Source organism: Neofelis nebulosa, chromosome 4, assembly GCF_028018385.1.
Source record: "Neofelis nebulosa isolate mNeoNeb1 chromosome 4, mNeoNeb1.pri, whole genome shotgun sequence".
Lineage (NCBI taxonomy): Eukaryota > Metazoa > Chordata > Mammalia > Carnivora > Felidae > Neofelis > Neofelis nebulosa.
Window position 1 is genome coordinate 19,226,617 of NC_080785.1, and position 144,179 is coordinate 19,370,795.

General features: G+C 42.3%; 1 protein-coding gene and 1 long non-coding RNA gene across 8 annotated transcripts; one reads left to right on the forward strand and one right to left on the reverse strand.

Annotated features, from left to right (window-relative positions):
• Positions 1–3,347: 3,347 nt before the first annotated feature.
• BPGM (bisphosphoglycerate mutase) lies at positions 3,348–35,004 on the reverse strand. Of its 4 annotated transcripts, none has more exons than XM_058724235.1 (3): positions 34,666–35,004; positions 17,614–18,269; positions 3,348–5,419 (listed from the first exon to the last, which is right to left on the reverse strand). In XM_058724235.1, exons 2-3 carry the CDS (start codon positions 18,212–18,214, stop codon positions 5,238–5,240), a joined length of 783 nt encoding a protein of 260 aa, XP_058580218.1. In that variant the 5' UTR covers positions 18,215–18,269; positions 34,666–35,004; the 3' UTR covers positions 3,348–5,237. The 4 variants fall into 4 exon arrangements, with proteins under 4 accessions (XP_058580218.1, XP_058580217.1, XP_058580220.1 ...); XM_058724234.1 differs by lacking the exon at positions 34,666–35,004 and adding an exon at positions 31,918–32,120; XM_058724237.1 differs by lacking the exon at positions 34,666–35,004 and adding an exon at positions 22,293–22,412.
• LOC131508964 (uncharacterized) lies at positions 32,252–107,855 on the forward strand. 4 transcript variants are annotated; one of them, XR_009260234.1, is made up of 6 exons: positions 32,252–32,409; positions 54,604–54,682; positions 82,164–82,281; positions 90,428–90,521; positions 94,971–95,062; positions 101,677–102,555. It is a non-coding gene; the product is annotated as an uncharacterized LOC131508964 (long non-coding RNA). The 4 variants fall into 4 exon arrangements; XR_009260235.1 differs by lacking the exons at positions 82,164–82,281; positions 101,677–102,555 and adding an exon at positions 107,748–107,855; XR_009260236.1 differs by lacking the exon at positions 82,164–82,281 and having other exon boundaries at positions 54,604–54,688.
• The last annotated feature ends 36,324 nt before the right edge of the window (positions 107,856–144,179 follow it).

Here is a 144,179-nt window from a genome sequence, read left to right on the forward strand (position 1 = left end):
TACATAACAGTGGTCATAAGCTAATGAGGTGGCAGTTGAGTGGCAGATGGGCATGAGTGTTCTTGGTACTATTTATTTTTTTTCTTCTTTTCAACGTTTTTATTTATTTTTGGGACAGAGAGAGACAGAGCATGAACGGGGGAGGGGCAGAGAGAGAGGGAGACACAGAATCGGAAACAGGCTCCAGGCTTCGAGCCATCAGCCCAGAGCCCGACGCGGGGCTCGAACTCACGGACCGCGAGATCGTGACCTGGCTGAAGTCGGACGCTTAACCGACTGCGCCACCCAGGCGCCCCACTATTTATTTTTCTAAACAATTTTTTTTGATGTTTATTTATTTTTGAGAGAGACAGACAGAGTGCAAGCGGGGAGGGACAGAGAGAGAAGGAGACACAATCTGCGGGAGGCTCCGGGCTCTGAGCTGTCAGCACAGAGCCCGATGCAGGGCTTGAACCCATGAACCATGAGATCATGACCTGAGCCAAAGTCGGACGCTTAACCGACTGAGCCACCCAGGCGCCCTTCTTTGTACTTTTTATACTCTGCTTTTATACTCTAAAGCATTCTAGAATAAAAATAATTTTTTGTTTTTGTTTTTTGTTTATTTCATTTTAGAGAGAGGGAGAGAGGGTGTGAATGAGGAGAGGAGCAGAGGGAGAGAGAGAGAGAATCTTAAGTAGGCTCTATACTCAGCACAGGGTCCGGTGTGGTCATTCAACCAACTGAGCCACCCAGGCATCCCTACAATAAAAAGATTTTAAAAAACGTATTCCAGGGGCGCCTGGGTGGCGCAGTCGGTTAAGCGTCCGACTTCAGCCAGGTCACGATCTCGCGGTCCGTGAGTTCGAGCCCCGCGTCGGGCTCTGGGCTGATGGCTCGGAGCCTGGAGCCTGTTTCCGATTCTGTGTCTCCCTCTCTCTCTGCCCCTCCCCCGTTCATGCTCTGTCTCTCTCTGTCCCAAAAATAAATAAAAAACGTTGAAAAAAAAAAAACGTATTCCTGTCAAATCAGAGTAAGTGGAAGCTTAAATGGCCAGCCTTTAACTTAAATAAGCCCTTGACTTAAATAAAAAGCAAGTAAGAGATATGTGGCTGTTTTATGTGTAAAGAGGCAGTGATGGGGACACTCTAGCTTATCTCTAGAAAACTGTCAAAGGAACTTACAGTTTTGGGCAACTTAAGGTCCCAATGTCTTAAAGGCTAGGCTACACAGCCAGATTATCCTCCAATAAGTAAAACATTACCAATTGCGGAAAAAGAATGACTTTCATTCTGCTCATCATTCGGCCAAATGACTTTGTCATAAGAGGGAGACTGAATGATTAAAATATTCTTACATTTTGGATGTTTCATATTCCTCTTGGAATCGGTGGCTTAAATTCCCTTCACAGTCCAATGTGAAAACCCTCAGGCCACAGCATAACATGGCATCCACCAAAGCCAGACCTGCTGTGAGGCAAGGCACGATTTAATACAACAAGTGCTGTTATAAAAGTCAGCCAAAAACTTGCAAAATCCAATTATGCAAAACAGAAAAACAGGAAACATAAGGAACTGCAACCTTGAGGCAATTTTGGTATCTTTCTGAGGGAAAAAGAACATATGAAAGGCTTTCCAATTCCATCCACATTGTTGCAAATGGCAAGATTTCATTCTTTTTGATTACTGAGTAATATTCCATTATGTATGGACACACACACACACACACACACACACACACACACACACACACAAACACCCTTTCTTTATCCATTCATCAGTTGATGGAACTAGAGTGTATTATGCTAAGTGAAAGAAGTCAGAACGACAAACGTCGTATGATTTCACTCATATGTAGAATTTGAGACACTCAGCAGATGAACATAGGGGAAGGGAAGGAAAAATAAAATGAAGACAGAGGGAGGCAAACCACAAGAGACTCTTAAATACACAGAACAAACTGAGGGTTGCTGGAGGTGAGGTGGGTAGGGGGATGTGCTAAACAGGTGATGGGCATTAAGGAGGGCACTTTTTGGGTTGAGCCCTGGGTTCTACTCCTGAAATCATTATCACACTGTATGTTAACTAATTAGAATTTAAATAAATACATTAAAAGGAAAAGAAAGGCTTTCCAGGTAATAGGGAAGCTGAACTTTGAAAAGTCACTCTTGCTTATAAAAGAAAATGAATGAAAAATGACACCAGGGATGATGAAACCTCTGTGTAGTAAAAGTGCTTCCCCTAACCGATTTGGTCAAAAGCAGGAAGGGGCTAGGGAAATAAAGAACTACAGTGACATGAGAGAAGGAGCAGGGAATTACCTGAGTCTTCTCTCTTTTCTGCGGGCGGCAACATGACCAGGAGGGTTTCTATATTTGGCCACCAAATCGGCCAAGTGCTGCCCACCCGGGACTGGCTTTAACAGGCTCACACGCTGACCACCCCCCCCCCCAAAAAAAAAAAAAATCCCCTCTAAAAGCTACAGGGCCTGGGGACGCTTCCCAGACTGGAAGACAAAGAACCACCACCCTATTGTGCACATGTGGTAACAGCATTTCCATCAAGGTGATCAAGCTCCAAGATGGGAAATAATCTACAAATCGCAGGCAAAAAAATCTGGATGAGCTTGAGAGATAAACAGGTCTCATTTAGAAATCTTTCCTGCACATCTTATCAAAGAAAAATACATGACGTAATGCATTTTCATCCAAGGACGCTTTGTTGTCAGTGCTCAAATTAGCATTAGAGGATGTGAAAACCTCCGTTTTCTGAAGCAGAACTTGTGCTCTCTTAGAAAAAAAGATTCTCGGTGTACTGGGATACAGCACTTGTGGAAAATTTATAACTTAAAACCTGGGAGAAGCATCCTGCTGTGGCCCTTATCTTACCACACTTGCTGCACCCCGGGGGCAGTCAGTCATTCCAACCTGGGCAGAGGAGACGGGTCTAGCTGGCTTCAGGGCAAGTCCATCCTGGCAGCAGGCCGGGCTGCCCTCTGTAACAGCCACATTTCTAGACAGGCTATCTGCCTTTACTTTCAAAGAAAAAAAATCCCCCTTTGTTTGGTCCCAGCTTCATAGAGAACAGAAAGTTGCCAAGATCAGGATGCAGGTTGGCCTTCAAGATTCCTACATCAAAAATTCTGGATGTGAGTCACGTGAAGAAAACAGCTACATTAGGTGGTCTAAGGACTAAGTGCTGGAATTGTTAAAAATAATTTTACATGTCTTTAAAAAAAATGGGGTGCCCGGCTGGCTCAGTCAGTATGGCATGCGACGCTTGATCTCGGTCGGGATTGTGTTTGAGCGCCACGTTGGGTGTAGAGTTTTAAAAATAGAATCTTTACAAAAAAAATAATTTAACATGAGGTTTTCATAAATGTCTCATTTATTTCAGCCAAGATCTCAAAAACAATACACCAAATTACATCAGAAAGTATCAGCCAGCAAAAATTATCCCTATCTTAGGAGATCTGCCAGATTCCCAAGTGACTGGTTGCGAGTGTCGCTCTGTGTGCAGAACCACATCATTCTGCCCGGGGTGCTCCCTGGAAGTGAACGAGGACAAGCGAAGGACAAGGGAAGAATCCAACTCTAGGATCTTCAGCTGCATTAAGATACGGTCACCACTCGGGTTAGGAAATTCAGAAAATCCAGAGATGAAGCTGTTAATGGTCTGAGGTATAGCCTGGCCATAGGCTTGGAATTCTAGAAAGATCTGATCTCTGAATTCCAAAGAATATTATTTGGTTAAGTAAGTGGACTAAAATGAAGGGCTACAGCAGACACTACTGGTTCGTCAGAAATGTAAAGCATCCACGTGCCATGTCCCGACACATCCCAGATGTGGCCAGCTGGGAGCACACCAGGGTCATCTCTTCTTCCCAGACATCTTTGTTCTAAAAAGTCTCAAAGGAAGGACCAAATGGAGACCAAGCAGTGGCAAGGGTTTTAGAATTAGTTTCTTCCATTGCCATTTACTCTAAAATGGATACAAATAGACTAACGCACAAATGGAAAATCATGAAAAACTGATAAACAGCTACAGATTTTTTTCCATAACTTTGTCACTGAAATATACGTCCCTTGCCTTAAAATAAGGCAAGAGTTTAAAGAAACCGTGACTTATATACCCATGACATCTAAAAATATGATCTGGAAAACAGTATCATTGAGACTGATCAGCAACCATTTCTGTCTGTGGCCCACCCTAGCTGCTGTATGTCACATACTATAATCTTTTGCTCTCTGTTGATGAACAATAAATGTGTATGGCCAGCCCCAATGTACCATATTTTTCCTGCTCATGGGAATAAAATTACATGCATTATATTTTACCTTCCCCCTGACCCTGATGTTCAATTTATAGGGAATTAGGAGTGTCCATGCAATGAAATAGGTGCAACACTTTGAGAGTTACAGAAGATTTGAGCCAAAGACTAGTTCGGAGGCCTTTACCTAATGTTTATCAGTCACATGGAGATGCTTTGAGGAGATTCATTTTAGGTCACAGACCTTTAGTTTTAAGCAATTTTAAGTAACCAATGATTAAAGTTCAACAAAACAAAAGGAGAACATCAACAGCTATGGCTGTCGACACGTTGCTAATCCCAGCAGCCAAAGGGGAATCGTACCAACTGTCAAAGAAAGGATGTCTCTGGTCTAGAGACAAGGCAAAGTGCCTTACTGTTTGTTGTTGGCTTTCTTGAAGGAATCCATCGGTGATTCCTCCCATTAAATGGGCCTCTGGTTTTAACTAGCAAAGCATCCCTTTTCCTAGAGGAGAAGACTAGTAATAAATACTTAAGTAGAGCATATTATCTAATATACCTTACTATCATCCCAGAAAGTCTCAGTAAATATAGAAGTGAACTACCTATTGGAATAAGTAGTGTCTGTCAATAGTGACTCAATAATGATTTATTAAATGGTGAATACCTTAAACTTCACCTCTACTTGTTACTCTCTCATCTTAGACACTCAGGACCTTGATTAAGCCCCACTGGTTACCAATTAGCCCCATGAATGACTAATTCAAACAGGACTAGCAAGAGAGTTCTCATCAGACTTATGACAAAGCACTCAGGCATCCTCAATCTTTTATCTGGGCAATAACATTTACCGAGTTACCTTATAAACTCTATCCCATTGACTAGTTCTGGAAAAATCAGGGGAAAAAAAAGAGAGGGAGATCAGCACCCAAAAAATACTGCATGCCACTTCCTTTGCAGCTATTCCTAGCAAGTAAATGGGAAAGTTTTCATTTTTCAACTCGCTTTTTCACTTTTCCTTGATCCTCTACTTTCTTAATGGCGGCTTGGATAGCCTCTTGGTCGCCCAGGAACTGGTGAGGCCCAACAGCATGCAGGTTCTCATCCAGTTCCAGGAGAATGGGCACTCCAGTGGGAAGAGTAATGTTGATAATGTCTTCGTCGGAGATACCTGTAGATTGGGAGAGGAAGGGACAAAGCATTAAAGACAACACAGGAGGTAGTTCTGTTCGGTTGTTTCACTGCACATTTATTGAGTCCCATATTAGTGGCATGTCTGGAACCACTCCAGATACTGTAAGGCATTCTAGCTATAGTTCCTGGAAGTATAAAAACTTCTCAGAAATTTAAAAAAAAAAAAAAAAAAGCTTAGACAGAGATTCGCATCATATTAAATTTTAGGATAGATACCCTTCAGGGCAACCTGTTGTTCCTTCATGTTTCCTATCTAAATCTTGTACATGAACCATCATAGTAGCATAATAGCCAAAAAGTGGATACATCCTAAATGTCCATTAATTGATGAATGGATAAATTAACTATAGTAATTGCGGTATACCCATACAATGGAACATTATTTAGCAATAAAAAAAGAAATAAGTGCTTAATACATGCTAAACATTGATGACCCTTGAAAACATTATGCTAATGAAAGAAGCCAGACATAAAGGACGGCATGTTGTAGGATTCCATTTATATAGGAAAATCTAGTGTGAGAAAAATAGATTAGTGATTGCCTAGGGCTAGAGAGAATGAGGAAATTGGGAAGTGACAGTTAAGTATAGGGTTACTTTTGGGACTAATGAAAATGTTCCAAAATTGACTGTGGTGATAGATGGGCAATTCTGTACACATACTAAAAGCCACTGAACTGTACATTATGTAAATTATATCTCAAGAAAGCTGTTAAAAAATACTAAACAGATCCAGAGAAGTTAAATTAAATTTCTCAAATCACAAGACTGATAAGGCAATCACATTGCACCTGGTTTTCTTATTCCCAAATCCCAGGATTTCAACTCTGGTCATCTGACTTGTTCACGGCTACTTCCAGCGCAGTATAAGGAGAGAAGAGAATGTTTGCAATCATGTTCTGCCCATTTGAAGGGCTGGGTACTAACTAAACAGTAGCACGTCGTGTTCCTCCGTCTTCAGGGCTGGTAAGGACATGAACAGATTCATCTGATCCCCTTGAAACAGTTAACAAACAGGGATCATGATGCGCCAGGTTTAGGGGTTGTCGTCTGGGAGTTTAGAAATGAGTTCTAGGTCTTTGGCAACGGGCTGGAGAGCACATGGGAATCTCCTGTTTGGCCAAGGTCCCAGATCTAACCAGATCTTGACAGGTCCTCTCTTCAACAGCACCACACTCGAGCTCATGTCTATGGCTCAGATAACATCCCACTTTTGTGTGGGACCAAATCAAAGAGCCAACTAAACAAAGGCCACGAGAACTATCATATTTCACATACAAAGGAAGGAGAGCTCAACAAAAATAGAGACATTTCCAATAAACACCAAGTTGACATTCCACTTTAATGACTACTCAAATCATTCACACAGCAGACTAATTACTTACAAATATTTAAAATGCTTAGACTGGTTAATAATCAGTCAATGAGACTTAACAGACTGAAATTTTAAAATAGCAAATTAGGAAAAACCACAGTGACGCTATTACTCATTACTCGATTTTGGCATAAGCCATTCTTCATCCTGAGAAAGTTAAGCCAGCAGAACTCCTAAGGCTAGAATAATGCATCTGCACTGAATTAAGCCAAGCTGAATCAATACTGTATTATGCAATACTGTATTATAAATTCACTAACTGGAACATCATATGAAAGTTAAAATGAGTGAACAAACAGCACATCCCCTGTCTGATAACTGGCTTAGATTTTTGTTATTGTTTTTTTGGCTCCAAGAACGTTTGAAGGGAAATATCAGAGTTCTCACCCTGCAACTGCCCTTCTCCGTCACCGCTCCCTCCACTGCCACCCCTCCTTCAGCCCCCAACCATTGTCTTTAATTCTTGAATCTTCACGTAGGAGCATCTAGGAGTTAACTGTGGTCAATCCACATGGTTGGGCTATTTCGAGTAAGAAATAATGAAAGTTTATGGTAAGTCAAAGGGGGTAACTCAATGCCAGTATGGGAAGAAATTCAAACAACTTCATTTTCTGCATACAGGAATAGCTCCAGAAAGTCAAATCTGCACCTATGAGCCCTCTCCACCAAGTCATTATAGCAGGAACAGGAGCCACAGCCAGTTATTGAGATCACTGTACATTATTTTATTTATTTTTTAAATGTTTATTTATTTTGGAGAGAGAGACAGAATGGGAGTGGAGGAGGGGTAGAGAGGGAGACACAGAATCAGAAGCAGCCTCCAGGCCCTGAGCTGTCAGCACAGAGCCCGAGGCAGGGCTTGAGCCCACGAACTGTGAGATCATGACCTGAAGCTGAAGTCGGACGCTTAACCTACTGAGCCACCCAGGTGCCCCGAGATCACTGTACATTATTAAGTATATTAATACTTATGTTAATATGTATATACATTAATTAAGTATATTAAGATGCACTTACAGCATTCACACTTGGCCTTCTATTAGAGGTGGCTGTGCAAACGCTCGCTTCGCCAACCAGGATTATAAACGACTTGAGAAGAGGGACCATGTCTCATCCATCCCTGTGTCACACATGCTCTCAGACCAGTGCCTTACCCCCTGCGAGAACTCAGTAATATCTGTTCAACTGTAAAGAACCTTCTGTTATATGCATTGGCTGCCAGGATCCAGAAACTGTTTAGCTGTATGATCCACTTTTACAACTGTATATATTGTATGAATCTACTTCTTATATACAAACACAAGCAATAAGGAACAGAACATTAGCTACAAACTCTAACTTATAAAGTCCATACATGAAAGCACTCTGAAGACTTTTCAAGAGTTCCAGTATCGGCTGAATTTCAGAAAGAGATCAAAATGGGGACACAGCTCCTCAAAAGCCAGGATTTTGCGTGTCCAATTCTAGGAGCTATATCCTGTGCCAAGAACAGCACCTGATTTGACAGGCCCTCAGCACACAGCTGAAATGAATAAACCTGAACTCTCTGGGCTTTCCAATTAAATCTATTCTTTTACTCTTGAAACCTTGATTAAAGACTGTGTTTCCTTTATAACCTTACCAAAGAGAAAGAGAGAGAGAGAGAGAGAGAGAGAGAGAGAAGGCACTTAGGCTTGAATACAAGGTATTTAGTGCTAATAAACAATTCAAATTAAATTTGTCTATATATTTTCTTTGATTTCCTCCAAAGGTTTGCTCATCTCGGGCAACAGGAGAAAAGACGGCCAGGGAGACAGATTTGTCACAGGATGAAAGCAAACCCCAAATCTATAGTGTATACTTTTGGAAACTAGGAAAAGAGGGAAACCACTTCGAGCAATTCGTTTGGCCGTGAGGTGCACCCACGCCCCACTTACCTTTCCCAGTCAAGAAGGTCACAATTCAAACCCCGCTGATGGGCGGTCTGTGGTGAGAGGCCTGTATTCTATTGCAAAAATGAGAGCTGACACAAGATGTTCTCAATTTCATAGATGATCTATCTATCTTTAATTAGAAATCTTTAAAGTTTGGATGCTACTATTTACAACTTATGCTGGGGAGCAAGTGCAAAGGGGTTATTTGAATATTGCAACACGATGATAGGATAACAGCCTCTAATTTGGAATAAGGCAAAGAGAAGAATCCACATTGAATTTTAAAGTTAAGATAGCCTGCAACTTTTAAAAGTAGAAGTTTTCCTACATCAATTAAAACTTTGAATAAGAGAAAGCCTGACCATACCACCAGACAAGCATTTGCTTTACAGGAGAGAGGTCTGAATTTGCAGCTTCTGAAAATATCACTCTAAAATGCCAAAGGTGAAGCACTCGTCAGCCCCGCCGCCACAGCTGGCCCCGGCTGACCTGCCCTCCCCGGCTCTCTAATTTTGCCTCAAAGCTTCCTTGCCTTGCTATGTGTGCAGCTGCACCCAATTCTTCAGGGACCAAGCCTGTCGTTCATGAGTCTCCTGCATGCCACTCTGATTCCAAACTTGAAACTGCCTAGTCCTGTGCTTGAACCCAGACTAAACAATCCACTTCCGCTGGCAAGACGCAGACTACATCCAACGCTTCAGTTCAGTCCCTGGATTTTCCTTCAGTGTGGGCCAGCAGCAAACAAACAGGAAGTGACTATGCCAACCACAGAGAAAGAAACAAACGCCTGTCTGGAGCGCTACAGGACAAGATGCTTTTAGATACTAAGCCTGTGTTAGGAGCTTTCGCGGTGGTGCTCTGTGACAAGTGTGTCTGAACCAGTCAGCGCAGGGCCCTGCTTTTGCCTGGACTTATTAGCACAGCACAGGCAATCCTCTACACTGCTAGAAACAGGTAAAGCAGTTCCTTAGGTAGGAATTTTCTTACTATATAGTATCTCATAGGTCTGTCTGCAGTCCTTCTTCTGAAAGTGTCAAGGACTACTTCCCAGTTAAAAGTAATGCAATCTCCCAATTACCTACAATTTAAAAGCAGAGATGTTAAATAAGTAATCGACACGGTAGAGGCTGTCCTGATCAGGCAAGAAGTGTATCCTAGGCCCTGACATGGGTTCCTGTGTTTGCGATTCTTGTACAAGAGTGCTGCCTAGTTCCGAATCAGTAACACTTGCCTTGCTGTTCTTTTCATGCTCTTGCATTGACCTACTCCTTGCCTAGGTGGTTGTGAGAAGAAAAAAAGGACAGATAGAAGACCCAAGGAAGACTAGAGAATTCAGTGTCAAGTGAGCAGAAATAGTTCTGGGGCAGAAAAACCTTTCCTAGACAAGCTCACAACCTCGAAGGACAAAGCTTCTTGGTCCAACAGCTTCTAGATAACTCACGAAGACCGGCTGTGCCAGCGATTCCCTGTGATGTCCATGGTTTGGGCGCTGCGGAAAGTCAGCACTACTTGGTCCCAGTCTTGAGAGAGCATACCGGGGCCCTCCGGGTTAGTTTTCAAAGGCACAATTAGGCATATGTAGCAACCTTCATTTAATTAATTCTACTAGTTGACAAACTAATCGAGTCTTTATCTTAGGCAACAAAAGCCATGGTCCCCATTAGGGAAATGGTCATTTCACTGGATAAAAGCTAGACTTTTTACACCGAAGTATAATTCACATGCAGTAAAATTTACCGGTTTTAGTGTACAGAATAGCTCTATGAACCCCCCAAAATTTCCTTATACCCCCCTGCATCCTACCTTTTCTTCCACTGATCTGTTTTCTGACCCGATAGTGTTGCCTTTTCCTGACAGGCATATAAATGGGAGTCATGCAGTGCATAGTTTGCTTGTTTTTTGCTACAAAAAACAAAAAACAAAAAAATCCAAAACTCAAACAAACAAAACAAAACTCAAAGTTCTTTTCTCACTGTTCTGGGGATATCAAAGTCTGAGGTCACTTTCCTTGGCTTGTACATGGTTGTCATCTCCCTGTACCTTCACATGGTCTTCTCTCTGTGTGTGTCTGTGTCCTGATCTCTTATGAGGACGCCAATCACGTTGGATTAGGGCCACCCTAATGGCCCAATTTTACTTTAATTACTTCTTTAAAGACTCTCTATCTAAATACGGTCACATTCTGAACTACTGAAGGCTAAGACTTCAACAGGAATCTACAATACTCAGCTTTTTGAGCCCAGGTCTCTCACTTAGCATAATGCCGTTGAGGTTCAGCCACGATGTTGAGGGTATCAGTAGTTTGTTCCTTTTCATTCAAGCAGTTTCTTTAAGCAAAACAGCTGAGTGATCAATGATTGGTCAAATGAAATAAAAAGTATGACCCACATACACTAAACAGCAGTGTAAAACACGGGGCTGAACCTCAGTTTTCCAGTGAGTTCACAGCCTGGCTCTAGTTCCTATATTAAACAGGATATGTATGTAAATGCCTAGAGCTGCACTTAGCATGCGCTCAAAAAAAAAAAAAAAAAAAAAAAAGGTCACCTTGTACATCTGTACTAGGGAACACCATTCACAAACCACAATATTAGGGTAACAGCAATAATAATTTGAGACTCAGTTAGCTGCATCAAATTAACTTTTAATGGTTAACCTGCCAAGGATACTCTTGACTCAGCTTCTTAAAACATAGTATTCCAAACAAAAAATAGATCAAGGGAAGGGCTACTTTTCAGAAAACATTTAAAACAAAAAAGCCCAGGTGGTAATCATGTGTGGAGACTCAGTGAACTGGGTTTGGGTGGAGTTCACGACTCCAACTAATTATCATGATCATGGCTAAGTCATCTGAGGTCTGTCTGGCTTTCATTTTCCCTCAACAGCACCTGTCTTCTTTTTCACAAATGGAAGAAGTGTCAGTCAGGACTGGACTGCCTATAGGATAAAGTCATAGCACCAAATAGTTGACAAACAAAATAACGTCTTAAGAACCAACACTCTCCATTGTTGAGATGTATACAAGGTAGAGTAGATATGTAACACTTGTATCCTTTAAGTAGAGAGATCATAAGGCACTTGGAGATTTCAGGGTAGACTAATATTCTAATTAGTTTTTTTACCGGGTCATCATCCTTCCTACCCCAAAGTTATAGTCTTTAAACAATAAAGTCTTTTTGTGATACGAGAGTATGCTGTCGTTGATTCTATCAGCTACCATACTCCTCCTCAGCAGAAGGTAACAGGCTTTAAGTTTGTCAGGCAGTTTAAGGATAATACAGGGAAAAACTGCCCAGTTCCTTGAAAGATCCTGTTAATAGGAGAGAATTTTATATAAACATATCTAGAAAGCATGACTAGGAATCAGGTGAACCTACAACCACAAACATTTTTACTTTTGTTTAGCAACTTTTGTGTTTACAGGAAATATGGAATCTGGTCACACCTATTTCAGGGATTCATTCTTTTTTTTTTTTTTTTTTTTTTTTTTTTATTTATTTTTGGGACAGAGAGAGACAGAGCATGAACAGGGGAGGTGCAGAGAGAGGGAGACACAGAATCGGAAACAGGCTCCAGGCTCCGAGCCATCAGCCCAGAGCCTGACGCGGGGCTCAAACTCACGGACCGCGAGATCGTGACCTGGCTGAAGTCGGACGCTTAACCGACTGCGCCACCCAGGCGCCCCCAGGGATTCATTCTTAATACTAGTAAAGGCTAACACCTTTATGGTAAGGTGACCACATAATTTATCATTCAAGCAGGGCACTTATGAAAGTGAAAGGAGATGCTATTAATAATTGCACTGGAACAACAGGTATTAACCAGAAAATGGGGGTGATACAGTCATGTAACTTTACAGTAAGAATAAACTGGCAATTAAAATGGTAAATTTTATGATATTTTTTAACACAATGAACATACACACACACACAAATTGGCCAGTGGTCCTTCTTTTTTTTTTTTTTTTAAATTTTTTTTTTCAACATTTTTTTTTTATTTTTGGGACAGAGAGAGACAGAGCATGAACGGGGGAGGGGCAGAGAGAAAGGGAGACACAGAATCGGAAACAGGCTCCAGGCTCCGAGCCATCAGCCCAGAGCCTGACGCGGGGCTCGAACTCACGGACCGCGAGATCGTGACCTGGCTGAAGTCGGACGCTTAACCGACTGCGCCACCCAGGCGCCCCCAGTGGTCCTTCTTATATGATAAATACCTGTATTTCCCCCTAAAGTAAGTTAAGATTCACTTAATTTCTGGAATCTTAAAAAGTTAGCATCCAGGGGCCCCTGGGTGGCTCCGTCGGTTAAGCATCTGACTTTGGCTCAGGTCATGATCTTGCGGTCCATGAGTTCGAGCCCCACATCGGGCTCTGTGCTGACAGCTCAGGGCCTGGAGCATGCTTTGGATTGTGTCTCCCTCTCTCTCTCCCCCTCCTCCACTCACACTCTGTCTCTGTCTCTCAAAAATGAATAAATCTCAAAAAAAAAAAAATTTTTTTTAAGTTAGCATCCAAATTCAAAGGAATATTTTCTTTTAGGCTGAGAATTTATCAAATACCACATAAAGCCCTATAACTTGAGTTCCTGAAAGGCAGATGTGTGAGATAAGACTAATGTTGGTATTCCTATTCTGGTAAACATATACATCCAGAATAAATTTTTAAAAAGCTAAAATCTCATTAACAGAAATTATGTGGAAGAAATAACATACACTGTTTCTTCGGATCTTGGCAAAGTCATTTATGCTTAATTCTTAGAGCTGTGACATCGAATACATGGATCTTATTTTTCAATATATAGTAAGAGAAATCTATTAGTGGAGATTGGTATTTAGGGAACTCCTAAAATAAGACAGGAGAACTAATTTATGGAGTGATTCTAAAATCTAAAATAATTTCTTCCATGTTAAGCGTGGAGGTCATTCTAAAGGGAGGCACAGCGACACCAAAGAGCTCCATGAGTCTTAACAAGGGCACCACCAGGGGGTACCATAGGCCAAAAGGAACCAAGTTGTTCTACCCGGGGTGGGTAAGCCAAGCTTACATACCAGCCTTCTGTCTTCCTATGGACAGATCCCAATCTTCACATCCACTGCTTTTGTTTCCCCACTCTATGGCTTGTGCCTAATGGCATATTCTGGATTTTCTGCCATTTTTTTCCCCCGAATGTCTGCCATCCGCCATGGTCACCAACCCTCCCATTTCCACTTCCTGTCTCCCTCATTGACACCTCCCCTGTCCTCTGCTGCAGACACCAGCCAACTTTATGCCTTTTCTACTTTCTTCTCAATCTCATACCATTTGCCTCTTCCAGCATGAAAACTGCTGTTTTAAATCAATTATCTTCCAAATAACAACATTTTGTATAAGGCCTATAGATAGGGAGAGGGATAGGAATTATAATTTAAGGTTGCTTCAGTTGTGTTAAGCTCTGAAAAGTCATTTAGCACTATACATCCAACTTAAAAAAAAAAAAAAAAAAAAAAAAAAAAAGACCTCCAGAAGAAAGCTTAAATAAAGCCTGAGGACTAATGCCTACTAATTTCTCAGCAACCCCTATAAATCCATTTCTGCTCTAGTGACCAAAGCTGTAGTTTATTTTATTTTTCCTTATTCTTTACTCCACATCCATACATGTCTACTTTGACACTGCTTCCCATATTTGCCCTCCAATATTTTTCTCTAGGCCAATGCCACATCCTTTAATCTTTCAATCCCATTGATTAAACTATTTTTGCAGCTTTAACTTGGTAATTCACATACAATTTATCCATTTATCCCACGGCTTTTAGTATATTCAGACTCGTGCGACCATCATCACAATCAACTTTAGCACGTTTCACCACCCCAACAAGAAACTCTGTACCTAATGGCAGTCGCTGTTCATTCCACACCCCTCCACCTCTACCCCAGGCCCAGGAAACACATAATCTATTTTCTGTCTGTAAAGATGTGGCCATTCTGGACATTTCATTTAAGTAGAATTGCACAATAAATATTCCTTTGTGACTCCCTTCTTTCAGGTAATGATGATTTTAAAGTTCATCCACACTGTAGCACATAAGAGTATTTCATTCTTTTTCATTGCTAAATCATATTATATTGTATGGATACCAAATTTAATGTATCTAGTCACTAGGTGACACGCATTTGGGATGCCTCTCTGTGTTTTGGCTCTTATGAATACTACTACTATGAAGGTTTGTGTACATGTTTTCATTTGGACATAGGTTTTCATCTCTCTTAAGTATTGCTATGAGTTGAACTATTATGCCTCCAAAAAAGATACGTTGAAGTCCTAACCTCAGAATGTGACCTTATTTGGAAACAGGGTCTTTATAGAGGTAATCAAGTTAAAATGATATCTTTCATCCTACTTTAATATTATGTGTATTCTTACGAAAAGGGGAAATTTGGACAAGAAACAGAGACACACAGGGAAAACACCTAGTGAAGACAGGTCTGCACGGATGCACCTACAAACCAGGGAATGCCAAAGATTGCCAACAAGCCCAAGAAGCTAGAAGACGCAAGAAAGGATAGAGAGAATATGACCCCGGCAACACTTTAATTTAGGACTTGCAGCCCCGGGAACTGTGAGGAAAATTAGTATCTGTTGTTTTAAGCCTTGCAGTTATTGGTACTTCGTTACAGTAGCGCTAGCAAATGAATACAGGCAAATACCTAGCAATAGAATTGGTGGGATCGTATGGTAACCGCAGGTCTAATCTATAGAGAAGCTGACGGACTGTTTTCCACAGCAGCTATACCAAATGATTGTTTTTCGGTAAATTATTAATGGTTTCAAAACCTCCCTCAAATACAGAAAGTAAGCTTTCTATGGGTAACCTTGCCGTCCACAGGTAATTCTCCCTCTACTCTGACCAGGGTGACAGTCTTCTTCACCATTGGCTAAACCTTCCTATTCCCTTCAAAAAAGAACAGTAACAAACAGGGAAGTCCTCGATGCACTAATAGAAGGGAGTATCTAGAATGGGCTGTGGCTGGGGATGCAGAATAATCTTAAAGACATCTAAACCTAAAGACAGTTGAAGAATAAATGGTATTAAATAGCAAGAAATCATTTTTAAAGGGAGGGTTTCCTAGTTAAGACAGGGGAGAAAAGAGGTTCCTGAAGCAGATGATGGCATCTTCTTTAGGGAAGGGAGCTTGGCCACAGAGAGATCGAAGTCTCGTCTCTGGAACAAGGGAATTGGAGTGGTGGAACAGAATACACCTTTGGGCAGAAACTTTGAAATTCTGAATTTCAGTTTGTTGTTGTCCTAAGAGAAGGCTCAACTCTTCTTCAAACAATAAAGTACTGTAGTCCAATAATGATGAAGTTATTTATCACTTAATCAAATACCTGACTATTCTGAAAGAAAAAGAATAGAAGCCTTTATGTAGTTGAGTAAATAAGATATATACACAAACAGGGTGAGCGCCATGTCTAGCCAATAACATTTTTAATAGCCAATAAAGTCTGTAGAGTTTAGATCTCTGCACAACTAATGGATGCAAGTATTCGAGTAATGATTTGGCTTTTGGCCATGTTATAAAAATCAGGGGCAAAAGCACATGCTAAAAAGTTTACAATAAAATCTCATAAAGATCACTTTGTTTGGCTACCAATAACCTATTTTCACTTATTTCACATACAGTGTCAACCTCTTCATTTTTCACAGCCTCATGGAGAAAAGTAAAGCAGAATGGGCAAGGAATGTTAGAGAAATGCATTCTAATATCAGGGGCTAACTACTGCTGGTGCTGTCAGGACAAAGGATGAGGGAGCAGATCACTCAAAAAGCACAAATGGGTGGGTGATGGGTATTGAGGAGGGCACCTTTTGGGATGAGCACTGGGTGTTGTATGGAAACCAATTTGACAATAAATTTCATATATTGAAAAAAAAAAAAAAGCACAAATGCCTGGGATTGCTTAGTGAAGGGAGAAAGGGGAAGGAAGAACCCCCTGTAAGTGTCACAGTGCAATCACTGATGCCCCAAAGTGGTGAGCCCGAGTCCTCAGGGGTTCCTAGTTTACATCAGTTAAGAGGAAGATAACAATATTGTACATTTCAGAATATGTTTAGAACACAACATGAAGTAGTTAAAATAAAATTGAGCCGACTGATGATCTCCAACAGGCAATCCTTTTATTTACCTTCCCCCTAACTTTCTCCCAATCAATGAATAGGCCTGGTCTGGAAAGAAAGAGCTGGAACAAAGGAATTGTTCAAGAAACACAGATCTGCAACGCAGGAATAATTGTTTAGAGTTGGAAGAGCATGGGCAAAACTGAAGTCTAGGTAATTTTGTTTATCTGGAACGACTCAAATAAATAAATTGACTTTGCATACCATCTCTATAGAAATTAATTCCCTCCCTAGCCTGCTTTTACCTTGCTACAGCAAAAACCTTATTATCCTTTAGATCAATAGTTCTCAAAGTGGAAAACCGCCAAGCAGCAGTAACCGCATCACCTGAAAACACCTTAGAAGTGCAAATTCTTCAACCATACCCCCAGGCCTACAAATTCAGAAACTTCAAGGATGGGGCCAGCAATCTGGAGTAGACCAAAGTCTCTCTCCAGGGAAATCTGATGCTTGCTAAAGTTTTAGAATCATTGCTTTATATAGTATGAATGTGAAAGGCACAGGGTTTTTGATTTAATAGAACAAAATGATTCTTAAAAGACTGAAATGAGTATGGAAACGAATTTGACAATAAATTTCATATAATTAAAAAAAAAGACTGAAATGACAAAAGGGAATAGGGCAAGAAAGTCCATTATGTAAATTGTGCTCAGAAACCCTGCCCTTTCTAGATTAAGGTCCAAGCATAACATTTAGCAACCTCTAATAAGTAAGTAGCATAAAGAGGGTACCTTCCAGATGTTTCAGGAGAGCCCTACTGCTATTTCCATGAGCAGATATCAGAATGGTTTTGCCACTTAAGACTTCAGGAGCAATCCTTTCATTCCAAAAGGGTAGGAGTCTCTCCAGAACATCCTTTAAGCTTTCAGATCGTGGCAGCTGATCGACAGGTACATCGCACACTTTATACCTCCGGTCACTGTAGATTTCATGGTAGTAAGGGTGAGATTCATCAATGGGTGGTGGGGTCACATTGTAACTTCTCCTCCAGAGCCTCACTTGTTCTTCACCATGATTCAAAGCCATCTGCTCCCTGTTGAGACCGATCAAAGCTCCATAGTGACGTTCGTTTAGACGCCACGAGCTTTCCACAGGAACCCATTCCTGCCCCAGCTCTTCCAGGATCAGCCAGGCTGTGTGGATGGACCGATTAAGGATGGACGTGAATACGAGATCAAACTCAAAGTTTAGTGCTTTGAGTTGCTTCCCACAGTTCCGAGCTTCCTCCATTCCTTCACTGTTAAGTTTCTGATCCACCCAGCTACAAAACCGATTCTCTTTATTCCAAGCGCCCTCTCCATGTCTTAACATAATCAGTTTGTACTTGGACATACTGATGGCTGAGCTCGCCTAGCACTTTCAAATGGGTTCAATGACAGCAAGACATCTAGAAAGAGAAGAAACAAAAAGCATGTTATGGTCTTCATTCAACCGACTACCTGAATGGAAGCACAACTTTACAACATATACACTACGGCACATTCTACAGATAATTAATTACAGGGAGCCTAATCGATTTGAATTTTCTGACAGCTAGACAATATCTTAATTGTATGATGTAAAATGACAGGACATGTCATTCTAATGGCATGCTGCGTTTCCACCAGATAAAAAGGCAGTCTGTGCTTACAGAAGAGAGGATTTACTAGAATGAGTTATAGATGTCTGAAAGTATGACTAGTAGCTGGGAACTCCCAGCTCCTAGCAGCTGACTCCAGGTTGAAGGCATCCTTCTCACTTTGTTTTTCCCCTGGTGGAAAAAGAAATATTTACCAGTGTCACCTTATTATAGAAGTTAAACATGTTAATTCAATGAACCACCGCATCTGCTTGGTATGTAAATCACTAATGGGTGGCAACTCGCTCTTCAATGCCACAGGCGACACTACATATAAGAAAATCTAGGGTCCAACATTCAACAACACCAAAAGTGATTTAAAACAACATTAACACCGAATACGGTACTCACCTAAATAATCTCTCACCTGCCCCCAAACAACGCTCGCTCGGCAGGCATAAATCCTGATGCAAAAAAGCTATCAAATGCAAGCAGCTGTAGAAGAGATGCTGCCTGTAGAAAGAGATTAGCAGGAGCAGGTCTGAAGAAGTGACAGGAAGCACGCTGATAAGGAGGCCCCGCCCCCTCCTGCCCAAATCTTAGGCTGCCCTACACACACCAGCCGCATCTCAGCGGGAGAAGAATCTGGTGAAGTGGGACAGACAACCTTACAGTGTTTCTGAATTCCCTAAGTTAGGCTGCTGGCCCGAAGGTCTGCTGGGCCCACTCCGTCCCCTGGAGAATCTGCTGTTCCGGCTGCATCAGCCTGCCCTCACCCTCCTTGCAGTGGACATATGTATACCGACAAACACTGCCCGCCTTGCATGCCCAGGCTCTCCACTTCCACCCCAGGGTTTTCCACACTGGGGACTAAAAATGATATGAACATCGGGGCCTGGTCTCCTGCCGTTCTTGCAACTTCCATGAAATGGGAGATTTTCTGGCCCACTTGATCCGTGATTCACCCACAGTTACATAACAGTCAGTGACAAAGTTAACTGGAATCTAGGTATCTAGTTTCTTCCTTTCTTTAGTAATTTCCAGAGATTCTGAAGGGGAAAAAAACCCTTTAAAACAAGGCTTCAGGGGCGCCTGGGTGGCTCAGTCGGTTGAGCGCCGACTTCAGCTCAGGTCACGATCTCGCGGTCCGTGAGTTCGAGCCCCGCATCGGGCCCCTGTGCTGACAGCTCGGAGCCCGGAGCCTGTTTCAGATTCTGTGTCTCCCTCTCTGACCCTCCCCCATTCATGCTCTGTCTCTCTCTGTCTCAAAAATGAATAAAAACGTTAAAAAAAATTTTTTTAAAACAAGGCTTCATCTCACTGCAGGAGAAGGTAAACTGATGGGGCCCTGCGGGAAGAAGCAGATTGAGGTAATCTGCAAGTAGCTGAAAGACCAGGGTCGTCAGGTTTATGACATCCCTTTCTGGTCAAGCATCAGGTTTGAAGCTTTAGTGCATGTGAAACAGGAAGCATCTGGAAGAGACTGGGCTCGAGCGAAGGTACATCAGACAGCTGAGCATTTCTGGAGGAAGAGGGATGATTCTACCCTCAGCCCAGAGGGGCATGAGGTTGGCGGAAGAACAGAGAATGGGATGACACACATCTGGGCAGTGTTTTGCTGTGTGTTCACTGGTGCCCAAAAGCAGAATAATCACGAAGCTAATGAGCTCAAATTTCAGGATCCTTCACTGAACAAACCCCGTCTAAGGCACGGGGAGAGACCAAATAATGAATGTGTGGGCGTGTGTGTATGTGTGTGTGTTTAATTTGCAAAAGAAAGACATTTTTATATTGTTTCTTCAAAGAGCCCCAATTCACCAAGTACTAGAAACTTCTGTCAGATCAAAAACTAGACCCACCCTCCTGTAACATTTATTGTTTTGTTTTTTGATGCTGGTAGAGAAGGGAATGGAGAAAAGAGAGGCTATCAAGCGTTCCTCCACCCCAACCCTCACTTTGTCGCGTCAAGCAAGAAACCTCCTTATGCTAATAAAGCTGTTTTCCCTTTAAATGAATAAGGGTATGATGGGGTGCCTGGGAGGCTCAATCAGTTGAGCCTCTGACTCTTGATTTCGGCTCAGGTCATGATCCCAGGGTCACAGGATTGAGCCCTGCATCAAGCCCCACATTGGGCTCTGTGCTGAGTGTGGAGCCTGCTTAAGATTCTCTCTCCTTCCCTCTCTCTCTCTCCCCCTCTGCTCCTCTCCCCTGTTCATGCTCTCTCTCTCTCCCTCTGCCCTTCTCTCCTGCTCATACTCTCTCTCTCTCTCTCTCTCTCCCTCTAAAATATATATTTTAAAAAAGGGTAGGATGGACAAATTCTGTAGGCAAAAGCACTTCTCCACTGCCTTTGATTATGAACTATACCAAGAGAACAAAAAATATATATGGCAATAACATCATGAACATTCAGGCACTTACCACCAAGCTTGCAGTATTTTAATCTGCTATATTTGCTTACTCTGTTTAAGAAATAAAACAATTTCTCTGTTCCCCCTACCCCCTATATATATATATATAGAGAGAGAGAGAGAGAGAGAGATAGAGAGAGCGCGCGCGCGAGAGAGAGAGAGCAGAGAAACAGTACCACAGCCACAAAGACTACACCCCTCCCTCCCTCTGGTGTACAGGGGTGAACATAGGACAAAGTAAAGATTAGTGCATCTATCTTGGGTAAATAAAGTCACTTCCTTCTTTCCTCCTTGCTGCTATCAACTGACTTCCCATTTAATTAACTACTGAATATTTACAGGGGAGCTGCTGAGGTTTAAAGTTTAAGATTTTAATCATCATGGGAGCTGGTATACCAAGTGTTTACCAACAAACACACAAGCACACACACTGAGCCACAGGCATGATGGGAACCATGGAAAACTGTAGACAGCATATGTGCTTTTCTGATGGACGTGGCTCTTGTGCAGATGGACAGAGCTTTTGTATAACTTGGTCTCACTGAATTAAGGGTCCCATTCTTACAACCTTTCTGGAGAATACACAGAAGAAGGGACTCCTCAAAGCAAACACTGGAGAGACTGCGATACTTCGAGTCAGACCACAGAGAACCTAGGGACTCAGTTTTGTCCTTAGGGTAAATAAATGTCTTCTTTAAAAAACATAAAAATGGTCATTTCAGGGGGTGCCCGGGTGGCTCAGTCAGTGAAGTGTCTGACTTCGGCTCAGGTCATGATCTCACGGCTCATGAGTTCAAGCCCCATGTCAGGCTCTGTGCTGACAGCTCGGAGCCTGGAGCCTGTTTCGGATTCTGTGTCTCGCCCCCTCTCTCTCCTCCTCCCCTTATAGCACTCTGTCTGTCTGTCTCTCTCTCAAAAATAAATAAACATTAAAAAAAATTTTTTAAATGGTCATTTCAGCTCCTAAAAGTTCATATAAAAATAAAAGGAGTAGCTACTACTTGGCTGCTCCATGTCTCTGTGGGGTTCCTGAATCTTCAAATTTTCAAAAACACCAGAAGTGCACATTAAAAACAACTGTAGTGAGAAAGGGGGGGGGGGTTGTGAGCAGGGGAGGGACAGAGGGGGAGAGGGGGAGAGGGGGAGAGGGGGAGAGGGAGAGAGAGAGGGGCGGCGGGGGAAGAATCTTAAGCAGGCTCCACACTCAGTGCAGAGCCTGACATGGAGTTCAATCCCACAACCCTGGGATCATGACCTGAGCCAAAATCAAGAGTCGAACACCCAACCAACTGAGCCACCCAGGTGCCCCAGAAATGCACAGTTTTATGTGAAATCTGATATTAATACTGGTGACTAATTTAAATACATTTTAAAAACATGAACTAAACGAAATGTGTCTGGAGGCCAGTTTGAGTCTGCTAACATATGTACCATGACTTACAGGGAAATCTCCAGGCCACAGATGAATGAAGAGGCCACCATACCCCAGGAGAAGGTCAGTCCCCCAGCCTCCAGGCTCCAATCCCAGCTTTCCTCTGCTTTGTCCAACACCCTCTAACCCCCACATGTGCTGGGCTCCTTGTCCCTGACCCTTCTTCACCAAAGCCTGGGCCAGTGCCCTGAAGAGCCTCAGCTCTGTAATCAAACTTCCACTCAACTTTGGACTCTTCCTGGAATGCTTCAGCCAGCTCTGAGCTTTAACCATGCTGAAAGTGAACTGAAAGCAAAACTACCTCTTCCAGGTGTCTGCTTCTCCCTTGACTCGGGGGTGTTTGGGCCTAAAGTCCTGGGGCACGGGTAGGCGACAGGCAGGGTCCTGCTCCCTTTCAATCCAGACCAAATGCCTCCATGCCCACCATCTTTTGGGGAGGGGAGAAGCTTTGACTTCGAGAGTCTTGATATATTCAGATGTAGCTCTCTTGCCTTCATTTATTAACTGCAAACTTCCTGAAAAGTGAGCACCCTATTTAAAATCCTCAATCACTTCCTGTTGGTCTTAGGATAAAGTCCAAAATCCTGAACATGACTTGCAAGGCTTTGGTTTTCTCTTATTTCCTTGAGCATGCCATGTTCTTTCTTGCTTCAGGACCCCTGCACACACTGTACCCTACCCAGAACCCTTGCCCTGTATCCCCTCCCCTGCCACTTTGGTCCCACCCAGCTTGAGGTAACCTCTAGTCACCCTTTAGATCAGCTGTGTCAATCACAATATGCTGCAAGCCACATATATAATTTTAGATTTCTTACAATTCATATTAAAAAGGGAAAAGAAATAAATGTAATTAATTTTAATAATATACCTTATTGAGGGGCACCCGAGTGGCTCAGTCGGTTGAGCGCCCAACTCTTGGTTTTGGCTTAGGTCATGATCTCACAGTTTTGTGGGTTCAAGCCCCTCATCAGGCTCTGTGCTGACAGTGCAGAGCCTGTTTGGGATTCTCTCTCCTCCTCTCTCTCTGCCCCTCCCCGACTCATGCTGTCTCTTCTTCCTTGAAATAAATAAACTCAAAAAAATAATATATTTTATTTAACCGTATAGAATCAAAATACTATTCCAACATACAATCTATATAAAAGTATTAATGGGGTATTTTACATTCTTTTTTTTCATAGTAGGTTTTTGAAACCTGATATGTATTTATACTTACAGCACGTCTCAATTTGGACCAGCCACATTTCAAAGGCTCAAGAGCCACATGTGACCAGTGGCTACCAAACGGATCAGAACAGCTTTGGAGCTTAAAGGTTATTTCCTCTAGGCCAATCATTCTCAAACTTGAATGTACATGAGAATCACCAAGAGAAGTGGTTAAAACAGAGTGCTGGGCCTCACTTCCAAGGCCTGATTGACCACATCTGGGCGGGCCTGAGAATCTGTATTTCTAACAAGTTCCCACATGATGCTGACATCCTGCCAGTTTGAGGACTATGCTTTGAGAACCTCTGCTCTAGGCAGACTTCTCTACCCTTCCCTTTCACCCATTGGGAAATGGACAGTCCTGCTTGGAAAACACTCGTGAAGCACCCTGCTCTACAACACTGCATACAGCTGTGATGGGTCACTTGTGACAGATTACTTGTCCAGCATCTGGGTGCCCTATTAGACTGTGAACTGTATCACGGCAGGTGCTACTTGCCCTATCTCTGGAATCTAGCGTGACGCTTGACATACGACACACACAAGGTACTTAGTAAGGAGCTGTGTTGACTGACTTGAAGTCAGTTTGACAGGGGTGATTACATTGTGCTTAACGAGCCTAAGGCCTGACCGTTTTAGCGGTAACTGCCAAAGTAAAAACCACTCAGTTGGCAGGCCCGAGGGGTTAGGAAGCCTTAATTCAAGAATCACAGTGTATTTAGTGGCAAAGCCAGAGCCGATAACAATCATCCATTACACTTCTGTGTCCTTGACAGTTTAATATATTCATGAATGGTCATAATCTCCAGAAAGAAGAGACTCCAACTGACCATACTATACCATCTGTTAAGTAACTGGAATTCAAATAAAAACTTGAAAAAAAAAAAACAACAACAACAAGCAACCAACCAACAAACAACTAAGTGGCAAACTGGAACGACAATCCACGCCTTCTGCCTCCAATGCCTGTGCTCCTTCTTCTCACCACTAGAGACTTCAGGGTCTGGGTTTTTTGAGTATCTAGGCTCCACTTGGCTTCACTTCACAGGAGCATCTCCAGTCACAACTTGTCCATCCAAACCCAGGCAGTCATTTCATAAAACGCATACAAACGAGGTGAGTATAAAGGAGGGCTCAACTTATGACTGCTCGAGAAAAACCTCAAGGTACAAAGTCAAGTGGGCAATTTAGAGGGGTGCCATACTACGAATATATACTCCCCACTCTCAAATGAAAAATTATTATTTTTTAAATCGAGCTTTGTTTTTTGTGTTGTGTTTGGTAAAGCTAACCACTCTGGAGTTGGTTCTGAAGGTTCCTTATGTATCCCTTGGCAAGGGTTACCAGCACCTGAATTAAGCACCAATTTTAGTCAATGATTTACTTCATTCCAAAAAAGGCCACACAGGTCACTGAATTAGCATATCCCAGGGTTTCTTCCTTTTTATTTTTATTGTTTTTTTTTAAACATTTATTTATTATTGAGAGACAGACAGAGCGTGAGCAGGGGAGGACTAGAGAGAGGGGGAGACACAGAATCTGAAGCAGGCCCCAGGCTCTGACCTCTCAGTACAGAGCCCGATGCGGGGCTCGAACCCACAAACTGCAAGATCATGACCTGAGCCAAAGTCGGTCGCTTAACGAACTGAGCCACCCAGGCGTCCCTCTTCCTTTTTAAAGTATGGTAAAGCTGAAAGAAAAAACTTACTAAACAAATAGATCTTTTATATGCTTCTGTGTCTCCCCTTCTCACCCCTTCCTATTCACTGTTTCCCCGCCTTCTGGCCAGTACTTGTTTAGTTCTCGGACACCTAACCTGTGCCTTGACCACTCGACTGAACTGGTCTCTCAAAAAACTGCTAACTAGTCATTTCTTACTAAGTGAAACCATCTTCTCGCAGGACTCACACCACTTTGGTCCCTCTGAAACTGACTACTTCAATCAAGGGGGTACAATTATTCTAAGATTTCGGGGCTGCATTTCTCTCAGCTCTTCTATTGTTACATCCTTGTCTCGAGTCGCTGTATTTTCCTACCCACCATTAATAGTACCATGATGATGAAGACAGCATGCGGTATCACAGCAGCTAATATTCATAGAGGGCTCACCATGTGACTTGGGACTATTTGAATCCTCAACCACCATTCTATGGAGAAGATTCTAGGACTACTCCCATTTTACAGATGCAGAAACTTAGGAGGAAAGGTCAACTTGCCCAAAGTGACACAGATTTTAAATGGCAGAGCTGGCAATCAGTCTCAGGCAGGCTGGACCCCAACGCCTATCTTTATGCCTAGAACCACTCTGCTACACTGCCACACTGACATCCGAGGCTCTCCTCAGTCCTTGGAAACCTAACTTTTCTCACTACTTTAATCACATTAAAATGGATGACTTACAAATTGACAGCCCCAAATATTCATCAGTCTCCCCAGTCTGGTCAATTAATTCATTCTTTAAACATGTGTTGCAACCACCACCTGAGCATGACATAATGCTAGGACTATGAGGAGTACAGGATCCAACACAGATTATGTCTTCAAGGAACTGATGGGGAAAAAGGATGTGTGTGTGTGTGTATCACTAAGGCAGAAAGTCATCCACACCATGAGAAAGCCATTCATAAGGGAGATAAAAAAAGGAAAGATTATTTCTGAGTAAGGCTCATGGACATGGCACTATTGAACCTGGATTTGGAAAGATGTTCAAGACTCAGACTTATAAAACAAGGAAAAGGAACTCGAGCCTAAGGGAATAATGAGTAGCAGCAAGGGAACGGGTGCATATGGAGAATGGTGAGCCATTCAAACCGGATAGAGTATAGATAGTGTGACCACATTTCCTGCTTTGCCTAGAACAGTCTTGCTTTAGGCCTGTTTCCCCCACGTAATCATTATAGGGCCCCTTTCACACTTGAGTGTCCCATTTGGAAGATTTTATGATCTCTATCCTAAGTATAGAGTCTAACAAGGAAGTAGGAGGAGATTAGCCTAGAAAGATAAGACTGAATAGTGGCCCCAGAAAGGTCTTGTGCAAAGAAGATAGGTTCTTCCATAAGTATTGGGACATCACTAAAATAAGTATGTGTACTTTAGGAGGATCAGGCAGCACTTACAAACACAGAATGAGATGGGAAAAACCACTGATAGGAAAACTTGAGAGGCTTTTGCAATGATTCTGGTAATGTAGATAATGGAGACCTGGACCAGGATAACGGCTGTTGAGATGCGATGAAGGAGATGAACGTGAAAGACAGTACAGCTTAACTGAGGTGTTGGCAACTTTTTTTGTAAAAGGCCAAATAGTAAACATTTTAGGCTCCGTGGGCTATCTGGCTTCTGTTGCAGTTACTCAGCTCTGCCATTGTAGCTGATAGCAGCCATAGACAGTTCATAAATGAATAAATGAAGCTTTATTCCAATAAAATTTTATGTGTGGACACTGAAATTAGAATTTTATATAATTTTCATACATGTGAAATATTGTCATTGTTTGACTTATTTCAACCAGTAAATGAGGTAGAAACTATTCAGAGCTTGTGGGCTGTACAAAAACAGGGAGTAGACCAGAAGGCCTTAGTTTGCCAATCCCTGGCCTAGCTGGATATCATATTCAGATCTACTAACCATATCAGCATTTTGAACCTTTAAGCATCCTGTCATGGGATAATCTCAGAATTATTAAATCACCTGATTTTATTCTTGGCCAGAACTGCAAGTACCTTGAGGAATGAAATCCCATTCATAATTGTTTTTATTCCTCACAGAAGACAATACTGAACTCATTTAAATCAGTCTGAGGAGCTTACTTTTGCTTAATTCACGTAATTCATAATGGGTCCAAGGTAAAGTTAGAGAGAAGACGTATTCATGGTATTAAGCAACTTCAAAAATAGGTCATTTTGACATGCTTTACTTTTCTTAGACTATCGTCTTCATAAATTGCCACAGTGTCTCACACTTCAGGTGAATGTACACTTGCTCAGGAATACAAGCTTAGCAATTGGCCCAGCAGTAAATCGACAGGTGATTCAAAGGAAACACGCTATGCAGGTGACATCTTTTCAAAGACTTTTCACTACGTGTAGGCATAGAAATTCCACCTAAATCGCTTGTAGAGCCAAAAAAATATTCTTTCCATAAATGCCACCATAAAATTGAAGTTATGTTATTTATTTTCAAATGTTTATTTTTTTTTAAGGGAGAAACAGAGAGACAGAGAGACAGAGAGAGGGGGAGACACAGGATCTGAAGCAGACTCCAGGCTCTGAGCTGCCAGCACAGAGCCCGACGCGGGGCTCGAACTCACGGACCGTGAGATCATGACCTGAGCTGAAGTCAGATGCTTAACCGGCTGAGCCCCTATTTATTTATTTTTTTAGAATCGGCATCCTTTCAGCAAGGCAAGCCTGGAGAGAGCAGACAGGTAGAGGACTGGTGCAAACACATGGCCCTGCATTTACTGAGGTTACTACTACAATATTTCCAGGACCTCTAGGTAGTTTCAACAAACGTAGCACAACAATCTTGCTGCTGCCTCCTACTCCTGCCTTTCATTAAAGCATATAATTTCACTCACCTCCCCCGCCAACCCCAATAACTGACGCTCGTTCCGTCTTCCAAACTAATGCTCCTGAGACGTTGCTGCCTCCCTTCCTCAGGTGTTTGAAAAGTAATGATGTCTAATACTCTAGCATAACAACGCATGAATGGGTGGGGAAAATTACAGGCTAAAGACCAGTCTAAAAACTTAGTTTGTTTTCTGCTTCCAAAAGCTGAGGAAGAAATGTGATCAGTGATATCATGCTGAGGTAACATAAAAATAATGGATACAGAAGGGCACCTGGGTGGCTCAGTCAGTTAAGTGTCTGATTTTGGCTCAGGTCATGATCTCACAGTTCGTGAGTTTGAGCCCTGCGCGTAGGGCTCTGTACTGACAGTACGGAGCCTGCTTGGGATTCTCTCCTTTCCTCTCTCTCTACCCCTCCCTGACTCCTTCTCTCTTGCTCTTTCTCTCAAAATAAATAAATAAACTTAAAAAAAAGGGATACAGAGTCAGGGTTGCTTTGATCAAAAGATTACCCTTAATTATTAGCTCTTCAAATGCTACCCTCAACCACTCTGATGTTTTTCCTAGTCCAAAACCTCATTGCACAGCTTTGAACAACTCTTAACCTAACTCTGTAGGAATCTAACTCTACAGAACATAGGCTGGCTGTATTTGAGGACAGAAAAAAAGAGGGTTAGCCACGTTTCTAATAAATTAAGAAGGAACTGTTCTTAAGGGAAATGAAATCCAGAGCTCAGTTCTTGGAGTCTTAACAAAGTGTTCTTTCCCCCAGATCAAGCTCAATATTAAAAGTTCAAACGTGTACCTAAAAGTACCTTGTTTTCCACCATCTATTACTTTCCCTAAAGCTTTACAGTAACTTTTCTATTTGTATTTGTAATCTAAGGGCGCCTCTCTACCAGGAACAAATGCTATCACTTCCAGGTGTTTTGCAGGCATTACGACCCTGTCATTCTCCAGCTTTACAGCTACCAGCAGCCCCCACTGATCACTTGGTACATGCAAAGCAAACCACAGCAAGTAGACCCCTATTCACAGGGAAGACATCTACATCTGTAATGAGATGAGTGTTTGCCTGAGGCACGTTGCTTGTTCTGGCCTGCATGGCATCACTGATGAGCAAAACACCCACTCATGACACCTCCTTCCTAACTTTGGTTACTTATTCCCCCAGGATAGTAGCTTTTGTCAACACAAGCTATTTCCACCAAATCCCAGAAGTCTGAAGTCAAGAAACCTGGACATTAGTCCCAGCTCTGCTACTTACTGATATTGACCAAGTTATTCAAATTTTCTGGACCTCAGGCTCCTTATCCATTAAGATAAGGATAACTGCTGTTCTCAAGGGCTATGAGTGAGACTAAATGAAATTACAGTGAAGCACTCCTGCCGAAGTGAAAAGTATTCTGGGTTGAATGCAGCAGACTTTGACTAACCAAGCCTGGCACAGACCTCAGGCTCCTGAAAGCGATCCTCCTTGCTGAGGTATGCGCAGAAGTAAATGCTGGGAATAAAGTGAAATGAGGGGCACCTGAGTGGTTCAGTCGGTTAAACGCCTGACTTTGGCTCAGGTCACGATCTCGCAGTCTGTGAGTTCGAGCCCCGCTTTGAGCTCTGTGCTGACAGCTCAGAGCCTACAGCCTGCTTCAGATTCTGTGTCTCCTCTCTCTATACTACCCCCCCCCCCCACCTCATGCTCTCTCTCTCTCTCTCTCAAAAAAAATAAACATTAAAAAAATAATAACTTTAAAAAATAATTAAAAATAGTAAAGTGAGGGCGGGGGTAAAGAGAAAAGGTTAAATTAGGTAGTGAAAGGAGAAATACAATCAAATGTTGTGTGTATTGGGGGTGTGGGGAGTTGATGTTAAGATACAGCTCTAGAAACATACAAAATATTAAGCAGTATTCTACAATCCAAATGCCTTGGTCAAGTTTATGTTTTATAAAGTGCATTTTTTTCAGTATTTGTGGCCAAATTTCAGTGCAAGAGTATTACCATTAAGTAATACTTGTAGTCTTATTTTTCCACGTAAACATCCTCTCACAACCAGACTTCATTCCAAGGATGTTCAAGAGACCTGTTGGTTCAAATATTTGTGTATCCTCTGTTCTCTGAGCACCAGGCCCACAGAAATGAAGGCACAGCTGAATTTAGATGTACCAGTCATTACTTGAAATGAAATGTGCCACTTAATTTCAACCAACTGTAGAAGACAAAAGAGGAAGAGAGACTGGAAGATCTGCCCAAACACTAACCGTGGTTACCTCTGAGTGACAGAATAAAGGATGACATTTTCTGCCACATTACGCCCTGTACAATGGTCATTCTGTACACGGACCAAATTTTCTACAATGATCCATTTGGTTTGGTTTAAACGGGGGCACAAAAGAGTAAGTACCACCCTTTGTAGATGGGAACTTTTATTTGCTAACAGATTGGCCCAGAATTTACTGCTATGAAATTTTTTGCTTATGTACTCGTGGTGGAAAATGTCTAATCATCTGTAGTTTAAAACCGGCTTTTAACACAGGCATGGCCCTCAGAAATAATCCACTGCACCATCCGCTTTTTAAAGATGCAAGAAACTAAGTCAGAGGGTTGAAATGATTTGTTTAAGATTACACAAATAGCAACAGCTTCATGACTAAAACCTAGGTGTCCTGACTTCCAGCTCAGAGCTCCTTCCATTACACCATATGTTTGAATTACACTTCTCTAAAGTCCACCAACATGGGGAGTAGGGAGTGTACTTGTGATGAGCACAGGGTGATGTATGGAAGTGTTGAATCACTGCGTTGTACACCTGAAGCTAATATAACACTCTATGTTAACTAACTAGGATTAAAAATAAAAACTTAAAATAAAAGAAAGTCCACCACATTCGAGGGGCATCTGTGGTGTGTCGAGATGGTACAGGAATACAAAGATGGATAAAACCTAGTCCCTGTCCTCAGGGGAGAGAGGTTTAGAACAAAGTACAAACTGACATGTGTTCTGCTCTCATCACTGAAAACTGTAGCAGCTACTGGTGAAAGACGGCATTTGATTCTTTTCTCTAAAAGTCTACATTCGGTCAACATTCTGGTACCACTCACGGGCTGTAAATCCTCCATAATTTGGAAGGGAGGCAGTAGGGGAAGAGGGTTATAATAAGTTAGCAAACAACCAATTATCCTTTAACTTTACTTTTTCAGAGTAACTGTGAACTTTACTTCCATCATGCATTTCTGTTGCCCTTCTCGAGTAATGCAGCCCCCATCCCTTTGGAAGGAGGAGAAATAAACTTACTTTTTTTTTTTTTTTTAATTTATAGTGATTCTAAGAACCTGTGATTTAGCTCGATTTGAGAGCTACATGAAACCATCGCAGATATTCACCTTTCTCCTTCCCTGCCATTCAGTTTTTTTCTCTCTACTTAGACGTTTAAGGCCAGGTCTGCCATCGTCCTAAGTACAGTGGCATGGCTCTGAAAACACCCGAGCTTGCTTCCAGGACCCCTACTAGCGAAGGGGCTCTGCCACACTGTGCCTCAAACGTCCAGGAGCGAGGAGTTCATCACTCCCTCCAATTCCTGTTTATTCTTGCCGTCAAGACACCACTACCAACGCGGAGTCCTCCTTTCAGCTGACAGATCTGACTCCCAGAGGGGCACATTCTGAGAAAGGAACAGCTGAGAGGGACCTTGGGGAGTAAGTGAGGGTGGGAGCTCAAGGGGCGGACGAGCGAGCTCCAGATTCTCTCCAAAGACGGAATCCGGGGAGTAAAGAATTGGCCTTCCTGCGCTCAAATTAAAACACCACATCACTGAAAAACGTTAAGGTTCGCAACAGCAAAATTCGAAAACAAAACCACTCACCTGCAAAGAGGCCACCAGCAGCAGCAGCCACCGCTCCTCAGAACCGCCAAGCAGCCAGCTCCTCCTACAACTCATCACTGCCGCCGGCATCGACGCTCTTTTCTAGCTCTGGAGCCAGAAGGGGCAGGTCCTAGCGCTCTGCCTATTGGAGGGTCGAGCTGTCACTCATTTGAGGCCTCGCCCCACTCCCGGGATCAGGTCCGGGTCTTTTCCGCTTCCCAAAGCCCTGGGGTAGAAGGCGAGGCTTTGATTGGCTCTCTGCGGAGACAGGCATACTCCCAGACCAGTAAAGACCTGACTTCGACGCCGGGGGGCGGGCCTGGGCCTGGGGAAGTAGAAAAAAACAAAGCCGGTAGAGTCGCCGCGGCGATAGAAAACCTTTGGGCTTGGGTACAGTTTAAACCCTTGAGGTGCTGCTGGAAAGCGTTTCGGGTCACAAATGAACTATCTGCCAACGTAGAGAAGTGTCCGCGGAATCCTGGAAGTGATGAGGTGATACCTTCTTTTGCTCATGGGAAATTTTCATCCTGGGGATGAAGGTGGGAGTCCTCGCAGGCGAAAAGCTCCTGCTTTCCTCAGTGGTTGTCACACTTACATCGTGATTAAAGCAAAAGCCTTTAAAGTGCCCGATTTATGAGCAGTAACTCATGCCCCTTTCTCTTAGTACGTTCATAGGGACTCTCTTTGGGCAATTCCCCGACACTATTTTGGTTGGGGAAGAAAAGTGATAAGAGGGATGCATGAAAAAAGCTTCTAGAACAGTTGAAGGAAGGATGGAATGGAAAGAGGAGGAGAATTACAGATTGGGAGGCCACAGTGACTGAACAGGAGAAACCCATGAAAATACCCAAAGCTCGGCACGAGGCCCTGTAAGCATCTGAGTAGCTTTGAACTACCACACAGCTTTGAAGCTTTGGGTGGACGAGAAAGATAAGGAATGATAGGTTTGCCTGACCACCTGGGAAATTGTCCTTCTTGATTTCTAGAAGCTGCCCTACCTGCTGTTTAGTGTCCTCTTTTGGCTTTTTCCTATTTCATCCTCGTGACAAGTTCAGTAGGTTTGTGACCACCAGGCATCAACATAAGCCTAAATTAAACATCATTTTGAAAAGATCATCCTTCCACATTTTAAACTCTGTGACACACTACGTATTGAACTCATTACCACCCAAGTGTTTGTAGTTAGCTCGGCATAGCATTTCCCTGTCTTTGAATGTAACAGTTCCTCCTGGAATCTCAAAGACTAGAGCTTTACTTCTGGGAGAGCACACCTCCAAGGCCTGACGGGTCCCAGCAGGTGATAGGTCCCACCTAGCGATAGTTAGAATTCACTTTGCACGAGATTGACCAGAGACAGGTCAGAGCAACTGGAGGAGGCAGCGTCCGGGAATGCAGCTTCTAAACCCTATACTCGTGCTCACTTGTTTTTCCTCTTCTCCATGCCAGATGGGGGCAAAGTGAGGAAAAAGCTTTTCTACTACAGGGTAGCATCGAAGCTCCCTACTCCGTGCCCCCCATCCCTACTCTGGAGTCTAAAGACGACCATTCACGTGTCAGACTCTTACAGCATTTGACATTTAGGGATCCTCACTTAGGACTTAAGGGCCCCTGCTCATTGGATTTGGTTTCGCTGTTGTGGATACCCATGGAGGGCTAGCTGGGCACCTAGGACATGAACAATCCCAAACCTCACTTGCATTTTAGAATCTCTTTGTACAGGTGAGAAATCGGAACTTTAAAAGGTTTAACGTTCACAATTATTACAGCAGCTGGGGACAGAACCGTGGCAAGGACCCAAGGTTGCCGATTCATAATTCTGAGAAAATGTTTCCTCTTCCGCTGCTTTCCCCAAAAATAAACAATAGGTTTTTTAAATTATTATTTTAATGTTTATTTACTTTTGAGATAAAGAGAGAGACAGAGGCGTGAGTGGGGGAGGGGCAGAGAGAGAGGGACGCACAGAATCTGAAGCAGGTTCCAGGCTCTGAGCTGTCAGCACAGAGTGCAACGTGGGGCTAAAATTCACAGACTGCGAGATCATGACCTGAGCTGAAGTCGGACACTTGACCGACTGAGCCACCCGGGGGCCCCAATAGTTTTTGTTTTTTTTTTTTAATCAAGGTTACTGATGTTAAAATTAACTTCCATTAAGGTCAATCAGGAGAAATTTAATTCTGATACAGGCAAGCAGTTTAGCTATGGAAATAGTGTCACAGTTTTGTTTACTGTGTCACTGCTATGGACTGTGGCAGTGCTATGTGTCACTGTCCATTAGCTATGGAAATAGTGTCACTGCTTTGTTTCCAGCAACTTTGGTGTAGTCCCACTTCCATCCAAACAAATGAAAATGCAGTGAATTGGGGGCTCCTGGGTGGCTCAGTCGGTTGAGCATCCGACTTTGACTCAGGTCATGATCTCAGAGTTCATGGGTTCAAGCCCCGCATCGGGCTCTGTGCTGACAGCTCAGAGGCTGGAGCCTGCTTCAGATTCTGTGTCTCCCCCTCTCTCTGCCCCCTCCCCTACTCGTGCGCATGTGTTCTCCCTCTCTCTCAAAAATAAATAAAACATTTTAAAAAGTTAAAAAAAAAGAAAATGCCGTAAATTATCATAGCCGTGTTGTCTCTTTGTTTTTCTCTCTGTTACGTGTGAATATTGAAAAGTCGATGTTAACACGTGGTACTTTAAGGGTTAGTAGCAGATTGTCTTATTCAGAACCTGAATAAAATACTTTTACGATAGCATACATACCTGGCCAAAAGAATTTCACAGCTGTTTATATAGCCTTTGAGGTAGGGTCGAGCTGGTCCACCAAGCATCAAAACATCATCCATTGACTTAGGCTATTCTGCCTTTTTCTTCCCTGCAGAGCCATTGGCTCCCTCCTCCCCCCGCTTCTCACCAGCAAAGTCCAGAATTAATTGACCCTATATCCAATGTACAGGACTGTCTCCTTGTCTTCACAGTGTCAGGTCACATCCTGATCTGGTTGTTTGCTGCTGGTATCTAGTCTCCCACCACACCCTACCTTCTTCAGAGTCAGATTAAAATCTGTCAGGCACAATCTAGTATAGTCGGGTCAGGTTTGGCTCCCACCATCGCCCTGCGAAGTATAGGACTCCTCTAACTGAAACCAAACGCTGGGAATGCTCTCATGGATCAGGCACGTAGACCCACAGAGAGGACATTAAAGCCATCTGCCCCTTCATTCACAAGTGAAAACGTAGAATCCGCTTCTCGCAGAGTAGTGTGAAAAATAACAGAGGCTGTTTTGAAACAGTTTCACAATCTGTGAAGCACCTTGCATCAGCCATTTTATAGAACTGGGAACTTAGGCATGCTGCTTGACCTCAGCCTGTGTCTTTATCTGTGAAACAGGAATAAAACCTATGTGGCTAATGTGAAAATTCAATGAAAGAACACAGTGTGTACCTGGCACCTGGAAAGCATTCAGTAAGTGGTAGTTATTCTTAACAATTACGCTAATGATAAATGTCAAGTGTTCTAACTACTTAGCAGTACTCGTATTTTAAGAATTTAAGAAAATTTGGGCCTTGTGCCTTCCTTCCCTTTCCTGCTCCCAAGCAGAGACCTGACCTCCTGCAGAGGATATAGGACGGGAGTCTCCCAGTATCTCACGGCCACCCGGAGAAGCGACTGTCAGTAAGTGAATGTGGAGAGGGTGCAGACCCATGGACAAGGCCAGGAGCCCCTGTATTGGGAGGTCTCAACTATGTGAAATTTCCCCATCCTAAGTCTCAACACTGAGCATCTATGGACAGGAAAAGAGCCAGGATGATTTTTTTTTTTTAATTTTCCACTCTCAGTTCTGGGCTGTGTAGGGACACCCAAAACTCAAGGACAAGGGAGGGAGGGGCCTCATCCAAAAAATTTGCCCCATCCAAATTTTTTACCTCTCTATTGAGGAAAAGGGCACATTTCTTTAAAATGCTTATTTTTCGGGGCACCTGGGTGGCTCAGTCAGTTAAGCGTCCGACTTCGGCTGAGGTCATGATCTCGCGGTCCGTGAGTTCGAGCCCCACGTCGGGCTCTGTGCTGACAGCTCAGAGCCTGGAGCCTGTTTCAGATTCTGTGTCTCCCTCTCTCTCTGACCCTCCCCCCACTCATGTTCTGTCTCTGTCCCAAAAATAAACAAACGTTAAAAAAATTTTTAAAAAATGCTTATTTTTCTATGGTGATGAACAAAGTAGTCACAATTTCTGCCCAGTGGAGTTGTTTCCTAAATGCTGTATCATATTTGCATATTGAAACACTATATTGAAAACTATTACATTTATTGTATAAGGTTTAGAAAAGAAAAAAATTAAAATACCTGTCATCTGGGGCGCCTGTCAGTTAAGCATCCGACTTTGGCTCAGGTCATGATCTCACGGTTCATGAGTTTGAGTCCCATGTGGGCTTTGTGTTGACAGCTTAGAGCCTGGAGCCTGTTTCAGATTCTGTGTCTCCCTCTCTTCTCTGCCCCCCACTGCTTGCGCTCCGTCTCCCTCCCTCTCAAAAATAAACATTAAAAAAATTAAAATACCCATAATCCAACCACTCAGAATTTATCATTGGCAATTTTTATTTCCTTCTGGTTTTCCCTATAAATCAATTATTAATAAGAAAAAAACACCCTGGAATCCTTAATGTATATACTATTTTACAGCAACATTTACTTAATTTATTATGAACATCTCCCCGTCATTTAAAATTCTTTTTCAGCACATAATTCTATCATGTGAATGTGCCTTCAAGAATTATGTCTCACAATTCAACCAGTCTGCTACTTCTGGACATTGTGGGTGTTTCAGTGTCTTGAAAAGATTTAAATGGACTGCTTATTTCCCCCAGTGACAGGGTGCTCTGGAAATGTCTGTTGAACCAAAGGGACTGTCTGCTGGTCCCAGTTCTTTTTTGACAGGGCTGGTAAGGTGGCCAAGAATTCTTTTCTCTGTGCCCTGGTATTTCAGGGCTGAGAGAGCAGAAGCCATTTAAGCCGAAAGCTCCCAGAGGGGTTGGCCTTTAACCCCTGCTTGCCTCAGGATTTCCTGAGGAAAAAGGAGTTTAGGTGACAGAAAATTGGGGGAGGGAATGGACAGGGGTCCGTTAATAGAGCCTTACAAAACTCCTGGCATTTGTGTCTCCATTTTATAGATGAGGAAAGTAAGGCTCCGAGAATTTGTCCAAACCTGCGTAGCTAGGGCTTGACTCCTAGGCGTGGTTCTAAAATTTTGACTCTTCCCACCATGCTGTCCACTGCTCCTAAAAGCTGATGGGTGGAACTTCATTTTTTTTTTTCCTGTGAGAAATTTGTTGTCAGTCTTCTAGGATATATATTTATATCTACTCTGTAAAAAACAAAAACAAAAACAAAAAAAACACCACCTCCTGACTTTCCAAGAATTCCTTCTGTCTGTGGGTTTCCCGAGTTGGCTCACTCTTTGCCAAAAGAACATATCTTCAATTTTTGATGAACAATCAGATGATGTAGCTTTTTTCCCCCTGTTGCTTATTTTCTTATAGAAGTGTCCTTACTGTATACATCGGAAGGTCAGAGTCATAAAAGGAAGTTCTTATAAATCCTGCAGCAATTTAACAACATTACACATAGTTCCCTTAGCTTTTGGGATTTATGAAGTATACCTGTGCATATGTGTGTGTGTATATGTATATGTATAATATGAAATGTGACTTAAAATACATATATAAAATATGAAGCATGTATATAGCAATGAGCCTATTTTTCTGGTTTGGCTTATAAATGGTTTCTGAAGGAAATTCTAAAAAAGGTTTTCCAGAATTATTTAGAGCCATGAAGCATTTTGAAATAGGTGTTTAACATCCCAATATGATACTTTGAAGCCAGTAACATGTTATCTGGAGGTGTAGTTTCTAGAATGTGTTGCTAAAGTTTATATGATCTAATCAAAATCAGTTTTAATCAAGGGTACATGTTTTAAAATACCCTTTTTCCATCCTTCCAACACACACACACACACACACACACACACACACACACACTACCAATACCCTAACCCAAGCTACCATCACCTCCTGCCTGAATTTTCTCAGTAGACTCCTAACCAAATTTTCCTGAATCCACTGTTGCTCTCTTTTAGGCAGCCAAGGTGATATTGGTAGAGTATCTTTGGAGTCATATCACAACTAATCTCCCAGCCCCTCTAGCTTCAAACACTGCAATGGTTTTCCCATTATTCCTAATATTGGCCTTCCTTCTTCCTCTCCATAGCCACTAAGACTTTGTGCATGCATTTTCCCTCCCTAGAATGCTGTTTCCTCCCCAGTTAAAGTATAGAACAATATTTCAAATTTTCTAATTCCCAGGCTGAATCTCTAATGCAGGTATATTACTGGGGACTAATAATTATCCAACAGGAAGAAAATATGACTTGGAGGTTCAAAAGAAGTGTAAGAGTGTGGGCTCTGGAAGCAGTCTGCCTGATTCTGTCCTGTGCTAACCATGTGAACTTGGACAACCTGTTTAGCATCCTTGCCTTATTTAAAGGTACCTACCTTATAAAGTTGTATTATTTAAATAAGTTAACATATGGAAGGAGGTCAATAAATTTTAGCTTTAAAAAGTCTCCACGGTAGATTAAGGGCCCAATATTATTTCTTATGTATAGAATAAAATCAACCTTGTTGATATTCTCTTTTCTTCTAGAGAAAAACTGATACAGTAGGCAACTGGGAGGCCCTCTTAGGGCAGGAGAAGGCTGGTCCTAGCAGATAAGGTTTCAGGGGCTGCACTACGTAGGGTAAGACATGTGATTACTTAGTGAAAACAAGTGCCAGGACACAGATGCTAGCGCGTTGAGAAAAAAATGAAGCCTAGGGATTTAAAAAATACAGAGAGGAAAACACTAAAGAAATCTAAAATAGTATTAAAAAATCACAACAGCAAACAAAAGACAATCTATTTACAAATGAAATTATCATACACTTCTAAACCAAGCCTTATTATGTAAAGTATCTTTTCCTTGCATAATAAACATTTTTGAAGCTACCTGAGGTCCCAGAATTTTTTTAACAGAATGTTCTCTGGTGGCTTTCAGGGCTGTCATTTCTGTAGCTCCTTCTAAGTTCTGTTTTGTAAGCTACTTTACTTACATGTCTGTGACTCCAACATGAGTGAGACTAAGCTCTTTATGTTCCCCATTTGAATCTTCACAGAATCTTTACTACATACATGTAGAAGATTGCTTGGTTGGCTTCGTTTATCGTGAGTTTTCAAGTATAGAGTAATGAGAATAAGCAATTTGTTACCAGTCTTGCGACCATCAGCCAGTACCAACAACTGAGCCTTGGTCTTTTTATGCCAGTTGAGTATCCTAGTCTCTGACATTATCTCTCAGGGGGATGTCAGATAAGAGAACTAGGTAGATCACCTGTGTGGTAAGCACAGAATGGAAAAGTTAGGAAAAAAAAAAAAAAAAAAGGTTGCTCTGTAAACTAGGTATGGTGTATAAGGTGAGTAATGGCAAAGGCACCAATGCTGATGATTCTTGACGTGCTGAATGACGTGTTGAAACTCAGATTGTTGTGATCTATGATTACTCCGTGACAGCTGAAGCAGAGAACCTGCAATGCCACATGACCTACATTTCTTCACCTTTGGAACTTTAAGCAAGTATGTAAAGGCCAGGCATCTGTATCTTGCTAACACTTCCCTTGTGTTGAAAAGTATTTTTAAGACCAATAGGGAAAAAAAACCTATGTTCTCAGCTCCAAATCAAATCATATTAGGCAAAATATTAATAACAGACCAACTTTTAACAAAATATTGTGGAAAAAGTTACATTTTTTATCTCCAGAAGAGGGTAAATTCAGCAAATATATATAACTCCTTATATTTTCAGGTATATAATATATAAATATATAATATGTATTCCTCTTTGCTTAAACTCCCATATTTTCTTATGCTTTATGGAGTCTCCACCTTCTCTAACAATGGAGAAGAAAGAAGAACAAAAAAGGAAAAGAAAAAATGAAAAAAAAACAACCCAGTAACATCTTCAGAAACGCATAGGATCTGGTCTCAACCAGCAAATCAAACCCAAAAGTAACCAATCATTCATTGAATGTCTCCTCATGTTTAAGAAATTGTGTTAGGTTTTGAACGAAGTGAGTTAACAGTACATTTAGTGCCTACCTTGAACCGTGCTGGGAGCAAGAGATATAAATATAAGTGAAACATTTCCCTTGTCCCTAAGGAGTGTGGTCTAAAAGGAAAGAGACCAACTCATGAATTGTTCATTACGGCCCAACAAATATAAATGCAAGTGTAATTATTGAGGTGTTTTGATGGAAGTATTAAGTATGTAGGGAGGGGGAAGGCTCCGGGGGTGCAAAGAAGTTGGCAGCTGTCCTGAGTCCCTTGCAGTGTGTAATCGTTCCTCAGCTTTTCTTGTCTTTCACGACCTTGGTATTTTCGAAGAGTACACATTATTTTGTCAGATGTCTCTCAGTTTGAGTTCACCTGATATTTTCTCATGATTAAACTGAGATTATGCACGTTGGGTGAGAATACCACGAAATACCGTGTTCTCCTTCCTGCATCATATCACAGAGTTCATGATACTGATGTGTCTCATCATTGGTGGTATAAACCTTCATCGCTTGGTTAAGGTGGCTTCTGCCAGGTTTTTCCACTTAAAACTACTGAATTCCCCTTTGTGATTAATAAATATCTTGGGGCAGATATTTTGAAATGATGCAAACTTTATTTCTCCACAAACTTGACCCACTAATTTTATCATCTGGTGATGGAGTTTGTTCGCAGCCATTATTATTGTGGTATTTCCTGATAATTTTATATTTTCCTCTTTCCTTTTACATTTATTTATTCAAATTCTACCAAAGGAAAAGCTGCCACATCTCCCCCACTTACTTATTTAATTAATTTTTTAAAAGTTTTTAATGTTTATTTTTGAGAGACAGAGAGAGACAGAGCTTGAGTGGGGGAGAGGCAGACAGAGAGGGAGACATAGTATGTGAAGCAGGCTCCAGGCTCTGAGCTGTCAGCACAGAGCCTGATGCGGGGCTCGAACTCACGAACTGCGAGATCATGACCTGAGCGGAAGTCGGACACTTACCTGACTGAGCCAGCCAGGTGCCCCTAATTAATTATTTTTATCTGTATGGACTCGTGGGTATCTATTATATTTATGGATTAGAATTGAACATTGTGATTATTTATTTTGCTGCTCAAATTTTTCCAGCTTTGGCACTTAAGAGCTAATTCAGGCTGGTCCCTAGTTCTGTTTTGTTTTGGACCGTGTTCTTACTTTCTGGCACTACAACATATCCCAGGTTCATCTTACGTATGATGTGCCCTGGCCCTGGAATCAACTGTTTCCCAAGGAAGAAACAGTTAGTGTAACAGTTGTGTTAGAGGCATGTTTGGAAACCAAGATCTGAGCGAAAGATGGGAAACTGGCTAAAATTTCTGACAATTTCAAGTTGATGCGAATTTGGACTAAATAGAATTCATATGCTTATGAGAATTGGTACCATCAGTGTGGAAAACAATTTAGCATTAGCTAGTAAAGTTGTAGGTAGGTACATTCCAGGCACCAGTAATTCCAGTGGAAAAACTCTTGCCTACGTGCGACAGGAGTTAGCGCAACTTTGTTCAGAAAAGCACAAAACTGAAATGACCCAAATGCCCATCAGTAGGAGAAAAGATGAGTAAAATGTGGTATATTCATAAAATGGAATACTCTAAAGCGGTGGAAATGAGCTACAACTACACACGTCAGCAGGAATAAATCTCAGACACATAATATTGCACAAAAATGAACATGAAGTATGATTCCCTTCACTTGAAGTCCATCAACATGCAAAACAAAACAATGTGTATATTTGTAGGGATGCATAAATGATAAGATGTAAAACTAGAAAGAAAAGGGAATGATAACTACAAAATCCAGGATAGTGGATTACAGGTAGGGGGTGGGATGCAGTAAGCTTAAGAGATAATGGTAGTATATTTCTTAAACAGAAAGCTGGGTAAATGGACTATAGGCAACCGTGTGTGTGTGTGTGTGTGTGTATTGTATAATGTAGTGAGGGGAAGTTGGAGTTAGGGAAAGAAGAAAAAAGAAGAGAGGAAGCAAAGAAGGGATGGAAAGAGACAGGGAAAGATGAAGGAAAGGAAGGAAAAACAAAAAAGCATTCCCGTAATGGTGTCTTAAGATCTAGTTGGTGGTAGTTCAAATTCTGACACCAACTGTCTGTCTGGCTTTGGATGAATCACTACACTTCTCCGAGCCTCAGTTTCCATACCAGTTAAACGGGAAAAATGTACTTTGTCCTGCAAACTTTCCTGTGTTATTGTGAGGATAAAATGAAATATTTGTAACTGTAGAATAGTACTTGGAAAAAGTAATGAAGTGTTCTAAAATATGAAAGAAAAAGAAAATTCATACCTCAAATTATCTTGCTTCCTAATGCCAGAAGTTTAGTATACCTTACGTACAAGTTCATATTCAAGGGCTCTGGGTTTGCATCCTGCGGACTCCTTGCTCAACTAACGTGAGGAGGAAAGCAGATACTGTGCATATGCCTTTCAAGAAGGTTGGTTTGCTCCGCCAAAATTCATAGCAGGGCGGTATAATCTGAGGTCTCAGGCTGCACAACTTACGAGCGGTGGTCCCTGGGGACGGGCAGTGTCAGTGTGCTGCCTGGTGCTCAGAGGAGATCACACGTGTGAAGGGGCTTTTCTGAAAGAACACAATAGTAAGCACTTTCAGGGCAGGGCTCCCGGGCCTCGCCATCTGCCAGGCTCTGGGCTTCGTCCTCTTCATGATCTCCTTTTGTTCTCACGACAGCCCCGTGACACACGTCATATTATCCCCATTTTACAGATGAGAATATAGGGCCCCAGAGAATTGAAGTAAATGACCCCAGGTCACCAAGTGAGTGACAAGAGCAGAGGTCCTCCTCATGGCTGTCTGCAGCCATAGCCCCTACTCTGCATCTACCCCAAATGTCTTTTGACGGACTGAAATCTCCTCACAGGTCTTAATGGCTCACAGGTATCGTCTGTAGGCTGATAGAGCTCCTCGTCACCAGCCAACTTCACACTTAAGTCAAGATATTGGCACACTTAAGTCAAGATATACATTAAATATATATATAAATATATATTTAATATATATATAATATATACTATTATACTATATTATACTATATTTTATATATATATTATATTATATATATAAGTATATATATATATAAATATATACTAAATGGCTTGAATTATTTGTGCCAGAAAGGATCTTCCTACTGTAGTAGAATGGCCCCAAAGGGGAAATAAACAACAGGAGACATCACCAACCATATCTAGTTTAGAGACTCAGCCCCTATGCTTAAATTCTCTCTTTGTCCCTCTTCTTTGCTTAGAATAATCATCTTTGCTGCATTTTGACTGCACTCCAAGTAGGCTGATTTTTCGGCCTCTGCCTTCTGTAGCTACTGGCTCTTGATCTTTTGCTTTTTAAGTCATGTGTTCTATTAATAAAATTCATTAATGGATCACTTTATAGATATTCAAGTATTTAGCTGTCTTTGAATTTCTGAAATAAGACCTATTTTGGCACAGCGCATTTTATAAATATGCCATTAGAATCAATTGTTATATATTTTATTCATTTTTTTTTTTTTTGAGAGACTAGTCTACAGTTTTGAATGATTCTTGGGAAGGATTTTTGTCCTGGGTTATTCTATCCTTATAAGATGAGTTGGGAAAATTCCTTCTTTTCTGATACTTTGGAATAATGTGACTGTCACAGATAATACCTGGACTCTGAATGTTTGGTAGAGTGCTCTCTGTAAATCATCCTAGCTTGGGGACTTTTTAGAGGGTAGACATTTTACCTGCTTTTTACATCTTCAACCCCACCTCCCATCCCTGGTGCTACTTGGGTCTACCTAAGTTTTTCTCTCTCTTCTTTAGTTGCTTGTGGTCATTTGTATTTTCTATATAATCATCTATTGCATCTAGATTTTCCAGTTTGGGGCAAAATTTTATGTAGTGTTCTCTTATACAGTTCAAATATCTTTTTTGACTGTACGAATAATCCTTTTGTTATTCAAGTGGCCATCATTTCTCTCTGACTGCATAACCTACTGACCAGTCTCTCGTATCCACTCTATGTGTATCTACCCCCTATTTTATCATTTCCTGCTCTACCCACCAGTAGGCAAAAAAAGAGCTATCAGATCTTAAACAAGTGACACACACCAGAGAAGTCTATTTAAGCAGTGAAACATGTGTAGTATCTTCCTAGCCAATCTGGTACTAATCCCAGCGTGAGGCAGAGACTTGTGCTATTCTTGGGTGTGCAAGGTTGTCACTGTATGTGACTTCCGTCTCCATCCCTCCTCACCTGTATGTTTACATACACCTGTCCTCCACTGTCCCCTGACCCACCCAGCCTAGCTACATCTATCCTGTACACTCTGCCTCCCCACTCTGCCTCCATAGTCCACCTCTGCTATTGAGGAAGGAAATTTGGACTGGAAATGTTATCCTGGATTCCCAGCATTATGGAAAACAGCCGCAGCACCTGATTACCAAATGGGAGTCTTTAAGTGCTACAAGCCAGGCTCGACCATCTAGTAACCTTCTGTTAAATCACTAAAGAACCTCCAGTCCAGTTCTACTAGGCCTCACCCTGAAGGTAGATAGAAAAGTAGACAAAGTTAATGTGTATTGAGCCTTTACCCCTTTACAACCTACCCCAAAGTCAGCAACAGCTAAGCATATATGTCTCTGGGAATTTCAAATCTCGACCTGCCCCATTTCACATGCACACAAGCTCTACCTTTCCTTAACCTCATCCATCACTCATTTTCTATGTATATCTCTGAGACATCTTGATTCTGATGCACCAATCAGCTTTTTCCTAGTCTTTAACTGGAACTGTGTTTCTTGTTTACTTTTGGGCAGTATCCATCCTTATCTACTGAAGTTAGGAGTTGAACAATTACCAAAGGGGGGAAGAAAAAGAAGGAGGAAAGAAAAGATTTTTGTTCTTATGGTGCAAATTATTTTTTTTTAAAAAATACACAATAGAGGGGGCGCCTGGGTGGCTCAGTCGGTTAAGGGTCCGACTTCAGCTCAGGTCACAATCTCGCGGTCTGTGAGTTCTCATCCCGCGTTGGGCTCTCGGCTGATGGCTCAGAGCCTGGAGCCTGCTTCCGATTCTGTGTCTCCCTCTCTTTCTGCCCCTCCCCCGTTCATGCTCTGTCTCTCTCTGTCTCAAAAATAAATAAAAAAAAAAAAGTTAAAAAAATTTAAAAAGTTAAAAAAAATACACAATAGAGGATTTATACTCATCAAAACTATGTGCTTCTTTCAGTAAACAAGGTTATGAGTGAAGTCATCAGTTCTGTAAAAAGAAAGGGAAGAAAACAACTAGTTCAAAGAGAGCATTTTCCCCCCTTCTTTTTGGTATGCAATGCCACATATTTGAACAATTAGTAGCAAGTCAATTCAATGGTAGAATGTGGTGTAATATATAAGCATGGCTTGGAGTCAGGAGACTTTGACTTTACTCCCACGATTTATTATACTAGTTGTGTGACTTTAGGATAAATTGCTTAAAACTGTAGTCTAAGTTATTTGTCTGTGAATTTAAGATACTATTTAACTATAGAAACTTTAAAGCTTTGGGCTTTCTGCAAAGTGGAGAGCGAAACTCTTCCCTTAACCAAGAGTCTTTGAAGGAGGCTAGAGTGGTCCCAGGTCAATCTCCTCCCTCTCCCCCCAACCCTCACCGATCCATGAAGAAACAAACAGAAATCCCCAGTGAATACTTCTGATTTGTTAAAATTAAATACAATAAAACATAACATAGAAATCAAATATAATAAGATATTGAAATGATCGGATAGAGAGTATAAAATAATTGTGGATCAAATGTTTCCAGAAATTAAAGATGGAATAAAAACTGAAAAAGTGTCAAAATATAAATCTAATGAAAATAACAGGCATGTTTGAAAAAAAAACCACTTAGGACATTTATAAATAAAATATAATTATTATAATTAATGTCTTAGTGGATGAATTACACAGCAGAATATATGCAGCTGAAGAGAGTTAAATCTGAAGGAAATACTCAGACTATAATACATAGAGACAAGGCAGTAAATATGGAAGAGAGATTAAGCTACATGGAGGATATAATGAATATGTATAACACATCTAATTGGAGTTCCAGAAGGAGAAAATAGAGAAGAGGCAATATTTGAAAACATAAAGGCTGATATTCTCCCAAAACTGACAAAAGGACATGAATCCAGAGATAACGGGAAACAAGAGTCCAAAATAGAGAAATAAAAAGAAAGCCACACCCAGATATATGTTAGGAAAACCAGAGAATACCAAAGACAAATAGAAGATCTTAAAAGCAGGCAGAGAAAAAGGTAGATAATTTACAAAGGAGGATAAGTAGATATCAATATCTGAGCAGCAACAATGGAAACCAGAACAGAGTGGAATAATATCTTCAAAGTTCTGAAGAGAAAATAACTGTCAACCTAGATTTGTGGATTTAGCAAAACTATTTTTCTAGGACAAAGGCAATAAAAGACACTTTCAGATAAATAGAGATTGCATTTACAACCAAGAAACCTTCTGTAAAGGAATTTGTAAAGAATGTACTTTATTTATTTATTTTTTTTTTTTTTAATTTTTTTTAACGTTTATTATTTTTGAGACAGAGAGAGACAGCATGAACGGGGGAGGGTCACAGAGAGAGGGAGACACAGAATCCGAAACAGGCTCCAGACTCTGAGCTGTCAGCACAGAGCCCGACGCGGGGCTCGAACCCATGGACCGTGAGATCATGACCTGAGCCGAAGTCGGACGCTCAACAGACTGAGCCACCCAGGCGCCCCTGTAAAGAATGTACTTTAAAAAGAAGAAAGTTGATTCTAAAAACAAGTTCCAGGATACCCACATGCAAAAGAATGAAGTCTACAAAAAATTAGCTCAAGTTGGATCAAAGACCTGAAACTACAATACCCTTGGAAGAAAACATAGGGGTAAATCTCCATTATCTTGGATTTAGCAATGGTTTCTTAGGGCACCAAGAGCACAAGAAACAACAACAACAACAAAAATTGGACTTCAAAATTAAAAATTTTGTGTATCAAAGGACATTATAAAAAATGAGCCTACAGAATGGGAGCTATTTGTAAATCATAAAAATCATGTGTCTAGCATCCAGAAGTTATACAGAACTTGTATAACTTAACAACAAAAAGACAAACAACCCAGTTGAAAAGTGGGGCAAACACTTGAATAGACATTTTTCCAAAGAAGATATACAAATGGCCAACAAACACACAAAAAGATGTCCAACATCATTAGTCATTAGAGAAATTCACATCAAGACTGCAGTGAGATACCCACTTCATGCTCAGTAGAATGGCTATAGTTTTTTAAATGGAAAACAACAAGTGTTGGGGAGGATATGGAGAAATTAGAACCCTTGTACATTGCTTGCGGGAATTTTAGATGGTGCAGCTGCCATGGAAAAAACTTTGATGGTTCCTCAAAAAGTTAAACATAGAATTACCATATGAACTAGCAAACCCACCTCTAGTTATATACCACCCCCCCCCAATTGAAAACAGATACTTGTACACAAATGTTCATAGCAGCACTATTTACAATAACCACATTATGCTGAGTGAAAGAAGCCAGACACAGAAGGTCACATACTGTATGACTCTGTTTGAAATATTCAGGATAGGCAGAACCATAGAGACAGCAGATTACTGGTCGCCAGTGTCTGAGGAGAGGGAGGAATGGGAAGTGACTGCTTAACAGCTGTAGAGTTTTCCTTTTGGGATAATAAAAATGCTCTGGAACCAGATAGAGGTGATGTACTAAATGTACATCTGAATTATACACATTACATTGTTAAAACTGAATTTTATGTGATGTGAATTTTACCACAATAAAGTTGACAGGTGCAAAGAAATTAACAAACATATAGGTAAATTCAGAAATTGCATGATATTATTGATGATGATAATAATGTCTCATTCGTGTGGTTCTAAGAGTGAGAGTTAAAATAGTAGGCAACACAAACAAGTGAGTTGAGAAAGGAGTAATCAAGAGTTATAGCATTAAAGTCCTTAGGAGACCCTCGAACATTGCTTGTGGGAATTTTAAGTTTTGAGAGCCGATAGCTCTCAAGTGCTTTTAATTGTGATCTATAATAATAAATGTTTTATATTGTCACCCAGTGTCCACACATAGGTATATGAAACAAAAATTTTACAAAATAATCCTTGCCCTAAGTATGTATATTGTACACTATTTTCTAATCTAATTAATTTCTTTTTTTAAAAAATGCTAATTGTGTACCATTAAGTTGATCTCATAACTAAGGGACTATAACACACTACTTAAAAAAACTGGTGTAGTGTGTGATATCACCCAAGTAAAAATGTGGACAAGCAAAAAAAAATAAAGAGAGGAAAAGATCTTGAGTGGTTCAATTATCTACTCTAATGCTGGGTCAGCAAGCATATGCAAATGGCAAATTGGTGGTATTTTCCAAGGTCTTTTGAAGGAGTCACCATGTTCCAGTATAGTAATCTCCATGGCTCAAAAGTGTATTTCTACTAATGCACTGGAAACATTTTGAACAATTCTGAATTTGTGTAGTGTTCTGTAAACTGCCAAGATAAAGTTCTCTTGAGTTAGTCAATGTGGATACAGCTAATGGAAAGGATTTCATATTTATGAACATTGCAGAATGATCCATCTCAACTTGAAGAAATAAGATCTGAGTGACGTTCTTACTGTTGTTATCTTGGACAGCGATCTCATTTCTCCTGGTTTCAGTTCCCTCATCTGCAAAATTAAAGGGAGCTTTAAGTTTTTCCTAAAAAGGAAATCTGTAATTCACTCTAACAAGTCTACATAGACCTGTGATTTCTCTCTCTCTCTCTCTCTCTCTCTCTCTCTCTCACACACACACACACACACACACACACTCACACACACACAACTGCATTACATTAAGATGAAGGAATTTTATTTTATTTTTTTTAATTTTTTTTTCAACGTTTTTTATTTATTTTTGGGACAGAGAGAGACAGAGCATGAACGGGGGAGGGGCAGAGAGAGAGGGAGACACAGAATCGGAAACAGGCTCCAGGCTCCGGGCCATCAGCCCAGAGCCTGACGCGGGGCTCGAACTCACGGACCGCGAGATCGTGACCTGGCTGAAGTCGGACGCTTTACCGACTGCGCCACCCAGGCGCCCCTAAGATGAAGGAATTTTAATGTAAACTCGTATGAAACATTCACAGCATTGACATCAATCTGTTTTAAAGCAGGAAGTGATGAGAGGTGATGATTTATTGAGTGTATTTCTTATATATTTTCAGACATGACTTTTGATTTATAAGACATTTATGGCTTTTTAAAAATCAGTTGTTGACTAGGTGTGGTATAGTTTAGTTACTGCAACTTCAGGAGCTCTACCAGGTTAAGAAAGGGGATTATACTGGTCTGAGCCTGTACCAGTAAACATGTCCATATTACATGGTAGCCAAATGGCTCATGTTTAAGTTCTTGTTCCAATTGCTGCAAGGTACCTCAAGGAACAATATTTGGTAAGTTATGTTTATACACGAGATATAAATGTCTGTTTTTGCCACAGTTACTTGTTTATGTTAGCTCGTCATTGTAACCATCCGTGCTGTAAAGTGAGATGTGACTAAGAGATTTGGTATCTTCAGTCCAGCACTGTCTGGTAAGATTCCTACGAGATGAAAGAGTGGAAAAGACACTCTCCACTTCAATCATTCTCAACTATTTTCAGTTCCCTTAAAGCCTTTTGATGATGCTTGTTTATTGTGTGTGTTTTTTTTTTACGTGTGTGTGGAAGATTTCATAGATAAACAGAATAGTATAATGAGCCCCACTTAACTTTAACTGTGAATATTCTACCACTCTTGTTTTATCTATTCCACCCACTCCCCAGCCTGACTATTTAATTATCATTATTTTTAGAGGCTTTAAGGTAAAATTTACATACATTGAAATGCACAGATCTTAATTGAACAATTTTAATAACTAGTTACACTCGTGTACCTACAATCTTACCAGCATTCCATCTTGTGAGAAAGTCCTCTGCCCTTCCCAGCTGATCCCCCAAGTCCCCCAAAAGCCACCACTGCTTCTTTTTTTCACTTTAGATGAGTTTTGCCTGTTCTAGAACTTCATGTAAGTGGAAACATTAATTATATACCCTCTGTGTCTGGCTGCTTTTCTCAGCATCAGGTTTGTGAGATTCAGTCATGGTGTTGCAGGTATCAGAACATTACTAATTCATCCTTTTTATTTCTGAGTGGTAGTAGACCACAGCTTGCTTACTCATTGTCTTGTTGATGGACCTTTGGGTTGTTTTCAGTTCTTGGCTACTGTGAATTAAACTGCTATGAACACTCTTTATACAACTCCTTTTGTGAACATATAGTTTCACTTATCTTGGGCAATGACCTGGATCTACAATTGCTGGATCATAAGGTAAGTATATGTTTAACTTTATAAGAAACTACCACGCCCTTTACCACACTTTTACACTCCCACCAGCAGTATGTGTGAGTTCTAATTGTTTTACATCCCCATCAACACTTGGTATTTGTCAGTCTTAACTTTTAGCCATTCTAGTGGGTATGAAGTAGTACGTCCATTTGGTGTTAATTTACATTTCTCTAATGGCTAGATATTGAACATGTTTTCATGAGTGCACCCTTTGGCTTAATATGTTTTTCACACGTGGTTCCCTTGCCCAGAACATTTGCTACCACGCTTTTCTGATTAACTACTTACTCCTTATCTAGTCCTTACTTTATTGAAAGAAATCCTTCCTCCCATAAAGTTAGGAGATGGGGAAATAAGCCTAAAAGCTACATAAGAACCAGTTTTCTAAACTCAGCACCAACCACTGTCTTTTCAAAGCGCACTGAAAGCTTAGGGCAGGGGAAACTCCCCTTTCCTCAACCCTCTTCCAATTCCCAACTTGGGAAATACCAACAGCCCGTCATAGTTGCTCGTTCAATTTGATGTTAAGAGGTACAAGAAGCTTGTAAGGCTGGGACGTAAGATACCATAAAACCTAAAAGGAAAGTACTATGTGGAAATTTTATTGAAGAACAGTAAGCACCTCAGCTTCAATATTTCCCTTTGAAGAGATAATCCTGTGGCTTTCAAGCCTGTAGAAAAATAGGATGATTACAATTTACAGCATGAGAAATACTATTTCTTTGGAATATGGACTCTAAGTTACCATTGATTAGAAAAGCATGGCATTCTCCTGCTGTGTTCTGTATAGCTTCTTCCCTGACCTGTTCCCAATGTCTTCCAAGAAGATAAGCAAAAAATGTTCTCAGGCCTCCCTTAGTCTGACCTCCAGTGACTGACTGGGGGTTGAGGAGAAGCTTGCAAGGATCCTGTGTGGGAAGAGAGTAGGACTGCTATCAGAAGGATTACAGTCTATGCTTTCCAGATCTTGCCACCCTCGGTTGCTGGCCTTTTGGTTTCCTCCCACTGAGAGAAAGATTTAGTCATGTGTTTATAATTGGTTATGCCTCTGAGTAGGTACTTTTGGCACACCATTTTTATCCCCTTGTAACCCAACATTGCTATACGTGCCGATAAGCTTTCTATTGCCAATACCTGCACCCCTTAGGCTGAGAGCTTTCTTTGACCACAGGAACATTCTGGGTGCCAGGCGGGCAGGAAGTGCCAGCACATTAACATCCATGGGAACAGCCTCAAACTAATGACAGGTGGGGGTTCGGTGGCTAAGTCCTCCACGTTTTTCAGCCCTGGAGTGCAACAATGACCAGGTATGCTCTACACCACCTCCTAGAGGAACACATTTGGAATGAGCCCAAGTTTCCCACAGCTGTAGCATACTCATAGATTCATCTCCTGGCTCACTGCCCCTTCCCCAGCCCAATGTTTCCTGAGATCACCTCCCAGATAAACTTGTAGCCTTGGTCCTAGTCAGGGTCTGTTCTGGAGAAACCCGATCTAGGCTAGCTTTAAATCAAGCAAACGCACTAATAAAATATTAGGATGAAGATATTGGTAGTAAATCTTCTGATGCTTCAGATGGTTCACATCCAGCATTCCTAAGGACCTAGAATTCATTTCCTCTGAGTTTACCTAGCATTATCCCTGAAATATTACTGCTCGAGAATTCTCCTGAGATAAAGATCCAGTTTAAGGAATGATCTCAAAACCATGGAAGTGTGTCTCACATATTTGAGTTCAGATGAATAGTCAGCTAATTGATTTCTCAAAGCAAATTGGTATAATGTGTAATACTGTTTCCCAGCATATTAAGATACTTCTGTGTGTAATAAAAGGTACCCTCAACATATTGATATTTTAGTTTTACTCACTTGAGCATATTTTTGTTTCCAAAAATGGAAAGGAAGTGTAATTTTGCTGAAGAAAGACAGCTGATGCTGGTGTATGTATAGGCATGCGTGTATATGGACCCAGGAGTCCTCAGTATCCCTTGCCCTCCACACCCTCACCTAAAATATTTTGGAAAGTTTGGGTTTATGGATGTGTCATGAGTTAAGTTTGGTAAATATCTCCACATAATATTTTTATAGGTCAAGAATCTGAAGAATATCACAAAATTGAAATAGCATTAGGGTTTCACGGTTCAGATGCTAGAAATCTTCTGGCACCAAGATAGGTTTTGCCTCATTATCCGTTAACATATCTCTTCTTAAATCACAATTCCAAATCCATAAATTCAGGTCTGAGCCTTAGTTTCATTGCCCTCCTCAAAATATTATCTTCCAGATACTTTAGTGTTAATTTCACCGATGCCTTCTAGTGCCACTGGCTTATGTCATGATGCTTTTAGAGAAATTCTTGAAGGCAACATGGGTGCAATGCAAAGCAACCTACTGGTCCAATTACAGGTTATCTAAATCTCCATATTTTTGCTAATCAATTAACAATGAAAGACCATGCACTTTCCCTGATCATAACACCATTTTTGGCCTCCCTTCCTGCCATGTTTTTTTTTTTTTTTTTTTCCTGAGGGAACTGGGTCAAGCGTTAATGAACATCTACAGTCATACTTTGTTTTATTGTGCTTCACAGGTACTGTATTTTTTACAAATTGAAGGTTTGTGGCAACCTTGAGTCAAGCAAGTTTATTGGCACCATTTTCCCCATGTTTGCTCATTTTGGGTCTCTGCCTCACATTTTGATAATTCTTTGCAATATTTTTCAAATGTTTTCATTATTATTATATTTGAATTGCTGCAATCTCATGAGAAAACTTTAGCAGACGAGGAGTTGCTTCTCATGGCTGAGCAAAGGAAATGGTTTCTTGAGATGGAATTTACTCCTGGTGAAGATGCTGCGAAGTTTGTTGAAAGGATTTAGAATATGACATAAACTGAGTTGATAAAGCAGTGGCAGAGTTTCAGAGGATTGACTCCAATTTTGAAAGGTCTACTGTAGGTAAAATGTTATCAAACAGCACCATATGCTACAGAGAAATCATTTGCAAAAAAGGAAATCAATCAATACGGTGTATGTATTGTGTTATTTTAAGAAATTGCCACAGCCACCCCAGTCTCCAGCAACCACCACCCTGATCACTCAGCAGCCATCACCATTGAGGCAAGCCCCTCCACCAGCAAAAAGATGGTGGCAACTCACTTAAAACTCAGATGATGGTTAGCACTTTTTAGCAATAAAGAATTTTTAATTAAGGTATGTACATCGTGCTATTGCACACTTACTAGACTATAGTTTAAACATAACTTTTGTATGTACTAGGAAACCAAAAACTTCATTGGACTCACTTTATTGCAATATTCAGTTTATTGTGGTGGTCTGGAATTGAGTCCGCGATATCTCTGAGGTATCCTGTATTCTGATTATTCTTTGGTTCTCCCCAGATCTGTTCTGTTTTCCTCTTCTGTGTTCTTTGCCCTGGGAAGCTGACCTCTATGGGCTATGTCACCCTCTAGCAAGTAGGAGGCACCAGCAGGAGGTCAGAATGTGGATGGAGAGAGATGCCAGGGCATTTATTCCCTCCCAAACACTCTGCTTCCCTGAGGTCTATGGCCTTATCACCAAACCACAGCTACCATGGGGCAGTCCCTCTCTGACTTTAGCTCTCAACCAGGGTCTTGGTAATAGGGTTGTCTCCCCCTGCTGTTCAGGCTGAGGATTGCAAATGATCTCCGCTGTCCTTAGTCTCTTGTTCCTCCCCCGCGGGTTCTTGTAATCCTACCCGTATCTCTATAAACAGTTCCTTAAATAAAAAGCCTCTACACAACAAAACTGAGTGTGCCCTCTGTTTCTTGTTGAGCCCCTGGCTGATGTAGCCTCCTACCTTCAACTTTTCAGCGGTCCATGACACAGTGACAGATTTAGGGATCACAACCAGATCCCTCTGGGCCTGGAATCAAGTAACCTGTGCACATAGAGACATCACATTTCCCTGTGACTACTTGCAATATTCCGCAGGAAACACGATGTCGGAAATTGAAAAAAAAAAAAAAAATAGAAGCATGTGTCTGAAGCAACTACGCCATTTTATCTAGAAGCCCATAGGAAAATATTATATTTGCATCTTTCAGGGTCACGAATGGCATTTTCTGGGAGCTGAAACAGAACTTTGGAAAATCTGGAAACTTCGGAAACTACCTACCTATGAAGGTAATGGTATGTACATCAGTTAGCTGTTGCCACAAGAACTCTGTGTAACAAACTTTCCCCCAAACTCAGTAGAATAACAGTCATTTAATCTTACATAGCTGCAGGTCACATGGCCAAACCAAAGTAAAGGAGTGGGAGAAGGATGTCCCTTTCATGGAGGGGAAAGGTGTAAACATTTTTGACAGTGACTTATGCAGTGAGTAAGCTACAGAAAGGTCATTCAAGGGCAGCTACAGTTTGTTCAGTTAGAGAGGTGAAAAAAAAATTTCTCTCAGTTTTCCTCTCATTCAGCACAGATGAACTAGTGTGACTTTTTAAAATACCAGGCTAAAATAAAATAAAATAAAATACCAGGCTAAATGTCTCCATGCCCAGAAATGGTTTCTTGATACAAAGATGACATTGCCCTAGAAATGGAGGCATTTTGAGGTTTTAGATGTTAAGCAAATGTTACAGAGATTCCATTATCTGTTTGTGACTAAACTGTGATTGCCAGACTCTGAGACCTGAATCTAGCCCTGTTCATTTATTTTTCCCCGCAAGATTCAGATTCCAAAAGAATTACTCTCATTCTGAATCCTGACTATGGAATATGCCTATTAGTGACTCCACAGTCTGGATATCCAAAATCTGGGATCCAGACCACTTATTCCAAGTGGTACCCCAAACCAGTATTCCTTTATCTGCATAGGGTTTTCTCAACTAGTAACTGATTTGTAGTTTAGCTGAGGTTTATGCAATTTGGAAGGGGTTAAAAGTCAAGATTCCAATAACTTTCACCAGTTTAGTATGAACTGATTCTTTTTTGCCTGACAAGGGGGAGAGATGTTTCCCTTGCATAGGATTAAAAAGGAGCAAGAACCCTTACTTATCTTGGTCATCTTTGGGAAGGAAAGAAGTGTTTACAATGGTGAGCAGCAAAGACAATAGCTAGAAGGTCAACCAGAAATCTCCCTTACGCTCCTAGCAGTGTGTGAATCCAATGAGTGTCCATAAATGATAGACTGATTTCAAAAGAAACATTAGCTTGGGGGGCACCTGGATGGCTCAGTCGGTTAAGCATCCAACTTCGGCGCAGGTCATGATCTCATGGTTTGTGAGTTCAAGCCCCACATTGGGGCTTCACTGTGTGCAGAGCCTGTTTGGGATTCTCTCTCTCTCTCTCTCTCTCTTTCTCTCTCTCTCTCTCTCTCTCTCTCTCTCTCTCTCTCCCTCCCTCCCTCCCTCCCTCCCTCCCTCCCTGACTTGCACTCTCTCTCTCTCTAATAAACAAACAAAAAGAAAGAAACATTAGCTTGTGACTCTAGCTCTCAAGTGTCAGTATGGGAATTAAGAGCAGGGTAATGCAAATATGGTCTGCAGTCATGACAGACCCCACCGATCAGATGGTACTGGGACTGGAATTTAAGAACAAATTGGTTTGAATAGCTGAAGAAGAAGGAACATGAACTGGGGGACAAAGAGTAAGTCAAGTTTTGGCATGAATGAACATGAAAGTGTACCAGGTAGTGAAAAGACCACCTTGACCAAAATGGGGAAGTGGTCACAAATTAGATGAGATAGCAATTATAGTACCAGATTATGGGGGTCTTAATAAGCAAAGGAACTTAAAGGGTATTTGGGGGATGTTAGAAGCTGCCAGAATTTCTTGGCAGAGAGATTACTTAGTACAAACATCTCCAGTTGTCACAACAGGCTGGTTTTCATTGTAACTCTTGGCCCGCTTTTGACTTGGAGATAGTAATGATCATGGTGGTTGAAAGAGGAGATGATTCATGGGTATTTTGACTCCTTTACAAATTTGATTTTAGCCTGAATCATAGAAAGAGTCTGCAGCCTTTTCCCATGGTTTTTGTTGGCAGCAGCTATGTGTTCCCATGAGAACATACATACTTACCTACTCAAACCCTCCTCTTAAATTTATGCTCTGGGCCTCTGTTCACTTGGATGTTTTCATCTTTTCTACAGAACACGTTCACATATAAGCTTAGAGCACAATCCATGTTTCTTCAACAACTGAGGATTCATTTTGAATATTTTCAAATACATAAAACTCCAGGTATAACTCCAAACAAAACATGATAAAAGGAGACATTTGGATAAGCCGTGGTATGATAACATCACACTGAACACCATCTGCTGTGAACACTTCAGCTTTCTGCAGTGACCAGATGAAGGAAATGTGGCTCATTGTGCTTCTTCAGTGGTTAATTCTAGAAAGCTTTTGCTAAACTTTCATCCAAAATAGGAAGAACTTATCTCCCATGTGTTGAAGAATGTTGCCATCCTGGGGTAACATTGCCCTTTTTATCTCCGGGAAAGAAGTTTCCCTCTTGCTAATGGCAAAGCAGTCAACACTTACCTCCAAACTTCTGCACTGAACTCTTTACTCATATAGGACATACTAATTTCTTTTTTTTTCTTTTTTTTTTTTAATGTTTATTTATTTTTGAGACAGAGGCAGAGCATGAACGGGGAAGGGTCAGAGAGAGAGGGAGACACAGAATCTGAACCAGGCTCCAGGCTCTGAGCTGTCAGCACAGAGCCGGACGCGGGGCTCGAACTCACAGACAGTGAGATCATGACCTGAGCCGAAGTCGGACGCTCAACCGACTGAGCCACCCAGGCGCCCCAGGACATACTAATTTCTATGTTGCTTTGTTTCTTTGCCAAGTGCTAATGGCTTGAAATCCAAAATAAATGAAGTTAATTAACAGCAGTTGTATATTTTTGAGAACCTTTGAATTTGGTTATTGTGGACTTTTCTAAGATACTGCTTTCCTTAATTTATACAAAAAGTATTTATTAAGCTAGACCAACTGCTGGTGATTCAGACATGAATAACACTTCCTCTGGAGTGTTTCAGGTAAGATAGATAGGTAAAAAATAGGCTGTAATAAAATTTAATTATGCCCTTTAACAGAGGTGCTCAAGTTCTGTGGGAATGTAGAAGAAAACATAATTGATTCCACGGTTCCAGGGAGACCATCACAGAGCAGAAGGCATTTGGGCAAGTCTTGAAGGAGAGGCAAGAGTTCCCTAAGTGGAGTGTGAGCATTAAAGTAGAGATCAGAATGAAAAAAAAAGCACATCAAAGTGTGGTGCTAGCTGTTACTTCTTTTCACTCCAGATGAGACAGGAATCCAGGGGGAGACAGGTGTCTGGGAGGCTGTTCTCTAACGTACAGACTTCTCAGCTCGGACCTGTTACAAGCAGAAATTTCAGGACTGCAGAATCAGGCTGATGAAGTCATGAGGGTAGGACTTGTTGGGGAGCCAGATACTTGCAAACACCTTCATGGAAATGAAGCGATGGACTCATGGGCATGTTTTCCAGACTGTCAGGAGGCATGATTTCAGGAGGAGAAGCTAGCTAGCTATGTTCTTCTAGAGGGAAACTAAGGGAAACACCCCAAGGTTTTAGGAAACGCAAGTGGTCCCAGCCTCTTTCCCTAGTCCCAAGAACGTTTTATTCAGTACCATTTTCCTGACTATGCACTTTTCACTTTATTAAAATGTGAGTTCATTCCCTGCATCAGTTTTGTACAGCTGCCATAACAAGTCGCCACAAACCTGAACAACAGAAATTTATCCTCTTTCTGTTCAGTAGGGCCAGAAGTCTGAAATCAAGGGGTCAGAAGGGCTGGTTCCTTCGGGAGAAGCGGAGGGTGACTGTTATGTGCCCATCCCATCACTTCCTTGCCTGTCATGGACGCCATGCGTCTCTTTCTCCATCTTCACATTGCCCTTCTTGGCGTCTCTATGTGTCTCATCCCCTCTCTTGTAAGGATGCCAGGCGTTAGATTTGTGGCCCACCCTAAATCCAGGATGATCTCATCCCAAGATCCCTAATTTAATTATGTCTGCAAAGATCCTGTTTTCAAACAAGGTCACAGTCACAGTTTCCAGGAGTTAGGACTTGGGCATATCTTTTGGGGGCACAATATTCAACCACTGTGCCTGCCCTTTCATTGCCTTTATCTGGTGGCTTAATGCTATGGATGTCTTCTGAGCACTCGTAAATGGGCTGTTTGACCTTGTTTAGAAACTAGCTACTGGGACACAAAGACTCAGTATGTTAATTCTCTTTGGCCGGGGGTAAAACGAAAGTCCAAAGTATACAGCTCCCTGTCTCAAGAGTTTTCTTACTGGAATCTTTGACCAGAGGCTCATCAAAGATGTCAGCTCTATCTGCAAAAGTAGTAAGACAATTTTACTAGAGGAAGGTGGGGCAACTTCAAAAACACCTTTCTTGCTTTTTACATTCCCTGTGGTTGTAGTACACTCAGCCTCTTGTAAACTGGAATAAATTATTTAGAACTCTAACAGTTAAATGGCATGTTGGGTTCCAGTTCCTTAATCAGTGGCTATAGAGTTCACCAGAGTCAAGAAACTCAGAGAGGAAATCCAGCTCACTACATTTATCGAAGGTAAAGGGGTTGACCTATTGTTTCCTGCTGAGTCCCAGATCGGTTTTGGCAGAGCAACGCTTTCAAAATGTGTTCAATAAAGCAAGTTCTGCTTTGATCTTCCCACAAATCTCTTTTTTCTTCCTTTGCTTATAAACGTATTCTCTAGAATCTGAGAATTTAGGATGATTTCCCCAAGAAACCTCATTTCTGGAGCGAAAGGAAATGCTGGGCATTGTAAACAAAGCACACCCAACCTTTGGTCAAGTCTCATTTAAAGTGAGAGCAGTCAGCCTGGTTGTCTTACATGGTTGTCTTACATGTCTTACATGGTTGGAGACAGACTCAACCACGCTGACTGCACTCACTTCAAAGTCATGATCACTAAGGCCAGTTGCTTCTTGGCCATCCTTCTCTATTTCTCTCCACTATTCCCAATCCTGAATGACTATTTCATACCTCTTCTCTCTCCCCAACCCTTCAACAATTCCTCCTCCACCCTCAAATGTTAGCTGACTTCCTTGCTTCTATGAAAAATACTGCAATTCAGAAGAGCATTTCCACACACTCCACCACCTCCACAGCAACCCTCTGCCTTCCCTCTGTCACTACTGATACATATCTGTGCTCCTAAGGCAGTTCTGTCTAGCTGTGTACAGACCCCGTTCCCTCTTGTGTACCAAGAATATCACTTCTGTGACTTTTCCTCTCTTTCCTGCATTATCAGTTTTTCCCTTTTGCCTGGATTACTCTTATCAACACACAAACATGCTGCAACACTTCCCATCTTAAACATACATGTGTGTGTGTGTGTGTGCACGCGTGCACACACACACACACACATCTCTTTTGACCCCCACATCTCCTTCCAGCTAGCATACAATTTCTCTACAACAAAACTATTTGAAAAAGTTGTCTCTACAGACTGTCTCTGATTTCTTTTTTCTGTTGAACTCACTCCCTGTCTTGCACCACTGCTCCTTGGATCTTCTCAAGGTCACCAGTGACCTCCAAATTGCTAAATCCAATGGTCAATCATCAATCCTCACCTTACTTGAACCTTCTGCAGCATTTGGTAGCTAATCTCTTCCAACCTTTAGGAGCACTTTCTGAACTTGGCTTCTAGGACTCCATTCTCTCTTTTTCATTGGCCTCTCCTCAGTCTCCTTTGCTGGTTCCTTCTTATTTCCTTGATCTCTAAATGATGGAATGCTTATAGAGCTTTGGTGACCAGACATCTTCTCTCTAACCTCACTCACTCTGGGGATGACACTGGACCATCTCATGACTGGAACCCCCACCTATGTTCTTCAAGACCTGTGCACACAGAGCACTGCTTACTTGGATCCTCACTTCTGATGTTCTATCAAGGGGGCTTTTATTGGCCCAGGCAGTACTGGACTCTCCTATGGAGAAACCTGGAAGTCCTAGAGAGTAAATGTCCCCAAGAGCAAGCCCTCAACCAAAGATGGATGGCAATTTGGTGGGTAATAAACCTAGCTTTCTGATCTCTCAGGATGCCTTTGAGGCCTATTCTATATCTTTCCTAGAATTCCACAATGGGAATAGAGTTAAGTTGCTGAAAGGGATAACTTACTTCATAGTGTACCTTTTACTTCCTTCCTCTTTTGCTTTCACTTCTCTACTGGTAATTCCTGGACCTTCCTCCCAAACAAACTGCTTGCACTCAAATTCTTGTCAGGGTCTGCTTCTAGGGGAACCCAAACTAAGACAAATGCTCCTTCTATGCCAATGACTCCCATATTTATATCTCTCATCTAAACATCCCCCAAATTCCAGAATCATATATCCAATGGCCCTCCCCCACAGCTCTGAATGGATATCTAGTCTCCATCTCAAACTTAACGAGTCCACAAGTGAGCTCCTGATTTTCTCTCCAAACTGCACTTCTCAAGTTGAAGCCATTTTTGACTCTTTCACACTTATGTATCACCCAACCAAATCTGTTGGGTTTACCCTCAACATATATGCAAAAACCTACCTCTTCTCATCTACCCCTTGGGCCTCACTCAAGCTGCCTTCCCTAGATTATTGAGATAATTTCCCAACTGCTCTCTTTCTCTCTCTTCATCTCTTGCTCCATTAAAGTCTATTTTCCTGGGGCACCTGGGTGGCTCAGTCAGTTGAGCATCCGACTTCAACTCCGGTCATGATCTCACACTCATGGGTTTGAGCCCTGCGTTGGGCTTTGTGCTGACAGCTCAGAGCCTGGAGTCTGCTTCGGAATCTGTGTCTCCCTCTCTCTCTGCCCCTCCCCGACTCACGCTCTGTTTCTCTCTCTCTCAAAAAGTAAACATAATAATAAATTTTTTTTTAAAAGTCTATTTTCCTCACAACAGTCACAAGGATCCTTCTAAACCATAATCACGTTATGTTACTCCTCTGCTCAAAACTTGTCAATGACTTCATCTCAGAGCCAGAACCCAAGTCCACAGTGTGGCACATAAAGTCCCATATTGTCTGCTGCCTGTCTTAACCTCTGATCTTACCTCCCACCACTTTCCCACTCATTCTTTCTGTTGTGGGATCATTAGCAATACTTTCCTTTTAATACACTAAGCATGCTACTTCCTAGGACCTTTGCACTTTTCCCTGCAACCCAGAAAATTCTTATTCCAAATATCTACATGGTTTGCCTATTCATTCGTTCAAGTTCTTACTGAAATGTCATCTTACTTAGAAGGGACTTTCGTTGTTAGGTACGAGCCTACATGTTCTCCTATCATTCTCTTGTCCAACCCTTTGTTCCTCCAGCCTAGGAATGCTAGTGGCTTCCAGCCATTGTTGATTTCCAGGTTTCTTTAATGTGAATTATTTGGCCTCCCAGGTATTCCAATACCCATGCCATCAATTCTTCCCAATAAATTCCTCTCTTTTGATTCTCTAGGCCTATTTCTGTTAGAGTCACTGAATCTGACTGACAACTTGTATCAGTTTCAGTCCCAGAAGGAAACGTGTAATTAGAGGAAAGTTTAATAAAAGGAACTGTTTACACAGGTGTTGGTTTGGTTTTGGAGAAATAGCAAGGATGGTATAGTAACTCTGGGCCAGGAGCGGCTTGGAGCCATTACTTACCAACTCCCAGGCCCAAGGGGGCAAGGCAGGGATTCTCAACCTCAGCACTAGCAACATTTGGGGCTAGATAATTTTATGTGGTTGGGGGAGGGCTGTTCTGCACATTTTAAGGATGTATAACAGCGTCCCTGTCTTCTGCCCACTAGATGCCAGTAGCATTCCCCCCATCGGGACAATGAAGATGATCTCCACACATGACTAAATGTCCCCTGGGGGAAAGAAGTGCCCGAGGTTGAAACGTACCAGGCAAGGGCAGCTTACTAGAACCCTAAGAGAGACAGGTGTAGTGAGATGGACATCCCACTCGCAAAAGCTTCAGTAGAAAGATATAGCCAAAACATGGTAATGTGATAGGAAAGGAGCCAGAAGAAGAAATATCCAAAATCAACTCTTTTCTTTTCCTGTAATCCTTTGCCAGCGCTCCAACCAGCAAACCAACCTGGATGCCGAAGTACAAAAGAGTGTATTGTGTAGTCTATACATATCACCCTCTGATGACAGATAATGGAGTGGAGAAAGGTAGGGAACAGATCTAGAGAAGAAGACAGAAGGTGTGTGGTAACACTCCTGTATCCTCGTAAACACCCCCTGCATCCTGCCCTTTGTTGCTTTCCATAACACTTACCACCATTTGACATGCTATATATTTCCTTATTTGTCCACTGCCTTGTGTTCAGTGCCTGGTGCATTGTAGATGTTCAGTAAATGTTTGCCAAATGAATGAATCAATGAATGCATGATGGAATCCAACATGAGAAATTAAGTTCTGGATAGGTTTTACTCTGGAAACAAAGTATAAATCAGAGGGAAAAAGGGAAATATTTAGTTTCAGAATAATACTACATAACAAGTTTATTAGTCACTCTTCCAAAGAAACAGAAGCAACAACATGTATGTGTATAAAGAGAGATTTACTTTGAAGAGTTGGCTCACATGATTGTGGAGGCTTGGCAAATCAAATATCCGATGGAGTAGGCCATCAGGCTGGAGACTCAGGGAAGTGGTACAGTTTGAGTCCTTCTTGCAAGGGGGAGGTCAGTCTTTTCCCAGAAGGCCTTCAACTGATTGGATGAGGCCCACCCACTTTGTGAAGGGTAATATGCTTTACTCAAAGTCCACCAATTTAAATGTTAATCATATCCAAAAAACAGTTTCATAGAAACCTCCAGAATAATGTTTGACCAAATATTTGGGCACTGTGGCCCAGTTGAGTTGATACATAAAATGAACCGTCACAGCAAGATTATAGCGTATTAAATTATATTTGTAGCATATAAATTATATTAAGGATTTATAGTCTGAAGAAAGTAGGCTGGGATCTTCAATCCTAACCTTTTACTTTTTCAAAAGGTAAAAAAAGAATAAAGTGAACTGCTACTGTTAACTTATGTATAATTATGTACTAATTATGAAGACAGGTGTATCTTAACTAATCCTGTTCTACATTTTTATCATTTATTTGATAAAAGTCTTCTAGGCCAAATATATTGAATGATGAAATCGGAGTCCAAAAGCAATTTGTCTAAATGGTATGATAAATACAAGAAAATGAGGTTTAGTAAGGATTCAAATAAGATCCTTAAGGTAGAATATATAGAATTTAACATTGACTATGAAGTGTCATTTAAAGTAGCATATAATCACAAATATATGGAAATTAAACAACACCCTCATAAACAACCAATGGCTCAAATAAGAAATTGCAACAGGGGTGTCTGGGTGGCTCAGTTAAGTGGCCACCTCTTGGTTTCAGCTGAGGTCATGATCTCGTGGTTCGTGAGTTCAAGCCCCATGTCAGGCTCTGCATTGACAGTGTAGAGCCTGCTTGGGGTTCTCTTTCTCCCGCTCTCGCTGCCTCTCTGTCTCTCTGTCTCTCTCCTCTCTCTCAAAATAAACAAACAAACAAACAAACAAACAAACTTAAAAAAAGAAATTGCAATGGAAATTAGTAAATACTTTGAAAGTGAAGACATAACATACAAAAACCCACGGGAGGCGATGACAGCAATGCTCAGAGGGAAGTTTATAGCTGAACACATTAAAAAGGAAGAAAGATCTCAAACCAATGACCCAACTTTATACCTTGGAAAAAGACAAGCAAAGTTAGCCCAAAGCTAGCAAAAGGAAGGGACGAATGAAGATTAGAGCAGAAACAAATGAAATAGATGATATAAAAACAATAAAGAGGACCAATTAAACCACATGTTGTCTCTCTGAAAAGATCAACAAAACTGAAAAACCTTTAGCATATATGGCAAAGAAGAAAAGGAGGAGACACAAATAACTAAAATCAGAAATGAAAGTGGAGACATTACTACTGATTTTACAGAAATAGAAAGGATGATGAGGGACTACTTTAAAACACGTGAGGGTATGCCAGTCAGAGTGGCCAAAATGAACAAATCAGGAGACTATAGATGCTGAAGAGGATGTGGAGAAATGGGAACCCGCTTGCACTGTTGGTGGGAATGCAAACTGGTGCAACTGCTCTGGAAAACAGTGTGGAGGTTCCTCAAAAAATTAAAAATAGATCTACCCTATGACCCAGAAATAGCACTGCTAGGAATTTGCCCAAGGGATACAGGACTACTGATGCATAGGGGCACTTGTACCCCAATGTTTATAGCAGCACTCTCAACAATAGCCAAATTATGGAAAGAGCCTAAATGTCCATCAACTGATGAATGGATAAAGAAATTGTGGTTTATATACACAATGGAGTACTACGTGGCAATGAGAAAGAACAAAATATGGCCCTTTGTAGCAACGTGGATGGAACTGGAGAGTGTTAAGCTAAGTGAAATAAGCCATACAGAGAAAGACAGATACCATATGGTTTTGCTCTTATGTGGATCCTGAGAAACTTAACAGAAAACCATGGGGGAGGGGAAGGAAAAAAAAAAAAGAGGTTAGAGTGGAAGAGAGCCAAAGCATAAGAGACTGTTAAAAACTGAGAACAAACTGAGGGTTGATGGGGGGGGGGGGGTGGGAGGGAGCGGGGGTGGGTGATGGGTATTGAGGAGGGCATTTTTTGGGATGAGCACTGGGTGTTGTATGGAAACCAATTTGACAATAAATTTCATTAAAAAAACAAATTAATTAAAAAAATAAAATAAAACACGTGAGGGTATAGAGACATTGGAACTCCTTACAATACTGGTGGGAATGTAAAATGGTGCAGCCACTATGGAGAACAGTCTGGTGGGTACTCAAAAAATCGAACTTAGAATTACCATATGCACTGGCAATTTCACTTTTAGGTATATGCTGAAGAGAATGGAAAATCAATATTCAAACAAATACATGTGCTGGATGTTTATAGCAGCACTATTCACAGTAGTTAAAAGGTGGACATAATCCAAATATCCATCAGTGGATGAATCGATAAACAAAGGTGGTATACCTATATAATGGAATATTATTCAACCATAAAAAGGAATGGAGTGCTGATATATGCTACAGCATGAATGTACCTCACAAACATTATGTTAAGTGAAAGAAGTCAGACACAAAAGGCTACATACTGAATGATTCCATTTATTTGAAATGTCCAGAATAAGCAGATCGATAGAAACAAGACAGGTTGGTCATTGTCAGGGCAGTGCTGAGAGAGAGGAGAATGGGGAGTTTAATTAGCTATTTAATGGTCACAGAGTTTCTGGGGTAATGAAAATGTGTTGGAACTAGATGGAGGTAGGTGAGGGTTGTATAAAATTGTGAATGTACTAAATGCCACTGAATGGTTCACCTTAAAATGGTGAATTTAATGTTATGTGAATTTCCCCTCAATCTGAAGTAGAGTATAAAATGCACAGGAACTTAAGAGATATCCTGATTTTATACAGACTTTTTTTCTGGTAAAAGTAAAAGTAATAGAAAGTGTTGTGCTATTCAATTATTTAGTACCAATTAGGGTATTTAAAATGATTTGGAAGAGGAAAGCATATGCTCATTAATACAAAATACCCATATGACTACTAGACAGTAATAAGAAATCATAAGTTCTGGAGACGTAATGTAACCCCCCAATAATTTTTTTTGACTCTAAAGTATTGAAGTTAACAGAGACTCTACCTCTGGTCAGTTACAAGGCTTGTGGGTTATTTTTAAGAAAACTATAGTTTATGTTTGCTGTGGTGTGTTTTGTTGCTATTTATACTCGGCCGCTAGAGGGGTGTCCATGATTTGATGTTTTAGGCCTCATTCTGACACCTGTATACCAGCACACTGGGCTTATTATTTTTTTCACTTAGTTATTTAACAAGAATTTTTATATTCCTTACGAATGGGCCAGACATAGTTCTACATGCTTTAAACAAATATTGAGTTATTCAATTCTCCTACCAACCTGATGATGTGGCCTCTATTCTTATCCCCATTTCCCTGAGGCACAGATTGGTGAGACAAATTGCTCAAGTTCACACAGCCAGTTATTGGAGGCGCCAGGATCCAAGCCCAGACTCATGCTCTTCATGATCTTTCTCACAGTGCTGCCTTTGTGAAAAAGGGAGTATGTTTTAGAGACCACTGTTGTGTAGGGAAGAGGGATGGAAGGGCAATGCCCCAGGTCGTGGTAAATGTAGTATTCACAAAGAGGAAGCCACTTCACTTTAGATTCATTTCATTTTTGGTAGAGTTTCTAGACTGGAAGATGGAGTGAATACAGCATAAATTGTCTACGTGGGCAAGGCATTTGGCAAGTCCCCTCATCATTTATTTTAGAAAGGGTGTAATAATGGGAACTGGATTCTAGATCAATTAGGTGAATTCATGTCCAGTTGAATGACCATACCCAAAGAGGGGCACTTACTGAATTTCCTTTCACTCTGTTAAGAGGCCTCTTGTGGCAGGTCCCAGAGCTTTGGGCTGCCTTTTTTTGGGGGCTGCTGCTCCTTTTAAAATTTTTAATAAATTTCAGTAAAGGATATCATTAAAAATCTATTTTAAAGAAGATTGGTATCTGGTTCTTATGGGATGGGGCTGGGACAGGATAGTTAATGTGCTAGAAGCTAGAATGGGGAAAATGAACCTAACAAGATGGAATTTAACAGACATGAGAAGTCCTTTATTCAGATCTATAAAAACAAACAACTGTCCAAGACCTGGGTGGGGTTGAGATGGCTTAATGGCACCACATGGGGAAAAAGAAAAGACTCCAGTTTCTGTTGGCTGGAAGCTAAATATGAGTCAACAGCAAGTTGTTGCTGCTTAACAAAACAAAATAAAATAACCCTAAAGAAATCTTAACCTGGAAAAACAGAATTTTAGTATCTAGGGTGAGGTGCGGGAACCCTTTTGTTTCTCCTTTGCTGGTCAGCCCTTACCTGGAGAACTGAGTGGTCTTCCAGGTATTGTGTCATTGAGGGACAACATCAGTCCATAGAGGTCCAGAAGAAGTGGCTGGGAAGAGGCAACTCTGAAACCATCTCCTATGGAAAATGTCTGCAGAAATGGGGAATATAATTGATGAAGGATGTAATATGTTTTCAGTTACCTGGGTGGGGGGCAGGGGTTCAAGGAGATAAGAGATGACTTACTCTGTGCTGCTCCCTGACATAGAAAAGTGACAGAAAGGGAACTTAATATTGTGTCAACTCTGTGCCAGGAAATGATAACCATTTTACGTGTGTTGTTGCACTACCTCCCCGCACAAACTCTCTGAGATAGCCACTGGTGCATGTCTAGCACCTTAGGAGTGTTCTAATAACTCTCGTCCCTTTGAAGATCCAGCGAGGGGAAAGCATAAGCTTGTTCATATAAATACAGTGCGCTGACACTGGGCTCCAATATTCACCTTGAAGACTAGGCAATCAACTTTAGAGGAAAAAGGTCCTTTGCTCATAGGGTCCAACACAGTGTTCACCACCCACTTCCTGTACTCAGACCAGGACAAGACTGGAGGAGGGCAGTGGAAAGGGGGATTTACTGAAAGCTGTCAAACCTAGAAATGGCACCTGCCTCCTTCCACCTCAGCTACTGCTGGCTGGTAGGCAGGACAAGAACTCTAGAGCTCTGCCTGTTCTCTAGGTCACTGCTATAGAACAGTATGGTATAGCCACCCCCAGTCACTGCTCTGCATCAGCAAGTCCCTGCCCACTGGCTCCTTAGCAGAGCCTTACTCCCACTTACTCTATCTTTGGGTTATTTTTCAAACAACAACTTGAACATACTGTCCAAGAAATTATTTGAAAAATACTAAGGAAAGCATTAGCATTTCAATCAATCACTCCTATTCCTCCCTATGAAATATAAATCCCGCTCCCTGGTACCCAGGACTCTCCAGATACAAATGGAATGTGTTTTTCAATCTTTGTCCTATTACATCTCTACATAGGTTCTCTGTTTCATCTAAATTGAAGTTCTCGTCCCTAGTATCACTCTGCCAGGCCTCTCCCTGCTGTTTCCTGCACTTGGAAGGACTTCTTTCTCTACACCTTTCAAAATCATACTCAGTAGTTCAAATTCCTTTTAAATATCATCTCCTTTTTGACCCTGCAACCACTGACCCATAGATGAAATGTCTCCTTCATTGAGCTCCATAGTACATAACTAAAACTTTTGTATGGCACCTATGTTGCTACTTGCCAGTCTCTGAGACCAGTTTACATATTATGACATGGACAGCTTATTCATTTTGTTCCCTCTGTTTATAAAAATGGAATGTCTAGTGGTTTCACGTTGCATAATAGCTCATTGTAACCCATTTCCTAAATGGGAAAAACAACTCGGAAAACTAAAAGGCAGCAACACCATTTTGTACTTCGACACTTGTGCAACTGGATATTTAAACCATCTATGATTGATAGGGTACAATGAGGAAACAGCTCTATTTTCCTTCTGCCTCTGCCTTGAAATACTCTGCTGGTTCTCCCTTCCCTCTCTCTCCCTTGGTGATATCATGGGCAGAACCAAAGGCTCTCCATTTACTTTCCATTTGCTCTTGAGTACTGAAACAGCTTGGCTTTTCAAGTATTAGAAGGTATTATCCAGTGAAAAACTTCAAACTGTCATCCAGGTCAGAGTGTTTCCCTTCCCTTAGCTCAGAACTGATTTTTGGTTTGAGGACTTACCAGTGGGAAAAAAGATATGTGGCCTATTCTTTTGCTTCCCTTTCTTTTTGCTTTCTCTTCCCCCAGCTTGCCTGGTAAGCATACCTGGAGCCACTCCTAATACACTGCCAGAATGCCTTTTAAATAAGGCTTGGAAAAAATGATAATTATAATAAATGAGGTAGAGATGCTGGAGGTTCCTTGGCTGAGGAAGAGGTGAAAGGCTCAGAAAGGTGGGCATGTTAGAACTGACTTACTGTGCAACACCAGAGAACTATCAGATGCCAGTGGTTCTCAGCAAAACCCAGAGAACACTCTTCACTAAAGTAGAAAGAAATGCTTCAAAAGGGAGACACCAACACCTTGAAAAACTCAGTGTTGTTTGTTTCTGCAGGCCAAAGCTGACAGAAGATCTTCCGGGAAAGTGGTCTCCCTGGATTTAATGGGGATAATAGGATTCTGGAATAGCAGAAGCCAGCTGATAACACAAAAGTGGCAGAGTGAAGGTGGGGTCGGTGGAATTAATTGGCTGTGTTAATTGCCACAATAAGCCAGGTAGATGCAATGATCCCAATGGGAAACAGTGACAACCAAGAGGACTTGACCCTTAGAAATTATGGCAAAGCCAGGTCACCTAGGAGTGAGATATATGGGCAAGCAATGAAGGCATTGCTTGATTTATATATGCAAGAAAACCTCCTCTTGAGTCAGTCGTTACCACAGTGGAAAATCATGGTCTCCTGTCTAGTTTCAAGAGTTTAGGCAGTTTTCAGTCTCAGAATCCATTGATTGAAGGGCCATGCCCCCTTGAGGAAGGACTTTGAAGCACCATAGCAAGTAGTTACAGTGGCTATTAACAATCCTTCCCGAAAGGAGTCTATAGACTTTAACCAGATTCATCATATACAGGGGAAAGTGAATATTCGGGTATTTTGAAGGCCATGGATAGGCTGACATGGACACCAAGGGACCCAAAATAGCATCAAAATCCTTATTAGAGAGGGATGTTTAGAGGCCAGGTAATAGATGTCATCCTAGCCCAAGTCAGAGGGCTGTGGTATTCTTAGCAGCTGGAAGAACTCTCATGTTGGTTCTCTGTGGAGTTAAGTCTTCATTGTAGGAAAGGCTAAGTGGAAATTCCTAAAAATCCTCCCTGATCCCTATCCTTAGGCAAAAATAGTAAGTTGATGCCAACAGAGAATCCTGCAGCAATTGAGGTCACCCTCAGCCACTCAAAGGATATAGGAGTGATGCTCTTCACGGTAACCCATTCAATTCACAGTCTGGTCCTTGCTGAAAGTATATAGATCGTGGATGGATGGACTTTGGTTATCTGGACATTCTGGTCACTGTTCTATTACCCTGATGACACCATGCCGATTGGGCCTGGTATCAGAAAGTGGGCTAGAACTTTGAATGTGTAAGTAAGAGATAATAGGAGATGATTCAAGAAACTGACACATCTGTGGAATTTTTAGAGACACGGTGGTCTAGACCACGCGTTGACAAGCTATGGCCTATGGGCCAGATCTGGTCCACTGCCTATTTTTATATGGCCTGCAAACTGAGAATGGTTTTACATTTTTAAATGGCTGGGGGGAAAAAATCAGAAGGAGAATAGTATTTTGTGACATGTGAAAAATACTTGAAATTAAAGATTAGCGCCTGTGAATGACATTTTACTGCCACACAGCCACACTCATTCATTTATGTGCAGCCACATTCAAGCTTCAACAGTAGAGCTGAAAAGTTGCAACAGAGACTATATGTGGAACTCTATTCACTTCATACTGCTTCTCAGGGGAGCATAACTCACTCAACACAGTATTATGGGTGCTAAGCATATTGTTGTACCATGATATTTTATTTTATTTTATTTCATTTCATTTCATTTCATTTCATTTCATTTCATTTCATTTCATTTCATTTCATTTCATTTCATTTCATTTCATTTCATTTCACCAATGCATATCCTTCATGTCAAAGCAAGAAAAGGGGACTTCAAATGCTGCACTTTTTCATCACTGGAGTGTGATTTCCTTTTTATTAGATTATACTCATTATGTAATGACACTATAATTGTGCTAAAAACAACCTTACCAGATTAAGCGGCCATCACGATATTTCCAACTCACAGGAAAGCGATAGTCAGAAATATTAAGAAACTTAAAATGGAATATCTCAGTATAGCAGAATTTCTTCGCAAAAATTAAACATGTAAATGGGGCCACAGCTAACGTTTTCAAGTAGCTCATTTGGTAGCAAACAAGAAAAGCCATTGACCATTAGTAAGTTCATTAAAACATGTTTGACTGCAGAAGCTGAAAAAAAATGTGTCCAGAGAAAAGAAACTTGTTTAAGGTAACCAGTCGTTTGGTAAGAACAGCTGGTCCAAGTGCTGAAGACATTGGGAATAACATCAACAGTTACTTAAAACAAAGAAACAAACAAAACATAAAAAAACAAGGCTAATGGTTGAGTATCTTTCCTTGTATCTTGATGAGTTGACAGGTGTCCCAGATAATGCTCAGTTATTGCTGTTTACTTGACGTGTCAATGTCAAGTTTGAAATGGCTGAAGAATTGGCTCCTACAAATGGTGTGTAAAGAACAGTGACAAGTTGAGAAGATCTATAATGCAGTACAAACCGAGGCAGAATCTGCTAAACGGTATTACAACTGCTGGTGGTAAAAACTTCTGTGGAACAGAAAAAGGCTTAATTGGACAAATTTACAAAGCTTATAAAACAATAAGATGTTAACGCCTGTGATTATTTACTGTATTATTCATCAGTATATCCTTTGCAGAAAATATTTGAATCTTTGTGTTGTGGAACCAATAGTGTAAAAAATGAACTTTATTCACTCTTATGGACTTAAGCATCTTCAATTCTATGAATTTTTGTCAGAAATAGAAGCAGGGAGTCTGGGTGGCTCAGTCGACTGAGTATCTGACTTCAGCACAGGTCATGATCTTGTGGCTCGTGGCTTGCGGTTTGTGGGTTTGAGCTCCCGTGTTGGGCTCTGCACTGCCAGTGCGGAGCCTGCTTGGGATTCTCTCTCCATCTCTCTCTCTCTCTGCCCCTCCACTTGCACTAGCTTGCTATCTCTCAATAAATAACTAAACTAAAAAAAAAAAAGAAAGAAAAAGAAATAGAAGCAAAATATCCTGACTTGGTGTCTTAGTAGTGGTAAAATTTAATTGTGATTCTTTGTTTTTAGCTCAAGACTGAAATTGAGGTTTTCTTTCTGAACAAGAGCCACCTTCAACCACTATTATTTAATGCTCAATGAACTTCAGAAAGTTTTTGCTAATTTTTAGATGTGATGTGGTATTAAGGATTCTTATCTTTTAGAGATATCTACTGATATATTTATAGATGAGAGGGCATGATGTTGGGATTTGCTTCAAAATAATCAGGGGCAGGAGTGGAAAGCAAGGGGGTACAGATGAAATAATATTGGTCATAAAATGGTGAAGGCTGAGTAAACTGTACATTACAGTCAATATACTATTCTCTCTAATTTTGTATATGTTTGAAATTTTCCATAGTAAGAAGTTACAAAAAAATAATGTCTGTTATCACAACTGACAAGGAAGCTACATGATAGATAAGTTGGCCTATAAAGCTGTCTTAAGAATCAAGAGGTAACCAGGGCTGCCTGGGTGGCTCAGTCGGTTAAGCATCCGACTCTTGATTTCGGCTCAGGTCATGACCTCACGGTTCATGAGTTTGAGCCCCTGGCTCTGCACTGACAGCACAGAGCCTGCTTGGGATTCTCTCTGTGCCCCTCCCCTGTTCTGTCTCTCTCTCTCTCTCTCTCTCTCTCTCTCTCTCTCTCTCTGTCTCTTTCAAAATAAATAAATAAACTTCAAAAAAGAATCACGAGGTAACCAGAGCATTCATCAAAGTGTTCAAAGGACCGGACAGCAGTCGGTCCTTCAGGCCCTGGATGTCTGGGGAACCACTGCCAGCTTCAGCCCTAGAATTAATGGGCCCTGGGGAGAATCCGAAGGTCAGCAAGAATGAGTCAAGCATATGATTTGGTTGAGCTCTCAGTTGGAAGAAATGTAGAATCCACTCGGTAAGGAATGGAAAAAATGTCTAGAAATCGTCTGCCCATTGGGGAGTGGAGAAGGGAAACCCTCTGGCTCAGCCAAAGACTCAGCTGATAGTATGCACTCAGAGGATAGTATGCACAAAAGATAGATAACCCAGTGGGTAGATATGCAGGGTTTCCAGACTTCCTTGGACAAGCATGGAAAAGTTGAGTGAGTTAACTTTGAAAAACTTTTACAAACGCAGAAAGGAGGGAAAAGTGATGGAGTTCAGTGGTTCAGAAACTTGCCTGAGATCAAAGGAAGTCAAACTGCCTGAAGCAAGGGCTGTTCTTTCATGAGCCACACATTCCTTTAAGAATTTAAATTTTTTTAATGAGAGAAACAAGTGTGCACAAAATAAATTTTTGCATTTGATTTCAGGGGCTTCCCCAAAGCCTGGGATCCATGAACCCCAGATTAAGAATCCCTCGATGAGGGGCGCCTGGGTGGCGCAGTCGGTTAAGCGTCCGACTTCAGCCAGGTCACGATCTCGCGGTCCGTGAGTTCGAGCCCCGCGTCAGGCTCTGGGCTGATGGCTCGGAGCCTGGAGCCTGTTTCCGATTCTGTGTCTCCCTCTCTCTCTCTGCCCCTCCCCCGTTCATGCTCTGTCTCTCTCTGTCCCAAAAATAAATTAAAAACGTTGAAAAAAAATTTAAAAAAAAACAAAAAAAAAGAATCCCTCGATGAAAATCTTATAGAAAGTTCACAGTGGAGAGTAAGTGGCAGGGAAGGCAAGAGGGGAATTGCGGAATATGGTGTGTCCACTTCAGGCAAGGAGTAGCAACATCCAGGATGTTTTCCTGCCCTAGGAAGATACACGTGAAGCTGGAAAGTACCAGGTATGTGGACATCATCTGCCTAGTAGAGATGCATAGGGGAAGTCACTGGAAGGTTGGAAATAGCTGCTTGGGGGCGCCTGGGTGGTTCAATCGGTTAAGTGTTTGACTCTTGATCTCCACTAAGGTCACGATCTCACATTTAGTGAGTTTGAGCCCCACGTGGGGCTCTGCACTGACAATGTGGAGCCTGCTTGGAGTTCTGTCTCTCCCTTTCTCTTTGCCTCTCCCCTGCTTTCACTCTCTCTCTCAAAATAAATAAAATAAACTTAAAAAAGAAAGAAAAAGAAAATAGCTGCTTGGCTTGAGAAAACCAAATATTTGAAACTCTGTCATATTTAAAATATAGGCCAACCAGTTCACGGTTGTAATCTCCAGTCCATCCTCTATAATCACCATTAATGATGTGTCAAACTTCAAATCCATTCAAATAACCTTTTATAAACCATGTGTCAGGAAGTGTGGAAGAGGAAAAATATTATTGAAACATGGACTCTAACACAGGAGAACTCATTTCCAAATGGAGAATGTAAATGGCCCTTGAAAAAACCTGGCCCTGGATTCTTTGACCTTCAACTTGAACCTCTCTCTTCAGGACATTTTCAGGTACACAAAACCATAGCCATGCCTTTGGAATCAATCCTCACTTGATATTCCTTCACGGTCAAGATTTCAAACTCTGAAATTCTCTTAGACTACAAGTCCTTATTCTTCTGTCATTATCACACCGATTAATTTTTTCCCCTTTATTCTCAGCGTGAACCCCAGACCCGTTGGATATTCATATCCATATAGTCAGCTCTCTTGGTCTTCACTTGCCTCTTTCCTAGCCTCAATGCCACAGGCATGTAAAGCGACCAAGGACCACTAGGTGGCAGCAGAGTCTTAACTCTCCCCCAGCTTGGGCCCCAAGATAATTGTTATTAATCACTGGAGCCTCAAGTTTGAAGGGGCAAGGAAGGAATGGAATTAAACAAATGGTAGAGAACACAGAGAGATACGTTGGCTGGGGACAAGAAGATCTTGAGCCTCCACATAAACGTAAACCAGAGAAGTGGCTGAACCTAAGCAACGGGGGAGGGGGGTAGCGGGACACTCCCAGGTTCATTGACTGTAACCATTTCGTTCCTATTCATGTGGGCAGTCTCCCTCAGCTTTGAAACACTCACTGCCTAACTTCTCTGAAGCACTTTCTATTTCAGGGTTAGTGACTCAATACCAGTAAGCCTCCTGGAATCTTTTGCTCTTAACTGCCTTGCTGATCCCCACTGCTAAGTAGCCAACTCTCTTGCCTCTCTCCTTCTGGGTAGCCAGGTTCTCCTACAGAAAGTTAAAACGATCTACACATTACTCAACTCTGCATCCATAATTTGTAACCTCAGTGGTGACCTCAAGGCTGTTCACCTTTCTTTTTGTCCTTAGTTAACTCCTTGGGGCATCGCTCATAGACACAATTCTAATCCTGCTCCACTCCCTGAAGTCCCTTTCCACATTTCAGCTCCCCAGTCTCACATCCGCCTTTATCTAAGGACTGGGACCATCCATCCAGTCCTTCCCTGCAACCCCTGTCCACTGCAGACTGAGCACAGGACCTACAGAGTCCTCCGTGGGACCTTCCTAAAATTTGTGGGGGAAGACGTCAGGAATGCCACCCTCTTCAATACAAAGTAATAAAGCAATACCCTGCATCTCATCTCAGAACCAATTTGCTTCTCTGAAAGATACTTTATGCTCTGCATCAGCTCGGGCTGCTATAATAAAACACTGCAGCCTGGGAGGCTTCAACAATTAACATTTATTTCTCACAATTCTGGAGCCTGGGAGGTTCAAGATGGAGGCACCAGCCAATTCGGTTGCTGGTGAGCACCTGCCACCTTCTCATTACATCTTTTCAAGGTCTTTCCTTGGCAGGCATGTATACAGAAAGAGAAAGAGATCTCTCTCTCTTCTTGTTAGGCCCCTTATCCCATCAGGAGGCCCTCACCCTGTCAACTAACCTAAACCCCACCTCCAAATGCCATCATGTTGGGGGTTAGGGTCTCAGCATATGAATTTTGGGGGTGCACAAGTGTTTACTCCAGTCCAGTTACAAATGTTGGTGACTGGAGTGCTTCCTGACTTACAGGAAGAAGCCCTGGGCGGCAGCTTTTATAAACCTCATCTGCAAAGACAGTGATTTCAAACTATTCCCTAAGAAGTAACAAACTTACGTAAAATATATTCTATTCTGGCAGATTGCCACTGAGCTTGTCCTATCCAATGATTTCTGATTCATTTGTTCACTCATTCAGTTAATAAATACTTACTGACTTGAGCCGAGACTCCTAACCACGACATGCTGCCATATACACAAATGTGCTGATGCAGCACTTTTGTGGCAGATAAAGAATATTTTAAAAGAAGAATCATTCATCCAGAATTTGTCAGACTCTCCCTCCAGCACTGTGGAAAGAGAGTCCGCTCTCTGGCCAGCAGGCATATGCCAGTGTGCTCAGCTGTGAGTTCAGACAAAGAGTAAGTGCCTCGGGCTTAACTTTTTTTATTATAATCACTGCTGATATTCAAGTAGTGCTCAAAGGCTTTTTATCTAATGGAAAGATAATGTGTGGCCAGCAGATACACGCATGTTCTAGTCTGCTTGACGGGCACATCTCTGAGAACAGTGATGTAAATGAGAATTCCATCATCTTCATCAGTTTCTTATGAAATAGATTATTATGGATCATCAATCCCCCCCGCCCCCACCGATCACTCCTGAGTGAACAAACAAGAAAGAATTTTGAAATCTACAATGCTGTAGATGTGATCTTGGCCTCAGAATGAGCTCACTAATTTGCGGGCTGGAATCCTCTAAAGTCCAGCCTGATCCTCCTTCTCTTAAAGCTACCACTATCAACCTAAAGGCACGTCCATTTTAATCTGTATTCATTGAATTAATGAATTAGTATATTAATTAATGCCATGAGCTTTAATATTAACAAATTAATTTATTGGATAATAAATTTGTTAACAAATTAAATTATTCAAGATGCACTTAATTCATTTAAACTGTATCAATTGATTGGCGGTATTTACCACAAACAATTGGGTATAACATAGGGATATAACAGCTACATCAAATATTCAGAAGATTTTCGAATAGGGTAAAACCTGTCCTGTGTGGTCAAAGCATGTACAGAATGAAGATCAACAGGTAGAAGATGTGGGAAAGCCCGTTTTAGCTTAGCATCACAAAGACCCCTCTAAACAACAAGATTTCTCTAACTATTCATTGGGAAAAGTGAATTGTTGGTCACCTGAGGGGGTTGGGGATTTGCCAGCCTGTGGTGTTGAAGACCTGGAAGACCTCCAGCGCCTCTAAGATCCCACCAGCTCTGAGAGTCTGTGATCTCCTAAATCAGCCCGGTCATTTCTGCTGCAACCCCGAGTGCGCAACTGTACGGAAACCGAGGCCCCCTTTTGCTGCCAGCTCTCACTCAGCTCCTACAAGGAAGCAGGATGTGGCTCTAGGGACACACACCTGCATCTTTATCCGAGCTTGTAGCGATGAGAGTGCTGCCTCTCATCTCGTAGATTCGTAATGCACGATGTTGCAAGGCTGATCATTATGAGGAAGCAAGTGTTTAAAATCCTGGTCCGGCTTCTTGGCTTCTAGCTTACAGGTGGAGCTGAATTGAGTTACAAGCCATTAGAACACAATTACAGCAGGATTTTCCACTTTAGAATATTACCCGTTTGGCTTAGAAATAAATCAAGCGATGCTGAAAGATAGAAGCTGCAGTCTTAAAGTGCTGGAATCAAAGAAGAAACGAGTAGAGAGATTTATTTTCCCGAAATCATTTTTTCCCCCTTCTGAAAGCCCAGGCAAAAATTAAGGAAATTTATTCAGGAGTTCTAGGGCCTTAGAACTAAATTCATATTGTTGCCAGGAAGTGGAGAGTGTGGGGTCCAGGAAGAGCCTTTTCTGGAGCGACTAATCTGAGGCAGGCAGCAGAGAGGGAACTTCACTTTGGTGGATATGGAGATAATACTTTAGCAAGAGTTGTCGGTTCCAATTCACCACTTTACGAACCTATTTCTATTTCGGGACTTTTAAGAAAATACTTGGTGGGGCACCTGGGTGGCTCAGTCAGTTGAGCGTCCGACTTCGGCTCGGGTCATGATCTCGTGGTCTGTGAGTTCAAGCCCCATGTTGGGCTCTGTGCTGACAGCTCAGAGCCTGGAGCCTGTTTCGAATTCTGTGTCTCCCTCTCTCTCTGACCTTCCCCCATTCATGCTCTGTCTGTCTCTGTCTCAAAATAAATAAACGTTAAAAAAAATTTAAAAAAAAAAAAAGAAAATACTTGGTATTTGATTTATACTGGAGTATGTATGGGTCACGTATATGTTGCTTTATTACAGTAACTAACAGCAGGAAAAGAGGTTGTCACTAGAAAGCATGGGTGTTTTGGATCTTCAGAAGCCTACCCGCTCTGAGACTCCACAGCCCTTGCCTTGGTGGGAGAAAGAGTGACAATCCTAGGGCTTATGCCGACGAAGGCCAAAGCCCTAAATCTAAAGACAGAGTGAGGAAGATGTATATGCAGAGTCATGGTGCTGGGGAAGTCAGCCAACAGCTTAACAAAAGATAAGATTGTATTTGGATACGGGTCGTGCAAAGTGCAGAAACCAACAGAGCTCTAAAAAAAAAAAAAAGCCAGTGTTCTTTTTCTTTTTCTTTCTTCTTTCTTTTTTCTTTCTTTCTTTCTTTCTTTCTTTCTTTCTTTCTTTCTTTCTTTCTTTCTTTCTTCTTTCTTTCTTTCTTTCTTCTTTCTTTCTTTCTTTCTTTCTTTCTTCTTTCTTTCTTTCTTTCTTTCTTTCTTTCTTTCTTTCTTTCTTTCTTTCTTCTTTCTTTCTTCTTTCTTTCTTTCTTTCTTTCTTTCTTTCTTTCTTTCTTTCTTTCTTTCTTTCTTTCTTTCTTCTTTCTTTCTTTTTTTACTGAACCAAAGAGTAGTCCCTATGTATTTATTAAATGCTGAATTCTAGGAGAAATGTGTAAAAATAATCCATCAATATTAATTATTTTAAACATAACTAGCGTAAACCCTGCTTATTGCTTTATAAAGGAAGGCCATTCTTTCTGTAACCACAAGGAGTGGTCTGGGACCCTGACAAAACTCTTGTACTTCTGTATACAGTTGACCCCTAGACAGTTGTGCAGGGGTTAGGGGCATCGACCCCCCACCCTCTGCCCCGAGCAGCTGAAAATCCACATACAGCTTTTGACTTTTCAAAAATTTAACTACTGTTGATGGGAAGCCTTACTGATAACATAATCAGTCAATTAACGCATATTTCACGTTATGTGTATTATATAGCGTATTCTAACAAAGCAAGCCAGAGGAAAGAAAATGTTCTTAGGAAAACCATAAGGAAGAGAAAATACATTTACAAGGCCGTACTGTAAAAAACCCATGTGTAAGTGGACCCACACTGTCCAAACCTGGCTTGGTCAGGAGTCAATTGTATTATAAAAAATGTGAATTACTTTCCCAACACACTGGAGAAACAAATACTCTATTTTTCTGTCCCTCTGAGCTTCAGCTTTTCCATTGTGATACATCATTAGTCTGACAACTACTCAGACCAGTTTTCTAACTCACTCTGATTCAATTCCACTTTCTTCCAGTTAGCAAATTCTCCATTTTTACAAACTGACATCCTAAAGGGAACAGATCCTTTTCTTTGGTTTTCATTTAATTTCTTGTATACTCAAAACAAGGGGCACCTGGGTGGCTCAGTTGGTTGGGCGTCTTGATTTCAGCTCAGGTCTTGATCTCAGACTTTGTGGGTTTGAGCCCCGCATCAGGCTCCGTGCTGATAGCTCAGAGAGCTGCTTTAGATTCTGTGTCTCCCTCTCTCTCTCCGCACCCCCCCACTTGTGCTCTCTCTCTCTCTCTCTTTCTCAAAGATAAGTAAACATTTAAAAAAAATTAAAAAGAAAAAAGAATTTATTTTAAAATCATTTATTTTAAATTCTGTTGGGAATCTAGCCTGTTTTTCTTGTTTTCTTGACTAAGTAATGATTTCCTTTTTTTTTTCTTTTGAAATGATTTAAATAATAACTGCAGAAATAGTAGGAAGAGCTTTTCTTTCTGAGTGATTTGCTGACATGATGCTCCATCATCCTTGAATACTTTAGTGTGCAATTCTTACATACAAGGGCTTCCCGTGTAATTACATTGCAACCCTCAACACGAGAACATTAACTGTAATTCATTGATGGCATTTAATTTTAGATCCCATCCAAGGTATAGCAGTTGTCCCAATAACGTCTTTATAGCAAAAGAATCCAGTTCAGAATCACATATCACATTTGTTTCTTGTGTATTTTTGTGTTTCTTGATCTCAATCAGTTCCCCCAATTTTTTTCTGACTTTCAGGACTTTGACTATTTTGAAGATTACAGACCACTAATTTTGTCAAATGTGTCTTATGATGGGATTGTTTGATGTTTTTCAAGTTTGTATTTAAATTATACTTTGGCAGGAATATCACAGATGTGATGCTTAGTTCTTCTCATTGCATCCTATTGGTATACAATTTCGATTTGTCATATTACTGGTAATATTAAATTGAGCCCTTGATTAAGGTGGGCTAATAGGCAGAAACTTAGGATGGCTCTATGACTTTGGCTGGTGGTGTTACTCTTATGATCATGATATGGCAAAAGGGAGATTATCTAGTGGACACAATCATATCAGTACTTTAAAAGTAGAGTTTTCACTGGCTGTTAACAGAGGCAGAGGTCAGAGAGATTTGAAGTGTCACAGGGATTCAACTCTAGGAAGGTCTACCTCAAGGAGATGAAGAAGACCCAAGGCAAAGACCCAAGATCAGCCTGTAGGTTCAGGGGGCTTTTCCTGGACCCTAGCTGACAGCCAACAAGGAAATAGGGACCTCGGTCTTACAGCTTCCAGAAAGAGAGTCCTGCCCCTCCCCCTGCTCGTGCTCTGTCTGTCTCTCTCTCAAAAATAAGTAAACATTAAAAAATTAACAAAGAAAAAAAGTAAATGGAGTCCTGTCAACCTGAACCAGCTTAGAGGGTAGATTCCTCCCCAGAGGACTCCAGGTAAGAGTCTAGCCTGGCTGACAGCTTGATTTCAATCTTGGTGGACTCAGAGCAGAGAACCCCATTGAAGCCACCCACACTACTGACTTACAGAACTGTGAGATCATAAGTGGGTGTGTTTCGAGCTTTCAAGTATATGTTAATATACTTCTTATGAGGCCCTTCTTATGAGGCCCTATTCATAAAGCTTCTACCTTCATGATTTAATTACCTCCCAAAGGTCCCACCTCCTAATACCATCACATTGGGGGGTTAGAATTTCAACATATGAATTTGGGGAGACACATTCAGTACATAATAGCAATTAATAAGCATTTTGTAAAGAGGTACTTTAAGACTAGACAAATATCTTATCCCTTATCAAATGTTTACCCACTTATTAGTTTAAGTATCAATTGATGTTTCTTGGATGGGTTAATTATTAATATGGTGGCTAAAATCATGGTCCTCTGATTCCATTATTTCTCCTGCATATTAGTTGACAGTATACGGTGAGGGAGAGTCTTCTGTCCTTATTTATTCATTTCAGAGTGGTTCCATGAATTCCTCTTTTATTCAATGGGTCATAATCCATTAGTGTCATTATTAATTTTATGCTCTAATTGAGCTGGTCTCTGTGCCTTTAGGCAGAAGCCCATCATTCACTGAGTACTCCCTCACTTCCCGGTGGAAAAATCTGTTCCCTGATTCAATCCTGGAGTCATCTAGCTTTCCAAGTAACCTAGTTTCTTTTAATGGAGAATAGTACATACATATCTATAGCTATATGGATCTTTACATCTCTACTTCTATGCTACCCCATCCATATAGAAACTCATGAGTTTGCACCAACCCTAATCCAATTCCACAGAGTTTATTCTAGTTTTGTGTCTTTCTGTAGTTGTAACTGCTTAAAACAAGAAATCTGAGTCCATGGCTGACTACACAATTTGCAGAACTAAATGGAGAATGAAAATGCAGAGCCCTTATCCCCTGGGAGGAAAAAAATGCTATTAAAGGTACTAAAATATAAAGCTTTTAATTTTTGCTCATAGTCTCTCTCCACCATAGTGTTTTTTAATTTGCTATTTAATGTCATTTTAAGTAAAGAAAATTTTAAGTTGAAAATTATTAGCATGAATTTTACTATTTATCTTTATATTCTGCAATATAGTTTCAAATGCAAATAGGAGAGCAATTAACTCATATGCAAAATCATCAACGTTACAGCTATATTTTGGAGCTCATACACATGTATATATGTCATTCTTACCACAATAGTAGAAAGATTGCATAAAACTAACTCAATTGTTTTTATTTCATTTCTGGATATGCATGCATTTTCCCACATTTGGTTCTACATTTGGCTTACAGATGATTGAGGATGTACTGAAAAGAAAAGGAACGATGGTTTGCCCTATATTTCCTTTCTTCTCTGTCATTTTCAGTGCAACGGATTGTCTAATAAGCAGAAGTAACACAAGTAAGGATTCACATGATTAGGTCAGGCCCACCCCAGCGATCTCCTTGTCATAAGGTCAGCTGATTTGGGACCTTAGTTACATCTGTAAAATCCCCTTTACCATACAATATCACATCAATGTTTGGGTACTATCTTATCATATGCATAAGCTCCACACTCCAGGGAAGGAGATTATACAAGAGTGAGGGTCATTGAAGGCTGTCTTAATTCTGCCTTCTACATCTACCTTAAGATAGATAATGGCTAGTGACCCCAAGGAAATTGTTAAGTTCATTTGTGATCACGTTAAGTGTGTTATCTTGGCCCCTGCTGGGCCTGGATCTGAAGAGGAAAATACCCGTAGGCCAGGTGGATAAAGATCCGGAAACTTCTTCAGTCATGTCAGGCAATTTGGGCTCTTCTGCAGAGGCAACAGGTGTCTGTTTTCCTAAGGCGCAATTCTCATATCAGACAACAGAGACTGGCAAATGCAAAGGCATGGTGCGAGGGAGGCTGCCAACATTTGCAAACACAGCTGAAAATGCTTCGCCTTGGATAAGGTAATACAGGCAGAAAACGGAGAGAATGGATACGTACAGAAGCAAACAGGCTGTTGGGAAAAAAATGGGCCTAAATATGATTCGGATGACGTTCAGATGCTCTTTTAGCTATTTGGGTAACAAACTAATGCTAAAGGGAAGTCCTGTTCAAGAAAGTCCATAAATACATTCTCACAAGTATTGGGCCTTCAACTATGGTCATGGTAACTGACGCTGAGTTGACAGTGTACTGAGTTGAATAGTGTCCTTCAAAAGTCTGTGTCCACCCAGGGCCTCAGAATGTGGCCTTATCTGACCATGAGGTCTTTGCAGATATAATAAGTTAAGATGAGGTAATACTGGAGTACATTGGGCCATAAATCCAATGACTAGTGTCTTTATAAGAAGGTTATAGAAGCAGAGGCTGACATTGGAATCCTGTCCCCCTTCCAATAAGCAAAGGAGCCTCAAGCATTGCTAGCAACTACCAGAAGCCAGAAAAGGTAGGGAAGGATTCTCCCCTAGAGCTGTCAAAAGGAGTATGGCCTTGATTTTGGACTTACAGGACTGTGAGAGAATAAGTTTATGCTGTTTTAAGGCACCAACTTTGTGGTAATTTGTTACAGCCACCCTGGGAAAATTAGAACAGGCACCAAGGAATAAATCAAAACTGGAAAAATCAGAATATTTCTGTTCATAGGAAGATAGCAAGGGTTATGAATTCCACTTATCGATCAACATGAGACAGCCACTATCTTTCCTTAATTTCCAGGATTCGTCCAAGGTTGAGGCAGTGGAATACAGTTTTTCCAATTATGACAGCTTAAGACCCCTGGAAGGCTGACAAATAGGCTGTGATTGGCCCTGCTGCTTTCCTGAGCTGCTAGCATCACTTGACTCATGGAGAATAGGACCACGGCCATTCTCCTCCACTCACTGCCTCCCTGGCCTGGCCTTCTGAAGGTGTGCCCTGGTAGAAAAGATCCTGGGACTATGGCTTATCACCAAGCCCTGTTCAAATCGCATTTAGGAAGGAATTGCTAATAAAAGGAATTCACTTGTTTCTGGTATGGAATCAAACAAACAGAACAGAAGGAGGAGAATATGAATTGTTTTTCAATGATTATTTTAGCCCTTACAATTATACCCAAGTGAGGACAGGAGTAAAAAATTGATCATGAGTTAACTGACATTCTCCATGTATCACCCCTGACTCCAAAATGGTCAATTCAATTCCAGTTTAAGAATGTCATATAGTCCCTGAAGTTTATAATTAGTTGTAGGGGTGCCTGGGTGGCTCAGTTGGGTGAGCAACCAACTCTTGATCTTGGCTTTGGTCATGATCTTGCGGTCATGGGATAGAGCCGTGTGTCAGGCTCTGCACTAAGCATGGAGCCTGCTTACGATTCTCTCTCTCTCCCTCTGCCCCTGTCCCCCACTTATGCACCTTACTCTCTCTCTCTCTCAAATAAGAAATATATATAATTAGTTGTTGAGTCACTTGTAGAATCATTTCAGATTATGTGGGTAGGTGCCAGGAAGTGTAAGAATGAAGAGGCTTGGTTCCAGTTTTCTCATGTGGAAAATAACAATAAGCACACCTTGCATCCGCCTACCCACCCACCTACCCATCCATTCGTCCATTTATTCAAAATATAGGATTGAGGAACAGAGAATACAGCAACAAACAGAACAGACCAGAAGTCCTGCTCTCATAGAGCTTACATTCTTTTGGGTAGAAACAGAGCAAGCAAGCCAACAAACTATAAATTATATATATATCATATGGTGGAAAAGAAAACAAAGAAAGGAAAGAGATTACCACAGGAGATGGATTAATTTTAAATAGGGCGGTGAAGGAAGTCCTCACTGAGGCCTGAGAAGATGGTTAGTGAGCAAAGACCAGAAGAATATCAGGCAGAGAAACACTCCCATATATGAGGGTGGCACATCCCAGGCAACGAGAATAGCAATGGCAAAGGTCCTGGGGCACAAACACAGTGGTAACCCCAAACTACTTGTCTTCTGTTATATTTTAATGATGGTCAAGTTCTTCTTCTTGGTCCCCACCAATACTCCCCAACTTATCCAAGGGCTGACCTTTTTGAAACAATGAAAGTGGGGGCGCCTGGGTGGCTCAGGTGGTTAAGCGTCCGACTTCAGCTCAGGTCACGATCTCGCGGTCCCTGAGTTCGAGCCCTGCGTCGGGCTCTGGGCTGATGGCTCAGAGCCTGGAGCCTGCTTCCGATTCTGTGTCTCCCTCTCTCTCTTCCCCTCCCCCATTCATGCTCTGTCTCTCTCTGTCTCAAAAATAAATAAACATTAAAAAAAAATTTTTTTTAAAGAAACAATGAAAGTGCCTGTAGGCAGCACTGTCAAGTTGAAGGGTTAAGCCCTTCCCTGAAATTTCTGGGAAAACATTTACCCTACTGACAACAAATGAGGAGCAACAAGCTGGGTAGAATTTAAAAGTAAAATGTAATCAAATTCCACTGTGTAGTACATTCCGAATATTTGTTTTCTAAAGTTGAAAGGCCAATTGAATGAAAATAATTTCAAGTAACAGTGTAGGTGTATGAAATATTTAATTGAGTTGGATCCTTATTTGTTATTTTTTAAAAGGCTTAATACTTCTCTGTAAAAATGAATTTCCCATTGTAAAAAACTTGAAAATTATGTGAAATAACAAGAACAAAATTCGCTTGTGACTGCATAGGAAAAAAAAAACTATTTACATTTCTATCTTTCTAGATAGATTTCCCTTTTATTTTAAACTTTGTTGATTTGATAGTGAAAATAGCTTGTTTTAATTTGCATTTTTGGGTACTAGCGTGAACAACTTTTCACATGGTTTACTGGCCAGGTTTCATGTATCAACTTTGCTTTCTCTTAAATTTTTCTTACCGATCTGAAAAAGCTTTTTAATCATAAGAAAACCATGAATCCATTTCCTGTCACATTCATGGTAAATGGTTTTTCCAAGATTCTTTACTGCCCATTATTTTTGCATAGTTTTTATGTCCAAATTTCGCATTTTTATAGTCATGCATACTCAATATTAAAGCCAAAAAATATTTATTTCCAACAATGGTCGCTAAAAGAGTCTTTTCAAATTTTACTGAAAATTATGGTACTGCTTTTGCTCTATATTGGTACTGCTTTTGCTCTATAATGTACAGTGAAATCCCACAATAATGCAATAGGTAGGGTCCAAAAATTTAATTACATAAAATGCAATTACTGTAGGTTTAATGATTGACTAAAGCAGGCCTGGGCAGTTGGGCATTATGGCATCTGGCTGAGCAATTCCAATCCTTCCAGGTCCCAGCCGTAGTTTGACATCTGCTGGTGGGCATTTGCTAGATCTCACTTACATACTGAGGGGTCAAATCAAGTCCCAAGACTTCTTGGGACCTGCAGGACAGCAGCAGTGACTCCTGGATCTCCAGGTTAGCTAGTACCCTGTTTTCCAGACCAATCCAGGACAATGGGTGGAAGAGACGTACTAGGGACACGAGGGCCCACAACTTTCCATGATAAGCTCCTTTCTTTTCCACATCCTGCCTTGGATCCCTTCCTCCCCAGCTACTCCCCTTCTCTCTCTCCATAAGATAAAGCAAGTTTCCTACACACTCATGGAGTAGAAAGCATTCACTTAACACACCCCTGTAATGTATACCTTAGACTCTCTATGACAGTGGATGCAGATTCAGTTGATGCCTAGAGTGGCTTTATTCCCAGCAATTCAAAAACAGTGAACAAATTTTAGGATGGATTCATTGTATCTGTTAGAACTGTGATATTAGGGACCCCAAGGTTGGCAAAGTTCTCGTTCCTTGAGATGCAAATGTATAAAATAAAATCAGCAATAAATAAGAGGTTGTTTTTTGTAGAATACAGCCTTTCTCTCTATTAGCTTATTTATTTACCTCTGGTTTGTTAAATTTAAGTGAAACAAAAATGTCATGTAATTTATTAATAGAAATATTTTTATATTATAATCTAAGCTTTTTAATCAAGGAAATCATAATCACATGAAGGAAAAAAAAATTATAACATTTTGAAAGCACACACACACACACACAAAACACTCCCATAGATTATTTATGGATGTGTAGATAAATAGTAAAAATATAAAAATATGGATGGGAAGTGTATCAGTCAGGGTCCAGCTGGGAGAACAGAATGCACTCTAAGATTGTTGAACATTGCATATTTAATTCAAAGACTTGGTTACCCAGGTGATGGAAGAGCTGGGATATAAGAAGGGAGAAGAGCCAGTGAGGTGACTCAGGGGTTAACAGCAGCAGGAAAGAACTATGGTCCTAGATGGAGCACCTAGGAGGAAGTGATACTTCTAATCCCAGAAGCCATGTTCCCTGATGAGAGAGAGAAATTCAAGTGGAGGCTGTCTGGCAAGAGCTGGGACCACACAGGAAATGTAACTGCTTTTGGAGATGCCACTCAAGGCTGAGAGAGAGGGAGAAACACCTGGCTTCTCTCTTCCTCCTGCCCTCCGATCGCCTGACTGTACCTCCCATTGACCAAACCCAGCGGAAGTGGCTGGGAATCCTGGGAAATGTAGTCCGTGGACTCCCCTTCTCCCTCCCATTGAGAATAGAGGAGGGTAATGGCTGGGAGCAAGCAGGCAAGTGAGTGGCAGAAAAGGGGGCAGGTGCCCCACCAACCTGTGGATGGGCAAGACCTTCTTCCTGGAAAGGGAGTCCAGAGAATGGGGAGGGGAGGGTACAGAGTGGTCCTCAACTGTATTGGTAACCACTTATTTCATTGATAATTTTTTTTAAAGTTTGAAGCCAATATGGCAAAAAGTCAGCATCTGTTAAATGTATAAAGTAGGTGGCCAGATGCTCATTATATTAGTCTCTTGCATTTCTGCATAATTGGAATACTTCAAAGAAGAAATTATTGTAGAAAAAAAGGAAATGTTCTAGGTTAATGGAATAAGGAACATTCTCCTTGTTTAGACTCACCTCCCTTTCCAACCCCACTCCTGATGATTCGCCATGGCTCTTCTTCAAAGGAGGGTGGCAAGTGGGTGGGTCTTACAGGCTCTGCCAATCACCAGGGTTGACTCTTGGGCATGAGGTCATGTTAAAGGCAGAGTAGGAGGATGAGGAAGGAAAAGAAGAAGGAAAGGCAAAGAGGGAAGGTTCCAGAAGCTTGGGAGGGAGAGGATGACCAATCACGGTGAGCTCTCCCAGTCTTTTTGTCTTTGACACTTGGTTCAGCAACTCACAACATGGATGCCCTTGAGCAAGTCCCTTGGCCTCTCCATCCTTGCATTTGCTTTTCTGTAAAAGTGTGGTGGTTGCAAGATTCAATGAGAACAAATACAAAAAGCACTTTGAGTAGTGCTGGTGCATAGCAATCTCTCCATCCATTTTGGTTATTATTATCATTCTTTATTCTTTTTATCTTTGGATCCTCAGTGTTAACAGAGTTCCCCTGTGATGATCGTCAGATCAAATGAGTGGGGGTAGCAAAAGAGGACACCCTGTAATTTGCTTATCTAATTCAGGTCTCCCTGTGATAATTTGCTCCTGGTTGAGCATACCAATCTCGATACAACACCGCCTAGATCCTGGCCTATGAGGCCAGTGTCCGTATGATTTCAGACAAGTTTGGCAAAAGTCAGACTCTGGCAGAAAGAGTTACACTTCAATAAAATGAAGAGAGAGAACCTGTGGGGTCATATTATCAGGAGATTCAGCTTTCTTATTCTGATTCTGGATTCTGGAAGGGGTAATCCTCCAAATGAGACAACCTGCAGAGAAAACGAGGCCAAAGGAGAGTATGTGAGCATTAACTAGTTGAGAAGGCATTCTCCTGTGGTGTGCCCTATGGTTTTGTGCTCCCTCAGACCCCTCCCCACAAGATGCTGTAAGGACACAAGAAGGGGCTCTGCCTTGACCTTCCATCCAACTGCCCCAAATGGTGTGCTAGGAAGGAGGGCAGGAAGCAGGGATCAGGGCACCAGAGTAAACCCTAATGGGTAGCTAATAATAAGCTTGGTGCCCAGCATGGAGCTGAGTGCCCTCCCAGTATCACCCCCACTTATTCTCACAACCGTGTGAGTAGAGAACAAGAGAACGGTTTGGGGGATGCTGTGAGCATTCGGTGAGTTAATAATACATGCAAAGAGCTTAGGATGCCTACCCCTTTCTGAGCGAACACTCAGTAGATGTTAGCTGCACTTAGTACAATCATCCCAAATTTGTGGATAAAGAAACCAACTTGGGAAGCAGGAAATCTACCCAAGGTGACACGGCTAAGAAATAAATGGTGGAGCTGGGATGTGGACTCTCACTCGTGAGCCCACCCCTCTATTGCCTCCATCGGAAATGGTGCTGGTAGGAGGAGAGGTAGTTTCATCCTGGGGCAGGTCACAGTTGACATTTGACATTCCTTGTCATTCTAAGTAGCTGCTGCTTTGCTGCCCTCTAACAAAAACGAGCAGTTGTAAGATGGGGAAAGGCAGCTCTATGATACCCGGGGTGGGCAGGGTGGATATGGAACATCATGCCATGCAAACTGATGCTTGAGACACTGAAATGCTCTTGAAAAACTGAGTTGTTGTTTTGGCTTTAAAAACCATAGAAGTGGGGCGCCTGGGTGGCGCAGTCGGTTAAGCGTCCGACTTCAGCCAGGTCACGATCTCGCGGTCTGTGAGTTCGAGCCCCGCGTCAGGCTCTGGGCTGATGGCTCGGAGCCTGGAGCCTGTTTCCGATTCTGTGTCTCCCTCTCTCTGCACCTCCCCCGTTCATGCTCTGTCTCTCTCTGTCCCAAAAATAAATAAAAAACGTTGAAAAAAAAACAAAAACCATAGAAGAGATTCAGATTGTCATTAAACTGGGCACCTGGCAATATCAAATGTCACAAGCCATCTTCCCAAGGACAAATATCTTTGATATCTTTAATGGGATCTAATAATCAGAAAGCATTGGTGAAAGATTAATAGATCATTTAGAAGGATCACCTAGCAAGAGTAAAAAATTCATCTTGGATGCTTATAAGAGATTTAAGGTGAAGTTACTCCCACTTCCTTTAATAAGCATTCAATTAAGAATGAAACCTATGGTTGACAAAGTAAATTGGAGGAAGGCATTGTTTAACCTCTCTATTCTATGGAAACTTGCTTTCCAGGAAACTCATTTACCCCAACACATGGCTTCAAATACCACCATGTGACAGTGATGCGCTTGGAGTGACAGTACTGGATCTGTTTCTCCTATACGAGGTAAGGATGACACCCAACCTGCCATTGCTAGGGAAGGTGGCCTGCATTTTGAGCTGCACAGAGGGAGCCCCCCACGTAAAAAAAGACTCCCAAGCAGAGGTCAAACCCTTCCCACTGCTGGACTGCCTAAACCAGACCCTGAGACCTGTCTCGCCCCTCCCCAAAGACTGAGTACACAGCATTGAACTTGCCCCAAATGTTTGAGAAGGAAAAGGGCAGGACTCTTACCCTTCCCTAAACAGTTTACCTGGCCAGTCACTGGTTTATATTTCAGTCCAGGTTTGTTCAAGAGCCTTTGAATCTGGAAGTGGTTGAAGTTGGAAATGCCAATGGCTTTCACCAGCCCCTGGTCCACCAGCTCCTCCATGGCCTATCACAGAAAGGAACACCTTTGGATCAGTCCTAGAGAGACTGCAGGGGCCCTGGCTTGTCTTCGTCTTCTCCGGGGCAGGAGAAGCTGGTAAAGGAGCCATCATGGCAACGTTAGCTGAAGTATGAAAAGGAAATTTCAGTCCAGTTGTCCAGCTCATGTGTGCCATAAAGCTCATTGGTTTCAGCCCTACTGCCCTTTACCAGCCCCAGTGAAACAAGGAGGAAAAGGTAAAGCTTGGATATACTTGCTCCCCTCCTCTTGCCTACATCTGGGTGACACGAGTTGGCCCTGGAAGAGGCTGCAGCATGTGGGGAAGCACCTCTTGTCTGCATCCGGAGTCACCCTCTCCCACGCTGACATCAGTTTGGCTGGCAGTAATATCAGGGCCACTGGAGAGGGTCGTGCAGGTCGTGCCCTGGCAGGGGCACTGGGCCAAGTGATTGAATGGGGCCCCAATCTGGCCACTTACCACTTACCACTTAGCCACTTACCAAGACATGTTCCCAGGTACAGAAACTACATTGAACTTGAGGGAAGGTATCTTCCCATGATTCTTAGCCTGTGAAGGATACTTTTCCGAAATTGCCCAAAGATACCCTATATGTTAACAGCAGTCCAGATTCAACATGTATTTATTATGCATTTATTACGCATCCAGAACCTGTCCAGGAGTTGTTGGGCTATAAAAGTATACCGTGTACCTCTCTCTGCCAAGACTCTCACAGTCCAATTAAAGTGCTAGGGTTCCCCTCTGGGGATCCATCAGTCTGCCAGATGCTGAGGCTGCCTCCAGTCGCTTGACAGCGTAGCACTGGGAATCAGGGAGGTCAGAGAAGGAAGGGCCGTAGAGTCAGGGCGGACTCCGGGTGGAGTTTAAACTGGGACTTGAAAAATGACTTGTAGGAAAGAGAGAAAGAACAAGAGCAGGGGTGGAGGGAAGAAAGCAGGAGCTTTGTGGCAGGGACAAACTTGAGGTGCTCAAGGGACACTTCATGTGGTGGTTCTTACATCTGACAGCCATTTGGAATCCCCTGAGGACTTTACAATATACCCATCTTAGGATCCACTCCCAGAGTTTCTTACCAAATTGATCTGGGATGTAGCCTCAGCACTGGAATTTCTTCAAACTCCCCCAGTGATTTCAAGGTACAGCCAAGGCTGAGGGCCACTAGGGTAGATGATGTAGGTCTTCAAACTGGGCAAAGGAGTTTAGAATTGATGAGATCACAAGGTCCACGACATGCCTGAGTTGAGCAATGAGATACTATAAAAGTTTCTGTGTGTCATAGATCAGGTGTAAGGGGGTATAGGACCCACGTGGACTCCTTTATACTTTTTTCTCCCATGTGGTTCAGGGTGGTCAGTTAGGTTTCTATTGAACTGGTCTTGGATCCACATAAAAATCTATCGCTTACGTGTTCAGTGCTGTTTCATCATGGACCCACCGACTTTGATCATCAAAATCTTTTCATGCCCCCGAATCTTTTAGTTAGTGGTTATTCTGAAATCCATTCCAAGGGCATGGCACTGTGAAACTGGGGTACTTCTTGCAGAGAACAATGACATAATTGCCACATTGAATATCGTCATAAGAACTAGGGCAAAAAGTCTCACAGAACCAACCTTAGAGGTGTGCTGGTCTCCACATTTCACAAAGAATAATTCCTAAGGGTAGAAGACGTCGTATTTTACCTGGGTAATATATATCACAGAGCCCTCTTATCAGATTTAATGCAAAGTCTGAGTCTGCTGAAGTTTTAGGCTTTGTTGTAGGTCTTGCCACGGTTTTCATTCCCGGGAATAAAACATTCATTGAGTTGAGTCCATGCACATAAACCACTATGTTGCTCAATAAATCATCAAACCTGAAACATTTCCCTAATGGAAGGTTGTTTGTGGTAGCAGAAGAAATATGTTGACTTTTTTTTTTTTACAGTTAAGCACCAGAATTTGAGTTTCTTTTTATGTTTTGATGGCTATGATTTTGTCACTAGCAAAGAGAAATTAATATCTCATCTCCAAGATTCAGGCTTAATAAATTTATTTCAGGAAATACATCAAACAAGTATTTAAGACTAGGTAGTTGGATAATGACTTGTGTGGTCATTAAGGCAAATAAGAATATGTAAGTCCGAAAAAAAAAAAACGGCATGTTTCAACTTGTAGTTTGAACCCTCTTTCTAGTATGTGGGCTCGCCCAGCTGATGGCTTGTATAGCAGTGATGTTTTTTCACATTGACTGTGGGTTTGTATTTAATTACATAATCAAAATAGCAGAAGGCATGACAAATTGATGGCTTCATGAGAGTATTTATTTGATTTTACTTCGATGGATAGCGTCTTGCTCGTGAGATATATTTTCAGTAATTTATTATTTAGTATGGTTCTTAATGACATAAATCATTGTTCTTTTACTATTGCGAATTTAGGCTTGTAGCACCTAGCTGCAAATGACATATCCTGTCGAGCAAATTCAGTGGTGATACTGAAGATCTTTATCACAGCTGGTAGATATGCTTTATATACAACCTAGAGAGCTTTCATAACAGTCTCAAAAACCCACCCATAGAAATCCAGACCATTTCCTCCATCCTTTCTATTCCTAGCCAGCAAATTTAATGACTTACTTGCCAAAGATAATTCCCTTCAAATACATTTACAAGATTGCTAACCTTGCCGTTATGAAATGATCACTTTTCTGCTTCATCACGCTTTCCTTATCAAATCAATTTTTCTCTCTAAATGTTCTTACTATTAGCTGCTAAAGTTCAAAGTAGCAAGAAAGCCCGTGCTTCCGGATAAATACTTTTGAACAAACCACCCACAGAAAAGTTACATTTAATTAAATCATGCCAATTCTAAGCTCCTCAGAAAGGTGAGTCCTAATCCGGTTTTAAGCAGTAAAACACAATATAAACTTATAAGGACGTGTGCCCCCACACCACAAGCCGATAAAATGACGCAGTTAACTCTTGGTGGTGTTGTCACCAGTCATTTGCAGTTTGTTCATTCCCTCTGTTCTGTTAGCATTTGAGAAAGAAACAATGTTTTCAGGGGGAAAAAATGCCAGAAAAGGCCTTTCACTCCTTAATTCGATTTTGAATAAGAATTACATGGAACAGATGATTACTTGATCTCAGAAACCAAGCGCTTGTGCCCCCTGATGTGCAAACGTGTGTATTCACTGTGTGCCAAACACCATGTGCAGGGCTTCGAACGGTTGGACTTTGGAGACAGATAGACCTGGGTCTGATTCCAGCTTTGCCACACTTTTGCAACGTTGTCTGAAAAAGTCACCCACCTCTCTAGGTCTCAATTTCCTCTTTTATAAATGGGGATGATAATAGTACCTGCCCCATTAAGTTAGATAATTAAACAAGCTCCGTGATTAAAGTTCCTGGCACTCAACAGATGTTGGTTATCTTAATCTTTAAATTACCAGAGCTTAAAAGATATATTTTTATAAAGTTGTTTTTGTTTTTGTTTTTGTTTTAAGAGGCAGAAACTGAGGCTTAGAGGAATCAGGTAACATAACTCCAGGTTACTCAGCCAAGGCATGCAACCCCAGGGCAAACCCTCTCTTGCAGATCCTTCCCCCTGGTTTCAGAACAGCATGTATATCCTCTATATTGAGGTACATTATATTCCTATCTCCTTTGATGATCCAGTCCTTAGCCTTTGAAAATATACATATTGTCAGATGAACCCAAAAGCCAGAGGTGATCAGGAAGAAGTTGAAAAAGCTAGATTAGAGGATAATGATGATGGAATTAAACAGCATCAAGTACATAGGCTCCTTCACACCAGTGTAGACCCTTGTGGATAGCTACAGGCAAGTTTTCACTCCCAGCACACGTAGAACAAGATGGAGCCTACCTCCCAGGCATCCAAGAATGTTACTTTACTGTTGAGGACTTTGTTTTTACCATCTGTGGGGAGAAGGATCTTCCCAGGCTGTAACTGCAGCACAAAAAGCTTAGTGCAATGCGCACCTGAACACTCAGCTCTGTTAAATGCGGTTCAAGATCCTAACCTGCGTTCAACATCCACATCTGTGTGCCATTTTTTTCCCTCAGAAATGCTCCAGAGTCCAAAAATCAGAACGTGTAGTTTGTACAAACTCTGAACTTTGCGATTTGAAATGAAACCTCTAAACCAGTCTACTGGGGTAAGTAAGTTTTTATATTTTAGAAACTGCTGGATTGATTTAAAATCTGTCATTAATGCATCCCCAAAGCCACCATTATCATCAGGGACATTAACTTCATATAACCAGACCCCATATACACTTGGAGGCAACCTTCAGTTTCAAAATCACCAGACAAGGGTTAACTTCCAAAGGAGTGGCTTCCTGGGGGAAGATATTGGCCAACTTGTATTCTAGCAGCCTCAAGAAGCCAGCCGTTAGGGATGGCACACTGTCATCACCCTAGCTGGACATGAGGTGAGACAGCCAGGAACTCGTGTTCCTCTCACCTCTCCAAAGCAGGCTGGAGGGGAGCCCCAGACAATGCATTCTTCTGTTTCTTCAATGAGGGCTGGCTGTCTTCCAGCACGGCCATGCTTGGGCATTTCTCCAAGATGGCACCCAAAGGTGTGCTTTGATTAGCCAGAGGGTTGAACCCTGCAATTGCAGTATGTAAGAGCTCCCCTGGGAGGGGAACCCTTGGCACAGAAGGAGGACAAAGATGATGTGGCAATTGCTTGCTGGGGCTGCCAGAAATCATGATTCTCTTGTACGTAACTGTAAGAAGACCTAGGCGCTTGGTCATCTCAGCAGCTACACGTGGACTCAGCCTCCTTTCTGGGCCAGTGCCTTTCTGTTTCATTGTCTCCTCCTGAAAACCTGCAGTTCAGGTCATGAAGAGCAAGACCCCATGCTGCAGCCCACCCCAGCCCCCAGCCCTGCAGAGCTGCTGTTTTCTAGTACCCCGCTCTAGTACCCTGCTCGGGAACTGGAGATTGGGACAGAGAGTAGCTTTAACCTGTAATCCTTGTGGCCAGTGAATAAGATAGGTCCTGACAGTCCTGTTTCAGATCCCTAAGGGTATTCTGACGGGCTTCCTTCACTAAGGGTCTCCCAAAGAAGGTGGACCATAGCTGCGAGGAACCAAGAGTTAGACATCAGTACTGGGTAAAGGAAGTGCCGCATCATACTCATTCTTCCTGCTTTTTGACTTACGCCCTTATCTAACAGGGGACAGGCCATTTATAGCAGAGTTGGTTCAGATACATGATCCAGGGATGTAAGATCACCAGGGGGTCAACAAGTCAATGGCCTTTCTTTTTTTTTTTTTAAGTTTTTATTTAAATTCCAGCTAGTTAACATGCAGCGTAATACTAGTTTCGGGTGTACAATATAGTGACCCAACACTTCCATACATCACTCAGTGCTCATCACAAGTGCACTCCTTCATCCCCATTATCAATTACCCATGCCCACACAAAACCCTTCTGACAACCATCAGAAAAATCGTTAGAGAGCACAGGAAAGATTATATAAGAAAATAAAATCCATCCATATTTCCACATTTCGAGATGATTATTATCAACGCTTGAGGGATTATTATTGTCAACGTCTGGGGATACCCAGTTGAGTTGGGAAGTCTCAAAGCAGAGAACTGTGCCCTGTTTCCCAGGGTGAGGTTGGGAAGAAGACACCCGGTCAAGGAAGCTCCCAGGTCCCTAAGCTGTAGAGTCACGGTGATGGCAGGTGTCCATCTGAGTGGGTTCAATGGCAGCCTCGGGGTGTCCAGGAGTCCCAGCTCAGTGCTTGAGAGAACAGACCAGTTTCTTGTGTTCACGTGAGGGCAAAGCTGCCTGGCAGAAAGCTTCTGGAGAGTCTCTAAATGTCCCCGAGCTGGGAGTGTGAAGGTTGTGAAATGTACCTCTTCAACCTGCACATCATATTCAGGGCAGCCCAATCTGGGGAGGTTACAGAGGGGTTGAGCGCCTAGGGATCTGATGGGGATATGGACATCTCGGGTAACTGCAGGGCTGGTCACACCTAAGGACCAGACATATGAGCCACGTCTCAGGGGGAAGCCAACATACAGAGGGCAACCCACACAGGCACCACCCCCCACCTTGACATCTCACATCTCCCCTAAACTCCTAAGCCCAGATGATACCTCCAGACGAAACATCCTAACATAATGGATTTTAATACTGAAATAAATGGAAGTCAAAGTGGAATGAAGGCAAAAGCAAGTGTGAGCTGGGAGAGTAACAGAACATTTTCAGAAGTGGATACCATCCGCCAGGAGCCATTGTTCCCAGCCATTATTTTTCCTTTATAGTACCAAAAATTAACTTTGTTTAAAAAAATTAAGTTCCAGTTCCATGATCAGCTGAGGAATATCTGGCTCAGAATTTACCTCATAGGAAGAATGATCCAGACAAAAATTAACTAACTTAAAACAAACAAAAAAGGCCTTCATTATCAAATGAGGAGAGGGTTGATCCTGAGTCCAGCACATTCTCTTTATGGTTGATTAGTACTATTATTAACAGGCCCTGTGCTACGTACTATTATATAGATTAACACATTTCTTGGGGTGCCTGAGCGGCTCAGTTGGTTAAGTGTCTGACTCTTGATTTTGGCTCAGGTCATGATCTCACGGTTCCTGGGATAGAGCCCTGTGTCGGGCTCTACGCTGACAGTGTGGAGCCTGCTTGGGATTCTCTCTCTCTCTCTCTCTCTCTCTCTCTCTCTCTCTCTCAAAATAAATAAACTTTTAAAAAAAGATTAACACATTTTCTCATTTACTCTTCAAACAACCTCATAAGGTCGGTGCTATTATTATTGCCCCCCCTTCACAAATGAGGAACTGACACATAGAGATGGTAAGCAATTTGTTCAAGGTAAATGGTGGTGCTGAGATTTGATACAGGCTATATCTCTCCAGAGCCATGCACTTGTCTCTTTGTTTATAATTAGACACTGTGCTATATGGCCTATAGGCATTCCCCAATTCAATTGTCACAGTGCTATAAGGCAGATACAATTATTAGTTTCATTTTCAGAGGAGAAAATTGAGAAACAAAGGGGTAAAGGTCAAGTGATCAAAGGTTACAAACAGGTCTTCTAGGGCCCAGCAATTGCACTACTAGGTATTTATACAAAGGATACAAAAGTGTTGATTTAAAGGAGCACATGCACTACAGTGTTTATAGAGCACTGTGAACAATGATGGAAAGCCCGAATGTCCATCGACTGATGACTGGATAAAGAAGATATAATATATATACATATGTATATATGTGTACACACACACACACACACACACACACAATGGACTATTACTTGGTGTTCAAAAAGAGTGAAATCTTGCCATTTGTAACAACATGGATGGAACTAGAGTGTGTTATGCTAAAGCAAAATAAGGCAGAGAAAGACAAATATCATATGATTTCACTCATCTGTGGAATTTAAAAACCAAAACAGATGAACAGAGGGGCAGGGAAAGAAAAATAAGATTAAAAAGAAAGAGGGAGGCAAACCATAAAAGATTCTGAAATCCAGAGAACAAACTGAGGGTTGCTGGAGGGCAGGTGAGTGGGGAGTGGGCTAAATGGGTGATGGGCATTAAGGAGGGCACTTGTTGGGATGAGCACTGGGTATTGTACATAAGTTATGAATCACTGGGTTCTACTCTCGAAACCATTACTACACCATATGTTAACCAACCTGAATTTAAATAAATTTAAAAACAATTTTTTTAAGAAAACTACAGGCCAATATCCCTGATTAATATGGATGCAAAAATTCTCAATAAGACACTAGCAAATTGAATTCAACAGCATATAAAAAGAATTATTCACCATGATCAAGTGGGATTCATTCCTGGGCTGCAGGGCTGGTTCAGCATTCGCAAATCAATCAATGTGATACATCACATTAATAAAAGAAAAGATAAGAACCATATGATCCTGTCAATCGATGCAGAAAAAGCATTTGACAAAATTCAGCATCCTCGCTTAATAAAAACCCTCGAGAAAGTCGGGATAGAAGGAACATACTTAAACATCATAAAAGCCATTTATGAAAAGCCCACAGCTAACATCATCCTCAATGGGGAAAAACTGAGAGCTTTCCCCTGAGATCAGGAACACGACAGGGATGTCCACTCTCACCACTGTTGTTTAACATAGTGTTGGAAGTGCTAGCATCAGCAATCAGACAACAAAAGGAAATCAAAGGCATCAAAATTGGCAAAGATGAAGTCAAGCTTTCACGTTTTGCAGATGACATGATATTATACATGGAAAATCCGATAGACTCCACCAGAAGTCTGCTAGAACTGATACATGAACTTAGCAAATTCGCAGGATACAAAATCAATGTACAGAAATCAGTTGCATTCTTATACACTAATAAGGAAGCAACAGAAAGACAAATAAAGAAACTGATCCCATTCGCAATTGCACCAAGAATCATAAAATACCTAGGAATAAACCTAACCAAAGATGTAAAACATCTGTATGCTGAAAACTATAGAAAGCTTATGAAGGACATTGAAGAAGATATAAAGAAATGGAAAAACATTCCGTGCTCATGGATTGGAAGAATAAATATTGTTAAAATGTCAATACTACCCAAAGCTATCTACACATTCAATGCAATCCCAATCAAAATTGCACCAGCATTCTTCTTGAAGCTAGAAGAAGCCATCCTAAAATGTGTATGGAACCAAAAAAGACCCAGAATAGCCAAAGCAATTTTGAAGAAGAAGACCAAAGCAGGAAGCATCACAATCCCAGACTTTAGCCTCTACTACAAAGCTGTAATCACCAAGACAGCATGGTATTGGCACAAAAACAGACACACAGACCAATGGAATAGAATAGAGACTCCAGAAGTGGACCCACAAACGTATGGCCAACTAATCTTTGACAAAGCAGGAAAGAATATCCAATGGAAAAAAGACAGTCTCTTTAACAAATGGTGCTGGGAGAACTGGACAGCAACATGCAGAAGGATGAAACTAGACCACTTTCTTACATCATTCACAAAAGTAAACTCAAAATGGATAAAGGACCTGAATGTGAGACAGGAAACCATCAAAACCCTAGAGGAGAAAGCAGGAAAAAACCTCTCTGACCTCAGCCGCAGCAATTTCTTACTTGACACATCCCCAAAAGCAATGGGAATTAAAAGCAAAAATGAACTATCGGGACCTCATGAAGATAAAAAGCTTCTGCACTGCAAAGGAAACAATCAACAAAACTAAAAGGCAACCGACGGAATGGGAAAAGATATTTGCAAATGACACATCGGGCAAAGAGCTAGTATCTAAAATCTATAAAGAACTCACCAAACTCCACACCCAAAAACCAAATATCCATGAAGAAATGGGCAGAAAACATGATTAGACACTTCTCTAAAGAAGACATCCAGATGGCCAACAGGCACATGAAAAGATGCTCAATGTCGCTCCTCATCAGGGAAATACAAATCAAAACCACACTCAGGTACCACCTCATGCCAGTCAGAGTGGCTAAAATGAACAAATCAGGAGACTATAGATGCTGGAGAGGATGTGGAGAAATGGGAACCCTCTTGCACTGTTGGTGGGAATGCAAACTGGTGCAGCCACTCTGGAAAACAGTGTGGAGGTTCCTCAAAAAATTAAAAGTAGATCTACCCTATGACCCAGCATTAGCACTGCTAGGAATTTACCCAAGGGATACAGGGGTGCTGATGCCTAGGGGCACTTGTGCCCCAATGTTTATAGCAGCACTTTCAACAGTAGCCAGATTAGAGAGAGAGACTAATTGTCCATCAGCTGATGAATGGATAAAGAAATTGTGGTTTATATACACAACAGAATACTACTTGGCAATGAGAAAGAATGAAATATGGCCCTTTGTAGCAACGTGGCTGGAACTGGAGAGTGTCATGCTAAGTGAAATAAGTCCTACAGAGAAAGACAGATACCACATGTTTTCACTCCTATGTGGATCCTGAGAAACTTAACAGAAGACCATGGGGGAAGGGAAGGAAAAAAAAATTAGAGAGGGAGGGAGCCAAACCATAAGAGACTCTTAAAAACAAACTGAAGGTTGATGGGGGGTGGGAGGGAGGGAAGGGTGGGTGAGGGGTACTGAGGAGGGCACCTTTTGGGATGAGCAGTGGGTGTTGTACGGAAACCAATTTGACAATAAATTTCATATTAAAATTTTTTTTTTTTTTACCATTTTGGTAGGCAAAACCCAGCACTTTATACTTTAAGTTCCTACATATACCAGGATGACTATGAACTCTCTACCCATTAATCCTTTTATCTTCTTGTACCTCAACCACTCTGTTTCAGCGATAGCATTTAGAGTATGCAAAAAGCCCAATCACACTCCCTTAGAATACTTTTAGACATATTCTCTCATGTTCATTCTTGTGGCTACATTTTAACACCATTTTTGTCAAGTTTCAAAAGAATGTACTGAGATTTTAGATGCGACTGTGTTATAATTTTAGTAGATTTGGGGTTTTTAACATCTAGCCTTCCTAACAAGAAACAGAATATGCCTTTTTATTTACTGAAGTATTGTTTTATGTCCTCACATAACAGTTTCCCTCATATAGTTGTGACACAGGGTGTGTTAAGCTTACCACTAGGTACTTGTCATCTTTTGTCACGGTGGTGAAAGAGGATCCTGTCTTGTTCCCGTTTCCAGTGACTATTCCTGGTATATGGACAAGCCTTTCACTCTTGCTTCCATGTTTTATTCCAGTCATTTTATTATAGAGATTTGTTGTTGTTGGGGTTGCTCTTTTGGTAGGAGGATGATGAAGGAACAGCGAGAGAGAGAGAAGACAGAATCTTCGAACTTTTCAACAAAATTCTTTCAACTGTCCTCAACAGTCCTTGGGATCACCCTTGATTTCTTCTTAACATTTGAGCTTATTGTCGAGGAAATACTTCCTACTGTCGCCAAGATGAACATGCCCCACGTGGTTCGGAGAGAGCCCTCGTCGGCCTCTTGTCCAACTGCCAGTCATCCCATCCGTAGCCGGGCATCTTTTTGTGACCATCACCCGTCACCCACTTTTCTCCAAATGAGTTCATTTGAAATGGGTCGTGGAAGCCCACTGGCCACCCTTGCACCCTGTCACAAAGCGGGGCAAGATCTTCTGCAGGTTCCCCACACCAGCTGACATTTCACTACTTGAAGGCAGGTAGCATCACCATCATCAGGAAACTTGGGGGTTGCCTTTTGTAGACATTCTCCCATACACTTCATAAAAACCGTAGCATCGTGCACCCAAGCTCCCAGTAGCAGAGAGGTAGAAACAACTTCAGTGCTCATCAAGGGATGAATGAATAGACAAAAGGTGGTGTATGCGTGCAATGGAATATTATTCAGCCTTGAAAAGGAAGAACATTTTGATGTATGGTACAAGAGACATTGAAAACGTTGTACTAAGTGAAATAAGCCAATCACAAAAGGAAAATTATGTACAGTTCCGTTTGTGTGGAATATCCAGAAGTAAATCCCCAGAGACAGAGCAGGTTAGCAGGGTCTGAGGAAAAGGCAAAATGACGGTTTGGGGACTTCCTGTTGGGGTAGTGAAAGTGTCTGCAACTAGCTGGAGGTGATGGTTGCATAACATGGTGAATGGACCAAATGCCATTAAACTGTATGCTTTAAAATGGTCAAGTCTATGTGAGTTTCATCTCAACGAAAACGTGTTTACTATAGATCGGAGCGATCTCAGTATTAAGCCCAGACATGCTGAGGCAGAACTGTCTAATCTGATTATTCTGCCGATTTCAATGCACCTCGCTCCAGAAGGCATGCATTGATTATTCTATTTTCGCTGAGAAAGTTGTGGATTGATGACTCACAATGGTTTTTGGCCAGCAATCTGAGTCTCCAAACTGATAATATATCAAACTCGTAATTCAGGGAAAGTGAGGCATCTAGAGTGTAAGAGAAAAGAACATTTGGGGGAAAGACAACCAGAACAGGAGAAGGCTTTGAAGCTTCACTTCTGCTGCCCAGAAAACCATGTTCTCATGAGAGAGGGTCCTCAGGAATGAGGTCCCTGAAGTAGAGGGCGAAAGAATATACATCAGATTCCTGAGCTTTTATCTTTGTTTCCTTCAAAAATAGACATTTCTCAGGGTGCTTGGGTGGCTCAGACAGTTGAGCATCCGACTCTTTGATTTTGGCTCAGGTCATGATCTTAGGGTGATGAGATCAAGCCACAAGTCAAATTCTGCACTAAGCTTGGACCCTGCTTGAGATTCTCTCTCTCCCTCTCTCTGCCCCTCTCCTCCCACCCCCGCTTGCATGTGCACACACTCTCTCTCTCTCTAAAAAAAAAAAAAAAAAAGTCTAAATATCAATTTCTATATTTATTCATTCATGTATTTATTTGGGGTCAGGTGCACGAACTGACTCATGGCATATGTCCATTATCACTTCATACGGAGCCCTTTCTCTCTGATGCGTGGATTTATGTATTTATCCTGTATTATCCTTCACTTCTCATGCTCAGACCATCATCCTAACATGTTCAGCGCATTCTTTCATAATGTTGATTGGTGTTAAGCATGCCTGTGTTTTTTTAAATGTTTATTTATTTTTGAGAGTGAGGGAGACAGAGCACAAGCGGGGGAGGGGCAGAGAGCGAGAATCCCAAGCAGCCTCCAGGCCCTGAGCTGTCAGCACAGAGCCTGACGCGGGTCTCGAACTCACAAACTGCAAAAACATGACCTGAGCCGAAGTCGGACGTTCAGCGGACTGAGCCACCCAGGCGCCCCAAATGTGCATGTGTTTTTAACCGACTGAAAGCGTCCTGTTACACACACGAAGCACGTAACTTCTAGCAGCCGTGCTCTACCTGGAGCTCCATGCTGTGCATTCACCACCACATCCTGCTGGCAATCTACGTTTTGATACACATGAAGCCACCCTTTGTTCTCAAGGAGGAAGACAGTCCAAAGAGCAGAGGGTCCCCTGAGGGAGTGTGAGGCACAAGGATCAGTCTGTGAGACAGGGCAGAAGAGGAAACACACTGGGGAAGGAGGGATGAAAAGGGTGACGTCAGGTGTCATGCTAAGTGCTTTCTTGCGATGTACCCATTTTAACATCCAAAGTAACTTTTCTCAGTAGACATCATTAATCTTACATTGGAGATGAGGAAGCTCAGAGGGGTTAGATAAATTGTTCAGGTCAGTCCGGGGCAAAGTGAGGCAGCTGATCACCTCAACGTCCCATAACCAATCAGGGAAAGAGCTGTGATGGAGCAGACTAGGCGTTTTCTAGAGCAGTGGTTCCCAGCCTTAGCTGCACATCAGCATCGCAGGGAAACTGTTGACTGTGTTAGCTGGGGACCTCCTAACCTACCCCCACTCACACTCACACAAGAGATTCAAATTTATTTGGACTGGGCTAGGGTCCAAATGCTGACTTTTTTTTTCTTTTTTAGTCTCAAGCTGATGTTTTGTTAAAGCGTAACATACACCCAGACGAGGGCTCAGAACCCAGGCATAGGTTGATGAATTTCAGGGAGCTCTCCCTCCTAACCACACCTGGAAGGAGAAACCCAACACTCCAGACAGAGGAGCCCCCTCATGCCCCTTCCTGGTCACTCCCCAGACCCTTAAGAAAACTCAGTCTCCTGACTGCTAACACCACCGAGCAGTTGTGCCTGGTTTTGAGCTTTATTTCAAAGTTTTCATGGAACCATACATCGAGCATTCTTTCGTGTCTGGCTCCTTTCGCGGAGGAGTAGTCTTGTAAGGCCCATCCGTGTTCCTGAACGCAGTTGTAGTTTTTTTTGTTTTTTTTTTTTAATTCCTACTGCTGTAGGAATGTATAGCATTCCACTGTATGAAAAGACTATAATATTTTTAGTCAACTATTGATGAGCAAGCCTTAGGGATCTTTCCAGCGTGGGGCTATTATGAAGCAGTGTTCCTTTATACATTCTCCTACGGATTTTTTGGTGAATGTATATTCACATTTCTGGTGGGTATTTACATGGGAGTGGAATTGCGGAGTCCGAGGATAAGACACTGGCCTTGTAAAAAAGCTCCCTGGGGATTCCATAGCTCCAAGGTCGAGAAACTCGTCTCTAGACTAGAGAGTATGTCCTAAGCACCATGTAGATGTTTCTTATAGTACCGTCTACCATAAGCAGACACCCAACCCAGCTCAGATACCTGTTTACAAGGCAGATTTCTGCATCTACTAAACCGGAATTGGTTGGGGATGGGGGGAGTGGTCTTTGGGAGTCTATCCTGTTCACAAACCGCCCCCAAACCCTGCACCGAGGTGATTCTTACGCCGGAGCTGTAGGACTACTGCATTAGGCCATAATGCAAAGAAGTCAATCTACGCGCGATAATATTTCTCAATCCAAGATATTTTGAAACTGATGAAATGCAGACACCAAAGGCAACGATGGGTTTTTGCTTTCAGTGAGGGCTTCTGTGTAAGACGCACTCCTCTCAAGCATTACTAGTTTTGAAAGCTTTGGTACAAGAACGGGGACTGTTTAATTCAAGATTTTTACAAACTCTTAACCTTCCGCGCCCATGTAAATACCCACCAGAAATGTGAACACACATTCACCCAAAGATACCCATGAGGCTGCATATTATTTTTATAAAATGTTGTAACTCAAGAAAACATTCTGTTGTTGGATTGCTTATCACTGGGGCTAAGTCAAGGCCATAGCTTCTTATCAGTAAGGGATAAAGAGCACACACGGGCTTTCTGCCAGGAAAGCCTTTCTGACTGCTTCTTTGTGAGACACAAACACCAGAAGTGACTCCCAGGCCTGTTCAGTCTCTACCCAGCCAGGACGGAGTCTCTCCCTCTGGGGTCCCCACAGCCTGAGAACGAGACTCTTCTCTCTCATGTGGTCCCTGCCTACAAGAACCCAGCCCCCCTGACTAGCTGTTCCCTGTGTCCCTGGTCCCCGATGCCTCTGAGCCCATCTTCTTATTCAAATTAGAAAAGATTCTGGCTACCCCCACCCCCATCCCAGTATAGCTCCTGTCTTGCAGTTTTTAATTTGCTGTTTAATTCTTTTCCAACAGCAGTCTGATTGCCCAGGCTCCATCTGGAACAACTTGCCCGAGTCCTCCTCTCTTCTTAACGTAGCAGCTCTGTATCTACCCTCTAGGTCCTTTCCAACTCAACCCCACCTTGGAGCAAGCCCACACCCAAGTTCACCGGGTGTTAGGTCTCACCCATTCGGAAGGGGCGGCATTTTGACGCTTGAGGCCCTAGCCACTTTTGCCTTCATGAACTCCTTCTTCCATAAACGTTTTTGAAAGTGTAATTTATGACTGCATTGGTATACAGACTGAACTTATCATTGTGTATTCATTAATATGTGCAGGTTTTTCTTCTGAGTTTGAAAGAGATTAAAACACTTCTGTGGCTCTCTGAAAGTTTCACAGGTTGTAGATGCTGTACCCACTGGGCTTCCATGAGTAGATGGGCCCTGCAGGCCCGTTTCCAGATGTGATGATAGCCCCAGTCTTCTCCTATGACTTCTCAGCCTTCTCCTCTTTTATTCATTAATAGGCTTTAATTGTTTGCGTGGTATTAGGTTTACAGAAAATATCGATGCATTATTATTTTTTTTTAATTTTTTAAATGTTTATTCATTTTTTTGAGAAAGAGGGACAGAACGCAAGTGGGGCAGGGGGAGAGAGAGAGAGGGAGACCCAGACTCCAAAGCAGGCTCCAGGCTCTGAGCTGTCAGCACAGAGCCCCATGCGGGGCTGAAACTCGTGAACCATGAGGTCACGACCTGAGCCGAAGTCAGATGCTTAACCAACTGAGCCACCCAGGCGTCCCTGATGCGTTATTATTAACAAAAGGCCATGATTTACATTAGGCTTCCCTCTTTGTGTTGTACATTCTATGGGTTTGGACAAACCCATAATGACGTGTGTCAATCATTAAAATGTCACATGTATTTTCACTGCCCTAAAAGTCCTCTGTGTGCCACGGAGTCATCCCTCCCGCTCCTCCCCACACCCCGGCAACCACTGATCTCCTTATTGTCTCCACAGTTTGCCTTTTCCAGAGCGTCATATGGTAGGAATCATGTAGTATGTCGTCTTTTCAGATTGACTTCTTTCACTTAGTAATTAATATGCATTTAAGTTGCCTCCATGTCTTATCGTGGTTGATTGCCCTTTTCTCCCCTTAACCTGAGTTAAGTTACAGAGCCCTAGGGGCACCTGGGTGGCTCAGTCAGTTAAGTGTCCAGCTCTTGATCTCGGCTCAGGTTGAACTTCATGAGTTCAAGCCCTGCATTGGGCTCCACGCTGATGGCTCAGAGACTGCCTGGGATTCTGTCTGTCCTTCTCTCTGCCCCTCCCCCACTAGTGTGCGTTCCCCCTCTCTCTCTCTAATACATTAATTAATTAATTAACTTTCAAAAAAGTTGCAGAGACCTGGGTTACCTGTATGATAGGAGTAATAAGGAGCTTCTCAGCTATTATTTCTTTAAATTCACTTTCTGCCCCCTTCTCCCTCTCTTCTCCTTCTGGAAACCCAGTTATCCCATCTGTACATTTTACTGGGTCCCTTATATCATGTAAGCTTTCTTCATTCTTTTTTATTCTTTTTCCTCTGTGCTCCTTGACTGGGTTATTTCAAAGTTCCTGTCCTCTGGATAACTTTTTCTGTCTTCCACCTGATCTACCCTGGAGCAGGTGCTCCCTAAGGCATTTTGTATTTCCTTTGCTGAATTCTTCAGTTCCAGAATTTCTGTTCGGTTCTTCTCTTATGATTTATATTTCTTAGTTACATTTCTCTTTTGGTTTGTATTTTTTTTTTTCCTGCTACCACTGCGTTATCTTTCTGTTTTCTTGTAGCTCGTAGGATTTCCTCAAAAGAGCTCATTTTGATCCTTTGTCAGCTAGACCGCAAGATTCCGTGCCTTGGGCTGTTGATGAGAACACGCTGCCTTGATGCTTCCCGCTGCTTACAGTTTTGTGCGGCTGCTTTCGCATTTGAGGCAGCAGGCACCTCCTCAGATCTTTCCCAGTTGCCTCCAGACAGGGTATAGACTGTTCCATCTGGGGTTCTCTCTCTGACTCTGGATGGGTCCCCCTGTTCCACGCCTCTTGCTCCCTCCCGTGGCAGCGCCCTGAGGCTTTTATGTCTTCTCTGGTTCTTACACTCAGCAGCTGGCCACTGGAAACCTCCTTCCTTTTTCAGAAGGTGGTACTATAGCTCAAATTTGTGGTTTTGTCCTTGCCCACGGATCCTGGTCTGTTTCTCTGAAAGCACCCCTTTTACTGGACTCGCCTTGGCCCCCACACTTGGGAGCACACACAGCTGCTGAGTGGGGATGTGTGTGTAGTGCGTGGGGCCTTGGGGGCGACTGGGGCCGAAGGCGTGATCCTCAGGTGAGATTCTCCCAGAAGCTTGCGGGCAGGCTTCCTGCTGGAGTCCTGAGTGCGATCAGCCCTTTGGTATTATCTGCCCCTTCCCCCATCTGCTTCTGTCTAGGCACGGAGGACCCCATCAGGACCCTGGGTGCTACTGGGGAGAAATAGCGGTCTCCAGCACCTTCCTGCACAGCTGGGGCTAGCTCAGCCCCACACCGTGTTGTCTTGGGAAGAGACAGTACTGGCAAAGAGCCTCTTACCCTCTCCACTGCGTATGCTTTTTTTTTCCTTTCTCGCTCCAGTGGCGTGCTGGAATCTTCCCTCGGGAAGGCTGGACTTGTACAAATTCTCTTTTATCCGTGGGTATTTGCCCAAGTCAGCATCCTCCAAGTTTCTCCTTGGCCACGGCCAAGAGAGGTCAGGTTTGCCAGCTCTGATGGCCCGACAGCTAGAGCTGAGGTCTGTCTGCCTGCTCCCAGATGCACAGGTGGGTGAGAGGCCTCTTGGATCCCCTGGCATATAGTGCTGGACCCCACACCCTCCACAGAGGCATTTTTGTGTGTGGATGGATGCCTAATTAGTTGTCACAAAAAAGGAAGGCAAAAGCAGGGATGTTCTATATGGCCGTGATGTTGGCATGAGAATTGTCACCTATGTCCAAGAAAGCGTTCAGTTCTCTGTTTCACCCCTTTATCTGAAACTTTTAATTTGTGACTTTCATTTTATTTTTATCTTTTTTAATGTTTATTTATTTTTGAGGGAGAGAGAGAGAGAGAGAGAGAGCGTGCTAGTGGGGGAGGGGCAGAGAGAGAAGGAGACAGAGGATCCAAAGCGGGTTCTGTGCTGTCAGCAGAGAGCCCGATGTGGGGCTCGAACTCACAAACTGCAAGATCATGACCTGAGCCAAAGTCGAACGCTTAACCAACTGAACCACCCAGGCACCCCTAATGTGTGATGTTTAAATACTTAAAAGAAAAACATAGAAGCATGTTTAGACAGGTGGGAAGAATTTCTTTGTAAACTTTAGAATAAAATTTAGTTGGGAAATATATGAACTTTTCTCGTTTCTGTGACTGGAAATGCTTTTTACAGATCAGCTGGCTGGTTCCCTTTCCATATCCTTTCCATGTGCACTGGATCACATGTCCGTTTCACCCCAAACCCTGAAAGAGCTCCTACCTGGTCCCTGTGCTCTGTGTCCCTCCAGAGCAGTGGTTCTCAGAGGGTGGACCCCCGCCCGGTACCTGATGTCTTAGCCCGGGCCGCCATAACAAAACATCACAGACTGGGTGGCTTCAACAACAGAAATTGTTTCTCCCAGCTGTGGAGGCTGGGAGTCCAAGATCAGGGGTGCCAACACGCCTGGGTTCTGGTAAGGCTCGCTTCCGGGTGTGTAGATACCTGTCTTCTCACTTCGTCCTTACGTGGCAGAGAAAGTGAGAGAGGGCAAGCTCTCTGGTGTCCCTGATGAGGGCACTGATCCTACCCTGAGGACCCCACCCTTAGGACTTCTTCAAAGCCTAATTGCTTCCCAAAGGCCCCATGTCCCACTGCCATCACTCTGGAGGTCGCGGCTTCTACGTATGAATTTGGAAGGGACACAGTTCAGACCATAGCACCCAGGGGCTTGCTAGAGATGCACACTCTGGGGCCCTATCCCAGACCCGCTGATTCAAAAACACTGGACGTGGGGCCCAGCAGTCTGTTTTCACAGCCCCCCCCCCCCGGTGGTTCTGACACACGCCAGAGACCGAGAACCACTGCTACAAACCATTCTCTAAACTGTAGACTTCCCACAATTAAAATGGGGCATGATCCCCCTGCTTCAAAATCCATCAATGAGTTCCCACTGCACTTTACAGCAAAACACAGACTTCAGGATGGAGCCTTCAAGGCCTCTGTTCTCTGTCCCTTCACTGCCTCTCTTGACTTCCTCTTGGGCCCCTCTCCTTTTGCTTATTGTGTGTCAGGCTCGCTTGCTATTTCTCAAAATTCCCGGTTCGTTCCTGCCCCAGGACATTTGCACTTGCGTTTCCCTCCACCTGAAACCCACAATGACTCTCTACCTCACAGTCAGTGTATTTCTCCTATCAGGGTATTATAATCTGAATTAATGTTTGTTTACTTGTGGATTTCCCTCTCTCATCACAAAACGTCAACCCCGTGTGGAAGGAATTTCATTCACCGCCATCACCCCATTGCCTGAGAGAGAACCTGATACATAGGAGGTGTTCAGTCCGCCCTTCATGAATGAATGAGCGAATGAATGAATGAGGCCGGTGAATGTCTTCACAGAAGTAGGCTACGTAACCTGAAATATTACTTTTTTTAGGTAACCAATGGTGATGTCTTGCTGCTGTTTACTTTCTATCTATTATTTGCCATCTTCCTCGGGACCTGGGGGATCTACTTACCCCCTGGAACTTGGTCTCCTGTTTCTTCTTTGTATACAGCTGCCATTACCCAGGGAGGCTGATAGTGGAAAGTTCCCGGAGGAGAAATTTGGGATAAAAGGTGAAGGAGGGAGCATCCAAGCACAAGTCAGGACATCCCATTTGACCACAGTAGTTGGCAAACTTCCCATTCAAATAGGACCATCTGAGAATGTGCCTCAAGCCAAATAGCTACCCAGGCATGCAAAATCTCACTTTCTCGTCAAATAAAAGGCAGGTGAAACGTATCCAGGGATGCTGACTGTGCATGGAATCCCTTTGCTCTTTAAGCCAATATTCATTGAATGGATGGATTGTAGAGCATCCAAGCCGATAGAAAGAGAAACCATCAGGGATAAAGGAAACATTTTCAATCTGGAAAAAGTCAGGGAAGCACGACAACAAGGAAAATAAGGTTTAGATAACAGATATTTGATAAAACATATCTTTATTATAATAGATGTAAATATTTTGAATGTACCTATTAAAAGTCAAAGTAGGGGTGCCTGAGTGGCTCAGTCACTTAAGCATCTGACTTCGGCTCAGGTCATGATCTCATGGTCTGTGAGTTCGAGCCCCACGTCAGGCTCTGTGCTGACAGCTCAGAGCCTGGAGCCTGCTTCGGATTCTGTGTCTCCCTCTCTCTCTGCCCCTCCTTCACTCACGCTCTGTCTCTGTCTCTCTCAAAAATAAATAAACATTAAAAAAAAAAAGGAATCACACTCTTAGATAGTGTATTAAGAGGCTAAAGGAGAGAAGAATATATGGTCCAGTGTCTGGGGGTAGGAGGGCTGGAAAGAGTGGCAGGGCCCCAGGACAGTGTCCCCAGGGTCCTCAGAGGGCACTGCGATATTAAAAAAAATTTTTTTATTAAGTTTATTTATTTTTGAGACAGAGAGAGACAGAGCATGAACGGGGGAGGGTCAGAGAGAGTGGGAGACACAGAATCAGAAGCAGGCTCCAGGCTCTGAGCCATCAGCCCAGAGCCCGACGCGGGGCTCGAACTCACGGACCGCGAGATGGGGGCACTGAGATATTAAATAGGAAGTCAGCAGTCGCCCTCTCGCAGGCTGGCTGCAGGAAGAGTTGGGGGACCGTTCTGGCTTTAGGAGGAACAAGATGACTCCATACCTGGATGCTGGAGGCCCGTGGCTGTTGGTGTATTCCCCCCAAACCCTGCCACCCCAATAGCGTTAACTCCAGAGCTGGGGCAACACGGCCAGAGGTCAGAGGGAGCCTCAGCAGCTATAGCACGATTGCTGGCGAAGGCCAGGCCAGGACAAATGGCAGAGGCAGGGCAACAGGACATCGCTATCGCCTGTGCTCTGACCCCTCGTTGTCAAGGAGTGTCGGTCTCGAAGTCACCTGGCAATAGCAAAATCCGCTGATTGGGGGGGGGGGGGTGTCTCAGAAATGTGGTGCTCCCCAACACTTTTGGTAATGACCAAACATTTTCTTTGCCAAATATCTGTGTTCAATTAAGGAAACTCTCAACTTAAATGAAATAAAGGGGAGCCCTTCGCACCACGGTCCCCCTTTGAAGAGGTCAGCACCCTTGACCCCTTTGCAAATAATTCCCACCCTGTGCGAACCTAGAACTACAGGTGTCTGGGCGTTGGGGCTTTTCCATGACAGTCACTGGCCTCCTTCCTGCGCCCGCCCCCCCCTCCCTCCCTGCCAGCCTTCAGATAATCGAATTTCATTCTAAACTTCTATTCGATCTGATTCTGCTGCTCTGCCTGCAGAAGAAAAGCTGCTTAATCGTAACTGTTGACGATTTTCAAGGCCGCGCGGCAAGCTTGGTGTGCGTCCGCTCCCCCCCCCCCCGCCGCCCTTGCCCTTCAGCCCTCCAGGCTCTCCCTTCCCGTCCTTTTCTGCCCACCTGGTGAAAGAAGGGGTGGCACACAGGTGATGAAGCACAGCTGTGTCTGCTGCTCTCAATTCACTTTCGTCAAAGCCATCAAGCATCCACTAGGTGCCAGCCGCTGTGCCCAGTGCTGGGGTGCAGCCCCCCATCTCCGGGTCGGCATGGTGCCCAGGTTCATGGTGGGGAGGGGCGGGGGGCTCCAAGCTCATCTCCCACCACGGACCGCAGTGCGGCTTTGGCACCTCAAGGGCTGGGGGCCTGTGAGCGGGACACCTGTGGTGACAGGGCAGCATCCTGACGGAGCAGGCTGGCCTTGACGGGACAGGGGACCGAGGGCCCCACCCGAGGGAGACAAGCGGGCTGTTGCGTGCTGAGCAGGACCACATTAAGAGAGAGTAGACTTCCCTGGGGAACAGCAGTCCACAGGAGGGTCACTGTCATTGTCATCCTGAGGCAGGAGGGGCCGGGACCCCAAGGAAATGGTGTCGGGAATTTCCAAGGGCCACCACCACAGGTGTCCTTGCCTCCCAGGACCAAAAAGCGGTCCTGGGATTCACTTTCTTCTCTCTCATAGTTTTGTCCTTGCTCAGGGGACCTGACTCACTTGACATTATCAAGGCTACACTGGAGTCCAATAGTCTGTCAAAGAATGTTCCCTTACTTTCAACATTCTGCTCAAAAACAAGGTATAAAACCTATAAAACCAGATATAAAACACAAACTCCTGATTACGTTTTGAACAACCACCAACCTTCACCTTGGATCACACCAAAAAAACACAGGACATTTAAGAGAAATTCCTTGGGGGGAGAGGGGGTGCCTGGGTGGCTCAGTCGGTTAAGCATCAGACTCTTGATTTCAGCTCTCGCGGTTCGTGGATTTGAGCCCCACTTTGGGCTCCTTGCTGACAGTGCAGAGACTGCTTGGGATTCTCTCTCTCTCTCCCTTTCTCTGCCCCTCCCCTGTGCACTCCCTCGCACGCGCGCTCTCTCTCTCAAAATAAATAAGTAAACTTAAAAAAAAAAAGAAAGAAAGAAATTCTTTTGGTCACTCCATCCATTACGTAACAGTAATCAATCAATAAAATGTCACGAATCAAAGCAGAAGATGCTTGCTGGTGGATTTCATGACAAGCTTATCAGAACAAATGAGTTTTGCCTTCTGTCCCGTGAGAAGAGAAGGAAGATCACTTTATTCTGCAGTAACCCCCCCCCACCCCCCCGCATTGATCTACTACAATTCTAGGCCGGCCCCTTCCCTCCCTTTCCCTGAATGACAGGAACACATACAGGCCGTCTCCTCTGGTCTAGAAACAGGCACTTGGTCAACCCAACTGATAAGCTGGCCCAGACTATCTCCACAAACTTTCCTATTCTAGCTGACCCCAGTCACTCCAGTATGAAGATGCGTGCAGCGATCCTGCTCCATCTGCCAGCTCTCTACCTCGTATCCAAATACATTTCTGGCATTATTGACTCTTTCTTTAAAATGTTTCCTGGGGCGCCTGGGAGGCTAGGTTGGTTTGGCATCCGACTTCAGCTCAGGTCATGATCTCACGGTTTGTGGGTTCAAGCCCTGCGTCGGGCTCTGTGCTGACAGCTCAGAGCCTGGAGCCAGCTTCGGATTCTGTGTCTCCCACTCTCTCTGCCCCTCCCCCGCTTGTGCACACTCTCTCTCTCTCTCTCTCTCAAAAATAAATAAACATGAATAATATAATATAATATAATATAATATAATATAATATAAAATGTTTCCTGTTTCATTCCGTACCTTTTTATTCACAGACTCCACTTTAGTTCAGAACCATAGAGAATCACCATTGCTATGGCCTTTTGCTTCCCTTTGGCCCATTCTTCCTCTTACCCACTGCCATCAGATCATTTGAAAGGAATCCTAAAAGTATGGTCCATGGAAGAGCTGTTATGCGAAAAAGAAAAAAAAAATGGATGCATTCCAAAAAGTTGGAAAGTTCTGGGTTAAACGAATTTAAATAGGTTCTTGTCTGCAGGACTTGTCAGAGCCTTTAAAAACTAAGCATGTGCATTCTGAATCTTGAAGTGGAGGTATCTAAGATTTTTTTCAACAGGGAGCATTATCCTCCTGCTCTTACCCTGCTTTGCCAGTGGATCATCCTCGAGATGAGTGAACTACAGAGCACACTATGGGAAACAATACTAAAGAGGACTTATTTCTATGTTCTAGTAGTCTAGAAGTCTAGAACTATGTTCTAGTAGTCCAGAGGGCTCTTACCACATACTTAGAATCTTGCATTATACGGAAATAGAAAGTATTCTTTGATATTTTATATCAATTTTAAAATGTATACCATATTTTATACCTACAAAAGAATAAACACAATGTACCAATGAGATATACAGAATATTGTAAAGGACGTAGCTGATGAACCAAACTGGGGGGTGGGGGGGCAGGAAGTTTTCTCTATAAAAAGCCAGACTTTATCAAAGGAGCAAATTATTTTTGTGAGAAGCAGGTGAAGAGTTGCTTTATTCTTTGCAGACCATGCAGGCTCTGTTGCTGTAGCATGAAAGCAGCTATAAATAATATGGAAATGGACATAAACACTATGTAACATTTTATTTACAGAACAGGCGGCAGGCAAATTGGGACGGTGGCCTATAGTTGGTCAACCACTGAACTGAGCTCCTACATACACATTTCCTTTTGCATAACATTTGCTTGTGCCAAGGGTTAAGCCTATTTAACATCTGGACTGTTCACACCAATACATAGATAGATAGACAGACAGATAGGTAATAGATAGTTTTGCTTTTTTTTTTTTTTTTTTTTTTTAACCTTTGTCTATTTTTGAAAGAGAGCAAGCGGGGCAAGGCAGAGAGAGGGGGAGACAGAGAATCCCAAGCAGGCTCCACACCGTCAGCACAGAGCCCAACGCGTGGCTCACACTCACGAACTGCAAGATCATGACCTGGGCTGAAATCAGCTGTCAGATGCTTAACCGGCAGAGCCACCTGGGAGCCCCTTGTTTTGCTATTTTGAAAAATGCAGCTGTGAACATTTTTGATAGTTCTTCAAATACGCCTCGGTAAATTTCTTTAGGGCAATGCCTTCAAATGGTTTGCACATATACCTAAAAAGGATTTGGAAAAACTGCGTGCTTCCTCACCTACTTTATGTGGAAATCTCATATTTTTATGAGAAAAAAAAGTGTCTGAAATAGTTGTGAAGAATATAATTCCAGTAGGTTACCAATGTTGACCCTGGAAAATAATGTAACTCCTAAATGTAAGAGTTTCTTTAGCATTTGGAAACTTTACTTCTTGCCTTTTCCCCCTTTACCTTATAATTCCAGATTACCACCCTCATAGGATTTTATCCTCATGTAGTGCCTTTTTATGGTTGAAGGACTGATATTGTTCATTAAAGTATGTTTCTCTGCACCAAAAATATCTACAAATGAACATTTTTAATATGTTTTATTGCCTGTGACCATCAGGTTTTAAGGGTTAGGAAATTTTTCTTCTAAACCAAGTTATCGTTAGAATAAATATTAGTACAAAAATGATTTTTAAAAATATGAATGTAATTTAAAATTTTGAAAAATCATGAAACATTGGTAAAATGTCACTGGAAATGCATCACCAAAGAAGATAAATGGAGGGGCGCCTGGGTGGCTCGGTCGGTTGAACAACCGACTTCCGCTCAAGTCATGATCTCACGGTTCACAAGTTCGAGCCCCGTGTTGAGCTCTGTTCTGACAGCTCAGAACCCGGAGCCTACTTCGGTTTCCGTATCTCCCTCTCTCTCTCTGCCCATCCCCTACTCTCACTCTTTCTCTGTCTCTCAAAAAATAAGAATTAAAAAAAAACTTTAAAAAATTTAAAAAACCTCCAAATCTCCCTGAAAAAAAAAAAGGATAATGCTAAGCTTGACTTAGTTTTATTAAAAAGAAAAAAAAAAGATAAATGGAGATTTAAAAAAAATTTTTTTTAACGTTTATTTAGTTTTGAGACAGAGAGAGACAGAGCATGAACGGGGGAGGGGCAGAGAGAGAGGGAGACACAGAATCTGAAACAGGCTCCAGGCTCTGAGCTGTCAGCACAGGGCCCGACTCGGGGCTTGAACTCAAGAACCGTGAGATCGTGACCTGAGCCGAAGTCGGCCGCTTAACCGACTGAGCCACCCAGGCGCCACAAAACAGCAGTTTATAAATCCATATGTAGATATGTCTGATTTCCATTGGAACCATGTGTAGAGTATTGCTTGCTATAATTTAGGAAGCATAGGTAAAATTAACGTTGATAAAGCTAAGAAAACTTATGACAGATAATACTGATGATGATCGAATTTATTGGGAGGTTGAATTACAGCCCCTTCCGGATGTTATATCTGTGGGAGAGAATTGGCCTGAGGATTTAGATTTACTGAGTGATGGATCGTGCTTCTTAATTACCCAACGGATGCCCGGCGCATAGTGCAGACAGCTACAGATCCAGGAGGCAAAAGATTTGTAAAGTGACTACAAAGATAGGAGATAGTTTGTGGCAGAATTACTGAATGCTTTGGCTATTTGTTTAAACCTAAACCAACCCCTCCCAGGCTATTGAAAATGTTTGGAATCTGTATGTACATTTTGACGTCTATCTAATGAGGTAATGTTAGGAGACAAGTAAAGGCTGTCAAACTAAGAGTGATTGTTTTGTTGTAAAAAAGCCTTTGACCACGGATTGGGGTCTTGGGGGTGGGGGTGGGGGGTGAGGTGGTGGGGATTAGTTGTCAGAGCTAATTCCAGTGGGCCTGGAATTATCGCGAACTGTCCTACTGAAGCAAGAAATGTACGTCCACGATGTTAGGCACGATTTGTCCCTTGTGTTGGTAAGTTCCCAGAAAAGTCTGGTCCTGGGGCTGGTTAAGTAGCAAGGATGTCTACATGACTAGTAGTATAAAAGAGGCCACAGCTTAGACAACTACCCCGGCGTCTCCATAAGGACCTGGGAACCGATTCCCTTAAAGTCTTGCTCTCTCTTCCTTAGAAAGTCCTCATTAGAAACTCAACAGATGAACATAGAGGAAGGGAAGGAAAAGTGAGATGAAAACAGAGAGGGAGGCAAATCAGAAGGGACTCTTAAATACAGAGAACAAACTGAGGATTGATTGGTGGGGGGGTTACATGGGTGACAGGCATGAAGGAGGGCACTTGTTGGGATGAGCATTGGGTGTTATATGTAAGTGATGAGTCACTGGGTTCTACTCCTGAAGCCAAGACTACACTGTACGTTAACTAACTTGAGAAAAAAAAACATTTTAAAATTTGAATAAATAAATAATTTTAATCTAAAAAAAAAAAAAAAGAAGTCGTCATTAGGACCATGGTCATGCATCGCTTTATAACAGGAGGGAAATAGGGGCGCCTGGGTGGCTCAAGTCAGTTAAGCGTCTGACTTCAGCTCAGGTCACGATCTCGAAGTCTGTGAGTTCGAGCCCCACGTTGGACTCTGTGCTGACAGCTCAGAGCCTGGAGCCTGCTTCGGATTCTGTGTCTCCCTCTCTCTCTCTCTCCCCTTCCCCCACTCATGCTCTCTCTGTGTCTCTCAAAACTAAACATTAAAAAAAAAAAAAAAAAACTAAGGAAAAAAAAGGAGGGAAGTTTCCTGTGGGCACAGGACAGCAGAGGACAGGAGGAGGCGAAGCTCGCAGTGAGGTGGGGCTTGTCCATTTTCTCTTGCCTCGTTGCCTCTAAATTTGCAAAGAGATCATCAGCTCAACTTGAAGACAAAGCGTTGGTGATTTCAGGAGGAAGGAGAAGGTATAAAGTACTTTTGAAGAAGGGAGACAGTGAAAGACAGCTGAATTGGCCTCTTGGATTTTTTCCCACATACCAATTCTTTTTCCTCCTCTTTTCTCTCTGGCTACTAGTAACCACGTTGTCTTGGCCTTTTCTTTTAGACCCTTTTTTCCACAACCAGTTGATACTCTGACGATGAACGAGCTGATGAACCTCCTCTCTATTAACTGGGTTATATGCATGAAACTTAGGATGACAGCTGAAGTCGCTCTCCATCATAAGGTGGAAACTGGAAGGATATTGCTTTAACATTTTTTTAATGTTTATTTCTTTTTGAGACAGAGAGAGACAGAGCATAAACGGAGAGGGTCAGAGAGAGAGAGGGAGGCACAGAATCCGAAGCAGGCTCCAGGTTCTGAGCTGTCAGCACGGAGCCCGACTCGGGGCTCGAACTCACGGACCGCTAGATCATGACCTGAGCCGAAGTCGGACACTCAACCGACTGAGCCACCCAGGCGCCCCAGGAAGGATGTTGCTTTTATTATTTACAAGGAGAGGGGCTTCTTCATGATCCCTTCCGGTCTGATCTCCCAGAATAATCTTTAAAGCAAAGTCCTGGGCCTAAAATTCCCAGTTGTGGGTTCCAGGGTTTCTCACAAGCATTGTCCTTAACAAAGGAAGCCTGGAGACAGCCACAGTCACGTTATTACAGGAGGGTTTGCATAAATAATAATCAGTAGAGGGGCACCTGTGTGGGTCAATTGGTTAAGCGCCCAACTTTGGCTCAGGTCATGATCTCACCGTTGGTGAGTTCGAGCCCCACATCGGGCTCGGTGCTGGCAGTGAGGAGCCTGCTTGGGATTCTCGCTCTCTCCTTTCTCTCTGCCCCTGCCCCACTCATGCTTTCTCCATAAACAAACAAACAAGCAAACTTAAGAAAAAGAATTAGTAGAGGCTATCCTGCTTCCCTCTCCCGTCCTTCTGACCAAGAAACTATCTTTGACTTACAGGGCAGGAGGTGGTGAAGCCCTGACCAGTCAGCCACCCTAGACCCAGTGCACAGCCGTGACTTGGGAATTCTGTGCGAGGGGCATGTGCCACGATTTAGGTCCCAACGTCAGCTGTGCCACCATCAATGTGGCCTGTCGCTTACCGTGCTGAGCTATGAAAAAGGCCGCTACAGAGAGGGCTGTTTAGAATAGCCCGGAATGCCTCTTGAGCACACAAAGCTCTGTCTTGTCTCGTATGAAAGCAACTCCAAAGTCACTCTGACACCCTCCGCCTTCCCCCCCTCCCAATACTACAGGACCACGAATGCCCCTACCAGATCTAACACCAAACCTGAAGAGCTAGCTGTGCACTAGGAACCCGTGTTAAAGCTCAGAAAATGTGGATATCTGAGGGTTTGCTACGGCATGAACCTGCAAGGTTGAAGGAACAAATCTAACACCGTTCCTGGACTCCAATGGCCCCGGCAGGCGGTTTCAGGTGTGACAGAAAACTCCGTCCCCCAAGAGCCCACGGGCCTGGGGCAGACTGCGCATGTCAGACTACGACCAGCAGGGGGCAGCACATACCTGGGCACCCGGCTTTCCAGGCGAATCTGTGAAAGAAGCTTTAGCAAGGCTACTTGGGCAGACAGTTGGAGCACAACGTGAAGCTCAAGCCCAGGTCCAGGGCTAGACCAAGGCAAGGCCCAGAAGCCAGAAAGCTCACCGCTTCCTGCTGTGTTCCCCTTTTGCTTCTCAAAGTATGATCGGCGGACTCGCAGCCTCGGCCTGACTGAGGAGTTTTTATCAAGACTGCTGCATTTCAGGCCCCACTGAGTCAGAATCTGCAGCTCCACAATTCTCCCAGGTGATTTGCGTTCACGACCGAAGTTGCAAAAAACACTACTGTAAGCACCCTTTCTCTGCACACGCGTGCCACCCAGAGACCTGGCGCGTTCCCTGTCCCCGGCCTCTCCCTCCACCTCACCTGCACACAGGACAACACCGCAGAAGCGGTTTCCTGCTGTTTTTCAGGCTTAGCCAGAGGAGGGCGGTTCGTGTGGCCCCTCGGCATCCCTGAGATTTCGTCTTCAGGCCGCTCAGGGGCTTCCAAGCCTGTTTCCAACCTTCCAGCTGGATTTGTCTTTGGGTGGCTGCTGGGCCAGGGAGCCCTGAGGCAAGATGCCCCAAAGAGATTCGACACTGAACTGATATCCACAGCCCACTGTCCCGAGCTGGTGTGAAATATAGAAATGTATGCCTTCCAAGTACGAATTTTTTGCTTTACTTGTCAGCATTTGGTAGCTGGCCCTTAGAGATCAGGCTTCTCGCTGGTTGTTCAACACCTCTTCGAGGAAGGACCTCTGTCCAGAAGATTCCTCTTCCTGTCCAGATCCCATGTTCTGACAGGGAGGCTGCTGTTGGCGAGAAAGCAAACACTAAGCAGTTTCTCTTGGGGAGTGAGTGCTCTCTAGGACCTCCTTCCGGGGTTATTTGTCTTTGTGCGGACAAAGGGTTTGAGTAGTGGCCTCGGACTTACTTTGGAGGAAGAAGGCTTTCTCAGGACCCTCAGATAGGTCCTTGGAGGTGGGTGCCTGGCCCCAAGGCCGTGTGAGAGGCCCTTTGGGTAGAAGAGCTGTCATGACAGGAGCTCGTAAGGATGATGTATGAGCGCATGGGGCTGACCTAGAAAACTGCCGGCCTTTCTGGAGGCACCATGGAACTGGAGACGTACCCTGGAAGTGAACAAGGCAGAAGAAATTGACTGTGTGAATCCCCTAATCTTCTTCCTTAAGGAAGTACATACAGGAGAAGGGGAGGGACTGGTCTAGAAGGGGGGGGGCATCCGTGAACTGTGTTATCTAACAGTTTTCTCTTCCCTCCTCCCTCCCTCCCTTTCTTCCCTCCTTCCTTTCTCTTTCTCTCTCTCTCTTTCACTCTCCCTTTTTCTTTCTCTGTGTCCCTGCTCACTCACACCAGGCATGTTCTTATTTCCTCTGCGCTCAGAAGCAAATCGAATATAAACTCGTTATACCCACAGGACCTGCGTCATTGTGTGCCTTTCCCCAATCCCCCCCACCCTATGACTCACCTTAGTGTTTCAGGTGTCCCAAGCCCAAATCCAGTCCCCAGAGGTCCTCGGCTCCTTTCTTCATAATTAAACCCATTGAAAACTTTTTCACAGTGAGCCATAAATGGCTCTTGTATCCAGAGAACTACTCTTGCAGGACATCTGCACTTAAAAGCCTAGATCAGAGCTGACATCGTGTGAGTGAATTGGTAGAGAAGATCTGAGAGGTGGGGGGTTCTGTTGTTGTTTCTAGAGAGAAGGCTCAATCCCAGTGTTGAGCCCATGCGAAGAGGGGGCTAAGTACCTCACTCACCTCATGGGTGTTTGCCTCCTACTATGTCCTCTACTTTTGAATTTTCCCACCTAGAAAGGTGCTGGATGTAGGGTTGGCATTCAACCAATATTTCAATTGAAAGAGAAAAGGAAATGTAGAGTTCCATCACTCTAGAGTTATGGGAAAATATAAACAGGAACTGCCTGATGCCATGGACATTAAATTATTGATAGGACATCAGAGACGGCCAGTTACCTGACACTGGTGTGGATCACCATCAGTGACACAACTGTAGTCACTGGATTTCTTTCTTTTATTTTTTTAAATGTTTATATATTTATTTATTTTGAGAGAGAGAGAGAGAGAGAGCAGGGGAGGGGCAGAAAGAGAGGGAGAGAGAGAATCCCAAGCAGGCTCCACACCCACCATGCAGAGCCCAACACAGGGCTCAGTCTCATGACAGCAAGATCATGACCTGAGCCAACGTCAAGAGTCTGACGCTTGGCTGACTGAGCCACCCAGGAGCCCCTGGTCACTGAATTTCTGAATCTAACAAGCTTTCGTCAATGTGAGCACATTTCTTGTAACCAAATTGAGCTTAATTTCCTAAAGAAGATTAGAGAGAAATTTAGAAAAGCTATTTTTGGCGTTGGTACCATTCAGCCTTGCATTCCATAAAATATGGAAGGTGCCAACACCCATGGAACCAATGACCTTTGTTTCTGTGACTCACGCTTACGACTTGGCATTGTCTTTGAATGGCCCCAAGGTTTGTCAAAGCATACTTTTTACTGGGGATTTAAGTGTTGGCTGGGTGTGAAGAGCCCTGTTGGGAGGGCCATTTACCCACAGCCAGGCACCATGAGAGAGGCTGAGGCTTCTGTTTCTAGAATGCCAGATGCTGAGCAGAACCCTCTAATAGAAACCTCAGGACACCCCTGAAAGTGCAGACTGCCACCTCCCAGGGAAAGATGGACTGGCTTGGCTCAGACTGGCCTAGGGAGACACTGTCCCCAAAAGACTGCTGTGTTCCATTCGCTGGGGATTGTTCGAGATGCAGAATAAAATAAACAGGCCCACACCTGATGTGGGAAGAGGAAATGAAGTCCTCCTTCCTCCCAGCTGCACCTGCATCTCACGGAGCCTGCTCCTCAGGTCAGGCTAGGCCCCACCTGGGAGTATTATCGGAAAACTGACGGATTCACGGAAAAGCAAGAGTCGAGATACCGAAACAATCCCGTGTTTATTGCAGAATAAAGAAGCAGCTCGTTTTCTCTCCCTCAGAAGAGTAAGCAGTCAACGCAGCACATTTCTGTAATTCTAGCATCTATGTTTATTCTTTATTTTTTAATTTTTTTCAAAGTTTATTTTTGAGAGAGAGAGAGAGAGAGCGTGCACAAGTGGAGGAAGGGGCAGAGAGAGAGAGAAACAGAGAATCTGAAGCAGGCTCCAGGCTCTGAGCTGTCAGCACAGAGTCTGGTGCAGGGATCGAACTCATGAACCATGACATCATGACCTGAGCCGAAGTCAGATGCTTAACCGACTGAGCCACCCAGGCATCCCTAGCATCTATAGTTATCATTATATACCCATATATCTTAGACGAACCAAACTAGATAGAGTCTTGGGGTAGAAATCACTCTATTTTATGCTAATACCATGAAAATTGTATTTGTGCAACTAAGCTTAAGGTCTTGGGAATTATTATAGATGTTATTATTTTAGACCGTTAAATATGGGGGTCCTGAGAAAGTGTGATTTCCACATCCGGGGACCCAAGTAAATGCTAGGAGGCCTCAGGAGCCTCTTTGCATGGAGTTATGATCATCCCCTGGACAAACCCATAATAGGAACCAAGTCCCATAACCAAGACCCCTGACTCAAATGTGAAGAATGAAAGACCCCTCCTCATCGCGGGCAGTTGGCGAGATGAGCAGGGAATTTTCCTGAGGTAGAAATGATTTGAAGTGTCAAAGCTTGGGGACACTGACTCGATTATGTATCAGAAGCATGATTAAGTGGAAGGAATATTTCCTGTGGGAGCTCTCAAGTTGTCCTCTACCCTAGACCAACACACTAGCTCCAAGTTTCAGAAGATAAGTGCTCAGGGACACCTGCGTGTCTTGGTGGGTTAAGTGTCTGACTTCAGCTCAGGTCATGACCTTGCCGTTAATAAGTTTGGGCCCCACGTCGAGCTCTGTGCTGATGGCTCAGAGTCTGGAGCCTGCTTCAGATTCTGCGTCTCCCTCTCTGCCCCTCCCCTGCTCGAATTCTGTCTCTCTTTCTCTCAAAAATAAATAAAACATTAAAAAAAAAGAAAGAACATATATTCTGTTGTTGTTGGGTGGAGGGCTCTGTAGATTTCTATTATGTCAAGTGGATTGACTATGTTGTTTAAGTTCTGTATATCCTTACCGATTTCCTGACTATTTGTTCTATCAATTATCAGAAGAGGAGTATTGGAATCTCTTCTTACAGTTGTGGGCTGGTGTGTTTTTCTCTTCAGTTCTAGCAGTTTTTGCTACACATATTTTATTTTACCGATTTTTTAAAGTTTATATATCTATTTTTTGAGAGAAAGAGAGAGCAAGCAAGCGAGTAGGGGAGGGGCAGAGAGAGGGAGACAGAGAATCCCAAGCAGGCTCTGCACTGTCAGCACAGAGCCCAGTGTGGGGCTCAGTCCCATGACCCTGGGATCATGACTTGAGTCAAAATCAAGAGTTGGATGCTTAACCCACTGAGCCACCCAGATGCCCCATGCTTCACATATTTTAAAAGTCAGTTACCAGGTGCACTAATGTTTAAGATTGTTATATCTTCCTGGTGAATTGACCCTTTTACCATTCTGAAATAACCTTTTTTTTTTTATTATTTGAGAGAGAGTGAGAGCGAGAGAGAGAGAGCCCTCGAACAAGAAGGAGAGAGGGGCAGAGGAAGAGAGAGAAACTCTTAAGCAAACGCAGGACTTGATCCCACCACCCTGGGATTATGACCTGAACTGAAATCAAGAGTCGGTGACTCAACTTCTTTATCCATGAAATATTATTCGTTTGAAGGCAAGTTTGTCTGATACTAACATAGTCCTCTAGGGGCATCTAGGTGGCTCAGTGGGTCAAGTGTCAGACTTCAAGTCAGGTCATGATCTCGCCCTTCACAAGTTCGGGCCCCGCGTCGGGCTCTGTGCCGACCGCTCAGAGCCCGGAGCCTGCTTCGGATTCTGTGTCTCCCTCTCTCTCTGCCCCTTCCCTGCTCACGCTCTCGTGCCCCCACTCGAGCTCTGTTTCTCTCTCTCAAAAATAAATAAGCCTTAAAACATTTTTTTTAAACAACATAGTCCTCTAGTTTTTTTTAACATGGAATATAATTCCTATCTTTTTACTCTTCACCTAATTGTTTCCTTATAAATAGCATACAGTAATGTTATGCTTTTTTACCTAATCTGATGATCTTTGCTTTTTAATAGGGGTTAGACTATTATGACCTATTTCCATTTAATGGGATTAAATGGGATTCCAGTTACAATCTGTTATATTGCTATTTATTTTCTATTTGTCTTATCTGTTCTTTGTTCTCTTTTTTTCCTTTTCTGCATTTTTAGATGCACTGTCTTTTGTGAGTTCATTTTATATCTTTTGTGGGATTATTAGCTATAATTCTGTGTTTTGTGTTTAGTGGTAGGTTTAGGATTGAAGGTGTACCATGTGACCCATCAAAGTCTCAATACAAAAGCCTTAATGTTCATTCCGATTTATGAATATTATTTTTATTTTTATTTTTAAATGGTTATTTATTTTTGAGAGAGCGTGAGTGGGGGAGGGGCAGAGAGAGAAGGGGACAGAGCATCCTAACCAGGCTCTGTGCTATCAGCTGTCAGATGCGGGACTTGAACTCAGGAACCACGAGATCACAACCTGAGCCGAAGTAGGGCACTTAACCAACTGAGCCATCCAGGGGCCCCATGAACATTATTTTTAGTTTGACATTATTCTTTGGAGCAATTTATCCAATGTTAAAAGTGAAGCTTTATCCGATGTTTAAACAATGTTAAAAGTTGTATTGAATGTCCCTGTGTATATTGATCGTGGATTTTCAGTGTAAATATTTGAGTTGTTAAAATAACCTGAATTGAACAGACACGGCTGTGCTTTCCTATCACACACTTGTGAGACACTCTGAAGAGTTTGTACCCTTGGCTTTTGATGGATGATTGCACCCGATAATGTCACTTGTCCCTTAACAAAGCCATGAGACCCGGAAGTTAACTTAGTATTTCCTATGACATAAATTCATCTGAAGGCCAAGATAGCTATAAATACGCAGTAACTTCAGTGCTTGAAATTAGATCAGGGAAGGAGGGTGGAGTAAGACAATTTGGTTAATATTTTCTTTGGAGATAAAAACCAGTAAGAGGCTTTTTCATGGTACAGATGTTTCAGGCAATTTGCCTAAAAGACAATAAGATTATTTCAGAGACGTGAGACAGCTTCCCACTACAGTTTTTACCCTTTCCACACCCACCGAACTGGTAGATCATTATAATTATCATTATTAAACTTCTCCGTTTTTAATATAACATCACATTTTTGCTAGTTCGCTTGCTTCAGAAGTTCATACTCCAATTCCTTATTCCAAGAATGGAAGAAGAAAATAATGAAATAAAGCGTTGCCACTTCTGGGCTAAGGGAAGATTTTAAAAAATGTGATAGGTTCAAATTTGGAACCAAACCCACAATGAGGTCTGAATGAGCATTAGGGTTTAAAGAATCCATTGCACAAACACAGAATAGGAAAGACCTAATCCTTGGTGAAACTCATAATAAAAAGAAATAAAGATTTCCTATCAGCAATTCAGCAAGACAGGATGTGAAAAACAGAATGACAAATCAAAAAAAGTTGACAGCCTTCATTGCACTTGGCTCTGGTAAGATTCTTTCCAGAGAAATTCTTTTTCTTTTCTTTTCTTTCTTTCTTTTTTTTAATGTGTATTTATTTTTGAGACAGAGAGAGAGAGACAGAGTGTGAGCAGGGGAGGGGCAGAGAGAGAGAGGGAGACAGAATCTGAAGTGGGCTCCAGGCTCTGAGCTGGCAGCACAGAGCCCAAGGTGGGGCTCAAACCCACGAACCGCAAGATCGTGACCTGAGCCGAAGTCAGACACTTAAACAACTGAGCCACCCAGGCGCCCCCGGAGAAATTCTCTTTTCTTGTTGTGTTGTGCTGAGCCCGTGAAAAACTGAATTGCACTAATGAGAAGATTAGAAATTAGGTCAGACAGAGAATGCACAAAAGAACTAGGGATGATGTACTTGGAAAATATACCAGGCAAGATACGATACTGTCTTCAGAATTTGAAGAACTGATGGAGTGCCTGGGTGGCTGAGTCGATGAAGCGTCAGACTTCAGCTCACGCCCTGAGCTCATGGTTTGTGGGTTCGAGCCCCACGTCAGGCTCTGTGCTGACAGCTCAGAGCCTGGAGCCTGCTTCGGATTCTGTGTCTCCCGCTCTCTCTACCCCTCCCCTGCCCACGCTCTGTCTCTCTCTCTCTCTCTAAAATAAAAAATAAGCATTAAAAATTTTTTTAAATAAATACACTTTAAAAAAATTTTTAAAAATAAAGAATTTGAAGAACTGTCATACAAAACTTTTATGACAGCAAGCACTGAGACCAAAAAGAGAAGAATGGTTCCCGCAGTTCTACAGGGCACAAAATAAAGACATTACGGTAACTGAGATCGTCTGACAGATGGACAAGCTGCCTCCCAAATCCCTGACCCCAACAAGAATGCAATTCCTGTCTCCTGGTTTGGGTGACCCACTATTAGAGATGTTGTAAATGACTTCTCATCGGAGAGCAATCGTAGAAATTGATGGCAGTGATTCTCAAACTTTGGTTTCAGGACCCCTTTACACGCTCAAAAATTATTGAGGACCCCAAAGGGTTTTAGTTTAAAGTGGAGCTGCATTAACCAATATTTACTATGTTAGAAAGGAAAACCAAGACATTTTTCAAATGTTGACGTATTCATTCATTAAAAGATAACCAAAAGATAACCCCACTGCATACAAATAACACATTTTTATGCAAAAATGACTATATTTTCCAAGACAAAAAATGTAGCGGGAAGAGTGGCATTATGTTGCATTTTTACAAAGCCCTTTCACGTGTGGTTTAATGGAGGACGGCTGAATTTGCGGGTCTTCTGCATTCACTCTGTGGCCATATTGCCTCTGGAAACTCCACCCTATGCTTGTGGGAGGACAAGAGTGAAAAAAGAAAATGCTGTCTTAGTATTACTGATGAAAATAGTTTGGGGCCCATGAACCCTCAGGATCGTGCACATGCCACAGTCACACTTCAACTGTGTACAGTCTGATCGTATCAACCCAATTTATGGAACAAACGATACTACACGAAGTAATCCAGGCTCTCCCCTTCGAGTGCAGGACTGAACAGATCCTACTTTGGAGGAAAGCATAGACATTATGAATTCCTCTACATCCAAAAAGATTGCTCCTTTTTTGTTGTTGTTGTTTTCATATCAAGAGGTAACAGAATGTTCAATTAGTAGAAGGTCAACACTCTTCACAGCGTCATATCATTGACTGTTATGAACTTAAATGATTCACCTGCAAAGACGCTATCTTGAAGAAATTTCACAATGGGGTCAGGTCAAGGTTGATATATCTATGAGGAAATTGAAACTTACGGTTGGGGGCGCCTGGGTGGCGCAGTCGGTTAAGCGTCCGACTTCAGCCAGGTCACGATCTCGCGGTCCGTGAGTTCGAGCCCCGCGTCAGGCTCTGGGCTGATGGCTCGGAGCCTGGAGCCTGTTTCCGATTCTGTGTCTCCCTCTCTCTCTGCCCCTCTCCCGCCCGTTCATGCTCTGTCTCTCTCTGTCCCAAAAATAAATAAAAAACATTAAAAAAAAAAAATTAAAAAAAAAAAAAAAAAAAAAAAGAAACTTACGGTTGTCCAAAAAGCAATTCCTTGCTTCAGAAATCTGAACGTGATTTTAATTTACACATAGTTTTCACTGTTTTCTCAGTTCTGCAGAAACTCTGCGATAATTATGCTCAAACATGTTTACAGTTGAAGAGGAAGAAACTCCAACTGGCACTGAATTTTTTAAACTAAATTTAGACTGACATGTTTTCACAGCACTAAAAATCATACGTTAGATCATATTTATGAGAATGCATTTGCTTCTGTGTGTCCAAATTTCTATTTTTATGAATTTGCTAAAACACGTACTTACTCATTATGTGTGAAACCTCAGGCAGATTGAGATCAAAATGTTGGGCTAATTTATAAATAATAGAAGCTTATCACCACTGAAGCTATTAAATCGACCTGTCTAAATATTTTTTGTGTGATATCATATTACAAAAGCCCAATATCTAAACAAAATCATTTTGCTACATTTTCATTCTGCTAAGATATTTAGATTATTCTCAAAACAAGCCAAGCTTATGGCCCAGTCCACAGCTTATTCTTAGTAATTGGATAATAATTACAATACTTGCTTAGTAAAAAATGAAGTTGCCTAATCATTTTCCAAAAAGATCCAACTCCCTAAACTCACTTTTGCTTTTTCTCATTTGTTGCTAACAATTACCTGGTTTGCCAGTTTCTGTGTATCTCTCCTGTTCTTTTTTTTAACCTGGGCATCTGATTTTTTTCCCTACTATCGTGATCTACTTCTTAGGCAAGGCTGTAGTTCAATAATTCAACTCTTTAAAATTTTTTCCACATAGACTTTTCCAGCTCAAACCTTCGTATTTCTACCAATTTAAGAGAAAGACTTCTTTGGAACATCGGGTCCCCCAAATCACACACAGCAACCTGTTGATGAGCCTCTATGGATCTCATCAGTATCTCAGAGGGGAGACAAGGTGAAGTTAGGATATTTATTGAGATTTTGAGTTTGGTCTTTTGAAGGAGGAAGGAGTGATGACTGAAGCTGGATTCAAATTGGGGAAAAATTCTGTCATAACAGAGTAGGTTCAGTGGGTCCAGCAAGGTAAAGATTTTGAAGATAGTGTTCAAAGATTGTTGGGGTATAAACTGTCATTTGCTGCATGCCTGAAATGAGCAATAGAGTTATCTGCAATTTTTATCTTCCTGGGCAAGAATGTCCTTGAGAAGAACGCTCATGAAGAAAGTAAACCCATATTAACATAGACCGTAAGTTGTGTGGTGTGGATGGTTTCAATTCTCACTGTGCTTCTCATTAAAAGAAATCCGAAAGCAACACAATTTTTGTAGAGAAAAGGATGCCTAATATATAAATATTTTAATAAACTATTTATTTTGAACATGTATCATGTATAAATAATGTAAATTATAAAAATAAATATACTTAGAAATATCTGTTGAGTCAAATGCACAAAAACAGTCCAGGTAGGGAGAAGAAGCTGACCAAGTGGCCTGATTCTATCTCCCATGTTCCTCCTTCCTTTCTGAGCTCTAATATTTTATGCCTTTGTCACCACCATCCCAGATCCCTGAGTACAGTTTACAATTCCAACCCAAGTTGGAACAAAAATATCCTTTCTTTTCAATTCCCTGGCATAGCTAAGTTGGGCAAGAATTTTAGAAATTATTGCTAGCTACTAAGAAAACATTGAGAGGAGTGAACAAAGAAATAACCCCAACACTCAAACAAAAGAATGACACCTACAATAACCAATGGTATGTCCACTCACAACAATCAGTGCTGAGTAAACAGAACCGTCCGTTTACTTAGTAAAAATTCCATGGTTGTTTCTTTAAGGCAGCATTGCTGATACTACTTTAATCACTGCTTGACCATGGACACAGTCGGATTTTCTGAGATCATTCCCATAACAACCCACAAGATGAAGTGGCTCCTTTGCTTGGCATTCAAGACCTACGCAGTCTGGATCAGTCTACCTTTCCAGCCACATTCTCTGCCCCTTCTCTTTCCCCAGTGCCTCCCTGACTATCTGCCAAGATACCTGCCATTTTCTGACCCCAGCATCTTTATTCATGCCCAGGTGATTTGCTTCTTGTTGTAACCACTTCTCAGAATGCCCTTCCCAAACGCTCTGCATGATGTTGTCCAATCTCAAGCCCAGATGTAAATAGGACCCCCCTCTGTGAAAACTTTCCCTCCCTCCGGCCTCTGCATTCCTATCACTGCTGCCCCACCATCTGGTGGTTAGCTCTGGATGTCTGCTCTTACTGGGTTGTGAGCTTCTGGAGGCCCTGCTGGCTGGTGCAAGGTGCAACACACACTGATTTGACTTGATGGGGTTTGATTTAACTTTATTTAAGCCACTTTGCACACTACTTTTACTGTACTTTTAACCCCTGTGGTGGTTTCCTTATTGCATTACAGGGTGAGCAGACATAAGAAAAATGGAAGAAAAATAAGAACACTCAAAAAATTTAACCTACTCTCTATCAAAGTTGTTTATCTCTTGCTTCTGGTTTCCAGGGAGGAGACAAATAGAATCTTATTTAAAAACAGATATTCTTCCATTAATAAAAAAATCTCGAAACAAAACACAGATATTTTTAACTACTACTCTTTTTTTCACCTAAAGTATAACGACCTCCCCTCCTTTAGACAATTGATCTTAGATGTTAGGAATTAATTCAAGGAAGGAGCAAAGATTCCGTTTTATGTGGTCTGAGACCCATGAATGGCTCTCTTACCTTTCCTTCCAGATAGCTGACTGGGGCTGGAAGGACATGTCAGGTAAGAAGGAGTCTTCATCGGCTGATCATAGTGCTTCTTATTGTTAAAAAAAAAAAATGTGTTTTTTTCCTCATGTCTTTCATTTCCCCCACCATCTTTGAGGACCCTTGCCTGCCTTCCCGAGCTCTCTTTTTTTTTTTTAATTTTTAAATTTATTTTGAGATAAAGAGAGAGAGAGAGAGCAGGGGAGGGGCAGAGAGAGAATCCCAAGCAGGACTGGTGCTGTTAGCACAGAGCCCAACGCAGGGCTCAAACTCACGAACTGTGAGATCATGACCTAAGAGGAAACCAAGAGTCAAATGCTTAACCGACGGAGTCACCCAGGCTGCTCCCTCTTCCCGAGCTCTTTTCTTTAGTACTTATGACAGCTGTAATTCTCAGGTACTGTGGGGAGTAAGCTTAGGAATTTCCTGAGCTTGCACCAATGGGTTAATAAGGCATAAAGAATTAGAAAGCCATAGGATATACACACCCAAGTTTGGGTAAACAAAATTAGATAAATGAGATTAGGTAAATTGGACAAAGATCCCCAATACAGGTAAAGCGGAGCAAAGGCCCCAGTATAGGACAAAGGTGTAGGAATAGAGAATCTCATGATGAAAACATCCAAGATGAGGTAAACAAGATTAGTGGTCAGGGTGGAAATGCCCCCCAACTTAGTACAATAGCAGTAAGCTGCTTTCACAGGAAAGAAGGACCAAATTAGGTAAACAGGTAAATAGGGCTATAGACAACTGCCGGGTGAAGTTGCCCAGATTGGAGCTAATTAGCAAAGGAAAGGTGCCTTGTTGACCCTGAGGTAGCATGCTCTGTCTTTCTTGTCCCTTAGACCAGTTTAAGTAAGCAGAGGTGGTGCCTCAGATCTGCTGTAAACAACCTTCCGCCAGGCGGGCACCAGGATTTTGTTTTGTATTAACCCAAACCACTAACACTACATATCTTCAAAACCCCCTTTCCCTCACTGCCCATGAGTTAATGTTCACGATTCCATTGTCTCTTTGTACACGCCCATCACCACGTTTGTAAGCCTTCTGATCCATAAAAATGGAGCAAGGATCCTTATTCAGGGCTCTTGTCTTCTCCCGAACACTAGCCTCTCTCACATTTTTAATCCTGCGTCCCGCTTTCTTGCTGGACAAGAAAGAACTCCAGACCCAGAGTCTACAACAAGGTCTCTTAGCTGATAATGTGTATCAGTTATCATCTGCCAGTGCAGCTGCCATGTTGGAGCCCTGAAAGAGGGTCTAGGGGAGTAAAGGGAGGAGGACATATACTTTTTATGGTGTTTTGTCTTGGGTATGGCAGACGTGACACTGGGGAGGGGGCTCCCCATTGCCCTCCCAGCCCCCAGGTAGAAGGACCCATAGATCCACCGAGGCACAGATGGGCCTTCATTGAGATCATCTAAGCCTTAAATCCCAGGGAGGATAGAGGTCTTCCTCCACTGAGGCTGAATGTCTCCATCTTATGTTATACCGAGTGCCTTCCAAAATTCTTTCTTCAGAGAAATGAGAGGGGGATGATTTGTCCTTGGCCACAATTCCTACATGGACAGGAAAGTCTACAATTGGAAAGGCAAGGAGCTAAACAGTGATCTAGAAAGGAATCCATTATTTGTGCTGTCTATAACAATTTACATACTGTAGTACTTCGTCTAGAAACACTTCTTTTCACTAAGGAAAAAAATATAACTTAATCTTAAGTACAGAAGGCATCACACGTTTTTTGGTATCACACACTCATATTAATCATTTTTACTTTCACTAGTAATACTCTAATATTATTACATGTATCTAGATCTGACCCTTTAGTTTTTTCTTTTTAGCTGTCAGCTTGATCTTCTTTAATCTTTATTCCATTACTCATGAATTCTGTCAGTTTTCAAGGCTTTTCTCCTTTGATTATAATGGGTAGAAGAAAGAAACCCCTGAGTTTCTCCTTGCAGAGGATAAATAGGAGAGATTATTGATGTCTGAGGCCTAGAGTGCTGGGTGGCTCACCCATGTCATAAATAAGACTGTTGGCTCTGGAAACAGAAAGACCTATAGTTTAGTCACCCAATAGTTTGTGGCCTTGGGCAAACTCTGAGCCCCCATTTTTTCATCAGTAAAACAGAGGTAATGAGAAACCTATTTCACAAGAGTTTTGTGAGAGCTACAAGCAATAGCATGTTTGACACACTTATTCTGTCATTTCGTTAAATGACACGAAACTTACGTTTTTGTATTTTACCAAGCTGGATGTTTATAAGTTAGCTTTTATGGTTTAATATGATGTTAGCTAGTAAGACGCAAAAGCGGAATCCAACCCCAAATCTTCTGGGTCCCAGCCCTCTGCACTTCCATACCATGTTAACTTTCATTGTTGGTGAAACTTATCTTTAGATGACAGGTGTTGATCGTGGAATTATGAAGCAGGTTAATACAGGAGATGCATGAAGAGAATTAATACTGAGAGTGGGAGACAAAGAGAAGTTACAGAATTGGTGCAAACTTCTAGACTTTGCAAATACAATGATTGTCCCGTTATCCTGCCTTTCATAAGAGCAATGAGGTATATGTGGTGGAAGATCCTGGTGACCTTCCTTGACATCCACGTCATTGGTTAGGGATTGTGAGGGTTAATTTAACGTGTTAACTTGTCTGGGCCATGGGGTGCCTAGACCTTTGACTGAGTATTATTTTTGTCTGTCTGTAAGGGTGATTACATTTGTATTGATAGACTGAGTAAAGCTGGTTGCCCTTCCTGATGTGTGTGTTGGGACCAGGTTGTGGGGAGGGGGGATAGGGACTCATCCAATCAATTAAAGACCTGAATTAAAGAAAAAAAAAAGGCTGAGCAAGAGAGAATTTTGCCTACTTGACTTCTGGAGCTGGGACATCAGTGTTCTTCTGCTCTTTAAGTGGAACTTATGTTACCAGATCTCCTGGGCCTCCATTTTGCTGACTGCTAACTGCAGATCTGTGCAGTCCATAAGCACGTGAGCCAATTCTTTATAATAAATCTCAAGAGAAAGAAAGAAAGATTGTAATATCTATATTATATTATCATGTATCTATAATTGATATATTGTATATCTATAGATAGATATAGATATGGATATGGATATGGATATGGATATGGACATGGATAGATATAGATACAGATATAGATATAGATATAGATATAGATGTATTGTATGTATTGGTTCCATTTCCTGGAGAACCCTTTCTTTTTTTTTTTTTTATTTTATTTATTTATTTATTTATTTATTTATTTATTTATTTATTTTTTAATATATGAAATTTACTGTCAAATTGGTTTCCATACAACACCCAGTGCTCATCCCAAAAGGTGCCCTCCTCAATACCCATCACCCACCCTGCCCTCCCTCCCACCCCCCATCAACCCTCAGTTTGTTCTCAGTTTTTAACAGTCTGGAGAACCCTTTCTAATGCAGGAGTGGATAGCAAAGGTTCTATTAATTTAATCAAGTCACTGTTAATAATACACCTTGAAGCTTGAAGCTGCCATCCATAATTGCACCTAAAGGATTTTTCAAAGATAGTGATGTTGGTAACCACTTTGTAGATTTAGATTTTTTTTGTAAGTCTAAACACATGAATCCCTGATCTGTCATTAGGCAGCCAGCTTTGTTCTGTCTGTGAAGTCATGACTCAAATCAAAAGGCTTCCTGTGGGTGAAAAGGAATGTGTCTCAGATTTCCGTGGGGCAGTGCAATTCAAAAGACTTGCATTTGGGGGCACTTGGGTGGCTCCGCTGGTTAAGCATCTAGCTCTTGGTTTCTGCTCAGGTCATGATCTCACAGTTTGTGAGTTTGAGCCCTACATTGGGTTCTGTGCTGACAGCTCGAAGCCTGCTTGGGATTCACTCTCTCTGCCCCTCCCCTGCTCTCTCTTTCTCTCTCAAAATAAATAAATAAATAAACTTAAAAAAAATTTTTTTAATTAAAAAAAAAAAAAAGACCTGCATCATGAACCCAAACATCAAGATGCATTACAAAGCTGTAATCATCAAGACAGTATGGTACTGGCACAAAAACAGACACTTATTTCAATGGAACACAATAGAGAACCCAGGAATGGACCCACAAACATATGGCCAACTAATCTTTGACAAAGCATTTATATCCAATGGAATAAAGACAGTCTCTTCAGCAAACTGGTGTTGGGAAAACTGAATAGCCACATGCAGAAAAATGAACCTGGACCACTTTCTCACATCATACACAAAAATGAACTCAAAATGGATGAAAGACCTAAATGTAAGACAGGAAGCCATCAAAATCTTAAAACAGAAAGCAGACAAAAACCTCTTTGACCTCAGCCATAGCAACTTCTTACTCAACACGTCTCCAGAGGCAAGGGAAACAAAAGCAAAAATGAACTATTGGGACCTCATCAAGATAAAAAGCTTCTGCACAGCGAAGGAAACAATCAGCAAAACTAAAGGCAATGGACAGAATGGGAGAAGATATTTGCAAATGACATATCAGATAAAGGGTTAGTATCCAAATCTATAAAGAACTCACCAAACTCAACACCCAAAAAACAAATAATCCAGTGAAGAAATGGGCAAAAGACATGAGTAGACACTTTTCAAAAGAAGACATCCAGATGACTAACAGATACATGAAAAAATGCTCAATGTCACTCATCATCAGGGAAATACAAATCAAAACCACAACGAGATACCACCTCACACCTGTCAGAATGGCTAACATTAACAACTCAGGCAACAACAGATGTTGGTGAGGATGCAGAGAAAGAGGATCTCTCTGGCACTGCTGGTGGGAATGCAAACTGGTGCAGCCACTCTGGAAAAGAGTGTGGAGGTTCTTCAAAAAAGTTAAAACTAGAACTACCCTATGACACACAATTGCACTACTAGGTATTTATCCAAAGAATACAGGTGTGCTGTTTTGAAGGGACACATGCACCCCAATGTTTATAGCAGCACTATCAACAATAGCCAAAGTATGGAAAGAGCCCAAATGTCCATCGATGGATGAATGGATAAAGAAGATGTGGTATATATATACAATGGAGTATTACCTGGCAATCAAAGAGAATGAAATCTTGCCATTTGCAACTACGTGGATGGAACTGGAGGGGATTATGCTAAGTGAAATTAGTCAGAGAAAGACAAATATCATATGACTTCACTCATATGTGGAATTTCAGATACAAAAGAGATGAACATAAGGGAAGGGAGGCAAAAATAATATAAAAACAGAGAGGGGGACAAAACGTAAGAGACTCTTAAATACAGAGAACAAACTGAGGGTTGCTGGAGGGGCTATGGGTGGGGGGATGGGCTAAATGGGTAAGGGGCATTAAGAGGACATTTGTTGGGATGAGCGCTGGGTGTTTATACACAGGGGATGAATCACTGGAATCTACTCCTAAGATCATTATTGCATTATATGCTAACTAACTTGGATGTAAATTAAAATTAAATAAATAAATAAATAAATAAATAACCTGCCTTTGAATTACAGTTCTGCTATTTATTGGCTGTAAGAAGTAACTTTTTTGGGCTTTGGCTTTCTCATCTGCAAAGTGTGCATGATAAAGACTAACTCAAGGGATCTGGGAAAGACTTAAGAAGACAATGTGTGGAAACTGCTCTTTGCAGCTCCATAGTTGAAGAATGTTAGTTGTGCAATGTGTTGTTGTATATTGAAAGGAGCATTGGCTTTGGACCTGTATACTTAGGTTAGTTAATCTTTTTGAGCCCAAGGATCTTCATGAGCTAAAGATCCAGAGGTGAGAGAGAGAGAGAGAGAGAGAGATGATAGCCTACTTTTGCAGGGTTTTGTGAGGATCTAAGGTAAGAGGGTAGTGTGCAAACAGTCTCTACCCAAACTGGCGATCCATGTGTTTCCTTCTTCCTGAAAAGCATAACTCTTGAAATTAATAAACCATTAGTTACTTTAGTGTTACTCTAAGTGTTTGTTTTAAAATAAATAACAAAATTAAAGAACTGCCCACTCCCGTGTTCTACCAAGGGACATCCATATTCAAGTTCTGCTGTTAACCATCCCAACACCTCTTCCAGCCAGATGGAGCTTCTGTCTCTCAATCCTTGGCCCATCAGGAAGCTGTAAGTGTGAAACACAAAGGCCCCCAAGCTTGTAGCGCAAAAACGACATTTGTTGAGGTTCGTAGCTGACAGATACGTACTGTCTCCGCTATATGGTACTTGAGAATATCACGTAGTTCTGAACTTTCTGAAGATCTCATGGGGCTGAGAAACAGATTTCTGCTCTGGACAGTTAGAGGGGCCAGGAAAAAGAAATTCTAAACTCATCATGTATTCATAGCCCCATCGCCATGACCCTTCTCTATTTACAGATCCCCTCTTACTAAGAAATCTTATGGTGTAGATGACTTGATGACATCCTCCTCAACATGGTTCGAGCTCTTGGAAGTTGATTGTCTCTTTGGCAATGAAATAAGGGGGAAAGTGAGGGGGTTTTCTAACGTTATTTCATCTCTATCCTCTTTTTGGCTCTTTGTGGTCTTGAGCAAGTTCCCTAACCCCTCTGAACCCTAAAAACTCACTTGTAAGATAATGCCCACGTACAAGGTGGAGTAGTAAACCAGGATGTAAGTAGGCTGTACAGAGGAGGCGATTCCACACACTGCCCCCTTCACTTTAGAACATCTTTGACCGGACACCCACTTTAGGAGTGGAGAAAATGATGCATACTTATGACCGAACAGTGAATTATATGCGACACTCCTTTGATGAGATAGGCTCCCTGATCCAACCTGGCCCTTGGTGACTGGTCTTCATGCACTGGAAATGCGCACGCAGGGGTGGACGCTCTGTATGGGGTCTCTGGAGTCAGACCACTTCACGACCCGTCACCTTGCCGTAACTTCACAACCTGTCCCCTTGTCATACAAAACACTTAGCACATTGCCCTTCACCTGAGTCCTCTTAGCGGGACCTCCTTGTTATATTTCTGCAGAGTCTAGGTTGCCCAGGGAAGGTAGGACAGTCTGCTCTCGGGGAACTCTTTAGAGAATAACATTCATTCCCTTTCACCAGTCCCCTCTCTCACTCTTCTTTAAAAATTCAGGGCACCTGGGTGGCTCGGTCGGTTAAGCGTCCGACTTCGGCTCAGGTCATGATCTCGCGGTCCGTGAGTTCGAGCCCCGCATCGGGCTCTGTGCTGACAGCTCAGAGCCTGGAGCCTGTTTCCGATTCTGCCCCTCTCTCTGCCCCTCCCCTGTTCATGCTCTGTCTCTCTCTGTCTCAAAAATAAATAAACGTTTAAAAAAATATTCACTCATTTGGTGAATTTAGCACTTTTTCTGCATTTAGATCCCGTATGATTGGCACAGGCTTTTCTGAATCTGCTCACGCTATCTCTGAGACAAAGAACCCTGTATTCAGGTCACATACCTTTTCCACCAGGTAAATGACCTCCCTCTGAGAGGAAGGCACAGCGGCCCCGCTTTGCCTGACGCTGGTAAGCACTTTCAGTCCTGGGGCCCACATTGTGGAGCCTGTCTACAAAGTTCAAACCGTATTTTCCAATTCGTTCTTGCCAGAAACAAAGCTGGTATTTTGATTTCTGAATGCCTGGTTCTTGTACCTGTTGCTCGGCGTGTGCTGAACTCAGGAAAAGAAGAGCTCCAACTCCAACGGCACGTGATTAATACATGTTGACTATGACTTTGACTTTTGGTTGCCCAGAGATTTTCATGCCAGAAACACACATTGCGGCCTTTTTCTGAATGTCATGTAAGTGTGTGGCGTTATTGTGTTTTGTGTTGTTTTTACCAGGCAAGCTCTGACAGTAGAGAGATCCGGCTTTAGTGGGTGAGAGCATTAAATCAGTTTATGATTGGGTAAATATTTTTTTAAGCGCAGCTCCAAGGCTAGCTCTCTGACATTTGTTGTAATAGACCCTGAAGAGAGTTTTTGCAAATATTAGCTTTTGGTTTCGCCTCCAAAATCAATATCCATAGATAATCTTGACTTTGGCAATGCTACAAAGTTGATGTCTCTTCCACGCCATGTTTAAACGAAGGCCCCGAACCCGGTTTATGCAAATGATCGGTATCTGTCCATTGGACAAAAGCAGCCTCATAAACCTTAACCAGATAATGGTCCTTAAGGACACAGAGTTCATCTCTGCCTCTGAGCAAGGCCAAGTCACAGACAGTGAACCTCACCCAGACTCAGAGCCCTGCCTTCGACTGGGGCTCCTCCTTATTCACTGTGATCTGTGAGAATCTTTTAAATCTTTTCCTGCCTCGGGTTGGGGAGAAGAACATTAACTATCTTCTAGGTTTCCAGGGGGGGTTATTTAAGTTAATCCTTGGTAAGTGTTTGGAAAAAACACCCGGTATGGAGTAAGAACACTGGTTCTGGAGTCAGACTGTCTCAGTCCACCTGCTACTTACTCAGCCTCTGTGGGTCTTGGTTTCCTCATCTGTAAAACTGGTTTAACAGCACGTACCTCTTTGGGTGATTATGATGCATAAGTGAAATTATGTGTGCGGCCTGTGGCAAGCAGTAGCGTAAATAAGAGGGAAATTTTCTTTCTTTTTTTCTTTCTTTCTTTCTTTCTTTCTTTCTTTCTTTCTTTCTTTCTTTCTATTTCTCTCTAATGAAAAAGAAGTTTCAAAGAAGGCAATCCAGGTCCGCTATTGCAGCTGCCCAATTAAAGAATCCAGGTTCTTTCGATCCTGCTGTTTTACCCGTGCTTTCTCATGATCCCAACTGGCTGCTTGAGCTCCAGCCATTATATCCACATTCCAGGCAGCAGAAAGAAGAGAAAAAGAACTGGACTGGTATAACCCCTTACCAGCCACTAGGTTTACCAAGAAATGTTCTCTTAGAAAACTCAATTCCCTTTGCTTGGTTAGCATAGAATTAGAACATTTTCTCAACTAGAATATTACTTCCTATAAAACTTGCTAGGCATTTTTCTGCATTAATCATCAAAATTAATCACATAGTTTCAAAAAAAATTTCCTCCCAAATTAAAGATTTGCAGGCAGTCTTACCATTCAGTTTGGAAGGTCACCTAAGCGTTTTCAGTGTGTGGGTTTATAGTGTATATTTTTAACATTTACATTTTATAGAAAGCTGCTCTCTTAACCTTTTTGGAGTCAGAAACCCATGCAAGGATCTAAAAGAAAGCTCTGAATGCTTTCCTGGAAAAATGCACATAAAAACATCCTCCAAATTGTGCATTAATGGATTTTTATTGCACTGAAATGTATTTCCTTCCTGATCTAATATTAAAAACTATGTACAATAATTAATGGCTCATTCATTCTCCTAAATGTTCAAGCTTGGCAAATTGTTTTGACAATGGGCTTTCCTTTCCTCTCCACAAAAGGAAAAAAACTGCCCGAAGTTTGATCATGTGCTTCCAGAAGGCCTCTGCAAAGTCAGTGAGTTGGAGTGCGCTCCCATTTCTTGCTAAAATCTTGTGATTCCAATGGTGATTGAAAGCCCTGATTCTGATGAAACTGATGAGGCGTGCAGCAGTAAACAAGACTTCTTTCAGGATTTTCGCAGCGTACTGGAAATCTACAACAAAATGTGGAGCCTCCTCAGAGACCAAAGGAGCCCCTCCCTGACTCCCAAGCTGTCCCCACTCAGTTACCCTGTTTTAGTTCTTTCAATAATTGCTATCGCTATGTGAAATCATCGCGTTCATTCACTTAAGGAATTTATTCCTTTCTTTAAAGTATTAAAGTCTTATTTATCATGATAACTGAGGGCATTTTTTTTTGGCCACAGCGTTCAGTTTCGAGCCTGAGGGGGATTGCTTCACTTGATTCACTCTGATCATGGCCTCCGAGGTCAGGCAGCTTAAAATAGTTCTAGGGGAGGAGAAGGGAGAAGTAGCTATTCCACAGAAACTGAAAATCACTGCAAGTCAGAACTCCCCCTGGAGGAGCCTGGGTGGCTTGGTCAGGGTCCCTTGGTTAAGCCTTCTGACTCTTGGTTTCAGCTCAGGTCAAGGTCATGATCTTGTGGTTTGTGAGTTTGAGCCCTGCATGGGGCTCTGGGCTGACAGTGCAGAGCCTGTTTGGGATTCTCTCTCTGTCTCTGTCTCTCTCTCTCTGCCCCTCCAGTGTGCACTCTTTCTCTTTCTCTCTCTCAAAATGAATAAACTTAAAAAAAAAGAACTTCCCCTTGACCCCCGCCCCCCAGAACAAACAAATGTTACATGTTTATCCACAGACCGCTGCCAGTCAACCTCACCACCCGGATCCTTGTACTAGATGCCTCTGTCTCCTCTGAACGCTCACGTCATGAGCTTGCTGAAAGTGAAAGCGTGTGCTCCCTGGCAGACCCGGGGTTCCCCTGCAGCTCTCTTCCGAGACAGCTGTTTTTTCCTCTGTCAGTCCTCATAGCTGGGAACCTACGAGTGAGGTGACTATCCTCCTTGGATACCGCAGCTCTCTGTCCCTTTACTGGGTCAGCATCATCATACTTGGAAGTGCGTCGTGTCTCATTCCAGGCCCCACTAATCCCATCCGCTGACTTCAGGGTCACCTTTCCTCTGTTGTCAGATGTTACCCTCTCCACCGCCCCTTCTGGAATCGTTCTTGGCGACCCTCAATATCCTCGTAATTCTGGGTGCCTCTGATATCTCAGTTAATAGACCTCCTCAACTGCGATCAACTTTTCTTCTCTTTACTGCCATTACCACTGCATCTACCACCATTAAATCTCAAATTTAAGGGGCGCCTGGGTGGCTCAGTCGGTTGAGCGTCTGACTTCGGCTCAGGTCACAATCTCGTAGTTCACAAGTTCAAGCTCCATGTTGGGTTCTGTGCTGACAGCTCGGAGCCTTCTTTGAATGAGACACTGAGACCCTGAGACTCTGCCCTCAGTCTCTCTCTCTAAAATAAACATTAAAAAAATTTTTTTTTAATCTCAAATTTAAGCATCCTGCCTGATACCTCTTACCCCATCTTACTTCCTCAAACATTCCTACATCATCAAGTCTTGGACACCATTGAGACCCCTAATCCACTAACCTTGTCTCATTTCCCTATCACCACCTTCCTGGACAGTCAATGTTTCCTCGTCCTTGATTCCCTCTTTATCCAGCTTAGATTCCATGATCTACCGCAATCACTGCTCCTCGCATTTAATGGCAAATAAATCTTTTCTGTTCTCATCACTAAAGAGGATCAAAGACAATTTGCGTTCAGACAGAACAGACAATAGTGTGCGTTTGTTTACAGTTGGGCCCCAGGGCTAAGTTAACTGTCTTGCTCTTTGTCACAGCTCAAAAATATCTGGATCTTCTGGATATCCCATGTTGATCTACTATATCAATGACATCATGCTGATTGGAGTTTCTGAGCAAAAAAGGGCTAGCACATTGGAGACTTTGGAAAGAAACATGCATCCCAGAGGGCGGGATCTTGTCTTCCAGTAGATTTTCCCAGCAAAGGTATGGATCTGGCCATTAAGAAGGAAACATGGAGGACGGAGTTGGCACCCAAGAAGTTATCTATCGCCTCCTGCAGGTGCACGCTGATGGGAATGACAGCTGCTCAATGCACTGCCTAACAATACCAGAGCCTGTATTAGCAATCCCGCAGCTTCACTGCCCTCCCCTCACCCCCACTGCCACCCAAACCGTCACCCCAGGTAAATAAGGAGACCCCTCAATCTCACCAGTAGCCTACTCTTAGATTGGAGTGCAGGAGACTTATTTATTTGCATTGCAAGGCCCATTGCCCTGCAATCATGTAGAGGTAGGTACATCTCCCGTCTTGCCACCAAGCATCCTAAATCCCCTCATCCGAAAGGACAAGCCGCAGGTCCGGGAGATTCTCTGCCCCTGGGAGAAAAGGGGGTAGAGTGACTGCTGCAAGGGAGGGGAACTGTGCAGAAGCATATTGATGTTCACGCCCTCATGGCAGTCACGGATCACGGCAGCGTGGAAAAACGATTGCTCTGTGTGAATAACTTCACCTCTGTGAGTTGTCTTTTTATTATTATTGTTCTTTTGACGCTCTTAGGCACCGTGAGGCAAATGAGGAATTTGCCTCAATGCAGAAGTTAAGGAAGGGAGAGCACCTAAAATCTCAGGAATCAAAATAAATTACATTTTAATACGGTATTTTAACCATCTAAGTTAATGCAAGAAGAATCCATGATGAACAAAATGTCAAACTTTTAAAGTATGGCTACTTACTAACAACTTGGTTTTGGGCAAATTAATATTACCAAACCTCAGTTTCTTCACTCTGAAAAATGGGAAAGGAACAGGGTCAGTGTCTTTGCCAGGAGTTTGTAAGGATAAAGTCAAGTAATGGGTCTGAAGTGTCTAACCCATAGAAGGCACCCAAAAAACAGTGGATGTCATTATTCACAAGAATGTATTGACCAGCTGTGCTAAAAGTGACAAAATGGTTTTTTTCATTCCTTCCCTCTTCGTCTTCCTCCCTTTCTCCCTCCTCCCACCCTCCTCCTCTTCGTCCTCCTGCCCTCTTCCTCTTCCTCCTCCTCTCTTCCCCTTCTTCCCCCTCCCTTCCTCCTCCTTCTCCCCCCTCCTCCTCTCCCTCCTCTTTCTCCACCTTTCCCTCCTCCTCCTCCTCCAGTATCTATGAGGATACAGTTCTCTCAATGATGTTTGCCACCTAAACTTCATCTCACAAACAAATATGAATAAATACTGACACCCTGGAGCCAGGTCCTCGGTCGACCAGTCCCCGAAGTTTTAAGACCAGCTCCACTCTGCGGCAGGGGCTGAGGCCTCTGGCCTGTTCCTATGGCTTTTTCACTCTTTCT

Bases quoted from the DNA above. Each gene is read 5' to 3' on its own strand.
- BPGM (XM_058724235.1), bottom strand. From the start codon at position 18,214: ATGTCCAAGTACAAACTGATTATGTTAAGACATGGAGAGGGCGCTTGG. The intron at 5,420-17,613 runs GTACCCTCTTTA...CCCAATCTACAG, and splicing joins TCTCCTGAAACATCTGGAAG to GTATCTCCGACGAAGACATT.